This window comes from Eurosta solidaginis, chromosome 1, assembly GCF_040869045.1.
Source record: "Eurosta solidaginis isolate ZX-2024a chromosome 1, ASM4086904v1, whole genome shotgun sequence".
Lineage (NCBI taxonomy): Eukaryota > Metazoa > Arthropoda > Insecta > Diptera > Tephritidae > Eurosta > Eurosta solidaginis.
The window spans coordinates 202,687,596-202,831,774 of record NC_090319.1 but is presented as its reverse complement, the minus strand read 5'-3'; the positions used below and the strand labels follow the sequence as shown (position 1 = coordinate 202,831,774).

General features: G+C 37.8%; 2 protein-coding genes across 10 annotated transcripts; one reads left to right on the top strand and one right to left on the bottom strand.

The window, feature by feature from the left end:
- The first annotated feature begins 29,544 nt into the window (after window positions 1-29,544).
- Window positions 29,545-104,569, top strand: LOC137236983 (uncharacterized). Of its 4 annotated transcripts, none has more exons than XM_067760096.1 (5): window positions 29,545-35,075; window positions 96,124-96,329; window positions 96,406-96,632; window positions 102,150-102,323; window positions 102,394-104,569. In XM_067760096.1, exon 1 carries the CDS (start codon window positions 29,703-29,705, stop codon window positions 34,452-34,454), a length of 4,752 nt encoding a protein of 1,583 aa, XP_067616197.1. In that variant the 5' UTR covers window positions 29,545-29,702; the 3' UTR covers window positions 34,455-35,075; window positions 96,124-96,329; window positions 96,406-96,632; window positions 102,150-102,323; window positions 102,394-104,569. The 4 variants fall into 4 exon arrangements, 3 of the variants coding, with proteins under 3 accessions (XP_067616197.1, XP_067616195.1, XP_067616196.1); XM_067760094.1 differs by having other exon boundaries at window positions 96,402-96,632; XR_010948736.1 differs by lacking the exon at window positions 29,545-35,075 and adding an exon at window positions 95,114-95,728 and having other exon boundaries at window positions 96,402-96,632.
- Window positions 66,167-107,747, bottom strand: LOC137236985 (ATP-dependent DNA helicase PIF1-like). Of its 6 annotated transcripts, none has more exons than XM_067760102.1 (7): window positions 107,590-107,747; window positions 68,770-68,864; window positions 68,516-68,698; window positions 68,165-68,315; window positions 67,798-68,100; window positions 67,504-67,736; window positions 66,167-67,425 (listed from the first exon to the last, which is right to left on the bottom strand). In XM_067760102.1, exon 7 carries the CDS (start codon window positions 67,331-67,333, stop codon window positions 66,467-66,469), a length of 867 nt encoding a protein of 288 aa, XP_067616203.1. In that variant the 5' UTR covers window positions 67,334-67,425; window positions 67,504-67,736; window positions 67,798-68,100; window positions 68,165-68,315; window positions 68,516-68,698; window positions 68,770-68,864; window positions 107,590-107,747; the 3' UTR covers window positions 66,167-66,466. The 6 variants fall into 6 exon arrangements, with proteins under 6 accessions (XP_067616203.1, XP_067616201.1, XP_067616200.1 ...); XM_067760100.1 differs by lacking the exon at window positions 107,590-107,747 and adding an exon at window positions 71,736-71,770; XM_067760099.1 differs by lacking the exon at window positions 107,590-107,747 and adding an exon at window positions 68,956-70,621.
- Window positions 107,748-144,179: the final 36,432 nt, after the last annotated feature.

The following is a 144,179-nucleotide window of genomic DNA, read 5'->3' as shown; positions in this document are numbered from 1 at the left end:
TACTTAGAGAATCGTTGGGTAGCAACGATAAAGCTCCGAATGATACCGATCTCAACTTTGGATATATCCTCGGGAGATCCAAGTGAGTCGCGACCGAAGTACTTTCGCCTAATTCTGGCAAAAGCTGGACAATCAAGCATAAAGTGATTTGGTGATTCCACCTCATCATCCTCCATACAGCTGCAGCAGGATGGAGTTTCCAGTATATTGAGACGTACCGCATGGATACCCATGGGACAGTGCCCTGTCAAAACCCCAATGACCATTGATAGGTGAGCCTTAGTGAACCCAATTATTTCAGCAGACCTCCTGCCATCCACTTTCGGCCAGAAAGATCTTGCTACCCTGCAAGACGTGGTATCCGCCCAACGTTTGCTGAGCTGATTCGAGGCCCAGCTATGGAGGAGCAATCCACAGGTGGCCAGCGGGATCCCGAAGTCCCTACAGCCATCTTCATCCGGTTCAGTTGTACCGATGCGGGCTAAGAGATCCGCTTGACAGTTACCCGGGATATCACTATGGCCCGGGACCCAGATAATCTTAATTGTAAAATAATTCGATGCAATCGCAAGCGAGGTCAGGCACTCCCAGACCACCCTCGATCGCACTGTAGTTGAGCTCAAGGCCTTGATAGCCGATTGGCTATCAGAGTAGATGTTAAATTCCCTAACCGTGGTAGCACTGGATAGCATTCCATCCATCGCATCCTTAATCGCAGCAATTTCCGCTTGGAATACACTGCAGTGATCAGCCAACTTAAACTTGCGGCTTAAATTTAGCTCTTGACAAAAGATCCCCCCACCAACCTTTCCATCCAGCTTCGACCCATCCGTGAATTGGCGCACCTAAGTCAATGCAAAAACAATCATCTCCTCTGCCATCGCCTGCTGCTCAGCTTGTGCATTCTGCTGACAGCGCTGAGAGAATTTCACTATCTACTCTACCTGTGGGTGCTAATGATAATATTAATTGTATGACTGCAAACAAAGAACCTGTGCATTCTGCTGAGATAACTGAGACAAATTAATTACCTACTTTACCTGAGGGTGTTAATAATATTTCTGCTTGTGTTACTACAAATAAAGATGCTGCTAACTCTATTGGTGTTATCTCTCAAATATTTGCTGATGCCGCTGCCTCTGTTGCTGATCGTTTTCCATCGAATGAAATTGGTATACAGGGACAGAGAAAAACTTCGTTTAAATCAAACGCCGATAAGCCATATAATGATGTTATTAGTACTAATGTGAATGCTGATTTGGATGTTTTCGTGCGATATAGATGGCTTCACTTATCTTCTTTTAGGCCGTCTGTTAAAGAGGATAACATTATTCAATATATTTTTTTGCTTGCTTTAAACTGACCAAAAGAGATGCTGATTTTAACTCTCTCGTAAGAGTTTATTTCAAATTACGTGTTTTATCTACTGACTATAGTAAAGTTTTTGATGCTTCTCTGTGGCCAACAAATGTGTCTGTTAGACTTTTTAGGTTTTTTCCAAAGCGAGACCAAAATATGCAGGAAACATAGATATAATTGAGACCCTACAAGTCAGTCATAATAAGCGAATTCGTAATATGCATCTTAATCAAAATCTCAAAATTTATTATCAAAATATGTCTGGTATGAGAACAAAAGCCAATTCTATTTATGCTGCTACATCTCAATGTGATTATGACACCATCGTGTTGGTAGAGACAGGGCTTAATGCTGATTTCTGCAGTTAGGAGTTCTTTAATAGGAGCTTTTATTCTGTTTTTCGAAGAGACAGAGATGGTGTGGCAACGAATACTATACGTAGGGGAGGTGTTTTGATAGCAGTAAAGTCCATTCTATGTGCTGCTGAAGTAACTTTAAGTAATATTTATTCCTGTATTGAACAATTGTGTGTTTCAATTTCGAGTGGTGATGATTTGCTTTTCATTTGTGTTTCTTATATTCCTCCTGATAATTTGTATTTTGATCATATTGATAATATTTTAAATTTAAATCTCCCGTATGATAATGCGCAACTCTGTGTGTTGGGTGATTTTAATTTAAATAAAATTGCGTGGTCTACTATTGCTAATGAAGATATGCTTATTCCAAGTAATGTGAATAGTTGTAGTTAAATATGCATAATTGATGGGTTATTTGGTATACAATTAATGCAAATTAATGGCTTTCTAAATGAGTTGAGCAGGATTTTGGATCTTATTTTCATTAGTCCTGATTTAAAATTTCAATTGTATAAGTCTGAGGTTCCTTTATCTGTGACTGATAAACACCACATTCCAGTTATCTTGGAACTTGAGTTTTATAAATATCCAAATCTTTGCACTGACTCGATGCTGAAATTCGATTACTCGCGATGTAATTTTGATCTTGTTAATGATCTAATATTAAGTGAGAATTGGCCAACCTTATTTGCAGGTCGGTCTCTAACTGATTGTTTTGATATTTTTAAGAGTAAAATAAGTAGTATATCTTTCGGAAATATTCCACGTTTACCGCCAAGGGTCCATAAACTACCCTGGCATAATCGGAGCTTAAAAAATTAAAGAATCTTCGCAATAAATTTCATAAGCTTTATAAATGTGCTGGTAATTTGAAGGACAGAGTAATGTATGAGAAATACTTGACTGAGTTTAACTGTGTAAATAAATTTCTTTATAAAAATTATTTACTCGGGTTTGAAATGAATATTAAATCTAATCCCAAGGCATTTTGGAGTTTTGTAAATTCAAAACGTTCTTCGTCAGTTATTCCGTCCATAGTGTCTTACATGGCAAGCACCGCTATTGAAAGGGCAAATCTGTTTGCTGAATTTTTTAAGTCTAATTGTGTTGATAATTGTGTTCAGAGTGATACTTATAGTGCTGGGCAATTAGCTTCTTCGCTTCATTTTGGCTCCCTAGTTTTAACTGAGGAAGATATTTTCGCAGCTATTAAAGACCTAAAATGCTCCAAGCAATTAGATGCTCATAATATCTCAGCTTTTTTCTCAAACAATGCACGTCATCTATAGTGTATCCGCTACTTTTGTTGTTTAATTTGTCTCTTAAGTCAGGTTATTTTTTAGATGAATGAAAAGTGACTTCTGTTACTCCAGTTTTTAAGAGTGGGAGTAAGAATCTGGTTTCGAACTATCGTCCTATCTCTAAAATTACTAATATTGCTAAATTTTTTGAAATAATCATTAGCTCTAAATTATCATTTGCTATCAAGCCCTATATTTCGTATACTCAGCACGGTTTTATACTGGGCAGATCTACGGTCACTAATCTAACTGTTTTCTCTAATTTTTGTATTTCAGCCTTTTTGGAGCGCTTTCAGGTAGATACAATCTATGCTGATTTGTCAAAAGCTTTTGATAGAGTGTCTCACGACTTATTAATTTAAAAACTTGAAAATTTTGGCTTTCATTCTACTTTCTTGTCATGGGTAAAATCATATCTAATAGATAGAATTAGCTATGTTGTTGTTGATGGCGTAAAATCATTTTCATATAGAGCTACCTCTGGGGTTCCTCAAGGTAGTATCCTTGGTCCTCTATTTTTTGTTATTTTCACCAACGATTGCGCAGAATGTTTTTCCTTGTGAACATCTACTTTATGCCGATGATTTAAATTTTTTTTAAAAATAACAAGCTTCTCTGATATTCAAATTATGCAAAATGAGGTTAACAAATTCCAGGAATGGTGTGATCGAAATATGCTAATGATCAATACGAAAAATGCTGCTCGGTCACCTTCAACAAAATTAGATTGCCACTCATATCTTCGTACTCTATTTCTGGTTCTGTCCTCAGTTCTAGTTATAAAATCAAAGATCTTGGGGTTGTTTTTGACTCGAATTTCACGTTTATTGATTACTTGAATTACATCATACTTAAAGCATATTCCTCTATAGCTTTAATTGGACGAACTAGTTCAGAATTTAAGGATCCTTATACTAAAAAATTGCTGTTTAGTACATTTGTAAGGTCCAAATTGGAATATGCTTCTATAATCTGGAACCCGTTTTATGGAGTGCATTCCAATAGACTTGAACATTTACAAAAAAAGTTTCTAAAATTTGCATTATCCAGCATTAGGTTTAATATGCCTCTTCCATCTTATGTTCCGCGGTGCAGACTGATCAGTCTGCATACTCTTGCCAGGCGATTGATATCTGGCTTAGTTTTTATTCGTGATGTTCTCAATGGGACTATTGATTGTCCGTTTTTATTGCGTTGTATTAAACTCAATGTTCAAGCTAGAAACTTACGACATCATGATTTATTTGCTTTTGACCTCTGCAAAACCAGGTATGCTCAAAATGAACCAATTATCAGACTGCTATCGGAATTTAATTTCTTATGTAGAGAAATAAATTTAGATATATTTGTAAGTCGCAATGAATTTAAAGAAAAACCTTGTATGTACTATTTTTAATATAATTAATAACCTATGTACGTCTTAGTCTGTAAGGTTTCTAAACCATAGACTTAATAAATAAATCTAAATCTAAATATTGCCCTTTTGAGCTCATATTTGCAAATAATCCCCCAAATTTCGAATTTCTAAAAGAAAATAAAATCAGTCCTCTATACAATCATGAAGCCTATGACAAAGAAATAAAATACAGACTACAAATAGCTCAGCAACGAGCTAAGAAATTAGTCCAAGAAAAACAAACTATGGCAGAAATAGCTACAGTAAGGAAGAAGGTATAGGTGACCTAGTGTTAGTTAGAGAAAAGGCCTGCCATAATTTAGATAGTAAATATAAGGGACAGTATAAGGTAAATATAATATTGATAAAAAGAACAATTTTAGCTTAATTCCACATAGAATAGGAAATAGTGATAGGACCAATAAAAATAAGGAAATAATAATCCATAGGAATAGACTTAAACCAATGTAATTTTTTTGGTAACAAAACCAAAAACCTCACTGTAAGCACTCCACCTTACTCATAATAATAAATATACAAACATACAAAAAAAAAAAAAAAACACAAAATAGCATGATAAGAAAAAATGTAAATAACAAAATTCAGCATATTAAAAACAAATGTAAACTAATGTAATCAAACAAAAACGGCATAAATAAACTCACCACTGTCGATATCAAATTAACGCTATGCAATAAATTATACTAGAATTCAAAAGCAATTCAAATCTTTTTTCTAACTCAAGCAAAACTCAAGTGGGTCATTAAGTCACTGAAAGAGTTATATACAATTGTTTCCAATTATATATGTCTTTCTTAAGGTGGATGTTGTAGCATTATGCATAGTGCCCTCTTATGTCAATACGTTTGTAGCATTATGCATCATACTCTCCTAAGCCAATGCACTTTTTATGCAGACCACACACAGTCATAATGCATTCATATTACAATATCGACCTAAATACATTATGGTTACCCCAACACAGCGGGAGTTCAACATCACATACAAATGCCGACAGGAAGACTTATATCCGGTTACATTTAACTGGCGCATTGACCAATTCGTTAATAGCGTGACCGAGCGTCAATGACAATTTGTCATTGTGCCTGCCAAAATATTTATACAGTTACAAATGTCTAAAATTAGGTCGAACTAATATGCTGACTCAGAATGTAAATGTTAAGAATGATACCTTTAGTGTATTAGTGTTAGTGTAATTACGTATGTGTAAAATAGATAATTTTGTATAAAAAGAAAAGCATTTCTCTAATAAAGGCAATGACTATTTTGCGCTACACATAAGCGGACCGATTTTCATTTCGTCAAATTTTACAATGTTGTACCACCTTACATATTGTATACTCGGCCTTTTCGATTTCTGCTGTTGTAAGCTGTGGTGGTAAACGCACTTTTTCCATACTTGCTCGGAACAGATTTGTTGGTATAATAAGCCAGACTACAGTGCGTTCCAACTTCGAATAAGAGCTAAATCTTTCAAACTGTATAATTTTTCGGGTCGATTGTATTTTTAATATTCGATTCGGGACCTCTTCCTCAAGTAGTGACGGCGATGGCTTAATTGTTATGACAGGCCAGTATTATTCGTCCAGCTTTAGAAAGTCAGGACCCTTAGCCCATCTACTATCACAATTAAATTTCGGTGGACTCGACAGGCATATTGCGGCGTCTGTGGGGTGTTGGCATGTTGGCACCCATCGCCACTGATCTTGCGCAGTTGAGCTGAGTATTTAATTGATTCGATGACCTACAAATGGCTTGCACTTTCGTTCGGCCGAATTCAACCAACGCAACACTGTCTGTGAATCGCTCCAAAAAACTACCCATTCACCTGTGAACTCATGGGCGTTTACCAACAACTTTCACAGTCTGGTACCTAATACTGCCGCTTGTAACTCTAATCTCGGGATGGACAAGAGTTTAATAGGCGCCGCACGCGTTTTTCCCATGAAAAAACTGATGCCAATTACCAATAAAACGCAAGCTGACTCGCATCGACAAATATGTGAAGTTCAAATTTACTGTTCTTCGAGATATTTGTAGAGTAGCATCGTGGCATCTTGAATAGGCTTACTTTATTGAACTCTTTCCACAACTGTAACCACTTTCTGCTCAGTTCCGCTGGCATCGCTCCATCCCGCCCGATATCAAATCTCCACATATCTTGAATGAGAAGTTTAGAAAATGTCAAAAAATTAAGGAACATACCGAACGGGTCGAACACCGTCATCACTATTTGTAACAGCTCCCGCTTTGTAGGGGACCGACTTCCCTTCTATACATCCTTGGAAACTCCATGGAACTTAGTGTGGAACCCAAATGTGTTGTCGCAGGTATTCCAATATAGGCCAAGAACTTTATCTGTCTTTCTGCTACGCTCCATATTGATCGTCTCTTGTTCTAATTATGACGATTTATTAGCTCAATCTTTACTTCAGGGCAGTTGGAAACGAAATTTCTAAGTTGGAGCCCTGCATCCTGATGAATTTTCACAATTTGTCGGCTGACTTCTTTGATTTGCTCTGGCGAATTTAAACTAGCAACCATATCATCGACATAGTGTTTATTTATAATGATTGATGACGCTTCAAGATACCCCGACTTAAAGAGATCTGAATTTTTGTTTTCCCGTACTAAGCAAAAGAGGGAGAGCAAGCGGCGCCGAAGATCATGGAGGTTGTCATATACTCTTGAATGGGTTGCTTGATGTAACCATTGCTCCAAAGATAACGCTGGGCATGTTGGTCGATTTCACGTACTTTAATTTGTGAAAACATTTCTCATATATCTGCTGCAACCCCAATACGACCTTCTCGAAATTGTAGCAAAATTCTCATTAATGGCTATGCCTGTTCGGGAACCTTCAGTAAAGATGAGTTTAGAGATGTGCTATCTGCAGTAGCTGCTGCGTCGAAAACTATACAAAGTTTTCTTAGCTTGTGTGGGTTGCAAATCGCAAAATAGGGCAAGTACCAAGTTTGAGCATACGACTCGGTGACTTCTTCTTTCGTTACTTTTCTTGCATACCCTTTTGCACGTACTTAGCCATTTCCTATTTGTAGCGTTCGGCTAACTTATCGTCTTTATGCATACGCTTCTCAATCGATAACAAACGTGGTTCTGCTATTTCTCTGCTGCTCGGAAATTGCGGCGGAAACTTTTTCCAAAGGAGTCCTATTTCATAATATTTATCGGGTCAGAGTATTGTTGTTGTTTCTAGTATATGACGTGCTTGTTTATCTTCGTACGACTCCAATTGTTCCGACGTTGGATTTACGCCGAAGTTATCAGCTTCAAAATAATCTGAAACCATCTTATGTAAATTTTGCAATTTTTATGACCATAACGCGAGGACTTAATCTTGTTGGCGCCTTGGTTGGGCCATAGGAAACCCAACCCAGTGATGTTTTGGTGGCATGGCGGCAGAGCTGTCATTATGGGATTGTATTCAAGTTATAGTGACACCTAGATACCATTGATTTAAACCAATCAGCAGAGTAGGCTTCGCGCTACTATAATTTTTTAAGGGTACATGTCCGAAGGCAGATTTAGGTGCTTCACGGTGTACACAGCCTTAAGCGTGAACTTCTTTTCGTCAGAACAGCTTCCATTTTCTACGTTGACCATAAAGGATTGGCGCATGACCACCCGGTCATCGTACCCCTGAAGAGTCAGTGGATGACTTTGACCTCGGGCCCCAATCTTTCTGGCGATATCCTCCTCCAAAATATTAATTGCAGAGCCTTCATCAAACATTGCTAGGATTTCGTATTTACCAATTGGCCCGTAAATGGCGATAGGTAACATCTTAAACAGTTGCTTAGGCGGTTCATTGACGAGGTGGCAGTTTAACATCGGTTGCACACTTCTATCACGCTGACCAGTTTGGCATAGCATTGTCGATAAAACTTTGTCGTTGTGTTAAAGCGAATTGTGGTAACGCTGACACCATGCCACGCATCTTCTTTGATTGGCATTTTTCTGTAATGTGACTCTTTTTCAAGCAAGAAAACATAACTAATTAATCTTTACATATTTCCACATTGTTTGTACATCTTCGGATTGCAATGAATCGCACTTTGTGACCATATGATCACCGCTGCAACGAAGGTACGTTGGTGTTTCTGATGATATTTCTTCTTGTATGTGCATTATACGTCGGGGATTGGAATATGTGGCATTACCTCTGACGTTGTGTGAGCTTGTCGGCATCAAACACACAATTCTGGCCTACTCGCTCAGCCATTTACTGAAATCTTCTATTGTGGCGAACGGTGAGATGGTTACTGAATGTTTTGCCCACTCAAACTGCTTGTTTCGTGGTAGTTTGCTTAATACTTGTTCTACTCTGGAAGAAAACGGCACCACCTGCTCTAAATTTTGATCTGGAATTGGCGGGAACCGCTGTAGTTTTTGAAGCTGATGTGTGACCAGAATATCTGGTTGACCAAATCTAAACTCTAACTCGCTTAGAACATTGGGCACATCGTTTGGGTATATCAGCATAGCAGCCACTGCTTCCTTTGCGGGCCTTACAAGACACTTTTGCAGCCGCATTAAGTTTTGGCGATGGCTGTATCCAAATGCCTCCGTGGTATCGTTAAGATTGGCAAAAAAGAGCGGCCATTCTTCCGCATTACCTCAAAAGGTTGGCAAGTCGTGGGGTTTCATTGTGGAATCGGTCGACGGCGTTGTGACTAGGCTTGTTTCACATTGTATTGGCTACGCTACGCTTTGCTCACCCATATCCTGCGGACCAAAATTCTGGCGTAATCTTACAATGTCCCTTTGACTTTCGACAGTGCTGTTCCTCAATTCCTCACTGATGATCTCAAGGCGTTTAACGTGGCAATTATAGTTTGAATTTGACCGTCTCCGGCAGCACCCACTTGACTTGACTCCATTTCAGTACTTTCAAAAGGTGATTCGATTTCGCTGTTGTTTAGTATTTCAGGCGCACGGCTTCGTAAAAAATATTCGTCGGACTGCGACATGCGCTCAATTCTTTTAAATCATGTACATACGATCAGACAATCGTGTACGCAGAAATTTCCCGTAAATTTCAAAAACATACCACCGTATACGAACAAGCAAGACGTGCAAAAAATTATAAAAACTGTTATGGCTATTATGTAGAAAAATGGAGACGATAATTCTTGGTAATATAAACTTTAATACTGTTGGGGCACATGATTGCCATCATCTGGCAACACGGATTTACATTTTGACGTTTTTTGATATACATGCCGGAAATTGAGTTGAGCATTACATTAGCAAGAATGCACACGTGGAAAATTTGAGATTACAATTTATTATATTATTGAGTTTTACTTTCCTTTTTGGAAAAAATTTTTGAATACTAATAAAAGTTAAATATAAACGTTTAAAAGTACGAAATATAACAGTGGCGACGAGGATTAGCGATTCCTATCAGAAGTAAAATGGATGAAGCAATACAGTCAGTGCTTAAGCAAATGCAAATTCAGCGGAAGCAACAACAAGATGACATGCAAAAGTTGATGGAAAAATTACTTCCCAAAGGGACATCACAACCCGTAGGTAATACATCCGATTCAAACAAAGGTCCAGAGTTCATCCTGGAAGCGCTTGCAGCCAACAAATCTGAATTTTGTTTAGGCGTAGAAAACAATGTAACCTTCGATACGTGGTTCGCACGCTACGAAGATCTATATTTAATAGATGCAGCAAAGTTATACGATGCCGCAAAAATAAGATTATTGCTTCGTAAACTTAACACAAACGCTCATAGTAAATATCTAAATTATATTCTCCCTAAACACCCACGTGAGTTTTCATTTGACACCACAGTGCAGAAACTAACCCAACTTTTTGGTAGTCAAATATCAATTTTCAATGTACGATTCAACTGTTTGCAATTGACAAAAGACGCGAATGGGGGTTTTTTCACATACACAGGAATGGTTAACAAACACTGCGAGAAATTTAAGCTAAATGAGTTAACAATTGACCCATTCAAATGTTTGGTGTTCGTCATGGGTCTTAAATTCCAAACAGATTTTGAAATACGTACAAAACTCTTAAGCAAAATCGACAGCGAGGCTAGTACAATCACTCTTGAAATTATTTTACGAAAATGTCATCGCATCATTAATCTTAAGTCAGACACCGCGCTTGTCGAAAAGAAAAATTTGGAAGTGCAACAAATGAAAACTTCTACAAATACGCAAAACAAAAAGAGTAAGCCAAATTCACCATGTTGGTTCGGTGGCGGTATGCACTACGCCCGGAATTGTTCACTCAAGAATTACAAATGCAAAAAATGCAATGAAGTCGGACACAAGGACGGATACTGTAGGGTAAAGAAGGTGAAGGGGACGCCCATGCAAACAAGGGTATTCACGTTAAGAAAAAACCAAACGCTGATACAAAAACAATATTTTCAGTCAACCACATAAGCAGCACAAAGTTTATAAAAGTTAGTATTAACGAAATCGAAATAAGCCTACAATTCGATACTGGATCCGATATCACTATCATAACCAAAGAGGCTTTGCAGAAGCTTTCAATCAATAAAGTGGATGAAGTTATGCAACACGCACGCAGCGCAACAGGTGAGCTGCCACTCATAGCTCAATTTGAGTGCAACATTGAATTTTAAAACTGGAAGGCTACTTCCACATGCTACGTAACTTCAGTAAAAGACCTCAATGTTATGGGTCTCGATTGGATAAGAGCACTCCAGCTAGACAACATGTCGATCAACGATATTTGTATGGCGATTACAACAGCAAATTATTCAAGACCCCGAACTAATGAAAATAATATAAAAGAATTTTTTCCAGATCTTTTTGAGAACAAAATGGGGCTGTACAACAAAGCAACAGCGCACTTATACATCAAGAAAGACTACAGGCCAGTTTTTCGCCCACCGCGACCAGTCGCGTATGCCGTTAAGCAATCTATAGAAACCGAAATAAATCGTCTTGTAAAAGTGGCATAATCTCACCGGCAGATTATAGCGATTGGGCGGCTCTCATCGTTGTAGTTAGGAAACCAGACAGTAGGGTACGCATATGTGCAGACTATTCAACTGGTCTGAATGATGCATTGGAGATACACTTCCTTTGCCGGAGGATATTTTCTCAAAATTATTGAACGCGAAAATTTTCAGCCATATTGATTTGGCAGACGCTTTTTTACAAATTTCCGTAGATAATGAATCCAAACATTTACTCACAATAAATACACAACTGGGATTGTTTCGCTACAATCGCATGGTTTTTGGAGAAAAAGTATTCCCATCAATTTTCTAAGAAATTATGGACCAGATGCTTGCCGGTTTGGAAAGAGTCACTTCATACATCGACGATATATTTGTTTCCGGTGCCACACAAGAAATGCATGACAACAATCTCGAAAAAGTGTCACGCCGCATACAAGAACATGGATTCAAGCTTAAAATTGAAAAATGTAAGCTTTCACTTCGCGAAATAAAATATCTTGGCTACATCATTAACTCAGAGAGCTTGAAACCGAATGCAGAGAGAATCACGGCGATCTTCGAAATGCCGGAAACAACAAACATTTCTGAACTTCGCTCATTTTTAGCGGCTATCAACTTTTATGGAAAATTTGTGGACGAAATGCGAGTGTATCGAGGACCACTTGACGAGTTGCTAAAAATAAATACCAAATAGCGTTGGAATAGTCAACACTCTAAATGTTTCACACATCTTAAGAACATTCTGTCATCCGATGTATTGCTCGCACATTACGATCCAAATCAAAAGATAATTGTGGCAGCAGACGCGTCAAATTACGGACTTGGTGCTTGCAAAAGGCAATCAGCCATGCATCAACGTCACTCACTGAATCAGAAAAAGGTTACAGTCAAATTGAAAAAGAGGCTTTAGCTTTAATTTTCGCTGTGACCAAATTCCATAAAATGATCTTCGGTCGTAAATTCACTCTTCATACCGACCATAAACCACTTTTAGCGATATTCGGGAAAAAGTCGGCAATCAGTGCTCACCAAGCAAATCGTCTTCAAAGATGGGCTATCAAACTACTGGCTTATGACTTCGAGATTAAATTCATAAACACAAATAGTTACGGTTATGCCGATGTTCTATCGCGCCTTATTAAAAACACAATTCCCGATTCAGAAGATTTCATCATAGCTTCCACTAAACTAGAAAATGAGGTAAATTCAATTTTCACAGAAAGTATAGAGAAAATGTCAATCACACATAAAATACTACAATACGAGACTGCAAGAGATCCAGTCTTGAAAGACGTCTTAGATTTTCACAAAAGGGGATGGCCACAGAAACTACCGGAAAACACAGACATCAGACAGTATATTGCCCGAAAGATTCTATTACCGTTACTAAGGACTGCATAATGGTAGGAAATCGTATTGCGATACCTAGAATCTACCAAAAGCGAATCCTAAAAGAACTTCACAAGAGCGCAGAGTTTGAAAATTTCATGCGAGAACTTTGTATTCTCGCAACATACACATATCAATACATTTTTCTAAAGAACATTCATTTTGAAATAACTTGAAATTTATAATAATATTTGAATTTATCACTTATACATTTTATATGAAGGGCCAGAAATATACATATGTATACCTTTATGAATTATACCCTAAATACATATATTCTGTTGTACATTGAATTGATAATTATTAAATTAAAGAACAAATTAGACTTGCGCACTTTTGCACGCAAGCAAAATATTTACATTTTCGCAAACATAAATTTTAAATATAGGACCACCCTAACATGCATTGAATATTTGGAAAGGAGGTAGATATACACAAAATATAAAAATGCAGCGGTCAATCAACCCTTTGCGCACTCAACATACAATACACCCAGCTACAAATACAGCATACATAATAACTTAATTGAACGGAGATCAGCAGCAAGTCGTCAAAATAAGCGCCACTACTAATTGAAATTTCGCTATACATATTTACGCACTAGCATACAACACACCAACTCACGCCATACAACAGACGGCAGAAGCATTGGGCAAAGCAAAACACAACATTAGAATCAGGTGACCACAAATAAATGTACAAACACATAATAGTTAAAGCAAAGGCTGGGAAGCACGGTATGAGCAAGTACAAAGGCATTTTATTCAATAAGGAGCATTATGGTGCGTGGAAATTCATGGGAAGGAAATATTCACCGGAATAACTGTTGTTTTATATTGTTAATACTATTAGTTAGAAGTTGTTATTATAAAATAACCGTTTGCCTGCGTGCAAAAATTAGTATATAAGGGCGACGAGTTCGCATTAAAATTCAGAGATTAGGAGACAGGCATACGAGTTGTTGTTGTTGTTGTAGCAATGCTCGCCCCACCTAATAGGCGCGACCGATCACAAATTGTCATCAATATCCTCTAACGGGAGTCCAAGGAAACTTGCCGTTTCAACAGGGGTGGACCATAAGGAAAGGGGTGTTAGAGGCTTTGGTTCCACATTACAATTGAAGAGATGGTTGGTGTCATGTGGGGACACATTACAAGCGGGGCATACATTTTGTATGGCGGGGTTGATTCTGGATAGGTAAGAGTTTAACCTATTACAGTATCCAGAACGAAGTTGAGCAAGAGTGACACGCGTTTCCCTGGGGAGTATGCGTTACTCTTCCGCGAGTTTTGGATAATTTTCTTTAAGTACTGGATTCACCGGGCAATTCCCGGCATAAACGTCCGACGCCTGTTTATGGAGTTCACCAAAGACCTGCTTGTGTTTTTTCACTTCATACGGCTGGGTTCTCAAGTGCCGTATTTCCTCAAAATGCTTACGGAGATAACTCCTTAAGCCCCTAGGCGGTGCTGGTTCATCAATCATATGTCTGTTGGGATGCCCAGGTTTCTGGGTATTCAACAGGAACTGTTTGGTCAGCATCTCATTTCTCTCCCTGATGGGGAGTATTATCGCCTCATTATGCAGATGGTGTTCTGGCGACATAAAAAGACAGCCCGCGGCGATTCTGAGAGGAGCATTTTGGCAGGCCTGTAGTTTCTTCCGGTGGGTGATTTTTAGGCTTCGCGACCATATGGGTGACGCGTAGCACGTAATCGGCTGGCTAATTGCTTTGTATGTAGTCATGAGCGTTTCTTTATCTTTTCCCAGGTACTGCCAGCAAGGGATTTGAGGATTTTTTTACGGCTCTAAATTCTCGGAACGATTGCGGCTGCGTGCTCACCAAAATGGAGATCCTGATCAAACGTCACACCCAAGATTTTGGGGTGTCGGACAGTCGGTAGCGTAGTGCCATCGACGTGGATGTTCAAAATGGTCGACATTTGGGACGTCCATGTTGTAAATAAGGTCGCGGAAGATTAGTCGGTGATAACGCCAGGTTTCGCGAGGCGAAAAAACTGGAGAGATCAGGGAGGTAGCCGTTTATTTTATTGCATAGCGCATCGATCTTTGGGCCTGGGCCTGTGGCCATTATTGTGCAGTCATCGGCGTAGGAAACGATTGTGACTCCTTCCGGTGGTGAAGGTAGCTTAGAAATGTAGAAATTAAACAAAAGTGGGGATAGGACACCACCCTGTGGCACCCCTTGTTTAATTCTCCTTGGTTTTGATGTTTTGTTTCTAAATTGCACCGATGCCTGCCGACCACCCAGATAATTTGCGGTCCACCTTTTAAGACATGGGGGAAGGGTAGATCCTTCCAGGTCTTGCAGTAACAAGCCATGGTTGACCGTATCAAAAGCTTTTGAGAGGTCTAGCGCTACGAGTACTGTTCTATGGTGGGGGTATTGATTTAAACCGCAATTTATCTGGGTGCTAATGGCATTTAGCGCGGTGGTAGTGCTATGGAGTTTTCTGAAGCCATGCTGATGAGGGACTAGCTGCAAGTTTGCTTGGAAATAAGGGAGAAAAATGGCTTCAAGCGTCTTTGCCACTGGCGATAGGAGAGATATCGGACGATACGACTCACCCATGTTAGCTGGTTTCCCAGGCTTTAGTAGCGGGACCACCTTGGCCATTTTCCATTTCTCAGGTATGACAAAGGTGGAAAGAGACAGGTTGAAGACATGCGCTAAATATTTGAAACCTTCTTCCCCAGGCTTTTAAGCATCGGCATGGCTATGCCGTCTGGGCCCACTGCTTTGGATGGTTTAGCACGACCAATGGCGTCCTCAGCCTTTTTAGCGGTGATGCTGATTGGTGACGCGCTGAATTTGTGTTTATGTGCGTATCTATTGGCTCTCCGTCTATCTTTGTCGACCGTAGGATGCATTATATATTATCGGAAGAAAGCGCTCGCGCATTTTTTCGCGTCCGACAGCACTTTGTCGCCAAATGCGATGGAAACTTTGTCGTTGTGCTTAGTCGGATTCGATAGGGACTTTACGGTGGACCAAAGTTTACCCACACCGGTAGAGAGGTTACAACCTCTTAGGTGCTCCTCCCATTTCGCCCGCTTGTGTTCATCCATAAGCAATCTGATGCGTTGGTTTATATCCCTTATTTGGGGGTCGCCTGGATCAAGGTGTCTTATAAGGTCACGTTCTCTCGCTAAGTTTGCGGCCTCCGCCTGGAAGTGGGGCCGGATTTCGGGAATTTTCTCCGCGGGAATGAAATGTGGCGAGGCGGACTCAATGACCTTATGGAAGGCACGCTCCCCTTGGCGGGCATCAGTCGGGATAGGGAGGGCAGCAAAGCGGTTGTCTGTAAAGGATTTATATTCTTCCCACTTTCCTTTTTTGAAGTTTACGAAAGTGCGTTTTTCAGTGACGATGAAGTCGGCGGTACGCTCGAGCGAAATAAGTATGGGCAGGTAGTTGGATGCCAATGTTACCATCGGCTGACAGTTGACGAAGTTTACGAGTTCTGCGCTCACGATTGAGATATCTGGCGAGCTGTGACAGCTTCCTACCATACGTGTGGGGGCGTCTCCGTTTATTGTGCAGAACGTCGTTTCTTCTATTTGATCCGCCAACATCTCACCCCTACTGTCCGCCCGCAAGTTTGAATGCCAGAGATCATAATGGGCATTGAAATCGCCTAAGATAATGCGATTGTTGCCAGTGAGTAAGGCCTTGATATTAGGGCGGTATCCACTGGGGCAACAGGTGGCAGGAGGGATGTAGATGTTGATGATTTCTACGTTTGCATCGCCTGACCGGACAGATATGCCTTGACGTTCTAAGACATTGTTCCTGCGGTCGATGCCAGGATCAAATATATAATATTGTACAGAGTGGTGTATGATAAACGAGAGACCGCCTCCATTTCTGCTCTCGCGGTCTTTCCTGTGCACATTATATCCAGAGCAGGTCTGCAATGCAGATCTTGCTGTGAGTTTAGTCTCTTGAATCGCAGCAATGCGGATGTTGTGCCGCTTCATGAAATCGACTATCTCCGTAATCTTCCCAGTTAGACCATTACAGTTTAACTGCAGAATTCTGAAGTGCATGAGGGGGGACGCCGCCACTCTAGGGGTAAGTGACGGGTGACTACGCCTGGGTTGTGGAAGGCCAGGACGCAATTGCTGTTGTGGCCCTGGGACTGGGCGTACCCGGATGATTTGGGTTTGCGACCTGGCAACATGGTGGGATGAAACCCGTCGGGGAGATCAGAACATCTAGGAAAGTGGCACCACCCAAGACAGGAGCTGCATTGGGCGGATGTCGCAAACCTATATATTCTAAGAGTCTGTTTCCCTGACCTGCACGATTGCTGCCGGAAAGGGGGGGGGGAGAAGACGGGGGCAGGGGCTGATGCTCAGCATTGCTACCAACTCTACTACGAAGGTATTAGTTATGAGTGGCATCAGCTGTTTGAGTTGTTGGCGCCGGGGGGCGCGAGCAGCAGCGGGTACTTGTTGTGGCTTGCTGAGCAGCGGGGCTGCTGGAAGGTAGTGGGGGGGGGCGCTTAGGCGTAGACTACGGGACGCCCTTGGGCGTGAACAGCAAAGAGCCACAACAGATTTATAAAAGTTACGTGGACGTCGGGTTTTGGGATCAAGCCCAGAACAACCTGTCCGATGCAACCATCCCTTGCACGAGACACACTGAACAGAGTATGACCGTCCTAAAAAGATTCTTTTCCGGCAGATGCAGCAAAACCATTTCTCAGGACCGGGGTCAGGAGACGGACCCGGATTGGATTCGATGCCTTCCCAGAGTAAGAGAATATGGAGCAGTCCTGCTGCAAGGAGCTGCTGGGAGGATGACAATTTGTGGGAGGGACGAAACAAATTAAATGGGGTCACACTGAAATGACAGTCCTTGGTCGGGAAAAATCCCGAGTCGCTCCGGTACATAGAACCGACTGCTTTGGGAAGCGAACATACGAGTTGGTAGGTTTTATGACTACCGACCAAAAGTACACCCGAAGGTTTTTGACTTCATTTGTAGTAAAATTATATTCGTCTGGAGGCTTTATTACTCCATTCGACCGCAGAGGTTGGCCGAGGGCTTTATTACCTCAGTCACCTCTTACAAAGCAAGGGAACCAGCTAGGAGTAGAAATAGAATTTTTATTAAATAAATACTTTTATAACGTTTTTATACGAACTAAACAAGGTTATTCTTTTAGAACCCTGGACGGACTGAGGCCAACCCCGGCAAAGTCAAAGGAAAAGTCCGTCACATTTTGGCGCCCGAGCAGGTTAAACAAATCAAATTTTAAGATATACTTTCAGAGCATCGGAAACGAAGAGGGAAACAAGATTCACACACTTCTGGGTTAATACGACGAGGATATAAAGCATAACAATGGTGAAGGTATCGTGGATATACTATCTCACTCGAGAGGATCTGGTAGCCTACAGCACGGAATTTGGGCTAGAGGATGGCGGAACGGTTGAAGAACTAAGAAAACGATAGGCGACATTCATCCAAGAGGAGAAGGATAACGAGAACTTACGGGATCGATTCACAGAGTTGGCGATTCGGCATGCACGGTTAACAAATCCACAAGCATCAAAGACAAGCAGCGAACTAAATTCACCAAGAAATGATAGGCAGGCAAATGGTGCACCCAATCAATTGGAGGTCGGACAACCACCGGTGCATTTTATTCAGTAGCCTGGTACGTACGCAACGACAAATTATATTCAACAGCCTGGCACATATGCAACGACCATGGACAGAGTAAGGAAGTGGAGATTAAAGTACGACGGAGGCAAAGATCCCCTAGGATTCAGATAGCAGATGGGTATGAAATCAACCGCAACACAATTCCAAAAGCGCTGCCGGAGTTATTGAAGGAGAAAACGTTGGTATGGTACAGGAATAACAACCGGAATTGGCAGGAGTGGGACGCCTTCAAGAAGGACTTCCTGAAGTTCTTTCTAAGCTCCCGATACTTAGAGCAATTGGAAGATGAAATTCGAATGCGCGTACAACGACAAGGTGAGCTATTTAAAGATTATGTCTTAGTATTACAAGGACACATGCGTCACGCGGGCTACACCGAGGAGCAGAAACTAACCCGGATCTTGAGGAGCTGGTAAATTTAGCTCATGACTATGAAAATATTACTCCTGACAGGGAACCAATGCGACCAACCACGAGGTAATTCATACCACGGCGTCAAGAAAATCAGTACCAGTGTCTCCAGGCAGAACAAAGACAGGAGGAGCGAGTAGAAGCCCAACAACAGCAGAGGTCAGAGCCACAACAAGAATATGTAGAGACAAGAACGGCCTGCAGACGATGCGGACGAGGCGGTCACTTTTCATACGGGTGCCGAGGCATAAGAAGAGAATTTTGCTGGACATGCGGTAAGATAGGCGTGCTTACGCGTGATTGTTGTAGGAAGCCACAGGGAAACGACCAGGGACCACATTGAAACCGAGGGATAGGATCTTCGGAGAAATTAGACATGTTCAAATACACAAAGGGCCGCATATTTGTAACAACGTATGTGAACGGAGAAGAAGCGGTAGCAGCGATTGACACGGGAGCGATGAGGAGTTTTATAAGTGATGCAATGGCGAGAAGATTAAAAACTGGCAAATTCAAGGAAGTAAAGACACGAGACAGAATGGGCGATGGCAGAGCAATAATAGTCAAAGAAGCGGTAGATGCAGAATTAATAATAGGTGATAAAGTACAGAGGAACGAGATACTAAACCTACCGGGACTGGGCGATGAGGTGGTAATCGGCACGGACTATCTGGAGAAGGTAAACTTGGAGATGAGATGTGGTGGTCAAGAAATAAGGTTGAGAGTAGACGAACGGCAGCAAGAGGTAGTGACATGTACAACTATGGTCGAAACGAATAGCGAAGACTTCAAGGAACACAACCCAATGGCGGCGATAGAAAGTAGCAAGACAGAAGATGCGGTGAGTTAATTTCTGAGCCAAGAATTACAGGTATTTGCAAAGATGTCAGGAGTATCCAACGTGGCCACACACAAAATAGTTATGAGGGACGACCGTCCAATTAAGCAAAGGTACTATCCGAAGAATCCGAAAATGCAAGAAATTATCAACAAGGAAGTCGACTAGCTGATCGAAAAAGGTTGCATCGAACCATCGAATAGCCCGCACAGTGCACCCATAGTTCTGGCAAAGAAGAAGAATGGCAAATGGAGACTCTGCGTAGACTACCGTCAACCAAACGCAAGATCAGTACCAGGCGCATACCCTTTACCACGTATACAACATATCTTGGACAAATTAAGAAGCGCGAGATTTATCAGTAGCTTGGACTAGAAAAATGGATATTGGCAAATCCCTATGGAAGCAAGCAGCAAGCAATACACTGCATTCACAGTACCTGGGCGTGGACTGTACCAATTGAGGGTAATGCCATTTGGCTTGCACTCAGCCCCAGCAACTTTCCAGAGAGCACTTGATTGTGTCATAGGACCAGAATTGGAACCATACGTGTTTGCTTATCTTGACGATATTATCATTACAAGCAAAAAATTGGAAGAGAACATTGCACATTTAACAGAAGTATTTCGAAGGCTGCTGAACCTGAGGACAAACCCGGAAAAATGTGAGTTTTTTAAGAAAAGTTTAAAATATCTTGGTCATGTCGTTAGCGAGGAAGGCATCCATACTGACAGAGACAAGATAGCAGCCATCTAAGAACCGGAACCACCGAAGAATATACGAGAGTTACGACGTTATCTAGGAGTCGTGTCATGGTATAGAGGATTCGGTGGTCTGGAGAGCAGCAATCAGCATTCGAAGCACTTAAGGCAGCACTGACGCAGGTACCGGTACTCGCTTGTCCAGATTTCTCAAGGAAGTTTAGTTTTCAGACGGATGCAAGTGATTTTGGTCTTGGTGCAGTACTTACGCAAGGTTCAGGTGACGAAGAGCGAGTAATAGCATACGCAAGCCGCAGGTTAAACAAGGCAGAGATTAACTACTCACCGACAGAAAAGGAGTGTTTGGCAATAGTCTGGGCAATACGAAAAATGAGGCCATACGTAGAAAGATACACGTTTACAGTAATAACAGATCACCTAGCGTTGAAATGGTTGAATGCGATAGAGAGTCCGACGGGTCGGATTGCGAGATGGGCGCTGGAACTACAGCAATACTCATTTGACGTACAGTATCGAAAAGGAAAGTTGAACGTTGTGGCAGATGCATTATCAAGGCAACCGATGGACGAGCAGTTGGGTACGTTGACGATGGATTACGGAAAAGCCGAATGTAAGTGGCTTAAAGCAAAGATGGAAGATGTAAGAAAAGCCCCGGAAAAATTCCCAGAGTATGTTATTGAGGACGGAAAGTTGTACAGACGCATAGGAAGTCAGGTGGATGGCGAAGATGCAGTGCCATGGAAGCTATGTGTGCCGATTTCACAGAGACGTAGAGTGCTAGAGGAGATTCACGACACACCAAGCGCAGGGCATATGGGCATCCGAAAATCGATAGCAAGAGCAACAACACGTTATTACTGGCCAGGAATGTTAAGGGATATAAGGAAGTACGTACAGCAGTGTCACACATGTCAAATATACAAACCGAGTCAACAGCCAGCCGCGGGTAAGATGCTAACGAAGATTTCAGAGGAGCCTTGGGCAACAGTCTGTGCAGATTTTGTTGGTCCAATGCCACGACCGAAGCACGGCAACACGATGGCATTAGTCTTCCTAGACAAATTTTCAAAATGGGTAGAGGTAGTACCAATCAGAAAGGCAACGACAGAATGTTTAATAAGAGGATTTCGAGAGAGGATTTTGGCACGGTTCGGCGTCCCAAAAGTATTTATTATGGACAACGGATCACAGTTTATCAGCAGACGTTTTAAGAGATTTTTAGAGGAACTTGGCGTGGCATCGTACACACCGCAGGAGAACCCGACAGAGAGGGCAAACAGGAACCTCAAGAGGATGATAGCACAATTTACGGTAAAAGAGCAGAAGACATGGGATGAGTTGTTACCAGAGATAACACTGGCATTGAATACAAGTGTATGTGAATCGACAGGTTACAGTCCAGCATACATAGTACAAGGGAGGGAACCGAGAATCCCCAACAGCATTTACGATGAGCAGAGATTTGGTACGGATCACAGTTTATCAGCAGACGTTTTAAGAGATTTTTAGAGGAACTTGGCGTGGCATCGTACACACCGCAGGAGAACCCGACAGAGAGGGCAAACAGGAACCTCAAGAGGATGATAGCACAATTTACGGTAAAAGAGCAGAAGACATGGGATGAGTTGTTACCAGAGGTAACACTGGCATTGAATACAAGTGTATGTGAATCGACAGGTTACAGTCCAGCATACATAGTACAAGGGAGGGAACCGAGAATCCCCAACAGCATTTACGATGAGCAGAGATTTGGTACAGGTGAGAAATTAGCGAACCCAGGAGAGAAGTCAACGAGGATGAAAGAAATATTCGAGATGGTACGACGGAAGCAAGAGACAGCATCTATGGAGCAAGCGAAGTATTACAACTTAAGACGAAGGCAATGGCGACCGGTGATAGGCGACCTAGTGCTGGTAAAGGAACATCAGCTGTCAAAAGCGGCGGATAACTTTGCAGCCAAACTAGCGCCCAGGTACAGTGGACCTCACCGGGTAACGAACTTTGTGTCCCCAGTGATCGTAGAGCTAGACAAAGTCTTCAGAGGAAGGAGGAGAACAGCCCACCTAAGTGAGCTGAAAGCATACCATGCAGCCGACGCCGCCGACAACAATGAATCCAGGAGGCAAAGTCATAAACAGAGATACAAGAAGGACGCTAGTGAAGATCAAACCGCGTCAACATCGTCAAATCGAACAGCAAACAACAATCCCGAGGTACAACAACAGAGAGAGAACAGCGAGCTAGCCATTTGCGGTACACTCACACGAGTCAGCGAATAGACCGAGAGACAACACGGAGAGAACCAAGGTACAAGTCAACAGCTGATGGCATACAGAGACGGTCAAGTACAAAACATTGCGGAGAATCAGGTACGAATATTTCCAGAAAATAAATTACAGATCGCCAGAGAACCGGCACATGGATCAAGATTACACCTGGGAAGGCAATTCGCTATGGCAGGCTTAAACGAACACATACCCCGAGACAATTGCGGAATTACAGACTATTTTGTAAGATTCTACTTCAATCCGGATGAAATCGGTAGCAACGGACACGCCCAACCGAGACAGTGTCAAATCATACACGAAGGAATTTCATATCAAGAAGTACCCAGAAGTCGAATCAATCACTAAAAGCTTGGTAAACTCTAACCACAATTACATAAATATCCTATAAATATACTTTTTAGCTATGCGCATGATATACCACGTTTTTTTTTCAAATCCCCCATACACGGTGGGAACACCCTAAGGAAAATCCACCAGTTTTTCATTTATTTTATAGACTGGAATCACACATACCGCCGACGGGAAGGGCAGCGAAGCCTCAACCACAACGACGACAGCAGAATATTAAGCCGCAAGGCCATATATTCTGTTGTACATTGAATTGATAATTATTAAATTAAAGAACAAATTAGACTTGCGCACTTTTGCACGAAAGCAAAATATTTACATTTTCGCAAACATAAATTTTAAATATAGAATCACCCTAACATGCATTGAATATTTGGAAGGGAGGTAGATACGCACAAAACATAAAAATGCAGCGGTCAATCAACCCTTTGCACGCTCAATATCCAATACACCCATCTACAAATACAACATACATAATAACTTAAGTGAACGGAGACCAGCAGCAGCAAGTCGTCAAAATAAGCGCCGCTACTAATTGAAATTTCGCTATACATATTTACGCACTAGCATACAACACACCAACTCACGCCATACAACAGACGGCAGAAGCAGTGGGCAAAGCAAAACACAACATTAGAATCAGGTGACCACAAACAAATGTACAAACACACAATAGTTAAAGCAAAGGCTGGAAAGCACGGTATGAGCAAATACAAAGGCATTGTATTCAATAAGGAGCATTATGGTGCTTGGAAATTCATGGGAAGGAAATATTCACCGGAATAACAGTTGTTTTATATTGTTAATACTATTAGTTAGAAGTTGTTATTATAAAATAACCGTTTGCCTGCGTGCGAAAATTAGTATATACGGGCGACGAGTTCACATTAAAATTCAGAGATTAGGAGACAGGCATACGAGTCGGTAGGTTTTATGACTACCGACCAAGAGTACACCTGAAGGTTTTTGACTTCATTTGCACTAAAAGTATATTCGTCTGGAGGCTTTATTACTCCATTCGACCGCAGAGGTTGGCCGAGGGCTTTATTACCAGTCACCTCTTACAAAGCAAGGGAATCAGCTAGGAGTAGAAATAGAATTTTTATTAAATAAATACTTTTATAACGTTTTTATACAAAATAAACAGGGTTATTCTTTTAGAAAGACCGGCATGAGTTTCTACTTTCAGGAACCCTGGACGGACTGAGGTCAACCCTAGCAAAGTCAAAGGAAAAGTCCGTCACACGGTATCCAACATCTTTGTTCCAGCCCATACTACCCTATTTCAAATGGTCAGGCGGAACGATTTGTCGATACACTCATGGCTTTAAACAAACTTTTCGAGGAGGGTACAACCGATCAAAATTTACAAACATTCTTATTGAGTTATCGCTCCACCCCGAACAAAAACTGCATGGGATCCAAATCACCGGCTGAACTACTTTACAATCGAAAACTTCGCATCCGTTTAGATTTACTCCATCCACCTAGTGAGAAAAAAGAACAGAGCGAAAACCGTACTACGGAAATGCGAAACCAGTTCAACAAAAAGCATGGATCCAAGCAAAAGCAATTCTCACCCGACGACAACGTGTACGCTGCAATATATACATCGCACAAGAAGTTTGAATGGAAGCCAGGCAAAATCATAGAATGACTCGGCAGCGTGATGTACAACGTTTTAATGGACACGGGAAAGCTGAAAAGGCTACACGCAAATCAGTTACGCCTTCGTGGATCACAGGCTCAACAGACACCTAAACGCAAGGATCATATTTTAGATCACTTAGACGAAACCTCAAGCACTCAAATCGAAAACCACAACGTGGATCACCATGATGACGGGCCTGAACAAATCATTCAGGAAGAACGTTCTACGCCACTCAATAACTTAGAAAAAATGCCTCCGCTACGTCGCTCAGGCCGTTCTGGACGAGCTCCACTTAGATTTTCACCGGACCAATAAAATTAAAGAGCGAAGGTGTTGGGGCACATGATTGCCATCATCTGGCAAGACGAATTTACATTTTGACGTTTTTTGATATACATGCCGGAAATTGAGTTGAGCATTACACACGTAGAAAATTTGAGATTACAATTTATTATATTGTAACGATTTTACTTGCAAAACCTCTTATTTGCCCTTCTGCCAAGTTCGAATCACTAAACTGTTGAATAAATAACTCCAATATTGAATAATGAAAAAATGGCCTTTATTAAAGTACTTCACAATAACACTTATACTTTGCAACTCTTGCTTAACAACCAAGCTGATTGATAGCTCAAATGAAACTCTACTATTGCCGACAGATTGCGTGCTTAATCAATAACTGCTTGATAGCTCAAATCAAACTGAATTCCATCGCCTCTACATTTGCTGCCTTTTATACTCTATGATTTCAACGTTCGCATCTTCTAGGCGCTTCCATTTCTAGAATATACTAGTTGCCATCAGCTCTCAAATTTCTCAGCTGTAACTACAATTGCACGATTTTATAGCTTCTCTCATTGCATACTTTCAGGAGTATCTCAGATATATGAATGTGTTTGTGCATTGCTGCTCCGCTGCTCGTATACGTACATATGTGTAGACACAATTATTGATTCGTTAATGTAGATACATAGTGATTGAATTATTAATGTGAATTCACGTCACTGCTTAGCATCGGCCCAGAGATGGCAGTACCCCTTAGTGCTGATAATATTCGTAACACTGCCCTCCACCTAAGTCTGATCGTCCCGATCAGACAAATCTCCCGATCTAAATGTCGCTAGCATCTCCAAATGTACAAATCTTCTACTCCGTGGTTTTCCAATGCTTTCTATTATACAGAAGTTTAGATAGATATACATATTACTACCACACGAAAATATTAATGTTGCCAACAAACTGACAAGGAAACTGAAAAATAAACAAGAAACAAAACACGATAAACTCCGAAATAAACGAAATGACATCTTGGTTAACAACAACAGCAAAAGCGATGAGTGGTTTGTAAACAAAACCAAAGTAGAATTTCCAGCTGATATGAAAGCTCTATTATCGAAGGGTCCAAAGTTCGCGATCCCAATAGAAAATAAGAGCTTTCCATTATTCAAATACATAGCTGACGGTGAGAATTTAATACAAACACACAAAACCAAAGAGCAACAAGAGGAAGCGCGAACAAAATTAGCAATATTGATAAAAGATCATACAACAACAACACGGCAAAGTGCAATAGAAATTACAAAATAAAAATAATAATCTTGTAGATAAACTTTTTAAAATGGAATTAATTTCGAAGGCAGATAGAAATAAACTTACGACTACAACGGCACTACCACCACGGATATATGGATTGCCGAAAATCCACAAGAAAGGAAAACCATTAAGACCGATATGCTCGGCCACGGGATCACCAGCACACGCACTCTGCAAATACGTTGCAGATATTTTAAAAAACGTCACCACCAGTTCATTATATAATATAAAGAACACACAAGACTTTAAAGAAAAGATCAATAACTCTTATATTTATGACGATGAAAAGATGATATCCTTTGACGCAGTTTCATTGTTCCCTAGTATACCGACACCTCTAGCACTTGACATAATAAGAAATAAGTGGACAACAAAAGAAAAATATACGAAAATACTTAAGAAAATGTTCATAGAAATATTAAAGTTCTGCATTAAAGATAATTGGTATTTTAAATATAATGATACAATATATACACAACTAAAAGGATTACCGATGGGATCACCAACCTCCCCAATAATTGCAGATATTGTAATGGAAGAACTGTTGGACAATGCGAAGAACAAATTAGCATGAAAACCAAGATTATTAACTAAATACATGGACGATCTTTTTGCAATAATCAATGAAAACGAGGTACAAAACATACTTGACGCACTAAATTCTTTTGACAATAATATAAAATTCACTACGGAACTCGAGGACGACGGAAAATTACCCTATCTAGATTCAATAGTAATACGACGAGGAAATCAACTGAAGTTAGTGTGGTATAAGAAGTCCATAACAGCGGGTAGAATTATAAATTATTATTCTAAACATCCCAAAAACATGATCATAAATACGGCAATGGGCTGTATAAGACGAATGATGAATTTTACAGATGACACTTACCATAATGACATAGAAAATGAAATAAAGATATTGTTAAAAGCCAATGATTTTCCTGATAAAATTATAAAAACTCTTTTAAAAAGATATAAATCACCAAATAGTCAACGTAGAGAGGAAAACCCGAAAATATTCAAGTCGTTAACTTATGTACCTAAATTATCTGAGCGCCTATCAACATCTGACATATATAATAAAGAAGATATTAAAATAGCACACAAGCCTATGAGCACTTTAAAAAGTATGTTTAACCAAACGAAATCGAAAATACCGCAAATGGAAAAAAGCAACATTATTTATCAAATCCCGTGTAACGGAAACGACAAAGAATTATGCAACAAAGTATATGTTGAAACAACTAAATCTAAATTAAAAACTCGATTAGCACAACATAAATCAGATTTTAAATATTGTAATGATTTAAATATAAATAACCAAAAAACCGCACTTATGACCCATTGTGCAACGAGAAAGCACTACCCGAATTTCGAAAAAACAATAGTACTTCAACAAGAACAACAATATGGAAAGAGATTCACACTGGAAATGCTACATATACTAAACACACCAACTAACACAAAAATTAACTACAAAACAGATGTAGCAAACACCGCGCTCTCCTATAGGCATCTAATAAAAAACCAAAATAGTTAACAACTCCACGTACAAAGGGAAAGACGTGTCAAAAAGGTATGTTTTGTTTGATGTAAGTTATATGTTATTTTGTGTTCTGTTTGTTTATAGTTCACCCTGAGGACGGTTATCGTGCATAACCGAAATATATTGGTATAAAAAAAAAAATTTAAAACATCTGTGTTTTATTTTCCAAAACATCAGACCTCAAGCCGGCAAATAAAAATTTATGAAAAATAATATCATTTTTGTTAAGTTTTTATTATAATTTTTTTACAGTTTTCGCAAATGTTCTGGTTGAAACGACAGCAACAACAACAAAAACAAATAAATCATGTAATTATAATCAGTATTGGGCAAATTACAATTGTAGAAACAATTAAGCAATTTTTAATTGCTACTGTTGGATGTCACAGCGATCAGTTTGAACGCCACATAACATGACCAGTACGGGAACACACCATTATTTGGTCATCTGTATATTAACATAGACATTTGTAATCTCTATATTCACATTCATGTTATCGATAAGTCAATATAACTTCATAATACCTTTTGCCATCACTGTTTTTGCAAATTCTTTGTACATACCGGCAAATTTTCTATACGTACTAATAAACCTGTAAAACTATTGATACCACTAAATCAAATTCAGTGTCTTTTTATATTAAATCCGGTAGTAGTGCAGTTATACTAAGCATCTATTTCGAAACCAAGACCATCGACTAAATTGTAAGGGTCTACAACCATACTCAACGGGAAGAGCTTTTTTGGTTGGTTCATCACGCCATTTAAACAACTGCTGAAAGGTAAGGTGACGAGATCGTTGGCTTCGCGGAATATGACCCGGCATTTCATATAGAATCTAATTTGGATTCTGCTCCCGCCACTGGTCCTTCGAGCCGGATCAGTTTTCGCGAAATACCACTAACTCTGATGTCAAGAAATCGCTTGTGTCCACCTAACCTCAAAAGGCATCGCCAAACACGTTTAGTCAATTCTTCGTAACGCGAACAAAGCTGACTGTTTGGAATCGCCAAGAGCGAACGTTCAACACTACAAAGCTCATCATCATTTCTATCAGCATACACCATCAAGGCCATCCGAATCCGTAAACCCCCCAATTGTGACGAAAGGCAACAGGATTTCGAGGTAAGTGACTGTATCATTTCGTTGGCAATTTTTTTTTTCTATACCGACATGCCGGAAACCGACTCACCGGCTGAGAAATCAGTGGCTCTCACTGAAGAAGAGCAACTGGTGGCGGAACAACTCGATCTGCTCGAACGTTTACGTAAAGAGCGACCAAATTTCGATAAAGATGGACCAAATCGACGTTCTAAAGGGCAGTTTGCTACACGCCTCAATCGAATCTCGCAAACTCTTTTAGCCTTCAATGCGAACCATCGCACATTGGTGCGTTCCAGATTATCTCGAGATGACGAATATTTCAAACGGGACATCTTTGGGTCTTTTCAATCTGAGCATGCAGATGCAATCGACCATATCGAAAATGTATTCGACCAACTGTATCCAAATGAAACCCACGAAACCCAAACCGCCTTTCCTAATTCTACTGCATCGGCTTCTGCAACAACGGAAACGATTAATACGATCATACGTGAAGTTCACACCGATAGCACGTTTAGACCTCCTAAGCTGAAAATAGAAAAATTTGACGGCGAACCAACTAAATGGCCAACCTTTTTTGCATCATTTCAAGCTATTCATAATAATCCAAAGTTATCAAAGCATCAAAAATTTGTGTATCTAAAATCATTTCTTACCACAGACGTAACGTCATCCATCGCCCATTTGGAGGTTATGGATGACACGTATGACGAAGCCCTCAATGATTTAAAGGATCGTTATAGTAATGATCAGGTTCTGTTTACAGCATTCATGAGAAAATTTATGAATTTGCCGACTTATAGTCAACGTGAATCGGCAGCTGAGCTTAAATCATTGCATGACTCTGCACGTGCCTACGTTGTTCAATTGAAGAACCTTAAGTTCAATACCGAGGCGAATTCTGAGTTTTTTGCGTTCCATTTACTCGAGAAGCTCTCACCAGCTACACGTCTTGATTTTGAAAGATATCGCAAGGAACCGAAGACAGTTGCAAAACTTCAACAATTACTAGACTTTTTGAAATCGACATTTCTCATTGCTGATGCTGCCGTTCATGCAAGTCACCACAACAATTCCAAAGCATCACTTAATGCAAAGGCTAACAATATATCCACCAAGCCTGTTAACAGAAGGGAAATACGAAATCTTCACGTCGCAAAAAAATCCATCATCTGTCCGATCGAAGGGTGTAAGGGATCACATGTCCTTCGCAAGTGCCAACAATTTTTGCAATGGACCCCCTTTGAGCGCAAATCGTTCGCAAGTACCCATAAGCTGTGCTTTAATTGTCTCGGTCATTCAACCTCAACACCATGTTCTAGCAAACATTCTTGTTTTACCTGTGGTGGTAGGCATCACACTTTATTGCATTTCAACCATTCAAAGTTATCATCAAATACAACATCTCTCCGAGATCCAGAACCGTTATCGAACTCACCTCACGTTAACCATGCGCCTTTGGTTAATCCGCAAATGGTTTCCAACAATTTGGTACACACAAGTTCCACAATTCTACTTGCAACAGCAATTGTCAATGTCATTGATGCATCTGGCCAGCCTGTCCGGCTTCGTGCATTAATCGACAATGGATCGCAGCAATCCGTCATTACTACGCGCGTTGTTCAACGACTGAAATTACCCTTCATTCCTTTCTGTATAGGTTACCGGCCCATGGGGGAATCTCAATACAAAATTGCTGATAAGGGAGTTATTCTTAGTATTCAATCAATTGTCAATCCTAACTTTAATTTTAAAACGAAATTTGCAGTTCTTCCATCAATCACCTCGGAGTTGCCTTTGCATCCAGTCAAAGTAAAGTCTTGGCCTCATCTTAAAAATTTATCACTGGCTGATCCTCACTATGCAACTCCGGGCCAAATTGATTTGTTATTGGCCGGCGATGTATACGGTCGCATTCTTGAAAGCGGGGTGTGTAAGGGTGAGATCGGTGATCCCATTGCTCAATGCACGGCTTTGGGGTGGATCCTGTTTGGGGAATTATTTCAACAAAATCATGTTCTAACCTTTCCATTAACTCAGTGTAACCATATTTCCACAACAGAAATACGAGATTTGCTTACAAGGTTTTATGAACTAGAGGAAGTACCTATTGTCAGATCGATATCCAAGGAAGATGAATGGACAGAAAGGTTTTACCAGGAGACTACCCTTCGTCAACGAAATGGAAAGTTTATGGTGCGCCTACCCTTCAAATCCTATTTAGATCCGTCAACTGCATTAGGTTCCTCCTACGAAGTGGCACTTCAACGCTTTCAATCGCTACAACGTCGCTTCAGCCGTGACGACAAATTCAAGGAAGCATATTTTAAGGTCTTTAACGAGTATCAAAAATTGAATCAGGTCAAGTTAATGCACCAGATCCAAGAAAAGCATTATTATTTGCCCCACCATGCAGTGTTTAAAGAAACCAGCCTCACCACCAAACTTCGACAGGTTTTTGACGGCTCGGCCAAGTCTACAAACGGAAAATCGTTAAACGACATTTGGACCACCGGTCCCGTTTTACAAGCCAATTTAGTCTCAATTATTCTAAACTGGAGAACGCACAAATATGCCTTCATTGCAGATATTGAAAAAATGTATCGCTGCATCGACATGCATCCAGACGACACCCACTATCAATACATTTTATGGCAAGACGACGACAATTCGGGCATCCAAACATATGCGCTTCAAACTGTAACGTTTGGCCTCGCACCATCACCGTATCAGGCTATTAAAACTCTTCACGTATTGGCCGAAGAAGCCAAACTCACTTCGCCAGCGGTCTACAGCGCTCTTAAGTTTGAAACATACGTGGATGACGTCACGACCGGAAGCGAAACAATCGAGGACGCCATACAAATGATTCAAGAACTCATTAAGTTGCTTCGCAGTGCTGGTTTTGAACTTCGCAAATGGGCGAGCAATTCACCCGAAATTCTTAAGCAAATTCCCGTCGAATATCGCGATGAAACCACGATGTGTTTATTCAATCCTGAAGATTCCATTAAAGCACTTGGGTTGGGATGGTCAAGACTCAGCGATTTTTTTACCTTTTCGATGAAATTTCCAACGGCGACGCGACTGACAAAACGCAATGTCTCCTCGATAGTGGCACGTCTGTTCGATCCACTCGGTTGGCTGAATCTCTTCGTCACCAAGGAAAAAATTTTTCTAAACAAGCTATGGGAACAGAAATTGGATTGGGATGAACCCATAACGTGTATCAATCTACAGTCTGAATTTAACCAAACTATGGATGACCTTCAGTTAATCAAGTACATTGAAATCCCTCGCTGGATCCATACATCCTCAACGAACAAAAACAACCAACTTCACGTTTTCTGCGACAGTTCAACCAACGCCTACGCCACCGCGATTTATCTCCGAACGGTCGACGTAAACGGATACGTCTATGACAACCTATTAGCAGCAAAGAGTAAACTGGCACCCATTCGAAAACCGTTAACAATACCTAGAGCAGAACTATGCGGTGCGACGCTGGCGGTCACATTACTTGATGCTGTCAAACAATCATTGAGACTTAACATCGACAAGGTTTTTATGTGGACCGATTCCACCGTCGTATTATCCTGGATTCGAGGAGATCCCAATCGCTGGGCTGTCTTCGTATGCAATCGCGTTCACAAAATTTTGGCGTCGACTGAAGTTGAACAATGGAATCATGTCTCTTCCTCAGCTAATCCAGCCGATCTCAACAGTCGGGGTTTAACAATTACCGAATTGCGCGATTCGTCACTATGGTGGCACGGACCTCCATTTCTATCTTTGTCACAAGCGGAATGGCCAAACTCATCATACGAACTTCACGACGATGATGATTCCGAACTTGGTGATCGATTCAAAAGCATAAATCTTACTACAAAGGAAGAGGGCGGATTGGAACCACTCCTTAAACGATTTTCCAACTTCAATCGCCTTCGTCGAGCTGTCGCATACGCCATTCGTTTTGTGAAAATTATGAGATCTTCAATCAACCTCACACGGCAACGTCCATCAATTGCAATGCTTTCGAACCCAATAAGCCACCTCATTCAACATATCCCTCCTCCTACAGTTATCGAAATTCAACATAGCGAATTGTCACTCATCCGCTGGATCCAATCCACGGAATTCTCATCCGAGCTCAAAACAGTTCACACTAAGAAACCAATTCCAAAATCTAGCAAACTATTTCGTCTTAATCCATTCATTGACGATAATAATATTCTTCGTGCAAATGGCCGCTTGCAAAATGCCTTTATGTCGTTTGAAGAGAAATTTCCAATAATACTCCCGTCAACGAGCCACCTCGCGACGTTAATCGTATACCATTATCATCGCCTCACGTTACATGGAGGGCCCCAAGTCACCGTCAATCAAATTCGACAAATTTACTGGATTTTAGATGTGCGCAATCTCGCTCGTCGTCTCATCCGAAGCTGTGTTATTTGTTTCAGGGCGCGTCCAGTTTTATCTCAACAACAAATGGCCGCCTTACCCACGGTGCGTGTGAACCACAACACTCGACCATTCGCTTCCACCATCATCGATTACGCAGGTCCATATGACATTCGTTCCTCAAGAGGTCGCGGCCAAAAGTCATACAAGGGCTACGTCGCTGTGTTCACTTGCATGACCACCAAAGCAGTTCACTTGGAGGCAGCTGGCGATCTCTCGACCCAAACATTCCTACACGCATTCGACCGTTTTGTGGCCAGGCGAGGATTTTGTCACGACGTATTCAGTGACTGCGGAACGAATTTTGTTGGTGCTGATCATGAGAATCAAAGAAGCCAATCCCAATATCTCCGATCAATAGCAAAGGAAATTATCCCAGCTCTCACGAATCGACATATTCAATGGCATTTTAGCCCACCCGGTGCTCCTCATTTTAATGGTTTAGCTGAAGCGGCGGTGAAATCCATGAAATTTCACTTGGCTAGAGTAATCGGAAAGGCCAAATTGACTTTTGAGGAGTTCTCAACCGTCCTAACCCGCATTGAGGCGGTGCTAAATTCCAGACCGATCTCACCAATTACGGATAATCCCAACGACTTTACTGCAATAACGCCTGGACACTTCCTCACGGGCAACGCTCTTCTATCTCGACCGCAACCACCATGTGAATCTAATCCAATTAAACGACATCAGCTAATGGACCAAATGGTTCAGCACTTTTGGCAGCGATTCAAAGAGGATATTTTGTCTACTATGCAGATCCGTACTAAATGGCAAGAAAGGAAGCCGAACATTAAGGAAAACGATTTGGTTATCATCAAAGATGATCGCTTTCCAGTTGGTCAGTGGCCCATGGGTCGCGTGGTCTCGTTACATCCCGAAAGCGATGAGCTCATTCGCGTGGTAACCATCAAGACAGCCACGGGCACGTTCAAAAGACCGATCACAAAGCTCGCCTTGGTACCCATCGTTGCTCATTAACCTGTTAACTATTGCCATACGAATTTGGGTCAGTCACTTATTCTCCTATTCGAGTAAAACTATGTGGATTTCATATATATACAACCTGTTTACTTATTGCCATACGAATTTGGTTCAGTCATTTATTCTCTTCTCCGAGTAATGCCATGTTGATTCATATACAACCAGTTTAACGTAGGACTAATGCCAACAATGTTGCCATGGCCGGGAGAATGTTGGATGTCACAGCGATCAGTATGAACGCCACATAACATGACCAGTACGGGAACACACCATTATTTGGTCATCTGTATATTAACATAGACATTTGTAATCTCTATATTCACATTCATGTTATCGATAAGTCAATATAACTTCATAATACCTTTTGTCATCACTGTTTTTGCAAATTCTTTGTACATACCGGCAAATTTTCTATACGTACTAATAAACCTGTAAAACTATTGATACCACTAAATCAAATTCAGTGTCTTATTATATTAAATCCGGTAGTAGTGCAGTTATACTAAGCATCTATTTCGAAACCAAGACCATCGACTAAATTGTAAGGGTCTACAACCATACTCAACGGGAAGAGCTTTTTTGGTTGGTTCATCATGCCATTTAAACAACTGCTGAAAGGTAAGGTGACGAGATCGTTGGCTTCGCGGAATATGACCCGGCATTTCATATAGAATCTAATTTGGATTCTGCTCCCGCCAGCTACCTTCACAATTAACAATTGATTAATTGTAATTGCGAAAAGTTACAATTAACCATTGAATCATTGTGATTGTGTAGGTAGCAATTAACAATTGATTAATTGTTAATCGTTCTGTGAATTTTGCAGTTAACAATTAATAGCTTGAAATATGTATTGTCCTCAAGTGATACAATGGTTTATATGATACATTATTTTTGAGCTCATTGGGACGATATTGCGTAGAGTATAGTATCTGTAGTTTGATGAAAAGTGATATACACGCATTTTGGTCAAAAACAAAGAACCCTCCTGTGCTAAATTCCACCTAAAATGGTTTTATTTACAAATAATATAGCATTTGCTTATATATCAGACAATTACCTGAAGCGTTCAACACTCAACTGCACGCAATTAAACACTTATTTGAAATAACTTTTAATTCAATTCACTTAATTGCAATTAATTTTTCAATAAGTTAATCAATTGATTAAAAAATTCATTAATTGATGCCCAACACTGATTATAATTCTTTTTTAATTTTAGGTAGATTAAAGTACGGACTTGAAACACGTCAACTGGATCACTACTGGGATCCATTTTTTAACACTATCTACTCACGAAAAAAAAAAATAGAATTTATTTTTGTGATCACGTGGAAAATGGGGGGAGGGGGTCCAGTTGACGTGATTTAAGTCTACAGGTAATTGTAGCATCTGTTGCAATAACAGAAAAGTTTAAGTTTATAAATTATACTTTTTATTCATCCAATCAATTCACCCTTCTTCGTTGAAATATTCTGTGAAATTTTGTCTTATGGCTTTAGCTACGCCTTTACGTGGATTATATGGGATATCTAAGGAAGCTGGCGGGGTATTGCTAATATCTGGAGTCTCTCTGAGGCTGGACACGTAAGTATTGTCGACTTGCAGCAAAAAGTTATGCAGTACGATACAAGCCGAAACTATCTTTTCCACGGTTTCAACTTTAAGGTTTATAATGGTTAGAAGGACCCGAAATCTATTACATATCATTCCAAAAGCGTGCTCCACAACCTGTCTTGCTCGAGAAAGTCGTAAATTAAATATTTGCCTCTTTCTATTTTTTGTATGATATGGATATGGCTTGATGATGTGCTTTTGTAGCGGGAAAGCATCATCTCCTACAATAACATATGGAAGGTTTCGTCCTCTCCCAACTAAAGAGTCTTTTGGTAAATTTTCCTCTTTTTCCAAAATATCTTTTAGACAACTACGTTGAAACACACCAGCATTACTTGCACGTCCATTCGTGCCCACATCTATGAACACAAAACGATAATTTGCATCAACTAAGGCAGAGAATAATACTATTAGTTCCTTTATAATTATGGTATAATGCACCGTCCTTCCGCGCCGACCAAAAGCTAACGTGCTTGCTGTCTAAAGCACCCAAACAATTAGGAAATTGCCACCTCATTGCGAATTCTTTTGTCTATAGATTCCCATTCCGCAACATTGCTCGGCATCTTTAAATAAACAAAAATTATAAATTCTATTTACAGAAAATACCATAGCACTTCATATAAACTTTAAACTGTTTTAAGCTCGTAAACTTCTTTAAACTTTGTGAGGTTTATATAGTTTAGTCGATACATATCAAAGTCGCTTAAGTTCATAGAGATAAAACAAATAACTTAAATTTGCGACAACTATATTTTGAAGTACTTAGACAGATTTAATATGTATATGGATAAAGTAATTTAAAAAAATTTAAGTTATTTGTTTGCTGACTGTGGACTTAAGCGACTTGGATATGTATCGACTCAGTTATGATGCCTTTATAAGTTTATACGAGTAAATCGCTACAAGCCCATTTACGTACTCGTAGATGTATATCTTTCAATTTTTTAAATATTATTTCGCACACTTCGGGTATGAACTTACTAATCGAGGATGTGGACTGAGGCGATTGGTAATTTAAGCTCACAAACGATTCACCTATAATAAAGATTTAAGATATTTGATATACAAATAATGTAACACAATTACTGATGCACGAGATTTACCAGTGGCAAGAAATCGCAGAGTTATGGTCAACTTCTCCGCCGCAGAAATAGTTTCTCTAAATAATGTACTGCCACGCTCTAACTTAGGTTCTACGATATTCAGTAAATAGTTAAATTGGCTTTTGTCCAACCATAAATAGTTTTTGAATCCTTCAGGATCTGAAAGGAGGAGTTCCTTAGTTAAAAAGGCGAAGGAACCTGTCTGCCACTTCTCCGATCGCCAGTCTTTCACCCAATGCGTTTTCGTTTTTTTATCGGCAGCGCAACCGCTTTTTCACATAAATCAACTAATCCTGTTCATGAAAAATATTTAGTACATGTGATTGTGTATATTCTGGATTTCAATCACTTACCAAAAATAACTACGTCGTCGCTATCTTCTTCGAGAGCTTATTTGGTTAAATTCAATAGGTCCCTTAAATAATTTCTTTGCCAGCATCCATTTTGGTTCTTTAGAAAGTATGTAAATGTCAAAATCGAAGAACAAAGCCATAAACTTGCTTTCAAGAAAAATTGACAAGTGTAAACACGAATAGAAAACACAAAGGAGAACGCCGGCAGAATTGAATTCAATAATTGCATAATGTAAAAGCACGCATAATGATTGAATTATTGATGTGAATTCACGTCACTGCTTAGCATCGGCCCAGAGATGGCAGTACCCTGAGTGCTGCTAATATTCGTAACAATATTATTGAATTTTACTTTACTTTTTGGAATTAATTTTTGAATACTAATAAAAGTTAAATATAAACGTTTAAAAATACGAAACGTAACAAATACAATACAAACTTCTAGTACATTTATGTCCTAACGTTAAATATTTGCTTGTTTAATAATTGTGTTGCTTGGCACGTCTGCGAATTTAATACAATGTTATACCTCTATTATGCCTTTTATATCTTCAAATCGTATGATTTAATTCCGTTACATATATATGTGTCAAGTAATACAGAGTAAAGTAAATGGACAAATACAGTGCAAAGAAGGAGTACAAAATTATGGAATGCATGAAATGTCACAGGGTGACCTAACAGACTAACCTATTACAAAAATAGTATAAAACTTAAAAAATACGAATGGCCCTGATGGAATAAGTTGTGATACAATTAAAAAAACTATGGGAGGTGGGGGGTGATGAAGTAACTAGTATTGTACAGCAGTCACTTACACAGAGAAGAATGCCGCATGCACTAAAAACGTCATTGATTATGCCCATCACCAAAATCAAGGGAAATGTCATTGAAACTATTGTACAAGAAATATTGCTTAAGCATATATCTGAAAATAGATTGCTTGCAAAACACCAGTCAGGCTTCAAAGAGAAAACAATACAGAATCGACTTTGCAACTAGTTATAGAAGACTGGTTTAGAACCCTTGATGGAGGTGAAGGCGTACTAACAGTTTTTCTAGACTACAAAAGAGCTTTTGAATCTATTAATAGCAATCTGTTGTTGAAAAAGTTAAGGAAATTATACACTTAAAGAAATGGTGCTATAAAATCAACAAATCGGTTTTGTTGTTGGCGGAGATTCGGTGAAATTGATTGAATTATGGTTACTTCGACCGAGTTTTTTGTCAAGCGAACAAATTAGTTTAGTCATTTCAACAGAAAAGAAATTGTCGCTCTTAAGTTAACAAAATTCTGTAAAATTGACAGATTCCTAATCAACGGTCAAAACATGAGCAAATTTCAAAGAGAATTTTACGCTCACTGCGCTCTCTACTTTGTACTTATGACGACGGTGCCACTTGTTAAAAAAAAAAAAAACAAAATAAGAAAATCACCAAATGGGAGAACAACAAAAAACTAGTTTTTCAGTTATCAATACAAAACGAAAAACCCTTTGTTGGATTTACTGTGCAAAAAATTATGAGATACCGGGGCACCTATTTATCAGGTACAATTTTGCAACTTCTCCTGCGAAATGCAAAATTACGCCCCTTGTTGCAAAAGTTTTGTTTGAACGAACAGGATTTTTCCAAAGTTAGTAACATTTTGTTCAAGTTTTTACGAATTTTCTCTCACTCCAACGAATCTAATAAGATAATAAAAAACATCATATTTTAATGTTGATGTTTCCGACAACATAAAACTTTGAGTTGTTTTGGAATCGTTTCAACTTAAAGTGTTACGAAAATTAAACTTACCGAATTACATGTAAAGTTACTCCAGTGGTTAATTACCGTCCTGCGATTTGATTCTTTACTTTTCTATAACTTACAAGTTCCCTATTTAAAATGTTATGTCAAACATTTATACTACAAGTTTTGTTCGAAACAATCAAGTGTGGCAACTACATGCGAGAGAAATTGAGAATGAGCTGAGCTGCAATTGAAAGAATTGAGAATCAGTTTTGTGACTACTATTCTCATTTCTATTTGCAAAGCGAAGTTCAAAACTATAAATTAAATAAATTATAATATATAAAATTTTGTGAAAGTGCGTTTAATAAAACAAAATAATAAAGTGTATAATGTTTAATGTGTGCCAGAATATTTGATGTACGCCCAATTGAAGTTCGGTGGGAAGTGCGTACATATGTATGTATATGTAGCAAACATGCGTATTTATGTATTCACATATTTACGTATGTATGTATATATACAAAGCTGTCGCGACAACTTTTTTTGTTCATTTGACTACTAAAAGTACAGCACCTAAGCGTCGCGACAAATAGCGACACGTTCATATTCGCGGCATTTTTGCCCAATTGGTCAACTTGGCCGTGTCGTGTCGTCCGACTGTCGCTAAGTGTGCATGGTTCCGTAAGAATACATGCAAAGAAATTATCTAAGTAACAGATATCAAACTGTAAGATTTAATAATAAAGCTTCAAAGGAGATAGAAGTAAAACGTGATGCTCCACAAGGAAGTAAATTAGGTCCGTTGTTGTTAATAATGTATATTAATCATTTGCCAGGAGTATTACATCATTGCAAAATTCATATGTTTGCGGATGATACACTGATTTATTTAAGGGAAAAGGATGTGCATGTTGGGCTTGGAAATACTAATGAAGATTTTCTTAGGTAAGGGGCACACAAGGCTACGTGTCATAGACGCGTATTAGACGCTGCAGGAGAAATCTGTACTCATTGATGTCAAACACATATACTTGAATGGAGACCTGCATACGAGACGTCAGCTGCATGAAAGCCACAAAGCATGAATGTTTCATGTAGCTAGGCGTACAGCAATGTTGGTCGCTAAGCGTAAATACGCGTAAAAAAAAGCAAGAAGAAGATATTTGTTTACAATTTTTCGTTTGCAAACTTGTGTTTTGAATAAAAATTTTTTTTCACTTATCCCTTTCGCTACGGCTTTCGAATACGTGAGTTATGATTCAAATTTGAACTGATTTCATTTAAGGGTTGTAGTAGAAGGCAAAATATGTCAATATATTTTTTCTTAGAATAAAGGCCTAGCGTGGGGGCCCTGGTACACATATGTACCATCCGCATTTTATGTGGTACATATATATACCAGCAGGGCTGTCTGAACTATAACAAAACACAAACTAAACTGATGAACTCAAACAAATGTTTCATTATTTTGGTAACGATCTCGTGCTATTGCAGATTTTATTGACGGATTACCCAAAGAAGTATATTTTGACCAATAATCCGCTATAGATGGAACTGTGTTGTAAGACATAATAACCATGCATCCTAATACTACTTGTATTTCACCGCTATTCGTTCTTAGAAATTTTGGTTTTTTTCGATGAGATTTTTCGTTGGTACCTAATCTTTCGTTTGTGCACTGAGCAATGTACATTAGCAAGGATTTCGGAAATAACTTGTTGCAAATTTCCAAAGCAGTGGCATTGCGATGTATCGATGTTGAACACCTTCGCGAAGTACTGACACTTTTGCTTGGTATGAATGATTCGTGCTTGTCACACCATAAAGTAATACCAGTGTTTTCCACAGATAAACTAGCTGGTGGCTCATCACTTTCAGGAGAAGAGTCATCCTCGCTTTCTCCATCGCTTTCATCTCCAAATGCTACCTACTCAAACTCTTCTGACGTAACTGAACGCTTATCAATTGTGCTTGGTGGCTCGTAAGCATCATCACTTCCATCTGAAAATTCACTCAAGCTTTCTTCATCAATATTATCTTCAAATAATATTCGCTCAATTTCATCCGGATTCACTATGTAATAGTTTTCACTAAAAAAAATATATATAAAATTTACAAAAATTTCTGCATATAAACCGGTTGGTACCTATCTGTACCACAGTAAAATACGGGTGGTACATAAAGGTACCAAGAGCTAATTATTAAAAAAATTCGAAAAATAAAAGTAATTTTTATACTTATTCCAAACAAAATATACAGGAAATTAAATTTTCATTTATAAGAACCACCTTCACAGATTATTTTCCATTTTTGAATCACTTTAAATAATAATACATTCAATTCCTTCAAGGTTTGCGCAATAAATGCCATATTTTCAAAGCACTTAACGTTGTTGCATATTGCTAAACAGGGAATTCGCATTCTTCTTAAATAGTTACAAACTTTAAAATACGGGTTGGTACGTTATTAACCTATTTACAACACATAATTTGATTTAATGTCAATTTCAAAAAACGGTGGTACACATGTTTACCAGTCGTAGCGAAAGGGTTATGCGCGGTGGTGAAAACTTTTCTTTTTAATTTTATACACAATCAACTTTTGTATAATGGCAATTATACAGCATAAATTAATTTGTTTAATTTTTTTGGAAACATTTTTCTTTTTGTAGCGACGCTTGGAAATAGCTACGTATGCAAATCTTGAAGCGTAGAGGAATTGTAGCTACATGAAATATCTTGTACGCTTCTATGACGTGTGCACCTTGTCTTACTGTATACGAATGGTTGTGTATGAACCAACCATGTGTTAATGTGCAGAAAACAAAATTTATGGTATTAGGAAAGCCTAGATTAAGGGAGGAAGCTGAAATGAGATCAGTTTTACTTTCAGGGTCACAGCTGGAATGGATCCAAAGATACAAGTATCTAGGGGTAATTATAACACGTTGAATATATAAATGGTAAAATAGCAAAGAATGTCAACTTGCTGCGTAGATTGAGAAAAAATATTTCGAAAGCAGGAAAAATTACATTATTTAAAATGATTTGTTTAATTTTTTTGGAAACATTTTTCTTTTTGTAGCGACGCTTGGAAATAGCTACGTATGCAAATCTTGAAGCGTAGAGGAATTGTAGCTACATGAAATATCTTGTACGCTTCTATGACGTGTGCACCTTGTCTTACTGTATACGAATGGTGGTGTATGAACCAACTATGTGTTAATGTGTAGAAAACAAAATTTATGGTATTAGGAAAGCCTAGATTAAGGGTGGAAGCTGAAATGGGATCAGTTTTACTTTCAGGGTTACAGCTGGAATGGATCCAAAGATACAAGTATCTAGGGGTAATTATAGATAATAGTTTGTTTCAAAGAACACGTTGAATATATACATGGCAAAATAGCAAAGAAAGTCAACTTGCTGCGTAGATTGAGAAAAAATATTTCGAAAGCAGGAAAAATTTAATAAAGGTATGAGGGCATTATTGAAAAAAAGTCATACTGAACGTGTTCAAAATATGTTAAGAGATTTACGATATTTAATGAAGTGAAAAGAGATGTCCCTTCAAAAAACGCGAGTACTCCCTAAATAGTGTAAGGATACTCCTTTAGGAATATAAGAGTGCTCCAAAATTAATCTGTATTCATAAAAAAAATGTGCTCCAATTAACATTGCGATGTCCTAGGAGAGGAGTAGGTGATCCCAATCTCGCTTTGTTTGTGAGTATTTCATAGAGTACATACGTGAGAGTTCTTTCAAAAGTACTTTCACTATAGTACTCCATGGAGCACCCACAGAGGATCATATGGCAAAAGTACTCCAGAAAAACTACTCTATGGAGTATCTGCGGAACAGTACTCTCTAAACTGCTCCTGAAATATTACTCCATGGAGTACCGACAATCGATTACTTGCGAAACTGCTCTCAAAACATTACTCCTTGGGTATACTAGCAAAAGAGTACTCGTTACCACCTACCTACAGGAGATTACTTAAGAAAGTACTCTCAAAGCATTACTCATTGGAGTAGCTATGGAAGAGTACTTTTAAAACCATCGCTAGAGAAGAAGCCACCCAAAATAAAACATAAAATTTATAAAAAAATCATATTAGTTTCTTTATTCACGCAAATTCTAAATAACATAAGAATATTAGTAGTATAAAATATAAAAGTTGTATTGCCCCTCTTCATTTACATGTATGTATTTATTGTTTAAGTAATTTGTATAAAATGCTTCAATTTAAAATTAACATCGGAAATTCAGTCGTAAAGTCATTTAAAAGTGTAAATAACAAATATTTATTATCAACATATGAATACTAAATTTAACTGATAACTGTTATTTGGCTTAGTTTTTTCTCCTCATAACTTGTAATTATTAAAACTTAAAACAATATCACAAACTCTTTCACAATTGCATTTAAACAAATAAATATGATATTTTTGCTTTTCCTTTTGTATATGGACATATATTACATTTAAATATTAGCTTTTTTATTTGTTTCCTTTATTTTTCCTTTAAATTATGCGACTCTTTATATTTTATGTGAAAATTTTAAATTTGGAATTATAAAACCCAAATGCATTTACGAAGTTATTCAAACACAATATTACAAACTCATTGTTCAACCATTTGAAAATTCATTATAATTCTATTTTCTTAAAACTATGTTTATATAAATATATTTATATAAAGCTCCTATTGAGTTAGATATAATTCCATTTATTCTTCATTTTCTATACTTTTTGGAGCATAGTCATAAAAAGAAATAATAATAATTAATTAGTAAATTAACAACTGTTTTTATACATATATGCACAAAAAGTTTCTTTTCGATTAAATTTAATTCTTTTTTCCTTATTGCATATTTTTTTCTATGGAAAACGACGAAACTTAAAATAAAAACATAAATGCACTTTCGAAGTTAATAAAAAATAACTATCACAATTCATTTGATAAGTTATTATCATTTCATTTACTTAAAATTATTTTTATACATATATGCATGTACAAAAAGTTTATTTTCGCTTAAATTTAATAAAATTTTTTTTTATTTCATATATTTTTTTGTTTTCTTTTGTGTAAAACCATTAACTTTAAAATAAAAACATAAATGCCTTTTCGAAGTTAATAAAAATAACTATCACAATTCATTTCATAAATTATTATCATTTCATTTACTTAAAACAATTCATATACTTATATGTACAAAAAGTTTATCTTCGCTTAAATTTAATAAAATTTTTCTTTATTTCATATATTTTTGGTTTTTTTTTTGTGTAAAGCGACGAAACTTAAAATAAAATCATAAATTGTTTGGCGACCTTTCATATTTAATATATATTTTTGCCGGCTCGAGGTCAATTAAAAAATAAACACAAGTTTTCTTTAAAAATCCGATATATTTCGGTTACTCCGCGGTAACCGTCCTCAGGGATATAAACTGCAAAATCTATACAAACAAATAACATTATATAAACAAAATATTGATGAAACAGTAACAACAAATGACATACATTAATTTACACGTCCTCTTGCTTAGTCGTGGAGTTTGTTACTACTTTATTTGTAATTAAATGTCTGTAAATATGCGCGACGTTGTCCGTGTCAGTCTTGTAGTTCAGTCGTATATTTGGCGGAGTGTTTATAATGTGTAACATTTCAAGTGAGAAACGCTTGGAATAATTTGCTTCTTGCTGTAAGATGGATGCTTTAGCGAAATTGGGAGAGTGTCCGCTCGATGCACAGTGTGCCATTAGCGCAGTTTTATGTGTAAAAGAATTTTGGCATTGTTTGGTGTCTGATTTGTGCTGTGCCAATCGCGTTTTTAATTTTGATTTGGTTGTACCAACGTATACCTTGTTGCACAGCTCTTTCTGGTTTCCATTACATGGGATTTTATAAATGACATTACTTTTGTCCATTTCCGGCCTTTTTGACTTAGTTCTGTTAAATATGTTTTTAAGGGTACTTGTAGGCTTGTGAGATATTTTTATTTTCTCTTTGTCGTAGCAATCTGACATCATTAAGCGTTCAGATAAATGGGATACGTAAGTTACCGATTTGAATAGTTTGGGTTTGTCTTGAATTTGATGCTGAATATTGTATTTTGATCTTTTAATTACGGAGTTTATAATGTTGTCTGGGAAGTCATTTTGTTTTAATAAATATTTTATTTCGTCCGTAATCTCCTTGTGGTAAGTTTTGTCAGATATATTTAACATGCGTCGTATACAGCCCATTGCTGTATTCATGATCATCGTTTTAGGATGTTTAGAGTTAAAATTGATGATTCGTCCAGACGCTGTTTGTTTCTCATACCACCGTAATTTTAGCTGGTTACCTTCTTTTATTATAATGGAGTCCAGATAAGGTAATTTGCCCCCGTCTTCTAAATCTACAGTAAACTTGATATTCTTGTGAAAGGAATTAAGCGTATTCAGCGTATTTTGAATCTCGTTTTCTTGTATGATTGCAAAAAGGTCATCAACATATTTTGTAAGTACTCTCGGTTTCTGTTTTAGTTTTGTCATTGTTTTTTCCAAAAGTTCTTCCATAATTATGTCAGCAATGACTGGCGATGCAGGTGATCCCATGGGCATTCCTTTTAATTGTGTGTAGATTGTGTCGTTAAATTTGAAGTACCTATTTTCTTCGATGCAAAATTTAAGTATATCCATAAACGTTTTCTTTGGTATCCTGGTGTGTTCTTTTATAATCGTCCATTTATCTTGTATAATGTCAAGTGTTAATTGTGTAGATATGCTAGGAAACAAAGAAACCACGTCGAAGGAGATAAGTTTTTCATCATCACAAATAAAGGTATTATTAATCCTCTCTTTAAATTCAAGTGTGTTCTTTATGTTATATGGAGAGTTGGCTGTTATGTTCCTTAAAATATTAATTATGAACTTACACAGACCGTAAGATGGGGAATTAAGCGCTGAGCAAATTGGTCTGAGTGGTACTCCTTCTTTGTGTATTTTTGGAACTCCATATAGTGTAGGGGGGAGGGCGGTGGTTGTGGTGAGTTTGTGTTTTTCAGACTTCGAAATATATCCCATTTTAAATAGTTTATCGACTATAGTATTATTTTTGTTTTGTAATTTGGAGGTTGGGTCAAGTCTCAAAATTCTATATGTAGTCAAGTCATTTAAAATATCACTCATTCTGTTATTATAGTCATCTATCTCCATCATCTCATCTCATCAAAATATTTATTAAAACAAAATGACTTCCCAGACAACATTATAAACTCCCTAATTAAAAGATCAAAATACAATATTCAGCATCAAATTCAAGACAAACCCAAACTATTCAAATCGGTAACTTACGTACCCCATTTATCTGAACGCTTAATGATGTCAGATTGCTACGACAAAGAAAAAATAAAAATATCTCACAAGCCTACAAGTACCCTTAAAAACATATTTAACAGAACTAAGTCAAAAATACCGGAAATGGACAAAAGTAATGTCATTTATAAAATCCCATGTAATGGAAACCAGAAAGAGCTGTGCAACAAGGTATACGTTGGTACAACCAAATCAAAATTAAAAACGCGATTGGCACAGCACAAATCAGACACCAAACAATGCCAAAATTCTTTTACACATAAAATTGCGCTAATGGCACACTGTGCATCGAGCGGACACTCTCCCAATTTCGCTAAAGCATCCATCTTACAGCAAGAAGCTAATTATTCCAAGCGTTTCTCACTTGAAATGTTACACATTATAAACACTCCGCCAAATATACGACTGAACTACAAGACTGACACGGACAACGTCGCGCATATTTACAGACATTTAATTACAAATAAAGTAGTAACAAACTCCACGCCTAAGCAAGAGGACGTGTAAATTAATGTATGTCATTTGTTGTTACTGTTTCATCAATATTTTGTTTATATAATGTTATTTGTTTGTATAGATTTTGCAGTTTATATCCCTGAGGACGGTTACCGCGGAGTAACCAAAATATATCGGATTTTTAAAGAAAACTTGTGTTTATTTTTTAATTGACCTCGAGCCGGCAAAAATATATATTAAAAACATAAATGCATTTTCGAAGTTAATAAAAAGTAACTATCAAAATTTATTTGTTAAATTATTATCATTTCATTTACTTAAAACTATTTCTATACACATATATGCACAAAAAGTTTTTACTCCTTAAATTTCGTTTCTTTTTTCTTCTTTAGTCATTTTATAATTTTTTTTTTGTGTTAAACGTCAAATTTTTTTTCAAATCAGAAACATAAATTCATTTTCGAAGTTAACAAAAAATATGTATCGCAATTCATTTGATAATTTAATATAACTTCATTTACTTAAAACTGTTTTTATATATATATATTTACATATAGTGCTTATTCGTTTAAATCTATATTCATAACTTTTTGTTTGTTGCTCCAAGCATGTCTAAAGTGCCGTTTTTTTACTGCTTGAATTGCAAGCTTTAATTCCTTTTCTGCACATTAGGAGAATGATAGATAAATTATAGATTTTGCAAGTTCGGTTTATTTGTTTAATATCTATTTCGACATCTGAGTGGAAGATTACATACGAGATTGCATTCTCGAAAAATGGCCAGAAACACAAATATAAACAAGTAGGGAAACGACCTATAAACAATCGCAGTGATGGCATAGTAGTATGTGGACTATGAAAAGGAATTTTTCTAATTGCCATACAAAGCATATTGACAAGTGCTTTTGGCAGTGCTGCAATAGTATTATCTATGTAACCAGTAAAATTGTTTATAGCTTTCATTTTCAAGTTTTCCTACAACAAACTCATAATAATTAAATTACAATTATTATACACACGTCTTGAGCTCGCAAAATTTACCAATTAGGCCTTATTTTGAACAGTGCCCTATCGTCTGAACAACGTCCTATTTGTTAAATACAACGTCTGTCTATGTCAGGATTTTATTGAATAGCGCCATATCCTATAATTCAGTGCAAAATTTCCGATTATGAAAACTGTAGTAGTAGTAGTAGTGACTTATTTATTTTCTTTCAACTAGGAATTACAAAATTAAAGCAAAATAAATTAAAAGTATAAATATACAAAAATAAAATAAATTAAGATTCCAGACAATAACTATAAATGTTGTGTGTCTGAATACCACTTATAGCTTAACACTCATTTAGGAAAATTCGTTGACAATAAGTTCTCTATACTTAAGGCCATTTCTTATATAAACAAAGAGTGAATTATAGTTATAACCTCTAAGGATATTTACCACCTTCTGCAGAACTGAAACTTTCTCACCATAATAATTCAACCGTGTGTCTTTATATATAGGACATGTCCCAATGAAGTGATAGGTGTATTCAGCTACACTTAAATTGCTCATAAAACAGTTTATTGAAAATACATTTTTAAAGCGTCGAGCATTAATATTTAGCAAATCACCCCTTGCTCGGAAGATCAGACTTATGGGTTACGCAGATCACTCATCGTTGAAATAGGTAGAGTACATAGGAAGCACGTCGGAGTAAAGATCATGTGAAGACTGGAGTGAACTATTAGCAGAGTCTGCAAACTCCTTTTGAATAAATTTCTCTAGTAATATTGGTATGTTCACTTTCAGCGATGTGGGAGAAAAGTCAGACTGAGGCACCATGTCAACATTTTCATAAACGTTCCTCCACTTTTTGACCCAGTACAAACCTCGTCTCACTGTCTCCTCTGCTACCACTCGGGGCAGTCTATTTACTGTTAAACTTAAACAGCGCGCAAATAAAGCATGTGAATGCGTAAGGTGTGACTGAATAGCGCCGATAAACCTGTTTCTAGGTGTAACATATAGTTTTGTGTACTATTTCATATCATTTCATTTATTTAAAGAAATATATATTAGTACAATAAGATCATGTATGATCTTTTATAGTACAACAGACATTAAATGACAGGATAATAATAAAACATTCAAGTTTTAAATTTAACACATTAACCTAACATATTTAAGGTATATAAAATAATATATGATGGAAACCAAAACAGATTCATAACAGAATATGCTCACTACAATTCATAAAGGAAAAAAAAAAGAAAAGTTTAACGTTAGCAAATATTCGCTCCCAACGCTTACGAACGCTTACGAAAAACAATTAGGAAAATAAAAACGAACTTAGTATTAAAATCGGTTATATCTAAATATACAGTAAGCCATTTTCGGAAACAGAATTGCTAGTTGGGTACCAGAATACTTAAGATAATAATAATAATAATTGACTAGAAGATATGTAGGTAAACTCAGTTTCAAATCAAGACATTCATTGACGAAAGAACGAATATATAACATTCTTAAAGTTGCTTTTACTTAAGCTATTGCGAATTGAGTTCGGGATGGAATTCCATATGCGGATAGCATTGACAAAGAATAGCCTTGCAGAGTTCAAATAGTTGTAGTTTGGTAAAATTATGTCACATATGCGAGCAGACTGCGAAAGAGTCAACTTGTTATATAAGTAACTGGGCACTTTATCTGCCATAATACGATAAAGGAAAATGCAGTTCCTCGCTCTAAGGTAATCAGAGACCTCACAACCCAACAAACGAGTCCTCCATTCAGATACATGGTCAAATCTTGCTAAGCCAAAAACATATCGCGTTACATGATTGAAGGCTACATCAATTTTGTGTGCAGACTTGGAATCTAGTTTGCTGTATACACGTTCCGCATAACAAATACTTGGCAATATTAATTGTATAGCCAGCTTTCTTCTTATTTCTAGCGGGGTAAAGGCCGCCGATACTCTTAAGTTTCGTAGGGTATAGTAAACTTTACTGATGACAGAATTAACGTGATCAACACAGACAGATTAGAATTTATGACGAAGCCCAGATTCGTCGCTTTAGAAACATATTTCAGACAGTTAACATTAATGTAAAGATTTGGTGGGATCCTGAAAGTTAATATGCTTTTTTGAAATGGGAAGTACATACGATTTAGCACTGTTAAGAGCAAGGAGATTCGTAGATGCCCAATGGGGTAAAGATGACAGGTCACTGTTAAACTTGGCACAAAGTTCAGAGGCTTGCCCCTGCATCGCTGATATATAGATCTGGATATCATCTGCGTAGGCATGTATCTGCGCATGCTGGCAGGAGCTGAAGATGTCATTTATAAATAGACAAAATAATAGCGGTCCCAATATAGAACCTTGGGGTACACCAGCAAGCAATGGCCTAATGTCAGATATTTCCGATCCAACCTTAACACGCTGCGCTCTACCCCCCAAGTAGCTCATCATTAATTTTACCGCAGAGTCACTAAATCCGAAGTAGGCTTTCAGCTTCATACATAGCAAACTATGGTTAACTGATTCAAATGCCTTTGAAAAATCGAGCATACACAACAATGTTAATTGATTTTTGACATAGGATAGACGTATGTCATCCAGAATTTTTATAACAGCTGTGGCGCAGCTGTGCTTAGATCTAAACCCCGACTGCATCGGTGAAAGCAATTTGTATACAGTTATATGCGAGTGGATTTGTTCAGATAACAGGGACTCAAGGGTCTTCGATAGAGCGGGAAGGATGCTTATGGGACGAAAATCAGACGGACTACTAGCACTTCTATTTTTAGCTACCGGAAGAATGATTGCAAGCTTCCATGCATCAGGGAAGCACGAAGTTGTAATACAATGGTTGATGATATGTGTTAGGGTTGGCAAAATATGAGGAAGAATTATTTTTAGAAATTTTAGCGGGATTCCATCAGCACCAATCGCGTTTGAGCGGATCTTACAAACACATCTTGCAACATCAATCTCCGAGACGGCACAAAATTCAAATTGCTGAGCCGATGCAGGTGGATAGGGTATGTGCTGGGAAATGTTGGCGCTGGGTGAGGAAGTACGATTTACAAATACATCATTGAGCTCATCAGGGTTAAGGGAACAATTTGAATTATCTTTAGCATGCACACGAAGGTTTCTTAAATTACGCCAGAGGACATTATTTGGCAGCTCGGAATTTAACATTTTACCAAAATACTTGCGTTTTTCACGTTTGATAACGGCAGTAGTTTCATTTCGAACATTCTTATAGGTATGCCAGTTCAAATCTATCCGATTCTTTTTCCACACTGCATAGGCCTTGTTGCGTTTTTTAATCATAGTACGAACAATTGTGTTGAACCATGGGCACGAGGACGATTTTCTTTGAAAACAACGCATTGGTACATGGGCATAGTAAAGAGTAAGTACCGTTTCATTTAAAAATTTGAGTTTATCGTTCACATTAGATAAACTCCAGCAATCGGCCCAGTAAACACGATATATGTCAGCAGTCAAGCTGTTAAGGTTAAGCGAGCGATAGTCAGGGAAGCTATATGTAACAGGAAATGGATTATGCTGGCCAAAGTCAAAATCAAACGAACAAAAAATTAAATCATGGTCAGAGATAAATGATATTTGGTAAAATTTTAAAACGGAGGACGGATCGATGACAAAGAAATAATCAAGCAGACTAGGACAACAGTTATTCGCGAACCTTGTTGCTACTGATGAGTTAACTAAAGAAAGACCAACACCAGACACATCGTCCAACAGACGGGAACTATACAGGTCACGACATAACATATTAACATTAAAGTTACCACACACAATGATACTATCAAAGTCAACTGTGAAAGCAGATAGCATGCTACAAAAATCACTTACACTAGAATACCTATTAGGATTATACACGCATGACACAAGGATTTTTGACGCAGAACTAGACAGTTCAATAAGTACGCCACTCTTCCACCCTTTCTATTAAGTCTATCATTTCGATATAATTTATAGCCCTCTATTTCAAAGTGTGCGTCTCTTAAGTCATGTCTAAACCAGGTCTCAGATACGCAAATAACATTCACAGACGACCGCTCAAAGGTTCTCCTAACCAGATCCATTTTCTCATAATTAAGACTTCGTGCATTAAAATGTACAACATTAAATCCTTTTTGTCTACTGCACATGATATTTAAAAGTGCAAGACTATTTTCACCAATGCTATTCATTCCACTGTTTAGAATCATTTATATAGCGTAAGTTAAAAGCAACCCCAAGATAATTACAAATAAACCGAAGTAAAGATACCACACAGTGACTGAGTTTAACTACACTTACAATATATATATATATATACAAAACAGAAACGACAACATACCATTACTATATTAAATACAACTCTAGCGAAACTGCTGCAAATCATCAACACTCCTTATTTTTAGTGGTGGGCTGTTTGTTGACCTGTCCGCTCTTACATGTACCATACCTCTCATAGTAAATACCGATACTAGGCTTCCTTTACGTCGCAGCTTAATGGCCTCTTGCAGTAAAAGTCTATTCTCCCTAGTGAGGGTCTCGTATATATGAAAGGACCCCTCAATGCCGATTGGACGCAAAGGAGTCACAGATTTTATTTTCTTGCGATGTTCTCTAAAGGCTCGCAGGGTACGATTGAGGTCAAGAGGAGAGTGAAATTTTATTATGACTGCACTGTTCAGTGTAGTACTTGACGCCTTAGTGCGGAAAATATCCCTGATCTGCGGAGCCATAAACTCAATTGAGAGGCAGACCTGGTTGAAAATACTTTTTAAGTTTTCACCCTCACCGAACGGAATTCCGAAAACAACGGCATCCGCCGCAATATCAGGCGCAGCACTCCTCTCTAATACATCCTCCAAATGACCTTTCATTAACGCAAGATCCTCCTCTGTTTTCTGCGCATTAGCTTCCAATACAGCAATCCGGGCAGACGAGTCAGCGACCGTAGCAGCAAGCGAAGTTATATCCGCCTCAATACGTTTGGTAAGCTTACTCTCCACCTTAGCAAGCTGGTCCGAAACACTTTTAATTAGTGGCCACAACTGCTCAGTGTGCTGTTGAACTTTCTCTTCCAACTCCTTCAATTTGCCGAATACAGCAGCAAGAGTAACACCTTCTTCAAACTAAGCCGCTTTCGGAGTAGGAGAGCCCTGCTTGCTTATCCGGCGCTTTACGGAGGGAGGAGCAGTAGACGCCATTCTGGATTATGGATTATAGCGTACTCAGAAATTTATTCTATTTATACTTGCGAGTACTTTGTGAGATATTAAGTACACCTGGTCACCGTAATTTAAATCAGCTGCAGAGAGATAATTCACACACAGGTGGCGCCCTGATACATTGGTCAACTTATTTGCAAACTTTTTCGCGGTAAATGTTATTGCAAAAAATATAATTTAGCACCTTTCTATATTTGTAGCAAATCCAAAAGGAGAGTGCGAATTGATGAAACTGCACGATTTTATACAAAAGTATTTCTTTAAAAATGTATATTGAACACTTCTACTAAGTGTAATGCACTTTAAAACAATGAAATTATTTATTAAAGTTGTAAGTTCATATTTACAATTTGTGCCTGTACTCTTTCAATTTCCTGTATCTTCCGAAATTTGTAACTTTTTTTTTGTCGAATTGCATCTTTTGACACCTTAGCCGACATTTGGCTTACCTGTTTTAGAATTTAAGAATTACCATTGTTCAAAATATTGAGCATGTATGGGGGACCCACAGATTGCGCATTCACGGAGTTCAAAATTGCTTCGTTCTGCGCAGCTACGTCATAGTTGACTTTTGAGCGAATAAAAAAAGAGCGACTAAAAAGAGAAAAAGGAAAAGAGTCAATTCATACGTCATAAAAACAGCTGATCTAATGTTTACATTCGCAATCTTCTTGAGTGATTTGTATGGGGGAACTACATAGCACCACTGGCACTATCAATAGCATTAGCGCAATAACGTAGTGTCGCGCTTTGTCATCATCACTTTTTGACATTGTTTTCATTTGCAAGAAAAATTTGTATAATTCATTATTAAAATATTTTCGGTAATAGTCTAGTTGAGGGGTCGACTGCTAATACACTACCAAAAATATCGAGAGAGGTGTCGAACGACGCGTCTTGATATCAGTATTAATAATCCGAAGGCGGAAAATAAAAATTTTAACGCGTTCAAAAGATATTAACAAAAAACCGAAAAAAGACCCGCGGGTACCTCCGAAACCGGGGGTCGGATCCATAGTATTTTTGCGCAGAACACCTTCCTGCGTTGGCGGCCTTCGGCCGCGCTTATAAAAAATAACCCTGGGCTACGCCATGCCAAGTCCGGGTGTGTGGTATAACCGTGGCTACCGCCACGGTGATGCACAATTTTTTTTGTGGGTATGAACACAACAACAACCACATGGAAATCGCCAACTTCAACTGCAAATATCTCCAGACAGAGATAAAATTTTTCTTTTCCGCCTTCGGATTATTGTTCCCGAGATTAATACGCTTCTTTTGACACCTCACTCGATATTTTTGGTAGCGTATTAGCAGTCGACCCCTCAACTAGACTATTGCCATATTTTCATATCTTCGCAAGATTTTGTAGATCAAAAAATGGTAATAGTCTAGCTGAGGGGTCGACTGCTAATACGCTATCAAAAAAATCGAGAGAGGTGTCAAACGACGCGTCTTGACATCAGTATTAAAAAGCCGAAAAATAACCCGCGGGTACCTCCTAAACCGGGGGTGGTATCCACAGTATTTTTGCGCAGAACACCTTTCTGCGCTGACGCCCTTCGGCCGCGCTTATAAAAAATTACCCTGGATGGGTCCAACACCGGTTTGGAGACCAAAACTATATCCGCGCAAAACACTTATGTTCACAGTTTTTTTTTTGTGGGTACAACAATATTACAATAACCACATGAAAATCGCCAACTTCAACTGCATATATCTTCGGACTGAGATACAATTTTTATTTTCCGCCTTCGGATTATTGTTGTCGAGGTCAAAACGCTTCTTTTGACACCTCTCTCGATATTTTGGGTAGCGTATTAGCAGTCGACCCCTCAACTAGACTTTTACCCAAAAAATTAGTATCGTTATGGCTACCGCGTTAGTGAAAAGAAGAAAACAAGCCAAACAACATTTTTCACCATCATCAGAAGAAATCAATGTGACAAAAGTTGATACCTTCATGGGTTTGTGTTTTTGTCAATATTCAGTGTATGTTCGGCAGCGAGTTAGTTTGGCACTTTAATTTGCACACAAAAAGGTGTCGCACCTAGAAATACCGTGCTTCCCGAAGTCGGTGTTGGATCGGCGGTGACTATGTGTACTCATCAAATCCGTAACTGACTCGGTCAAATGCAAAGAGGTGTAAGTGTCTGTTTTTGCCATTTCGACAAAACAGGTTAAAAGTTTCAGCTCTGTTTAGTACTTAAGCTAAATATTATTCTTTCAGTGAATCATTGTGAATCAAACTAATACGCCAATTACACGCCTCAAGTATCCTTGTGCCAATTACCAATTTGCACAAGGATTTGCCCGGTGTGTGCACTGGTTGCGCTATTTGCGCAGAGAACTGCGATAAAATCAAAACGATTTTGATATTTACGCATGTCTGCAAATATTGCACATGCTTTTTTTCGTGTGTGGTGAATCTTACACAGTTTACCTGTGGTTCCTGATAATATAACATCAGTAATTATTGCTTAAAAATATTAATATCGAAGGCGCAAGGACCATCTCTAGCTTGTAACAGGAATTCTCATAAATTCAATAATAATTTGTTGCGCTAGTTGAAAAATAAATATTGCGCAGTGCTGCAATGAGTTGAGCTGGTCTTGCAATTAAAATATATATTTTATAAATACAATGGAAAATAAACGCTTCTGTGCGCGAGAATTACCAGCACTGTGGAAAATGGTGATTTTTTATACAATTAGTGCCTTTTTTATACAATTAAAATACATGTTTAATTTGTTGCGCTACTTTAAAAATGAATATTGCGCAGTGTTTTTGAGCCGTGTATGTTAAAATTTTCATTTGCACAAATATCGTCGTTTTATATTTGCGCATGGTTTTTGTGTCATGTATGGGCAGTATAAGTGTAATATCTTCTGCAAAGACGTCAAAATTCCAATGTGATTGGATCACCTAATTTGTAATTGACTATCGCTGTCTCATTCTGTATTTCTTTCTATCACCCGCTGAAGATAGCCGGCCCTATGCGCCGCCATATTGAACACCCTGTCAAAACACTAAAAAGTAGCCATATTGAACATCCTGTCAGGCAGTTGACAGATAAGATATCACACTTAGTTTGATTCACAATATCAATGAATAATTGTCGCAACAAGAAAAGAATTACTGTCTATACTTTTGCCAACAAATGAAATTGTTTTGCAACAATGCGATTATGCACTTAACTCGTTTTTGGTGGAAAAGGCACGTACACCCCTTTGCTTCTGAATGCCTCAATCGTTTTATAAATCGGCTTATTGTTTTATGTTAGTTCCTTCGAAACTGTGCACGCGCTTGCCGCAATTAAAGGTCTTTTTGAATAATTTTTTTTGTAAATAAAACCAAACAAGTTTAACGTTATAAGATATATTTATTAATGGCGTTATTATGTATAACGCAAAGCGACACGAAGGGTCACTTTCACCCAAGTGAAACCAAATTCGTATCATATAAGAGCATTCATTCACTTCGGTGACTCTCAGTGATTGTAGGTGATTGTCTTACGTTTTTTCTTATTATATAGTGACGCAAAGTGTCACGAACACTCATTTTTGCTGTCAAAATATCCACTTGCTTCTGGGTCGCGTTTGCTTCATTCACTTCGATTTTCATTGTGGTTTTTTTTATAATTTTTGAGTAAAAATCTTAGCATTTCGGGAAAAAAAAGATTGAAACTTTCCATGGACATAAAGGTTATATTTAGAGCTTCGTTCAATGTATATTTCGTCAAAACATTTTACAGGAATAAAAAAAAAAACATAAGTGAACCCTATAACAATTATAGCCAGGGACCAGAACAGTTATTCCTTTTGTAATAAAAGTCCTTCAGAGAAAATTTTGGTATGGCCTAGAAGGTTCAATGTGGTCGTATTAAATCATTCCCGACATGGTCGAGCATGTACTTTAATGGTGCTTGTTGCCGGAACATACCGGATATTTATCCGGTAAAGGACCATCAACATCGATAACACTCCCTGAAACCTTCGGGGAGTTTCTTTATCGCTACCACAACAACAACGGTTGGTTATGGTTTTTCGATAACAAGTTTCTAGTGTTAGAAGCAAAGGTAACGTTTTACAAGACCACCTAATTTTTAACTAAAATTATCAAAGGTGGTATCAAAAGACGCGCTCGACCTCCGTTTCAAGAATCCGAATAATCTGTCTCGTCGACAAGCAACGATACAATTCAGGTACGCAACATCTAAGTACAGAAGAATTAGGCAAGGGGTATCACAGAGTGGTATCCTATCCTCGCTTCTTTTTAACTTCTATATATCGAAGCCCCTGACTGCACGATAATGGCTGCAGGTTCCGGGCCATCCATCGATGAGATAGGTAATAAAATAGACAACTATCTCCTGATCTCTCCAGTTTTTTGACTTCGCGAACCCTGACATTGTCACCGACCAAATCATCGGCGACTTTATAACATGGATGTGCCAAATGTCGACCATATTGAACATCCACGTCGATGGCGTCACGTTACCGTCTGTCTTACGCCCAAAAATCCTAGGTGTGACGTTCTATCAGCACTTAAATTTTGGAGAGCATGCAACCGCAATTATTCCTAAAATCCATAGCCGTAATAAAATCCAGGCCTGCCAAAATACTGCCCTCAGAACCGCCACGGGCTGTCCTCTTATGTCCCCAGAACACCATTTACATAATGAGGCGGGAATACTCCCCATCAGGAAGAGAAATGAGATGCTAACCAAACAGTTCCTGTTGAATACCCAAAACCTGGGCATCCCAACAGACATCTGATTGATGAACCAGCACCGCCTAGGGGCTTAAGGAGTCATCTCCGTAAGCATTTTGAGGAAATACGGCACCTGAGAACCCAGCCGTATGAAGTGAAAAAACACAAGCAGGTCCTTGGTGAACTCCATAAACAGGCGTCGGACCTTTATGCCGGGAATTGCCCGGTGAATCCAGTACTCAAAGAACAATACCCACTTTCAGAAGAGGAACGCACACTACCCAGGGAAACGCGAGTCACTCTAGCTCAACTTCGATCTGGATACTGTAACAGGTTAAACTATTACCTATTCAGAATCAACCCCGACATACAAAACATATGTCCATCTTGTAACGTGTCCCCACATGACACCAACCATCTCTTCAACTGTATTGTGGAACCAAGTCCTCTAACACTCCTCTAATTATGATCCACCCCTGTTGAAACAGCAAGTTTCCCTGGACTTCCGTTAGAGGATATTGATGAAAGTTTGTGATCGGTCGCACCTATTGGTTGGGGCGAAGCACTGCTACGACAACAACAACATCAGTTCACAGCCCCGTTTGCCTATGCAAAGTATTCGTTTTTTTCGATAGTGCAAAGAAGAACATCTTTGATTGCTAAAACAATGTTGTGGTTTTAGCAGCTAATTGTCAAGACTGTATTATCGAAGAATTACAAGTTACGCGTGACGCCCTATTTTCCTGAAGTGTCCACATGGTTAAAACCCAACAGGAACTACATGCTAAGCATTTCGTTGCAGTTTTTAATTTAGAGATCAGATATACTGCAACCTTATCCCTGTCTTTCAAGAGTAAGGGTCTTTTGCGTTACCATACATCACCTTAAGTCTAAAAAAAAAAAAAACGTTACAGTATTAGTTTAATAAAACAAAGAAGCTTTATAAAGAGCTGTTACACTTTCAGTTAGCCTAATATCTAGTCTGATTAAAAATGATCTAACCACGTCAGCTCTTGAACTATTTCACAACTTACAAAACACATCTCCCACCAACCCGCCATCACAGATCTCATGAAATGCCAACATAATATTTTCCAAATTTTCCAATACCAAACGTTTTTCTGCATACAGTTGGAAGGACGTTTTTGTCATAGTACTTGGCGAAAATGCGATTGCCATCATTGTCCATGATGCACATGCCTTTGATGACATTCAATGTCGGCTCCTGTACCTCTATGCCAGAAATTGCCCTGCGAACCCCGTTCTTAAAGTGAAATAACCCAAACTCGCAGAGAAGGAAAGCAGAAGGGAGACGCGAGTCACTCTAGCTGAACTTCAATCTGGATACCTGTTACATGTTAAATTCTTACTTATCCAGAATCAACCCCGACATACAATTTGAAGGAACATTGAAGCAATTTTATAATGAAGTTCGAACAAGAAATCTTGAAACAAAATTTGGTTGAAGGAGGCTAAAGTGATACACTCAGGCATATGTTTGTTTTCTTTTATAAATTTATTTTTACATGTTCACAAAAAGTCAATAATAACAATAATAAACACTTCACATAAAAATATTACCAAACAATATTAATAATCTATTGATTTATTGCTTTACACTGTTTTCTCCATAGATGAAGTTTTCTCCATTGTTTACAATTGTTTGTAACATTTGTCAGGTGTTTCCCTGTAATATTGCCAGCTCGTTAAAACGATGTTATTCCGAAAAAATTGCACTGCAAACTTTTTCGAAATAACAAAAGTAATAAGTGGCTATACTGGCTACGTATTGGGCTTGACAGTCTCAGTGAATACGCAGTGAATACGTAGTGACACGTACGAGAACGAACGCGAATACGTAAGAAGTTATATAATACGAATTCTGGGTGAATGTGAATGTGAGTGAATGCGACGCAAACATTCACGGTGACATACATAATAAGGGCCTAAGTGTTTTATTCACGTCTAGCAGGTGTGTATTCTTCATATAAGTATATTGAATTGGAATGGCCGTTGCTCAGTGTTGCCATCGCCCTTTCTTAATTCATACTTAAGGCCAATGTGCTGATTGACATGAATTCATACTTAAGGATAATGTGTAGGTACACGTAAAACGCCTACTTACGACTAATGTGTATAGACACATTACACGAGGTTTAACTGTGCGACCAGAACGTGTTCTATAATAGTTTCCGTTTACTGGTTCATTTCCGCTGCTTATATCTGACTCATCATTTTCGGCAGTGTTGTACTCCGATAGGGAGTTATCGAGGCTTCCACAGTCAACCTCTGTCGGATATTCTAATTCCCCAGCGATAACATCGTTAGATGGATTTATAGTGCCTACCCCTCCGTTATTCGGCTCTATGTTGTTGCCATTCTGTTTTACATTATTCTGATCATTATAATTTCTGGTAGATTATTCCCCCGAACTGATTTAATATTTTCTTCAAACAGTAAGTCGCTAGCATCAAAATCATCATTATTTGTTTTGGCTATTAACCTACGATTACGTCTAAAATAATTATCAAATGAATCTCTAATGATATGTGAGCGGTCATTAACCAATCCACTAACTTTTCCGTAATACCATTTTTTATCATTTTTTTTTTTTAAATAACTAAGTCCCCTATATTCAGTTTCGACAATGACTGCGTTTTTATCATAATAATATTTCTGTTTTTCCTTTTTTCTAATAACCTTGTTTTGAATAAACTCTTCTTTCACGTGTTTTCTACTAAGCATTTCTTCTAACACTGGCAGCTTTGTTTTAATTAATCTACTAAAGAACAATTCCGATGGGGTAATACTCATGCTTACCCCTGGCGTAGTATTGTATTCCATACTTCTATACTGAAACTGATCCACTTCATTGGCCTCATAGCACCTTTTTAGAATACTTTTAGCGATTGCTACTCCTTTTTCAGCCATTCCATTACTCTGTGGCTATCTTGGACTCGAATATTTAAATTGAACATTAAATTCACGTGAAAACTCTTCAAACCGTGCCAGATTGAAGGGAACATTATCAGTTTTTATTTTCGAAGGATACCCGATTAAGTTAAATATAGAGCAAAGAACATTAATAATATGTTCGGAAGTTTTATTGCTGACTTTTCTAGCTACAAAAAATTAGAGTAATAATCATAAGTCGCAATGTAGTCACTACCGGCATATTCAAATAAGTCCACTGAAGCCATGTGGTATGGGTATTTAGGAGTTGATTCTTGATTCAGTGATTCTTTTTGATTATTTCGTTTAAACTGTTCACAAATAGTGCATGACGCAATCAACTCCTTTAAGCTTTTGCTCATTCCTTGCCAAAAATAAGGCATTCTTGCCATTGCAAGTGTTTTCTCAATTCCAAAATGTGGCGCATGTAACAACCTCAACATTTTGTCTTGTAATTTTTTTGGAATTACCAGTCAATGGTTCTTGAAAAGTAGCCCATCTTCAAAATGTAATTCTGCTTTAAATTTATGGAAGAAACGGCAAAAGTCATTTAAATGGCGGTATTCTGGCCAACCCCTCCTCACATATTCGCACACTCGTTTCAGATTATCGTCCGATTCCAATATTTTTCTGTAATAATCTTCGTTATCTTTCGATACACAGACGGATTTCGTTACCGAGTGGATGACAGTACTCAGTTCTGGTTCTTCTGTACCTGTATCCACTGATGCCCGAGACAAACAATCAGCTAACAACATCTCTTTACCCGGTTTATAAACAATTTTTAATTTGGGATATTTTAACAACATCATGAACATTCTTTGCAATCTTGGTGTGACTGCATCAATATCGCCCAAGTTTAATACCTCCAGCGGTATGTGACCACTTTTGATAATGAATGATCGACCATGCACAAAGCTATGAAATCGTTTGCAGGCAAAGACTACTGCCAAATGCTCTTTTTCAATTTGTGCCCATTTTTGTTCATTTTTGCTTAGGGTTCTAGATGCAAAAGCTACAGGACGACCCTCTTGAATTAACCCCGCGCCTAACCCATCCTTAGACGCATCAGCCTGAATAACAACGGGTTTCGTTGAGTTAAAAGTCTGCAAAACAGGGTTAGATGTAAAGATTTTAAATAAGCTTTCTAATTCCCTTTCATGTTTTTCATCCCAATAAAAAGGAGTGTTTTTCTGAGTTAGTATTCTCAAATTGGCTGTCAGTTTAGACAGGGTTGGGATATACTTTCCCAGATATTTAAACAGTCCCAGCAAACGTTTCAGACTGTTTATCAGTTGGCTTTCTCATGTTCAACATTGCTTCTATGTTTTTACGTTCAGGTTTAATTTGGCCATTTGACACAACATGACCCATGAATTTTAATTCTGTCCTACGATACGGAGTTTTCTCCGAGTTAAATTTAACGTTGTTTGCCCGTGCTCTGTCAAAAATAATTGCTAATATTTTGTCATGTTCGGATTCATCCCAAGCGACCACTCCTATGCCATCAAAATAAACAAAGACATCCGGTATGTCTCCGAAAATTTGAAACATTCTTCTTTGAAAAATTTCTGGAGCCACATTCAACCCAAATGGCAGCCTCTCAAATTTATATCTACCAAAAGGTCTCATGAATGTTGTTAATTCTGAGCTCCTTTTGTAGAACTCTAATTGCCAAAACCCATTCGAGCAGTCTAATACCGTAAATATTTTTTTATTAGCCAATTCTGACGTGAAATTCTCAATAGTTGAAATAATGTAGTGTTCACGCTTAAGGCATTTGTTAAATGGCTTCGGATCTAGACAAATCCGCAAGTCACCATTGGATTTTTCAACGACTTGCATGTTATTAACTCTATCAGTAGGATAACAGACTGGTGATATAATTCCTTTCTTCACCATATCGTCAAGTTTTGGTTTAAGTTTTTTAACTATGAAATCCGGGAATGTAATGCAACACCGGCATTGCATTCTCATTCAAGTATAAAGTAATTTTTTCAGGTATTTTGCATAGGCTAGTAAATATGTCCTCATTTTCATATACAAATTTGTCTTGCTCATTTGAAAACCTAACTGAGTCAACATTCACTCGTTTAATCAACTGTAATTTAATGCATGTTTCTAACCCAAGTATCGGTTCAAATGCATCATCAACAACTAAAAACTCTACTTTTTCGCTGAGATCTTTCGAATCAAAAATTTCAACTTCAACAATACCATAAATGTTGATAAGTTTATTACTATAATCAAATACATGAACGTCTTTTTGTTTTTTGTTAATTTAAAATTCATTTCTTGTACTATTTTTAATGGAATACAGTTCACGTCCGCTCTGGTATCAATTTTAAATTCAATTGTCTTATTTCCTACTAGGTATGATTTTATCCATCTTATAACTTGCTTTCCATTCGAGTTTATTCTATAAAGATTATTTTTAACGCTAAGATTTCATCCCAACTTACACTTTCCTTTCGTTAGTTTATCTGAAAACTCATCCCAATGAACATTATTGACTTGCTTCTTCCCTTGTGGTTTAAATTCCCGTTTACCTGCTCCCGACATGTTGGCATATCTGCGACACATCTGCTTTAAATGGCCTTTCTTGCCGCATACACAAATGAACTCCCTTGCCGGACATTTCCCTTTGTGATCCCCATTCCAATCATTGCCACAATTGAAACAAAAACGCCTGCCTGCTATGTTGATGGCCTTTACCTCCTCTTTTTCTTTGTCCAATATTGATGTTACAGCTGCGACTGATTGCTTTGTTGCCAAAATTTCCTTATTCACGCTTACTGCCTCAAATGTCTTGCACATTTCTACCACTTTTTCTAGGTTCTCATCACGCCCGTCAAGCAATTTCAAATGAAGCTTCTTGTCAAAAACTCCTATTCTAATACGATCACGTAACATTCGATTTTCGTATGACACTCCACATGTGCAACTGTATTCACACCTTTCTAGTTAGATGCGAAGTTCCGTCGAAACTCATCCAGCGACCGTTGTTTTATTTCTGTAACTGCCCGTTCAGCTTCGGTAGCTGTAGCTGGTATTGTACGACGTGTTGTAAATGTGCCCAATAATGATTTTTGAGATCCATCATTTGGAAATAAGGTATTGTAGATGTTAGCGCCTTTTGTACCCACAAGCCACAGAAAAATTGCAATTTTTGTTGATTCCGACTGCGAATTTTTGTCTTTCGCAATCATGTACACTAAAAAGTCGCGTTTCCGGCTTTTCCATTCCACTGATAAGTTTGAGCAGTCCAATTCCCTTAAGTCCCTCCTTGTATCCGCCGTTTTGTATGTGGTTAAAGAAAATGTGATTAAAATATCCGAATACTGAACTGAAAACGTGAAATTTTTTATTATTCAACTTCTTTTTGCGAGGTTTTATTCCGATTAATGGTTTTTTGTTGTTCGATGTTTTTATTAAATTAAGATTTTTCCGGATTAAATTGCCCATTGCCAATGCCAAGCAGCACGTTATAACAGCGACACACTTAGAACGTTGTGAGTTTTCGCTTATTTGTTCGCTTTATTATGACACCATGTTTTATGTTAGTTCCTTACGAAACTATGCATGCACTTGCCGCAATTAAAGGTCTTTTTGAATAATTTATTGTAAATAAAACCAAACAAGTTTAACGTTATAAGATATACTTATTAAGAGTTTTTTTTTCACATCTTGCAGGTGTGTATTCTTCAAGTAAGTATATTGAATTGGAATGGCGTGGCTCAGTGTTGCCATCGCCCTTTTTTAATTCATACTTAAGGCCAATGTGCTGATTTACATGAATTCATACTTAAGGCTAATGTGTAGGTACACGTAAAACGCATACTTAAGACTAATGTATATCGACACATTATGCTATGTTCAAACAGAAAAACAAATTGAGGCAATATCAATTCAAATTGAGTGGTGTTCATACAACTCAATTAAGCTTACACAATAGTAATTTGATGGCCGGTTGGCTCATCTCTACAGCAACAACATACCTGTGTTCAGAATGTCAAAATGTGCGTGTTGGAATTAGGTGAATGGAATGGAATGAAAACATAAAACTTTAAAATTTTTGTGTGTTGTAAGATAATGTGTTCAATGTTTTGGTTTCATTTTGAGTTTGCCATCCTCTTTTGACAATTCCTACTCCAGTGAAATGAAAAAAATAATATCAGCTGATGAGATGAGCCAACCATATAGTTGAGCCATGCGCAGCTGACGTTTAAATCTACTCAATAAACACACTTTACAAGGTTGTATTTACAGTTTGAAACAATTTATTACGCAATTTTTTTTAAATTGGCAATTTGTTATTACAATTTATTATATGATAAATTGCGTAATAAATTGCCCAAATGGTATAAATTGCCAATATGGCGTGTGTTTGTACCTAGTATTACACTTATAATTTCATATTTACTATAAATAATGAAAAGAGTTTTCGATATGTGAACATATGCGACGATAGGGCTTGGTTACTGACCCTAATATGTTATTAAGGGTAAAACGGGTCGGACCCTGCCTTTGATTTTCTGTTTTTTTTTACTGTAGGTGCTAGCTAGGTGGTAGCAAATTGAAGTTTGTTTATTTGCGGGCAACATGAACACCTAAGCAATTTTGATAAAGGGCATAAGTAAAGGATAAAGGCAACTTAACTACACCTTTTTCAGTTTAAATTCAGATAATTACAATTCATGTTCAGAAATTTACACTTCACGTTCAATTGTAATTTTCAGAACTTAAACTAGACAAGGTATAGTTAGAAAACTTAAACGCTCTCTCGCGATTCTACAGGTATGTATTTTGGGCCGGCTATACATTAAGGGACCAATTGGTTTTATTCGTAAATCAAAGGGGTTTGACCTTTGAATTTTCCGCATAGGTTCTCAGGGAGTTCCCCAACGAGAATCAGTGAGTAGTTTTTAATTTTTATTAACAATTTACTAGTAATTACCATAGTATAACTATCACTTTTTATCTCCATACGAACACTTTCACAAGAATTTTATATATAAGTACACTCTATAATGTTCATAAAACCACAACCAACTATTTTCTTTTGTTTAAATATACGTATTGTTGTAAAGTTTAATAATTTATTTGTTTACTTTCCGCGAACACAAGCATACAACCATTTTATTTAATTACTGATTGCTTGGCGCTACCAGATTTTTTTTTAACTATTTACGTATAGTTTATAAAAAACTAGCGGACCCGTTGCACTTCGTAGCAACCAACCAAAAAAAGAAATGAAAGATTATAAATTTTTTTTATGAAATGAATGCATTGTATTTCAAAATTATTAATGTCAATCCAAAACATTTGGATATACAATATTTTTAGTTTGCCCATTGGAAGCTAGCACAAACAAACAATTTGGAGTTCCAACTCTTGAGCAGGCCACGTATAGCTGTCCATGTGAAAAGCACGGCTCCTCCAAATTTAATCCGCATATTTGAAGCGTTTGTCCTTATGCCTTATTGATGGACATGACAAATGATAGACGCACTGGGAATTGCAAACGCTTAAATTCAAATGGCATGTCTGTTGAAATCAGTGGAATACGTGGTATGAGTACAATTTCATTTTTCGCTGTTCCGGTCAATATTGTCGCTTCAATTAAATTCGGCATCAATTTTTTTACTACTAATCTTGTGCCATTGCACAGTTTTGGTGCATTTACATTCCGCAGTAAAATAATTGATAAGCCAACCTTTAAATTCAAATAATGCGGTGGCATACCAGGTGGTTCCAATGAATTCAAAAATTCAATTGGATAATTAACTGCAACATCTGCATTCATTGCGCTATCAGCAGATTTATATGATGTCACTGGACCTGGCAATTTTTCTTGAATCTGATAATTGATTGCATTGACGTGTAAATTTTTTGGTGCCAGTATTGCGCGTTCTCTCAACCAATTGTGATTCCTGTAGTTTTGAACAATATTTGGAAACACACTTTCAATCAACTCTTCTGTTGATTGGAGAATGGTACAGAAATTGTTCGGCAATGTAATCAATCCATTTGTATTATCGACTCGAACTTTTCCATTGCCAATATCTAACAGTTGCTTGGAGAACCGATCTGCAGATTGGTCGTTGTGGAATTGAACGCGCATATTTATGTTCAATGTCAATTTTTGCACATATCGCCACAGAAGAGAAGACTTTAAACATGCGTTGATCTCATCCGCCGGTTTTGATCGTGGAACCACAGGCAATATTTGTCGAAAATCCCCTGACAATAATATTAATGCACCACCAAAAATTTCTTGATTCTGACGTAGATCTTGCATTGTACGGTGTAATGCTTCCAGCGATTTTTTATGCATCATTGTACATTCATCAATAGAATAATTGCTGCTTGTTGCAAAACTTTTGCCATCGCAGAATTTCTTGAAATATTGCACGTGGGATGTTCAATCACCTGTTAATTTGAAAATAATTACATTTTAATTAATATCGATTAAAGTTTAAAGTGGCCAATCAATAAATATAAGCATACCTGCACATTGAATGGCAATTTTAATGCAGAGTGCACTTTTCGTCCACCATCCAATAGAGTAGCAGCGATTCCCGAAGAAGCAAGTGCCAATGCAATTTTTCGTTGCGATCGAATGGCTGCCAAAATGAGTGATATCACAAATGTTTTTCCCGTACCACCAGGCGCATCCAAAAAATATAATCCACCGACTTCATTTTGTACCGCTTGGATGATTTTTAAATTTTGAATTTTTTCTAAAACAAAATCATAACTCAAGAATGGCTAAACCGACTTGGGATTTCAAAATCAACTAACCATCATCTCTCCTTCCTGTATCTTTCCTAAACATTTCATGGCAATCTTTCTATGTACGTTTATTTCATAAAAAAATAGAAAATGCGTAATTAAAAATCGCGATTTTTTAATATTAATTACATTTACTTCGTAAACAAAAAAACTAGAAAATCTTGAATAAAAAATGGCGCGATTAAATAGATTGAATTGTTTTTTATTTATACATAAATTGAAGTCTGGTAGCACCATATTTGTTCAATTCACTGCGTTTTCTTGCATTTTTTGGTAAATTTAATATTAAATTGTGATCAAATTATAAACCTCCTGTGGATGGGGTTGTGTTTTTAGAAAGGGGAATCACAGTTGTAAGGAAAGTTACGATTCTTACCTAAGACAAAGTTGTATATTTTACTACAGTTTCTAAGCCTTTTCTTTCCACCTAACCCCTCCGCATTAAATTGCATGCGCAGTTCTCTTGAAAATATTCTCTCTAGGTTTTTTGCTGTGTTTCCATCTAGTAAGAGTTGAATGGCAGACACCTGAAAGTAAAAAAATTTCACATATGTTATTAAAAATTTAACATTTTAGGCCCACTTTCAGAACTTGAAGCTAGTTTTATAACTCTAGATGAAAATGAAAGGATGAAACTCATAAAGTTTTGACAACTTTTTTGAAATTAACTAGGAGCTAAAAAATAACTCGCCGCTCTGCAAGTGGCTTTATAAGTTGAAGAAATTACCTATTTTTGCTTACTAATTAGCTTTATTCACCGCCTCTTCCCTTTTTTTAAATCTTCTTCACTTTTTAGTGGAAATGCTGCTAATGGCAGTGACGCCTTGCCGACTTTTATTAAATCCTTGTAGTTGAACTCTCTGATCAGCCATCATTTCCACCATTACCTTGTTCTGACTTTCTGTTGTTGCTGGAAAAATTACAGCAAAATATATTTAGTAGCGATGATAGAGAAACTAGGCTATGCATAATCAAAATTACCTTGCAGTTTCGCCATGTTTTCTTCTAAAAGTTTTTGCATATCCATGATTGCGGCAATTTGTTGATTTTGTGTTTCGATCATTTCTACCAGATATCTATAACAGATTTAATTATTTTCGGTTTTTATGATGATTAACAGTGCGATTTATTTAAACAAGAAACACAATTTTATTATATAATACTTACAATTAAAAGATTATTTCCTACGCGACCTTTAAATATCTGCAATTTTGGTGGTTGTTTTCCATTTTTTAACTATATGTCTGGCTTCGGTTGTAGGCAGTATGTATTTGTATTTTATTTTGTAGATATATGTCAATATTATGTTATAGTATTATATTTTTGATTTAAGTGTCGTATATATGTTTAATAGTAACCGTGTAAAATTGGAATTAAAACAATTTGGTTTTCAAATGGTAAAGACAAAAGTTTGCAACTAATGTTATTAGCATTATATGCTTCCTCCATATCTTCTACATTGTCAGCAATACAAATGCCTAATGCCGATAATGAGTATACTGGCCATCGAAAAAATGATTGAATATTTTTGAAGCGGCGACCTATTGCTAGAATTTCATTATTTTCATTACGCTTGAATCCAGTTATTTTGATGGGTATGTACGAATTTAAGAGGCACACATTATTATGTGGTTTTATACCCAAGAAATAATTTTCAGATGTGAAGCTATAAATGATGCCATTATTCTCGGTGATCCTTGAGGGTTTTGGATCAACTTTTAAACTTTTATGATTATTTCTAAAAAATAATTGTTGCAAAATATGTTGCGCACATCTTTTTTAATAGCTTGTAACTGATTTTCAAAATCGTATGCGGAGAAGTTATAAAGCATGCCGTGCTGCCTGACACAATCACATATGTGAAGCAGTGCGTGTACATTGTATGCTACATTTTGTGATCCAAAAAATGATCCGAAATTTTGCAGAAAAAGCTTTAATACATCATCTGCTACTTCGATGTTATTCTCAAAATTTTTTTGACATGACAATAGCCTTATCGCACAGTCTAGGAGTAAAAAAAGTATAGTAAAAATCAGCACCAACATAATCTCTTAAAACTACAGTATCCTAGTATAACAAAAATTGATGCAATTCTGTTGCTTTCCAGTTGCAAAGCTCTTCCAAACCACGGGGAAGTCTTGTGAACTCCTTTGGTATACATTTTTTTAATGTTATTAATAACTTTCAGTTATTTTCTTTATTTAGTTTCGAAACGTTTTCATTTAATTTATTTTTATTAATTTTCGATAACATTTTGCTGCTTACCTCCAAATCAATGACATGCATGGGATCCCAGGGAACTTGACTGATCATATTTAAGCTTATTTTTCCCAAAGGTGTTTTAGTATTCAAAATCTGTGGTTGGTGATGGTTTTCATATTTACGATCGTCGTCACTGATAATCTCCCCAACTTGTGTGCTATAAATTTTGTTTTTGGCCAGTTAAGTGCATTGTGAGCATGCATGTACTGAAGAAGAGTGCGCTATACTACAAGCAAAATCCTTCCCTGGTGCGTCACATATTAGCGCCCGTATTTTAAATGGAATTTCTTTGCCATTAATTCTTAAACCATTTTGTTAAAAATCCAGAATTTCTTCAACAAATTGGCTTAAATAATAGTTGATATCACTTGGCATCGTTTTTCCTACATATATTCCAGCGGAGAATATCTTCATGTTTTTAATATTAACTGTTTTAACTAGTATTGGCCAAAGTTGCAGGGTTGAACTTTCAGAAATTGGCAAGCCGTTTATATTTATATCACACGTTCATCGACATTGATTAAAATATGTGCTGCCTTCATCATATTTTGCTTGATTCCCAAATGTGAATATTGGCCAGGCTTTACAGATATTATATCCACGACAGCAGTACTTTTTTCCATGGTGCGTCACATATTAGCGCCCGTATTTTAAATGGAATTTCTTTGCCATTAATTCTTAAACCATTTTGTTAAAAATCCAGAATTTCTTCAACAAATTGGCTTAAATAATAGTTGATATCACTTGGCATCGTTTTTCCTACATATATTCCAACGGAGAATATCTTCATGTTTTTAATATTAACTGTTTTAACTAGTATTGGCCAAAGTTGCAGGGTTGAACTTTCAGAAATTGGCAAGCCGTTTATATTTATATCACACGTTCATCGACATTGATTAAAATATGTGCTGCCTTCATCATATTTTGCTTGATTCCCAAATGTGAATATTGGCCAGGCTTTACAGATATTATATCCACGACAGCAGTACTTTTTTCTAGAAGCGTCGCAGCAGCAAGAGGTACATCTGCATAATTATTTCTTGCAACCCTTAACAAATCCCTCATGTGCTCAACAGAAGTTCTAGTCCTTAATGCCACAGTCCTAAATCGTTAATTAATTTTCATCTTTTTGCATCCAAACTAAATTACGAAGATGGCGAAAAATGATTGCCTTCTGGTGCTATGCTAGGAGAGCTGACCAATTCCATGACCTCTGATCCTACGGCATAATGTGGAGTTTCGATTTGGAGCGTCGCATTTTCTCTATTTTTCAATCTACGCGCAAACTTTTCCCTCTCTATCTTCTGAATACGTCTTTTGTTACGTGCGCTGTATTCGATATTTTACCTTTATATATTTGGTTATAATTATTTTATTTATTTTATTTTTGACGAATAAAATAGTTTGCCGATAATTCTTTCCGACGCAATTCCTCTTTGTATATTTCTCTATACTATAGCATACTATGTATACATAAAACCAGTTGCGCGGTTGCATTTTATCAGAGTTGTCATAGTAAAATTTTATTATCAGTTATTTGCATGCAATATTTTACATTTGGCAACTCTGTTCGATCGTCATCGTGTAGTGATCACGGTCGTTAAAACACGAGCAATGAACGGCTGATGGTGTTCCGCAAACACATTGCAAAGGAGTATTGTTAGAGTAACCAACATGGTACTAACTTTGATCTATACGCCCCGATTCTAGTCTGGTAAAAACATTCTTCACCACGGTAACGAAATCATGTGGCAACTTTTACATCCTTTTGGTCTTCTACCCACGAAAGTAGCCGGATAATTTTTTGCCCACAAAAGTAGGTGGTTACATCGAAATAACCAGACAGCAGCTGTTGTTTAGAAAAAGGCAAAACTGAAAAATAAATAATTGTAAGCGCAAATAAGTAAAGATGATAGTAAAAAAGTGTTGCCTCTTGCTATACATATTTGTTTACATTATATACTTTCACAGAATAAATTACAATATACCTATGTAGAAACTTATCATGCATAATATGCATATACACATCGTCCCGTTTATTTGTTAAACTCGTATCTACAAGTGAGACATTTTCGGTAACGCGAACACGGTTGCCACACCATGTTTTCATTTGGGACCAACATTCATCGAAAAAAGGACCAAATTTTTGTTTTATTTTATTAGTATAAAATACAAAATTTTGGGATGTTTCCATATAAAATTTTACTAAACATAGTGAAGACTTTCCTTTAATTCAAACTGAACAAACAAGTATATGTGCATGCAACTAAAAATGGTACTATATTTTGACATAGGATAAGTCTATGTCTTTCACCAACTAAACGTAGTGAACCTAGTTTTGGTCACAAAGCTCTTGGTTCTAACATTATGTTGTTGATTGCAATGAAATACAATGTATAGTGCAGTTAGGTTTTAGTAAGAAACGGTTCAAAATTTGCGTTCGGGTGTTGCCGAACTATGTATGTGGAAAACTCAGTAGATCATAAATGAAACTAGGCAATTTTGGTAGTGCTATTTTTATAGATGCTTACTTTTTCCATTAACGTTTAAACTTCATATCAGAGCCTAGATTCAGTAAGTGTGAGTTTTGATCCCAGCCTCAGGGGTTCTGCTAGCACCTACGGGAATAATTGTGTACAAAACATTTCTTCCGAAATCAAATCTCTTTTGCATTTGCTTCCTTATGTCTTCGAGTTAAAATATTTCTTGTGCCAATATACTTAGTTTTCAATTACCTTGGGTGGCTTAACACCACAATAGTCCAGGAATACCTTGAACTCATTGAGCTGGGTGAGAAAGATTTAAATATCAACGTGCCAAACGAGAAGTAATGCATAGAATTTCTTTGTATAAGTTTTGCAAGTGTTAGGCTTACGGCATAGTGCTCGCTATAAGCTATGCTAGGCGAGAAGAAATTTTTATTTTCACATATTTTACATAGTGTCGTATAACCGATCGAAATATCTAGCCGTTATTAATATTATTATAAAACGAGAGTTTTTTTTGATTAGTGGGTTATTTCATAAACAATTAACGACAATGTGTTTGCCAACACTTTTCTTTTTAATGACTGGCATAAATTATATCCTAGGTGAAATGTTATTGTTCTGGTACATTTTATTGACTAAGCATTTTTTTATGGTGAAAGTTCCATTGAAGTAAATTCAAAATTATATGTGGGCTAACAAAAGTGTGGCGAATTTTTGGGTAATATTGTGAATTGAAAAAGAAAGAAAAGTACCAATCGTGGCTGCTGCCTAAAAAGGACCAAAATTGAAGAAAAGGGACCAGCGGACCAAATGAGGTTGGAAAGGACCTGTTTCGGCCACAGGCCTAAATATATCTCCCCCCCCCCCCCGTAACATAATTTTCTTTACTCTATTTTCCTTTGTTTACTACCACCCACATATGCTTGTGATCACTAATACACACAAGCATCTGTGAGTGGTAGTACGTATGTATCCTAGATTTTTACCGCTGTGAGCCCGCGGTACAGCAACTTTGTTGCCGGGAAACCCAACGAAGGAGCTGTATCGTGGGTTCATCGGCTATTGTCGCGAAGAGGCTCGACCTCTTTGAATCCAGCAGCCAGCGAACGTACACGTAATCTCACGTTCACGTAAGTGCAAATTTTCTAAATTATTATTACATATATACCATTTTCAAAAAGTAGTAAATGCTACTTTGGACTAGGTAGGCAATTGAAAAGTAAAGTCCTCTCTCGGCGAACGAAAATCATACTCTACAAGTCACTTATCGTACCCGTCCTGCTATATGGGGCAGAAGCATGGACCATGACAACAGCAGATGAAGCGGCTTTGGGAGTGCTCGAGAGAAAAGTTCTTCGAAAGATTTATGGACCTCTACGCGTTGGCGATGGCGAGTACCGAAGAAGATTTAATGACGAGCTGTACGAGCTATACGCAGACATCAACATAGTTCAGCGAATTAAAACTCAGCGGGTGCGCTGGCTAGGCCATGTTATGCGAATGAAAGATGATGCTCCGGCCAAGAAAGTGTTTCTATCGGAACCCTCCTATGGAAGCAGAGGTAGAGGGCGGCCCCCACTCTGGAAGGACCAGGTGGAAAACGATTTAAACTCCCTTGGTGTGACCAATTGGCGCCGGTTGGCGGAGCGAAGGAGCGACGGGCGTGCCTTGTTGGACGGCCATAACCGTTTAGACGGTTAAGCGCCAATTAAGTAAGTAAGTAATATACCATTTTCCTCAACATTTGTTAAAATCTTTCTTAACACTTGTTGTATTTATATAAATAAAACTGTGAATTCCCTTTTTTATTAACATGAAATCCTTTGGTTTCTTATTTTCTTCCTTTTTTTGACTCAAACAATCTATAACAAATACGTGGGTGCGCGCCGTTGCCACCACGCATTTGTACATGGTCTATCTTCGCCGAAAATAAGAGAACGAGATATTTACAATACAGTCCACTCCACCCCTTTAGAGAACATCGAATACGCAGTAAAATCGTGATATAATCAAGGCGAAACTTCAGCATTACATCAAGAAGCACGCTTTTGTACGTGATGCTAATATCAGCAATTTGCACGCAACAACATTTTTGGTGATACCTTGGAAACATCCAACAACAATTTAAATCACATTCGATTACTGCGGATCAACACTTTAATAAAAGGCACGTGGTTTTATAAATATTCCGTATTAGGTAGGGGTTTCCTTTTCACCTTTTAATAAAAATTTCAAAAAATAAAATTATAAATCGGTAGAAAGTGTTTCCGATTATTAAAACCGTGCATGTGATTTTGTTGTGAAGTGAGGTCTTATTTGTGCAAAATAGAAAAAAAGCGCTTAACGCAGTTATTTAAAGTTTGTGCATCACGCCTTGTGACTATCCGGAATAATCCCCCACCAGCGGTAAGATTTTCCGGACACAGCTCAAGGTAGCACAATACTGGTTAACATAACTTCAACACCGCTTAGCGCCACCTTTTTACTTTCGCTTTTGCAAAATTTTCATTTTCAAAATATTCACCGAAATGAATTTTGATCTGTTAAGGTTATTTAAACAAAGAAATTAATCTAATTTGCTCACACATTCAATTAAACAAATTTTTCCACATAAAAATCACATGGGCTTATTTACACGGGCAATACGATCGCAATTTTATTTTGTTGCTGTAATACAAAGTACACTTATTTTAAACTGCACTTATTGTTGTTGTTGTTTGGGTGGCCAAAAGCCTTATTCCTTGCACAATTATTTAAAAAATTGAAGAATTATTATTCTCACTTGCGGCAATATACAAATCAGTTTTGACTGATCTAATTTTGTGATACAAAAGTTCACAGTCCTTGGTTAAATTACCAAAAAGTCCATAACAAGCGTTCATATATTTTTACTTTCTCTGGCACAATTTTTGCACTAGCCATTACTTATTGGCTTAGACGATTCAGTAGCAAATCTGCATTAGCACATTCCTTAACATTTACGTGGGTGCGCGCCGTTGTCACCACGAAATTGTACTTATCCCACTTAGCACTTAAGCCTCTATACAGTCCTTTTTTTACGTTAGCCATAAGTTATCGGCTTACACAATCAATTGGTAAATTTGTGTATACATACGCATACACCAAATCTTTTCACTAATCACATTATCACTTCCAAGTTCGGTCCTTTGGCAACATTTTCACTCACTACACTCTGCAAAGGCAATCTCTTCTTAGTTTTTTATAAATTTATCGGTTTTCATTTTTATACACAATGGAGACCTATACAAGCCAAGCAGATGCAGTGACGGAGTATGAAAATGACTTCAACGACATGTCACCTTCACAACACAGTAAACACTCCCTATATACCACAGGGATGAGTTAAAAACTCTGTGGGAAGCTACGAAGGTGACATACGAAAAGCTCGTAGGTTCATCAGAGCTTGAGTCAAAGGACTTATCGGCTATCAAAAAGAAGCATAAAATGTGCTATTTCAGCTTCCTAAAGTGTGAGGCGGCAATAGCTGAGCTTTTGGAAGGTTTTGAAAAGAAAGATAAGAAAGTTGATGTCTCAGATAATATGGAATATCATGTGCGCCTGCCAGCGTGTGATACGGATATTTTCAAAGGTTTCATGGCCGTCTTTTAGGGACATGTCACTGCCATATATATTAATAATAGTAAACTCCATGCATTACAAAAACTATACTATTTGAGGCAAAAAACCCAAGGGGAGGCCAAAGAAATAGTGGAACGGTGTTCCTTAACGATAGACGGTTTCGATACAGCGTGGAAAAATTTATGTGACCGATACGAAAACAAACGTATCTTGGTCAATGCCCAATTAAAAATTCTTTTTAGTTTAAAAGCAGTTGAGAGTAAACGCGGTAGCTCCATTAAAAAACTGCAACGTGAAATAAACAATTGTATCTCAGCGCTTCAATGTCACAAGATTGACATATCAAACTGGGATGTAATTCTAACGTATTTGTGCTCCACAAAACTGCCAGAAACCACAATGGCTCTATGGGAACAAACCATAGAAAATAAACCAGAAATTTCAAAATGGGCAGACATGGATAAATTCTTATCCAGCAGATTCCAAACGTTGGAAACTGTCGTAGATATAAGAGGGGATACGGTTTCAAAACCCTCTAAGCCACAAGCTTCTCGTTCCTCGGCAGATACATCGTCGAAACGATTGGGGTCGCATCAGGCTAGTGTAGCCAAACCTACGTGTAAGATGTGCAAAATTCCTGCACATCGAATTGCAAAGTGCGAAAAGTTCTTACGTTTAACGCCTACTAAATGGTCTGAACAAATTAAGAGCGGCCGTGGGTGTATAAACTGCCTTTCTGCTGGTCATTCGGTAACAAAGTGCACCAGTCAAATGAACTGTGCCACATGTCATTTAAGACATCATACGCTGCTTCATATTTCGAATCAGCCAAAACCAACAAATACTTCAGACACTATCGGAGGATCTACGTCACGAGAAGCTCAAATACGACGCAATGCTGAAAGTCAAAATGCTCCGATTAATAATGTGAACTCATGTTTCGCAAATACTAGTAAAGGAGTACTACTAGGGACAGCTCAGGTTAATATTTATTTTATGGGTGTTGACTATTCGGCGAGAGCCCTAATAGACTCAGGATCTGAATGCTCATTCATAACCGAGAAACTCAAGCGCAGAATAAATCTGCCAACTAAATGCATGCATGCCCAAGTTTCGGATATCAATAACACAATGTCTGCACAAGTAAAAGAAGCGTGCAACATACAACTGCGGTCACCAACCGATCCATTAATCGAGATCAATACGATCATGCTGGTTTTACCACAATTGACAGGGAATCTTCCAACTTGCCAAATAAATGCAATGACTAGGCAAGCATTCCCTGACTTAGTACTGGCTGACAAACGATTCTTTGTCAATGAGCCAGTCGATCTAATTCTGGGCGGGGACATATACCCCCAATTTATGTTAGGCGGCATTAGAAAAGATGTGCTAAACACATTAATAGCACAGGAAACGGTGTTCGGCTGGATTTTGACACGCCGGACAGGTGCGGTTGATACAAATAAAACTCTGGTTTCATATTTCAACGAGGTCACTTTAGATAAACAACTTCTGGGAGATAGAGGAAACTCCAAAGAAGAGGAGCATGAATAATGATGACACTTACTGCGAGGAGCTATAGAAACAGTTCGGAACAACGATGGCAAATACGTAGTCTCCTTACCCTTTAGGTAAGAGTTTAACTTAGGTCCCTCATTGAGAAGTGCGCGTTCTCAATTCTAACGCAACGAGACACGACTTGCGAAAAACCCAGTCCTTCAAACGGAATACAATAGAGTTTTATCCGAATATGAAACCTTAGGGCATATGCAAGAGGTCAGTAATATCCCGCCAGACTCCACCGACTGTTACTTCCTCCCTCACCTTGCTGTTATAAAGGAGGGAAGTACAACAACAAAAGTCAGAGTCGTATTTAATGCATCTTGTCCTACCACTAATGGCAAAAGTCTAAATGATGCCTTATATCCAGGGCCGATTCTTCAATCCGACCTAACAATCCTTATACTACGTTGGCGGCTGTTCAAATACGTATTTAACAGTGATATAGAGAAACTGTAGCGCCAAATATGGGTTAATAAAATTCAAATAAAATTCCAGCGAAATGTATTTCGCAACTGCCACAAGGATCCAATCAACCTTTAAGAACTGAAAACAGTAACATTTTGTGAACACAGCATCGAAACTGCGATAAGGGCAAGGGATCAGATATCATCGGCATTGCAATCGGCAGGTTTCCCATTGCGAATATGGACGTCCAACTACAAGATAATTCTGCAGGTTATACCGAAGCAGCATTTATTAACATAGGACTTCCTAGAGTTTGAAGATACGAGTACGGTTAAAGCTCTAGGCATTAAGTGGAATGCGCATTCCAACCTATTCTATTTTACTGCTAAACCTTTTGAAAACAGCGATGCCATCACAAAAAGGGCTGTACTTTCTGCGATTGCAAAGCTGTTCTACCCTCTTGGCTGGCTGGCACCAGTGGTAATTGTAGCCAAGTTTATACTGCAAAATATTTGGTTGGAAGGCACGGGTTGGGACGAAGACGTATCACAAACTACTCTAGATGGTTGGACCGCATTTATGCAAGAATACGGAAAAATCAACGATATCCGCATACCGCGATGGGTTCATTTTACTCCAAAGGACAGCGTCGAAATACATGGATTCAGCGATGCTTCGGAAAAAGCATATGCAGCCACTGTTTTCCTGAGGGTTCAGACAAAGGATCGAGTATTCACCAATCTGTTAATTGCAAAGACAAGAGTAGCCCCGGTCAAAACTATATCATTGCCACGGCTGGAATTCTGCGGCGCATTCCTACTTGCAGAAATCATAGAGTCGGCCATAGAAAATATACAACTTTCCAATATTAAAGTAACCCTTTGGACATATTCGATTATAGTACTGGCATGGATCCGAAAGCCCCCATGTTCGTGGCCAACGTTTGTGGCACATCGAATAACGAAAATCATCGACAAAGTTGGAGACAAAGTATGGCGGCATGTAGACTCCGCGTCAAATCCTGCAGATTTGGCGAGCAGAGACCTCTACGCTTCGGATCTAATCAACAATTATTTGTGGTGGCAGGGACCTTCTTGGTTACAAGAAGACAACGAAAATTGGCCAACACAAGAAGAGCATTATAATACGTTATCGAAGAAAAGAGGGTGAAAGTTCATGCGGCATCGGTCGAAAATAACTTTGATATTCTGGATAGGTTTTCCGATCTACCAAGGGCTTTGCGGGTTATATCCTATATTCTTCGGTTTTTCCAGAATACGCACCCAACAACTAAAGCCTCCTTTGAAAGGGATTCTCATTCGATAGCCCCTGACGAAATAGAAAAAACAATGCAAATATTGATAACAATATGCCAAAGGCAACATTATTAAGAAGAGTACGCAAATTTGAAGTCAGGGAAACTGATAAATTGTAAGAGTGAAATTTTACCCCTGGACCCATATATAGATGAAGAAGGCGTCTTTCTAACTGGGGGCGGACTGGGGCATCCAAAGACATGTCCCATAACGAAAGTCATCCCTTTATCCTTCCTTACACTTGCAGGTTATCCAGACTTATAGTTCAATCCTCTCATAAAACCACCCTGCATTAAGGGAACCAGCTGATGCTATGTCATATCCGCACTCAGTACTGGATCCCACGTGTTAAAATCATGATAAGTTCTGTTATCCACAACTGTAAGGTCTGTACTATTTGCAGGAAGCGGACACAAACGCAACTTATGGGGATCCTTCCGCAAGAGCGCACCACCTTTACTAGGGCCTTCACTAACACTGGGGTAGATTTCGCGGGAACATTCGATATAAAATCCTACCGAGGGAGGGGATGTCGAATTTCAAAAGGATATGTTTGTCTTTTCGTCTGCTTTTCGACGAAAGCCATCCATCTAGAAGCGACAAACGACCTTAGTACCGGGTCCTTCCTAGCTGCCTTCGCCAGATTTGTATCTAGATGAGGCTGTCCGAAAAACGTTTACTCCGACAATGGTACTAACTTTGTCCGAGTTTAAAGCATTGTCTCCGAGTTTAAAGCATTTCTGCGTTAAGCAAGGTACGGAACATTGAATAAATATAGCCATCACATTTTAGAATGGCATTTTATACCGCCAAGCGCTCCTCACATGGGAGATTTATGGGAAGCGGAGGTAAAAAGTTTTAAGACCCATTTTAAAAAGATCGCGTCCGATCATAAATATACTTTTGAGGAGTTTACTACCCTCTTATGTCGAATTGAGCCGCTTACTCCAGGCCACTTTCTCGTAGGTGGACATCTTCTATCCTCACCTGAACTCAATTGCAGTGAAAACCCTGCCTCAATTGTAAACAGATGGCAGAAGATGAAAGCCCTCAATCAAACATTCTGCAAAAGATGGAAACCGGAATATCACACCGAGATCCAGAAACGGTACAAGTGGAAACATCCACAATCCAACTTAAAACCCGGGGACCTCGTCGTCATAAAGGAGGATAACCTCCAACCAAACGAGTGGAGAATGGGGAGAATCGTCAACACACACCCAGGTTCCGATAACCGTGTACGTGTTGTTGACGTCCACACAATGAAAGGACAAATTACGAGACCAATCGCGAAATTGGTACTACTTCCGCACAACGACAAAGAAAATGAACTTTAATAGTATACGTTCCTCTATCCCAAATAACACAGCTCTCGTTCACCCCGAACGAGGCCAACACACCGATATCCCAGCTCTCGTTCCCCCGAACGAGGCCAACAGAACCCTAACTCAGATATACTGTCTGCCACATAGTCCTTTTTCCAACGATTACGTGGGTGCGCCGCTGCCACCACGCAATTGTTCAAAATAGTTTAATATCGCAAGGAATCCCAAAGAAATTTATTCATACCATTTCATTATATAAGGACAAGGAAAATGAATTTCAATCGTTTGGGAGGAATATTTGACTACTTTTCACAGTCTGTTTCAGATAATATTCGTGAACATATTTCAACCGTTTTGGTTAAAATTTATGAAGGATTTTCGGATACGATTATCATATGATTCTTCACATCTCATACAACATCAGATCTTCAATGGAAAGGTAAATTTTAACAAGTATCATATTCATGACTCAGTCAGCCAAGATAATCAGGACAGATTCAGAAAGCTGAATGAAAAATGGTTAAAAATTGTTGCTCACCCAAAGTAACCACAATTGGTTCAAATATGATTCCACAATATGCTTGGCAAACAATATTCACTTTGCCATAACAGCTTTATTGTTATTGAATCCCTAATAAGTAATTTTAAATTGTTCCAAATTGATGGTCGGATTTTACTGTCCATGTAACAAATGACAATCAAAAATTAATTATTTTCAATAATTTACGAAAAATAGAAACCACCATAAATAATAAATATTTAATTTTCGCTGCATTTCCAGTAAAAGATAATATGGCTTTATTTGATTAGGTACAACATCTATGAGTAGTTGTACATGCATTTTATTTTGATTGCCCTTAAGGAGGAAACGGCTGCTATCAATTTTTGTAAAAGCGTAATAATTTTTTGGGCTTGCTGAAGGGGTTCGCTTAATGAAGCGAGTGGCTTTGTATCTTCAATTTCAAAAATATCCAATTAATGGTGCATAAATCGCATGCGTTTTCCTTTATATACAGGAGAAACTAATATCCAAAGTCACCCTCCTTTTTTCGGGTTTTCAATTTTCTGTTACCTATACATACACACATTTATGCAATAATGTACTTTTATGCAAATTTAATGACTTATTGCACAAAATTTATTTTGGCGTATATTCTATGTGAGTACGAGCGTACTTTAGTGAAAATCTGCTTCAAACAAAAGAGAAATGTGATTACCCTCATGTATCGTATATAATAAATACTTTGTTTTTCTTGCAGCGTAGTTGAAACGTTTTTTTTTATAATTCCTATAAGATTTTCAATGTGGCCACCGTGGTGTGATGGTAGCGTGCTCCGCCTATCACACCGTATGCCCTGGGTTCAACTCCCGGGCAAAGCAACATCAAAATTTTAGAAATAAGGTTTTTCAATTAGAAGAAAATTTTTCTAAGCGGGGTTGGCCCCCGGCAGTGTTTGGCAAGCGCTCCAGGTGTATTTCTGCCATGAAAAGCTCTCAGTGAAAACTCATCTGCCTTGCAGATGCCGTTCGGAGTCGGCATAAAACATGTAGGTCCCGTCCGGTCAATTTGTAGGGAAAATCAAGAGGGGCACGACGCAAATTGGAAGAGAAGCTCGGCCTTAGATCTCTTCGGAGGTTATCGCGCCTTACATTTATTTATTTATAAGATTTTCAATGAAATGTAAAAACTTGACCTAGTCAACAAAGATAATCGGATGTCCGAAAGGAAAATTTTGAATGTTGTTCAATTCACATAAAACAGGTTAGGAAATTACCTTTGGACTACGTTAGAAGCATCGGGCGTAAATGATTTTGTTTCTTTTTGTATTGATTAAAGTCTTCATTTTCTCCTACGAAAATAATTGTAATGAGTATGCCGGTGTTGTTATGTCCCTCTCAACTGTGATCACCTGAAGTAAGAATACCAATGTATTATTCGCATTTCTCCACAAAAAGTAAATAAATGTATACGTATTCGTAATATGTATAGTTGTGAAGAAATCTTACCTACTAGCTACGAAGACTACGCACTTGGACTTGCTGTCATATATATTGCCGTTCTTATCCCATTTGATCATTTTTTTAGGGATCTTTGGGCGCAAGCTTTTCCAATGCGATCTACAATTTATGCTGGTCGAAACGATTTCGAGTTTAAAATATTCTTGATGCGACCTTTAACGCTTACCAGCACCATATGTAATAGACTGAAACAATCCTTGCACCGCACGACTAGCATCCCATTGATGCAGTCGCTTGTGGTTCTGCTGTGGCGAAAGCTGTAATGCGGTTTGTTACTGCGATTTACTTGAGCGTGATTATTCACTAAGATTTATATAACAGTGCTCTTTTATCACCTTTCAATCACAAATTTGCGGAATATGCCATTCCTGGAGTCCAAACACGGGCGGAATGCGTCAATGTAACGAGAGACAGGCGAGCTGTTTTGGATATGAAAATTCCAGTTTGTGAAGAGTTTAGAAATAGTTTACCCGATAACACTCACTCAGAAATGCCGAATTAAAATACATTCATTTAGTTGCTGTAAAAGGGCCGTACGATATTCTGAGCAAGCGGCTCAAACGTCGGTCCATTTCATTGAATGCGCAAATAAGGGCAACGTCTGTCCAGATCAGCCACAACTACATACTAAGATGTAACCACATGTCGCCCGAACATCAGTTACAGAGCCGTCTCGTGCTGAGTTATAGTTGCTTCATACCTCACTGTAGTTCTCATTGCGAAGGTGGTAAAATAATAAGTCTGTCAAGATTGTTGTTGGTAGGGGTGTCGATCATCACGCGAACAAATACCACAGTCTTGATGGAATACTTCGATACACCCCAAGCCAATAAAGTGGAAAACTTAGACTCGATTGTTTGTTCGTCAGGGACAACTGGCCTACCAAAGAGTTTCCCATTGACGCAATACAATATTTCCACCACAATAGATTCGCAACTTGAACCAACAAGCGTTTGTTTCGGTGATATTACAACGTTGAGAGTCATACCTTGTTTCATGTGTTTGGCTGCCTTACATCAATTTATACCATCATTCTATTGCTTGTTTAACAAGGAATGCCATTGGTAGTTCACCCGCCACCAACCACAGCAACATCTTCAATTTTAGTATTTGTTAAGAGCAAGGATTCAATCTCCGCTGGTGGTACCATGAAAGCATTTGCCCTTAATAAGCTCTTTAGGCGATCCAGAATGAAAACTTCTAAAATAATCTTCCGGGTAGCCACTCCATAACTAAACAACACATAAATCAATTTGTTTAAAACGCTTTGATATGAAGCACTCGTCAACCGAAATTTGCGATAACCGAGACTTAAAAACCTTATTGAGCTAGGCCGTTTTTCCTCTGACAGTCGATACAGTGCGATTTTCTTTTAGCAGACATAATAAACTACATTTGAACCCACTAGCCAAAGTGCATATAGCCATGGTGTTTGCATGAAAGTCACATTTTGGATTTGTCATTACCCCATGCAAGTGCTGTATTAATTCTGGAGAGCGTACAGAATACGGGCCAAGATATACCTCTTCTGACCATAATCGTTAGCACATAAATTATCATATTTTTAACCTAATACCTTATTCTGCTGATAACCTCATTTACTTATTAAGAAACTATGATTTCAGCGTATTAAAAAATATGCATCTCAATGACTCGGTTGAATATATAAATACCTGCTTATCACACTGCATGGGTTTATTAACATCAGAACAAGACAGGATAGTGAGGTTGAGAAATAAGTGGTACGATCATGAACTGACCGAAATTAACAAATTAAAAATCAAATTGCACTCACAAGCCAGAAGATCTGGTGGAATATAATACGGTTGCGAAGTATTATAAGAAACTAATCAAAATTAAAAGATTAAATATATGGAGAAAAATATTGCCTTGAATTCTTCTGATAGGAAATTAATGTGGAAACACCTCAAGCAAGCAGTAAACTTAACTGAGGTGCGTGAAAATATCCTGACAGTGATTGTAAATGATATAAGATATGAAACACCCGAGGATATAGCTCAAGCATTGAATTCCTTCTTTGTTGATAGTATTGGTGACATAAATCGAGAAATCGAAACTTTGGATAGTGGCGACAGTGTGCAATACACGGTTAGCACATGTCTGAAATTCCAAGAAGTTACGGTTGATGATGTCATATTGGTAGCTAAAAGGTTAAAAAATAAAATCGGAGGAACAAATTTACTATCAGAAGGAGTAATTAAGGATTCGGTGTCATACATGGGACATTTCTATGCGGATATCATAAATAAATCATTAGTAGAGGGAATAGTGCCCGACGCATGGAAAATATCAATGATAAAATCAAATAAAGAAGGTAAAAAATTCATTAAAGGCAGAAGATCTGAGACCGATCAACACGTTGCCGAATATCGAAAAAATTCTAGAAGCAGTAGTAAAAGATCAGCTCATAAGTTACTTGGAAATAAATAAAATACTAATTAAAGAACAATCCGGTTTCAGAGAAGGCCACTCTTGTGAAACGGCTTTAAATTACGTAATATTGAGTTGGAAAGAAGAACTAAATCAAAAGAAAAGTATACTTGCGGTTTTTATCGACTTAAAGAGAGCATTTGAAACTATAGACAGAAATATAATGATTAATAAATTAGAAAAAATTGGAATTAGGGGCAACGAGCTGCAGTTGTTTCAGAGCTTTTTAGGTAACCGAAGACAAAAAACAGCCATTGAGTCGGTTGTCTCGGAAGAGGTATTGACAGGAATTGGATTGCCACAAGGATCGGTTTTGGCACCGGTCCTATTTAACATATATATAAATGATATATCTTCGGCGCTAAAACATAGTAAAATAAGGCTGTTTGCGGATGACGCACTGCTCGAAGTAAGTGAACTTGATATCATGTTAGCTAGGAGCAAAATGCAGGAAGACTTGAACACCCTATACAGGTGGCTTTGTAACAATAAGCTTAAACTTAATGTTAATAAAACCCATTTTATGGTCATATCTAGAGCGATGAATAAGGAATCTTGTAATATCGAGCTAAAAATAATGAACTCAAACATTAACGAAGTTAAAACTTTCAAGTACTTAGGGGTTCAGATTGATAAATTTAATGATCATATTGATTATATAGTTGCCAAAATAGGCAAGAAACATGGTTTTTGGAAAAGGTCATGCAAATTTATCAGTAGAAAATACAAACTGAAAGTGTATAAATCCATCATAGAGCCGCATTTCATATATTGTCCCACAATATTCTTTATGGCCAATGTAACTCAGGTAGATAAGCTACAAGTTATGCAAAATAAAGCTATGAGATTTATATTAAACATGAGGTATGATACTCCCATTAATAACATGATAGAAGCACTAAACTGGTTGAGTATAAAACAGCTCATATTCTACCACAGTATGAAATTTATATTTAATATTAAGCACGGTAAATTACCAACATACCTCAGCGAAAAGCTTAGATATGTAAATGATGCACATTCATACGTAATCAGAGAAAACAATAATTTTAGATTACCTCTTTTAAAACAGAAGTGGACAAGCAAAATATATTTTATAAGGGCCTGAAATATTTCAATGAACTTCCTAATCACATAAAAAGTAGTAATAACTTCAATACTTTAAAAAAAAGTTTATTGGAGCATTGTAAAACCCTTCCAATAAGATAAAGTTTTTTTTTTTCTTTTATTTTTTACCTGACATACCGATACTGGAGCGCGAAAAGGGAATGGTAATACTGGTAGCAGCAAAATACAATGCACCCGGCCCTAAGGAAAAGAAAATCAGTCGCCACCTGTAACTCCAGACAGTTCCAACAACAAATTTCGCTGGAATTCGGTATTTTCAGCCTATATTTACTGTTGCTGATCGGGATCACTCGCATTCCGACAGCATTAATATAACAATAAAATTATATGATGTGTAACCAAAATAAGGTCAAACAAAAGTTGGAGCAGGGGGATTGGAAACACGTCAACCTCCCAATATATTTTGAGCTGTGCTGATCGGAATCTTCATGCGTTCTGACAGCGTCTTTACTAAACAAAGTAGAGGGGTGATTGGGTACACTTCAATTTCCAACATCCAAAGACATGTTTAGCTGTGTTGATCGGAGACCAATGCATTCCGACAGCTTAAAATACAAATATAATTGAAAAATATAAGTTCCAAATTTTGTTGCCTTAAGCTGGGAGCCCTGGGGGATTGGAAACGCGTCCTTTCCAACCTTCCTTAAATGACTGGCTCCCAGACTCGTCCGTTTGTTACGCCAGTAAATATGCTGATCGAAATCACATGGCATTCCAACAGCATATTCAATAGAAATAAATGATATAGTAATGAATTGTACTTAGTAGTTTAAGTTTTAGGCCTAAACAGCCGTAATAATAAATAAATTAAATTAAAAAAAATTTAATTAAATTAAAATATACTTATACTGTTGGTATAGTTCGTGAACTACAACATTATGTTATGCAAAATAAAAACTTGAGATTTCCCAGATGAGCAACCAGTTCGTTCGTCACAGATATTTGTGCATTAGCAAAAGTCTGAAAGGCTTCTTTTTCAACCCTTGACAATTCTAAGTCGATGTCATCAAAAGCAATGCGAACGCTTCACAACCAAACTGTAAAACTTGATCCAATTTACGCTTAAGCGTTTGTATCTCCTTTTGACTGCTGTAAGTCATGTCCAAACCGGGCGAACGTGCGTAATAAAACATAACATCGCATTCTCTGGCAGCTACTTCCAGAGTTCACAATTTACGCCAGTAGGCGCGATGCTTGTAATCATCCTTTGGTGCATACACGTACGAATCCATTCCCCATTTTTTCACCTGTATAAATAGATATTCACGTTGGTCCGTGATCCAAGGCCTACCATAGAAACCTTCAATTACCCCGCAGATAAAATCTCGTTTCTCCTTGTCACACCGAAAGCCTTTTGCGACGTTTTCCAAAGCGCCGCCCTCATTTGTTTGCATCTCGTCAGACATCGTTTCGTCACTTCCCACATTACTAAAGGTCCTTTCTCTTCAGTTACATATCAACCCATTCAAGGGGCTTCGCAAATTTGTGTTTTGTGGAATTTTTCCAAAAAGACGTGAATTACCACACATTCTGAACTCCAATTAAACCTAATTGCAAAATGCTTGCGATATGCAATTTTTCCTAATAAAATTTGCGGAAAACAATTGGAAAATCTTGAATAGAAAAAAAGGGGTAACCGCTGGATTCTATTCAATCAGTGAGCGCACACTTTATACGATTCCAAAGATAAATCAATTTATCCCAATTAGTGTGCCGCAGAGGTGCCATATGTAGTATTTCCCCAGTTACTATGATTGCGCATTGAAATATTGTAGTTGTACACCTGAAAATAAAAGAGCAAAAAATTAATTAATAAAAAACCAGAGTACGCATTTCAGAAATCTACTCACCACCGCGTATTTTATCTCAATGACTTTTTTTCCATTCAATGGACAAGAGTAGCAGATGTCAAAATCTCTACACTTAATTTCCACATTCCATTGCGCGGCCTTAATTGGGACTCAAGTCTCCGCCTTCCTCCATACAGAAGTAGACATCTTCTTATTAGCTTACCAACTCTGGAAAATTGGAGAATATTACTGGGGGTATTGTTCATCCATAAGCTCATTATTGGAGAAATTGATTCTGCGGACCTTCTCAGCCGCTTGTTTTTTGCGTTTGCCCCTAGAGTATCCAGACACTACGTTCCTTTACCTTTGTCAACGAAAATTTGCTAAAAATAATCCTCTTCTTATCTGGTGCGCGCACTACAAAGACTTGTATAGCTGTATCAGTCTTGAATGTACTTTTGCCACTATACGTAATGCAATACTTGCCTATCTAATTTAAGAGATACAAGCTAATTTAATTTGCCGGCATTTTATTTCTTCCATAAAAAACAGGAACTATCTCGTTTAAGGATGGAGGAACATTTATAAACATGTATCATTAAGAAGGAACAAGACAGTACTGTGTTGATTGGAATCTGGTGCATTCCAACAACGTAAAAAACATGCTTTTTCATGAGTCACTGACCGGAATCGTATACATTCCGGCAGTATAATCTTATGGGTCAGGCATCGAGCTGATTGGAATCCGGTGCATTCCAACAACACAGGTCATATTACCTTTTTATGCCTTGTGATGGCGTATCCTCATTACACTACTCTTAGCACTGCCGGATTCCCATGACATGCTGATTGGAATCTTGTTGCATTTCAACAGGAAGATTGGACTCCACTGCATTCCGAAATCATGCTGAGCGGAATCTGATGCATTCCGCCAGTATAAGATTTCTGTATAAGATCTTGTTTCTACTCATATTTCTTATTATTATTATATTCTGAAATTAAAGAGTAATGTTCATTAATATATCTTTGTTTGTAATATAACATTGTTGAAATCTCGATATATCTTAAATTTTATCTTATGAGTTGTATATTTATATATCTTTTATATTATGCAGTCGACCATAGTCTGTCGTCGACTTTAAATAATAAATAAATAAATAAATAAATTAAAAAAATCACACACAGAAGATAGTGCATTCACGAGTTCAAAATTGCGTCGTTCTGCGTATCTACGTCACACTTGACTGCTTCAGCGAATGAAAGAAAGAGGAAAAAAGACAAGAGCCAAAGGAAAATGACGTAAAATTGCCCATAAAACTCTGACTGTCAATGCACTGTGTTACCGACATTATGCCTTATGCGCTGCTATACGCCACATATGTCGCGTATTTCATATCTCGATCAATCATTCTTTTGGTCAAGATTTAAAATACTTAAGTCCACGAATCTCAACATTATCGACAATAAACGTCAAAAATAATGTTGAATGGTGGAAGTGCAGCTCTGTACTACCTTTTCAGCTAGGTTTCGAACCGTTCCGTGTGGTGGCAGGCCACTTGTTGTGAAATCAAAGTTCACCATAAATTTTAAATAAATTTTAGAAATACGTCGGCGATATCTACCGACACAAATCAAATTATAAAATGTACCAAAGGCGCTAAAGCACCAGCCACATCGCATGGATGCATGCTCAATCCGTTTTTTATTCGTTTCTTTGCGCGCATAAGTATTTACTTATGGCCTTTAATTTTTATTTCAATTAAATTTTATTTCAATAAAATGTTTTTTTTTCTTCTGCGAAAATATATTAGAGATACTTTTTTTTTGTTTACGCCACCCAAACAACATTCCACCAACCACAATTTGGGCATGATCAATGATACCAATATTCTTTCAGATCATGACCCGCTACCAAACTTTACTGGCCAAGTCAGAGGGAGGCGTAACGCGTTTCGACGTTGCTTGCCAGCTCTGCGGCAGGGATCATAGTCTCCGAATCTGTCCCAAATATTGTAAAAAATTTCCAGAAGAGAGGTTGCGGGCAGTGCTTCTATATAAGTACTGTCCGAACTGTCTGTCACCCTTTCACCGGGTAAACAAGTGTAGCAGCAAGTATCGCTGCAAGAGGTGCCAAGAGAAACACCACACCACGCTTCATTTAGATGAGCGTCGGCCGGTATGCGATGAGACAACCACCAATGGCGACGACAACACGTCCGAAGACGCGTTGTCAATCAACCTGTCGGGACCGGCTAAATCCTGGGCGCAGCAGGTGGAGGAGGAAGAAATGGAGGAGGAGAGAGCAAAGGCGGAGGAAGAAAAGGGTAAAACGGAGACAAGACCGTCAACGGTCAATCATGGGATGCGCAGTTTCCGGCCGCTGTTACAGCATGAGAGAAGCGCAGCGAAAGCAAATAAACGTCGAAACGAACGGACAACTGGCGGCACCGCGACATCAGACTCCAAGGAGGCCCAACCAAGTCATCCAAACGCGGAAGACAGCAGCGGCGAAATAAACCGATGCCATACACTCTTGAAGCTCAAAGTACAAGGACACTATCGCGTGGTACACCGGAAGGCTTCCGAACCGGCCGACTGCTCCCAGCTACTCCAGCACCCATCATGCGGCCTTTCGTGCCCATTGCGCCGACGGCCATAGTGCGCATCGAATCGCTGGGGCATTTACATCTGGTTCGTGCGATCATCGATCCCTGCGCCACCAGCATATTCGTCGATGCAGAGCTGGTACGTGATCTCCAATTGGAGTGCCAGGGACCAGGGCAATGCACCCTTATCCTGCGCAGCAAGTTCGGGTCATCGACGCATGTCACCACTCAAGCCGCAGTGGTCAAAGGCCACTATCGCTTGAGTCCGCCGTCTAATGTGGACCCGAAGATTGCCGCGCCTTTTGAATTCATGCGGCTTGCAGATCCTCAGTTCTATCGCTCATCGCAAGTTCGGCTTACACTCGGCGCTGATCTATACGCCGAAGTGATGGTGAGCGGAACGCCGGCAACAACTAACCAGCAATAATAACTTCTTTTCTTTTCTCTTCACAGGACAACGAGACGCGAAGTCCATCGTGCGACGTGCAGTGCTTGCAGTCCGCATCTGCACATCGACATAACGCCTTACTGGACGTGCGATGACGTGGCATTCCTTTTTTAATTTTTTTTTCCTTGTTGCCTACGGCAAGGGGCCGGTATGTTTAGGCCACAGGCCTAAATATATCTCCCGCCCCCCCTCTTAACATAATTTTCTTTAATCTATTTTCCTTTGTTTACTACCACCCACATATGTTTGTGATCACTATGTATCCTAGATTTTTACCGCTGTGAGCCCGCGGTACAGCAAATTTTTTGCCGGGAAACCCAACGAAGAAGCTGTATCGTGGGTTCATCGGCTCATGTGGCAAAGAGGCTCGACCTCTTTGAATCCAGCAGCTAGCGAATTATTATTACATATATACCATTTTCCTCAACATTTGTTAAAATCTTTCTTAACACTTGTTGTATTTATATAAATAAAAACTGTGAATTCCCTTTTTTATTAACACGAAACCCTTTGATGTTCTTATTTTCTTCCTTGTTTTTTTGTCTTAAACAATCTATAACTAATATGTGGGTGCGCGGCGTTACCACCACGCATTTGTACAGGACCATTTTTGGACCAAAGTGGCAACCGTGAAAGTGAAGAAAACTACCTTTCAAATTTCTCCACAGACACTGGTGAGTTTTTCGGTGATGACAGCGTTACCACTTGGGCCATAATTGCGGATAAAAGAACTGGTAACGATATTCGGTTACATAATGTTCTGGTTACTATTTTACCGGTAACGCTCGGAATCGGGGCGATAGAGTTGAAAATGCTATATTATCTGAATATTTAGAATCTTTAATTAGAAGAAACTCTGATGGCACCTAATTAGACAGGCAAATCAGTTTCACTTGGAGCCTGCACGTACGACTAAGGGCTTAAAATCAGTATTTAGTAATGGCTTAGCAATGTATAATGGCGTCCCAGATGAAATAAAAAATGTAAAAACCATTGGATTGTTTAGGGAAAAGATAGGTCTCTGGTTAGATGGTAATGCAATGGCTCATGATTAATTTATTTTATTTATTTTATTACGGTCTTGTAGACCTAAATTAAGTACATGTATGTATGAGATCATTATCTAAATGGTAGTGCTTTGCAATAGCTATATAATAATTTCTTAAAGAAATGCGATATAAAATAATATTTATTAAATTTATTTATTTTATATGTATTTAATTAGCGAGCTTTGCTCATATTGCTTTATACAATGGTTTTTGTAATTGATATTAGAGAAAAATTGTAAGTTTACAAACGGCGATGGTTACTAGGACATGTTTCTGAATTTCACTTCTTCATCAGCTAGCTTTTCGGGAGCTGAGCGTTGAACTCGAATCTCCAACATTCATATCAGTGCAAGCCTTTAGCTGCTAAGCCATCGCCGTTTGTAAACTTACAATTTTTCTCTAATAGTTATTTATTTTAGTTTTTAATTATAATTAACATTAAATTTTATATACAGGTGGCTGTTAAACTTAATAAGAAATAATAATTGTATAGAAATTAATTGAATTAGCCGTAGGCTACTTTTTAATAAATAAGTAAATAAATACGACACAATATATGTTAGCAAGTATTTGTGTTGTATGGGGAGAATGTTTATAACAGTTCTTCGCGAAATTTTGTACGTGAATGGGCCAAGCGTAATAAACCTCAATTGCCAAGTCTGAAGTTCTTTCACATTTACAAATGCAACATCTTGGTTGATTGTGGCGATGTTATGGAATGCATAAGCTTGTGTTAAATGCATCTATATGAAAAATGTCATTGCGCCGCGGCCTGATTCAAGTTCTGATCCGTACAGCAGTTCTGTTCGTTTCGTTTTCTGTAGTAGATTTTTTTAAAACCAACCACTTTTAAGTTGGTAGCATTCATGGCTGAACTATATGGTTGGCCCATCTCTACACCAACAACATACCTTTGTTCAGATTTTCAAAATCAGCTTGTTAGTGTAAGACGAATGGAATGGAATGAAAGCATACAACTAGCAGCTTTTGTGTGTAGTAAGAAAATTTGTCAATGTGTTGGTTTTATTCCGAGTTTGCCATCTCCTTCTGAAAATCCTTACTCCAGTGAAATGAAAAAAAAAATAAATAAAATGAGCTGATGAGATGAGCCAAACATATAGTTAAGCCATGGTAGCACTGAAATATGTATATACATATATAATATGTATGTGAATACATAAAAGCTTTCGCCCCATTTAAAAGCAAAAACAAGGAAAGAGTAAACAACTTGAAGAAAATGAAAGGAAAATAAATAGTTTGTTTACGTGCGAAACTAAATAAATGTTAATAATTCTATCAGTATCTTAAATTTTTGTGTACGTTCCTTCTTCTTATTTTCAACAAAACATATGTTTTATATTAGTGCTACCAGGTCTCATTAAGTTGATCCAGAACGTTCCAATGGGATTTGATCGTGAGCCAGACCACGATCATTGAATGGAACGCTCCTAATAATTATCCATAATTCCTAAAGAAAATAACTTCTCACATTCATACTATCCAAAAATATTAAGAGGAAAAAATTTATTTATAAGCGATTAAACACGTTGAGCGAATGTGGCTAATTAATGTATGCAAATTGATTTGACATAAATTCCCAACCAAGGCTGCCACCTTGGTCCACTTGGACAAAAAATGGTTCTTCCCAGTCCTGTTTGCTCCGCTGATCCGCCTTTGTCAATTTCGGTCGTTTGTAAAGACTTGGTTTTCTCCAAAAACGGCGCCGCTTTGTTACGACCGTTAAAGTGCGCCCGGTATACTCACCACATTTAGCGGCACCGCTTTGTTGAAAAACTATGAACATTTACGGCAGACGATCAACAAAATTTTACTTTGGATTTTTGCATATATTTTTAGTTTCTCTAATTTTTTTTAGTTGCACATACAAAAATAAAACATGTTCAAAAAAATTCAAATTCTAAAATATTATTTATTTTATAAATATTTTCAAATATTTGAGAAAAAGTTCACCGCTTTTACAGTAGCGGTGGCAAAAAACGGGGATGAAGGAGTTTCTACTGTCATCACGGCCGTAATATTTATCGCCCTGCCGCTATATTACGTTCCGGTGAACTTCACCGTCTTGTTAGTTTCCACATAATTACTTTTACACTGCAACATTTTTCATAACATACTCTACAGCTACATACTCTACTCAGTTTGTCAGTTAAACTACGCTTAAACTTACTCTGCAGTTTTCCAGCCTACTTTAACTGAAGTTTAAGCTGAGCTTAAGCGGCCAATCAGGCAGGGTTAAACTCCAGTTAACTTATCAGTTATTTGCGTTCGTTCGAAATACCCAACAAACATTTGGGTTTGAGTACCATTAGAATTCATCTTGATAGCTAGGCATACTTCTAAAATCTCAAGAGTTGTTTCGAAATAGTGGCTCAACTCGGAAACCATGTCATACTCAGCAAAAGAGGGTATTTTTTATAAAGCAAATAATGCTATTACTTAAGTTGAAAAAATTTAATTAACAACTTTTGGCCCTCTAATTGGACTGAAATGTAAGATTCCATACTACAGTATATTTACGAGAGTAAAGGTAAAATATATATACTTTATTTTTGATCAATTACGCTTTATTACTGCTACCAACCAGGTGTTTATTTCTCACAATAAACAGCCGTTGGTTTTGGTGGTACCACCTTGGAGATTTTTTTTCAACTCCACCGCAACTCGATATCCAATGTAGGATATCAACAGTAGAAATGTGCAAATTATTCATTTGAGAACTGTAAATTTCTCAAAATCTCTCGAAAGTTGGATAATAATTGGAAAATAATAATGACGTTGGAGATCAACCCGAAAACACTTAGTATTAGAAAATTTCTCAAAGGTTGGTAGTGATTGGAGAATGAAGTTGGATATAAGTTCGAGAACTATGTATGTAATAATGATATTGGATATCTCCTCCGGAACTAGATATATATTTCGCGGGAGACATTTTTTTCCATGTTTGTTGGGTAAACAAAATCCAACTGTTGCCGTTCGCTAAAAATTATCTAGATAATAAAAAACCAATGTTGCCGACTAAAAAGCCAACCCCAAAGGCGGCCTTAAACTGTGACTGAAAAACTGCTCAGTAGTTTAACTGGAGTTTAAATTTGACTAGAGTTTAAGCAAACTTACCCTACAAGACGGAGGTAACCAGTTCACTCACACATTCAAAGCTTTTTTCGCTCTCCACTAACACATCGACGTTTCATGCTGTCATCGAAATGACAGTTCATTAATTATTCCGGAAAACATTGAAACGCAAAAAAAATATATTTGTTTACAACGAAAAATATCTTGTACTTTTAGTTGTGACATGTGACGGAAATTAAAAATTTTGTTGCAGAGAACACCTTTTTGCGTTGGCGGCCTTCGCCCAAAATAACATTAAGTAAATTTTAGTTGTGACATGTGACGGAAATTAAAAATTTTGCTGCAGAGACCATCTTTTTGCGTTGGCGGCCTTCGCCCAAAATAATATTAAGGGTAACGTTTTACAAGACGGTACACCACCTAATTTAAAAATATCAAATAATAATAAAAACGGAGATCGAGGCGCGCCTTTTGATTCCACGGTTGATAATTTTTGATAAAAATTAGGTGGTGCACCGTCTTTTAATTCGTTACCATATTAAGTTGTATAGAATCGACGGGATGGCCTACAAGGTTTCATGTCAACTAAATCGCTCCCGATATGGTCGGGCTAGTACCTTAATGGTTCCCGGAACGTACCCGATCTGCATCCGGCAAAGGACCAACAAAGTCGATAACGGGGAGTGTCCTTATCGCTACAACAACAACAACATTATTTACCTCCTGATTTTCATTCATACGTATGTGCATTTTTAAATAATAAAAAAAATGTTATATTATTCTAATAGATAGCATCTCCGCCGGGTTGCGATTCAGCTCAGAATATGCCAAAATCAGAGGAAATCTACAACTAAATGCAGATTCACGTGTCATTTGCCAAGGATACAAGGTACTTTACAAGCAACATGCTTTGGATTCTGGTACCAAAATGGTTGGATGTATTTCCCTAAAAAAGGGTGGAACTACGCATCTTGGTTTGCCAGTATTTGCTTCGGTAATTTATATTGATTTGTAGTGATTAAAAATTGCATTAGTAGATAATGTAATGTGAATTAAAATTGAATAGGTAGCCGGAGCAAAAAAGGCAACTGATCGGCATGTAACTGTTATTTATGTGGCGCCACCGGGAGCTGCTGCTGCTATCCCAGAAGCATTAGAAGCAGAAATGGCTTTGATTTTTTGCATCACCAAAGGTGTGCCATAACATGATATGGTTCGCGTTAAGCACACTCTCTTAAGGCAAAAAAAATCGCGTCTAGTCAGGCCGGATTGTCCAGGAATCATCGCACCAGAAAGGGTAAGTAAATTGGCTACCATATTAAATAATTTGTCATGCTTTTGTTGATAATCAACTGAAGAATGCAAATACGACAGAGTTCGAAGTTCATGAGAAAACCAATTAATTTTTTTAGTTAGCGTTTGGAGAGAAAAATACATATGTATGTATGCATATAACTGCATAGAAGGGGAGGCATAAATTAATTATTATCAGTAGATATGCAAGATTTTTGTCATTTTCCCTGCATCGCAGTTGTCATTACATTGCGTTAAGAGAGGACATCAACACCTTACTACCCACAGCCAGTTAAAATTTTTGTAAATTTTGCTCTTTTCATCACTGTTTCAAAACGTGGAAAGTTATATATCGAGCATTCCATGGAGAATGGTACATTTTAGCAGACTTTCGCATTGCCGGCATTATTAATATTCAATCCCTAGAAGGTTTAATGTAGTCATATCAATAGTTCCCGCGATGCTGGGGCTAGTATCATAATGGTGCTTGTTACCGGAACGTAGATAGATAGATAATTTATTGAGGATTGCACAGTGACTTGCACATCTCCTTCACAGCACCTCATCCTAGCCGACTTCCTTGATGAACCCCAGCAATGTTCTTTGCTTGAGTGATTAAATGTGGGAATGCTCTGGCCATGGTGAGCCCATAAACTTAGCCCTACGTCTTGAAATTGCGCCGCAATATAGAAGGATATGGTCCACCGTCTGCTGATCCATCACAAAATCAATATGTGTTGTTCGATATTATACCCAGCTTTTGCATGTGACTGTTCAGTCTACAGTGTCTTGTAAGAATAGCCGTTAGGGTTCTTAGGTTATCTTTTTGAGAGGCCTATTAATGCCCTAATTCGAGTTGTGCTGTAACCACCTAACAGTAACTTAGACTGACTCAGGCCTGGCATATTGCGCCAGTGTTCTCTCTTTTCCCCCTTCTGCTAATAAATGCCCCTGTGGGCCAACTGGCAGGAACGGCTCGGGATCGACGGGTCATGCAGTTGCTGCCTCTCTTTCCGTGTTATCCGCCTGCTGTTGTTGTAGAAGCAGTGCTTCGCCTCATCCAATAGGTGCGACCGATCACAAATTGTCATCAATGTCCTCTAACGGGAGTCCAAAGAAACTTTCTGTTTCAACAGGGGTGCACCATAATGAGAGGAGTGTTAGAGGCGTTGGTTCCACAATACAGTTAAAGAGATGGTTGGTGACATGTGGGGACACATTACAAGCAGGACAATGTTTTGTATGTCGGGGTTGATTCTGGATAGGTAAGAGTTTAACCTGTTACGTTATCCAGCTCGAAGTTGAGCTAGAGTGACTACTCTCGTTTCCCTAGGGAGAGTGCGTTCCTCCTCAGCTAGTTTTGTTCTTTGAGTACAGGAATCACCGGCATAGAGGTCCGACGCCTGTTTGTGGAGTTCACTGAAGACATGCTTGTGTTTTTTTAGCTTCATACGGCTGTGCTCTCAGGTGCCGTATTTCCTCATAATGTAAGAGGCCGGGAACAACAAGAGCCACAAAAGATTTATAAAAGTTACGAGGACGTTGGATTTTGGAATCTAGCCCAGAGCAACCTTTCCGATGCAACCATCCCTTGCACGTGAAACACTGACAAGAGTATTTATTTTTTTAATTTAATTTATTTATTATTACGGCTGTTTAGGCCTAAAACTTAAACTACTAAGTACAATTCATTGTTATAATCACTTATTTCTATTGAATATGCTGTTGGAATGCCATGTGATTCCGATCAGCATATTTACTAGCGTGACAAAGGGACGAGTCTGGGAGCCACTCATTACGACGTTTCCAATCCTCCAGTGCTCCCAGCTTAAGGCAACAAAATTTGAAACTTATATTTTTCAATTATATGTGTATTTTAAGCTGTCGGAATGTATTAGTCTCCGATCAATGCAGCTAAACATGTCTTTGGATGTTGGAAATTGAAAATAACCCCTCAACTTTGTTTATTAAAGACGCTGTCGGAATGCATGAAGATTCCGATTAGCACAGCTCAACATATAATGGGAGGTTGAAAAGGATGTGTTTCCAATCCCCCCTGCTGCAACTTTTATTTGGCCTTATTTTCTTTATTTTTGTTACACATTATATAATTTTATTGTTATATTAATGCTGTCGGAATGCGAGTGATTCCGATCAGCAACATTAAATACCAGCTGGAAATACCGAATTCCAGCGAAATTAGTTGTTGGAACTGTCTGGAGTTACAGGTGGCCACCGATTTTCTTTTCCTTAGGGCCGGATGCATTGTATTTTGCTGCTACCAATATTACCATTCCCTTTTCGCGCTCCAGTATCGGTATATCATGTAAAAAAATAAAAGAAAAGAAAACACTTTATCTTATTGGAAGGGTTTTACAATGCTCCAATAAACTTTTTTTAAAAGTATTGAAGTTATTACTACTTTTTATTTGATTAGGAAGTTCATTGAAATATTTCAGGCCCTTATATATATGACCGTCCTAAAAAGATTCTTTTCTGACAAACGCAGCAAACCCATTTCTCAGTACTGGGGTCAGGAGAAGGATCCGGATTGGGGTCGATACCTTCCCGGAAGAGGAGAGTATGGCGCAGACCCGCTGCAAGGATCTGCTGGGAGGTTGACAATTTGTGGGAGAGACGCAACAAATTAAACATTGAGTCCGCCTGCTCTTTGCCCTCCACTCCCCTGTGGCCTAGGACCCAGGCCAACAGTACTACGTTGTGTGCTCCTAATTGATTCAGCTTTTCTACGCACTGAAAGACCAGTGCTGACTTTATTTCGAACGCCGAAAATGCCTTTAGTGGAACCTGACTGCTTGACTGAGTGGGATTCAAGGGGTTGTGTAGCGCAATATATAGCTTCTCCAACCCAATTGTCAACCTCACCTTCGAGCGGCGAATCCCGTTTCACTAACAAACGAGGCTCTGGCGACCCCAAGCTCCTCATGGAACTTGGGGTGGGGAGGGAGGGATGGCCTGAAGGTTCAATGTGGCCATATAAATCGTTCCCGAGATAGTCGGGCCAGCACCTTAATGGTGCTGTGTTACCGGAGCGTATCGGATCTGTATCCGACAAAGGACCATCACATCGATAACACTCCCCAAAGCCTTCGGGGAGTAACCTAATCGCTACAACAACAACAACAGCCTGACTGAGTATGACAATTGTTTCATTGGGGTATCAGCGCTGAAGGTTCAGCTTAGCGCACTAACTTATGGCGAATACTTCCGCTCGAAAATGCTCGGATGTGCTTTTAGAGTTACTGATATTTTGGTTCTGTGTCCGAAAACTCTGGCTCCAATCCCCTCTGGCGTCTTCGAGCCATATATGTACCATACGATCTTGAGCAGACTAGTAATACATTGCACCCGCCTATACCTATACAGCCGTACCAAGAGACGGAGCAGCCCATTACATATTGGCACAACCGCAGCACTGCTGGACATCCATCCTATAGAAAGCTATGCATCCAAGTGTTTGTACCAGTGGCTGGTGCACACCGAACTGAACCAATGTATGCTATATTGAGGCCTGCACAAATATCATGCTATGTTTATGTAAATAATATTACTGCTAATGTCAATTTGCACGGTTGAGCACATACAGTACCTACGTTTATACAAGGTGGAACATCACACTACCTACATGGCGATGTAGCCACCGATCAGGTTGTTGTAAGAGATTAATTAAAATATGTTATTCATAAACACTGATTCTTATATTTTCATTATCATTAAACTGTAGACTAGACTCATGACGGGTATTCTTACTGGACACTGCTTTCTGGCGTCACATTCCTTTAAATTAGGCTTGGTCAGTGATAGCAGATGTAGGAAGTGTGGGTTGGAGCAGGAAACGATTGATTACGTTCTGTGCTCGTGCCCTGCGCTTGCCGGGCTAAGACTCCAGCTGACAGCTGTCAGATCTAGAAGCAGCAAGTGGCTTAAGTTCTAGGAAGCCGCTAACCCGCTGGAGCCATGAGAAGCGTGAGTGCACTTTGGGTGTCCCAAGACAAGTTCCGTACCTGCTCCGAATAATTTGTAGCTATCTAAGCGACAAAGTACTCCCTTTTGATACAGATGAGGGACTAAGAAAGCACAACACCACGGGCGGTGTCCCTCAGGGATCTGTTCTAGGTCCAACTCTTTGGAATGCGATGTATGGCGGGGTGCTACAAATCGACCCTCTCGGAGGCACGGAAATTGTCGGCTATGCAGATTATATTGTCGTAGTAGCAGTGGCCAAGAAACTTGATCTGCTCCAAGCATTATGTAATGACGCCGTGGGAAGAATAAAGGAATGGTTGACGAACACGGGGCTGGAGATGGCTAGCAATAAGACAGAAGTGGTTCTGATGAGCTCAAAGCGGACTGTGGATGAGTTGGTCCTAACCATAGGAGATTATCAAATAAATTCAAAGCCCTCCTTGAAATATCTAGGGAGTAATCATTGACTCAAAACTAACTTTTAGGGAGCACTTCAGGGCGGTGGGTGAGAAAGTTTCTAGAGTTAGTGGAACCCTAACGCGAATAATGCCCAACATCGGCGGCCCAAGCGAAGCTACCCGTCAGCTATTATCCAACGTAACCAGCTCTATAATATTATATGCAGCACCAGTATGGCACAGATCTAAAATGGTCCACCAAAAAGTTATACTAGCAGCCTACCGCATTACTGCTATACGAATAGCATGTGCTGTTCCCACGACGCGATCCAGTTTTATCCAGGAAAATCCCAGTAGATCTACTCTCAGGTGAAATGGCTGATCTGTATGGCATTGGATTCAGCCGACCATCTGAAGATGCTACGAAAAGCGCAAGGTCACGAACAATAGTTAGGTGCCAAGAACGGTGGGAAGATTCGAGAAAAGAGCGCTGGACCTTCATGCTAGTCCGGAATATAGCGTAATGGTACAAGCAAAAACAAGGCGAACTAAATTACCATCTCACACAGATATTGAGCAGGCACGGTGGCTTCAAGGAATATCTACATAAGCGTGGGGTAGAGGAGCACCCTTTCTGTCCAAGCTGTCCATCCGAATTGGAAAGCGCAGAACATGTAATGTTTCACTGCCCTCGTTTTACGGCGAAAGACTGTCTGTAAAAAGAGTTTTTGGAGAGGAACCTTCCATTAGGAATTTAGTTCCACCAATTTGCGGACAAATAGATTGTTGGATTGCTGTGAGCAAGATGGCCTTTATAGTAATGACGAAATTGATGCGCAGAGAAATGCGCATACGAAGTAGTTGCGACTAAACCCCTTGTTATAATTTTATGTTCTCTATGAATGCAACAGCAAAGTATCTTTGGGTACCCCTGCCAACGAAAGATGCATAGGTATGGTGGAGGTTCATTTGAAGTTACTTTACCAGGTCCTGATTCTAGTTATCTGAAATTTCTCTTGTGCCTTTTGCCTCTCAGAAAAGAGCTATGTGTGAAGCCCTATTTATGGAACACTTTTCGGCTTATATTAAAAACTTTTAATCTATTCTTACTGATATGAGTTTCTTTTTCATTCTAGGTAATTTGACGATGTGAGGATAGAAATATCCCAAATATTCCAGCTGTGGCTGTAAGAACATACATTTGCTCAAATTAGAAGAAAACTGCACGGTTCAGCACATCCAGTACCTACGTTTATACAAGGAGGAACACCACACTACTTTCACGGGGATGTAGCACCGATCACGTTGTTGTAAGAGCTTATTTTAAATATGTTATTCATAAACACTGATTCTAATATTTTGTTTTGGTTTTTACTATAGAGTCAACCTGTTATATAAGCGATGTCAGCTATGCCTGTAACTTAAGCGCCTTCAGATGTAATAGTTACCGCGTACGCGGTCACAGGAGTAGTTCACTACGTGGGGATTACACTAATCAAGGACTTTCAATATCGGAAGGTTTTCCAGCACCATAACAACACCAACAATATGTGCAATCACCCGAATAAATTGTACAGCAAATGTTAACACCACATCATCAGCCAGCAACAAGAACAACAATCGCAACAAGTTGAAACTTCTAAACAATTAATGACTAGTGAACCACCAACATATCCGCAATATGCGCAAACATCAACACCAACATATGTCGCCTACTTTGCAACACGGTGAAGATGGCCAAGACCATTCTGATTCTAATACTGATAAAGGCGAACCATTGGCAAATTTAAAAACTCAAACAGACCACAAAAAATGTAGATGATGGTATTAATTCTAGTACGGATAGTAATACTATGTTCAAACAGAAAAATAAATTGAGGCTATTTCGATTTAAATTGAGTGGTGTTCATATAACTCTATTTAGCTTACACAATAGTAATTTGATAGCTGGTTGGCTCATCTCTACAGTAACAACATATCTTTGTTGAGACTGTCAAAATGTGCGTGTTGGTATTAGGTGAATTCAATGGAATGAAAACATAAAACTGTGAAATTTTTGTGTTTTGTAAGAAAATGTGTTCAATGTTTTGGTTTTATTTTGATTTTGCCATCTTCTTTTGACAATCCCTACTCCAGTGAAATTAAAGACATAAAATCAGCTGATGAAATGCGCCAACCATATAGTTCAGCTATGCGTAACTGACGTTTATATATACTCAATAAACACACTTTACAATGATGCATTTGCAGTTTGAAACAATTTATTACGCAATTTTTTTTAAATTGGCAATTTATTATTACAATTTATTATATGACAAATTGCGTAATAAATTGCCCAAACAGTATAAATTGGCAATTTGGTGTGTGTTTGAACCTAGTATAAAGAATTTAAACCTAGGAAAAAAGCTAAACTTGATAAAAACTTAACCGAAGATGACAATGTTTCTAATTCTAATACTAACGAAGATGAACCTTTGATAAATATGAAGCTTAAAACAGAGTTATCAAAAAATGACGATGATGATAATGATGTTGATGCAAAGTCCAATGTTGAAAAAGATGAAAATTATGAAAGAGAATATGAAAATAGTATGTGTGTGGATTATAACCTGAAGCAAAACTGTCATATCCGGTACGACCAGAATTAGATGTTAAGAAAAGAGCCTACATAAAGAGGCTCAGTATATTTATGGAAAATTTTTCATGAGACAATGCCCAATGTATGTATTTCAATTAAATTCACCACATTGTTGGAAAAAGCATCTAAACTTTATGCATCGTGTAGAGAAACCAGAACATTTACAATTTAAATATAACGAACGTGGTGCAAAATGTAAATTTTGTGATATTCAAGCAGCTACACCAAGCTTCAAAAAATTATTGGACCATGAGATTTCTCATATGCCTAATAGTTATTATTTAAAATGTAAATTATGCGATTGGAAGACGAAAATACATTCAAGTATGAATTTTCATTAACGTGTACCACACGCTGAAACAATTGATGTAACAACGAAAAGTTTAGAATTGACTGTTTGTCCATATTGTAATCACAATGGTATTTACGCAAACACTTAATACAGGAACATGAGAAATCAGTGGATGAAAGAACATCTTTTCTATGTTTAGAATGTGGTGAACAATTTAGAACAAATACAAGTTTACGTGTACATGTTTATGAAAAGTTTGCTCATTGTACACCACAAGATTTGAACGGAAAGATCTTGAGGGTATGGTTACACCTATGTGGCATCTACAAGCTATTTATAATGACTAGTATGGAATGAATCCGGATATGGGAGAAAACGGAGGTGACGAAATGAATCACCATGCTTCTTTGGATTCTGGTGATACTCCTGACATGCTTCCTAATTTCGCTACGTCTGATGATACTATACCTACCAAACTAATATGACTCTGCAAACTGATGAGCAACACTACCAGCGCAGTAAAAATAAGAACTTCAAAACAAGGTTTCGGAAAGGGAACGACTATGAATAGACCTTAATGTATTTATATAGTTTATAAATATAAAAATTCATATGTGTAAAGTTCACTAGAGTAATAAGGGAATAATTTAAATTGTAAAAAAACATTGTATATATGAATAATTTATAATTAAATATTATCTGAACATAAAGGACGCGTTTCATTCATAGAAAAAGCGATTTGACAGAAGGTAACCGATAGGCCAGTTACCCGTGTTGTTGTTGTTGCATATGTTTTGGTTAGCGATAACGAAAACATACCTAATAAAGTAACTTAAAAATGTAAATAACATCGAGCGAGAAGGAATGTCGAAAACACAATAGGAAAGAGCGAGAAAGCGAGTCACACGAACACTATTTTGAGAGAGCGCATGCGTTACCTTTTTCCCGACAGCAATGTAAAAGTCATTAAGACGATAATTGGGGACCAAGTTATTGGTAACGATTAAGTAATCGATTAGGTAACGGGTACCTGTCTTGTAGGGTAGTTTAAGCTTAGCTTAACCATCTACTGAAACACTGGGCCTTAAGGTAAGGCCACATTAGGCTGCACTACGCAGCACTGCACTTCACTGCAATATTATTTGCTCGTATGCTTATGGGGGAAATTCACATCTAGCGTCAGTAGCACTGCGCGACCCGGCATAGAAATAAAACTTAGGAGGAAATACGGCACCTGAGAGCACAGCCGTATGAAGCTAAAAAACACAAGCAGATCCTCAGTGAACTTCACAACCTGGCGTTACCAGAAATTGCCCGTAAATCCTGTACTCAAAGAACAATATCCAAAACTAGCAGAGGAAGAATGCACTCTCCCTAGGGAAACGCGGATCACTCTAGCTGAACTTCGATTTAGGTACTGTAACAGGTTAAACTCTTACTTATCCAGAATCAACCCCGCCATACAAAACATATGTCCTGCTTGTAATGTGTTTCCACATGACAACCATCCCTTTAACTGTATTGTGGAACCAACGCCTCTAACACCTCTCTCATTATGGTCCAGTCCTGTTGAAACATGCACGTTTGCTTGTACTCCCGTTAGAGGACATTGATGAAAATTTCTGATCGGTCGCACCTATTGTTTGCGGCGAAGCACTGCTACAACAACAACCCGGCACAGCACTTAAAATTTGATCAACTATGCAAAAACGCCACATAGGGATGTGTCGCTCAGTGCTGCTACAGCTATATGTGAATTACTTGGCTGCATTACCCCGCGCGGCAAAATGTATTTGAGCGAATGAAAAAAAATAATATCATGTATTCAAAGCAATTTGAGCAATTTTGTTGCAATAGATGTTAAATTATAATCAATTGGTCAAGAAGCTAATAGAGACACCACAGGCTCAATCATGGTCCTTTCGATATTAGCTGTCGACCGCTAAGCGTTAAGGTCCGCGCACATAACGCTGCGCGACACAAACGGCAGCGGCGCTTCACAGTACGACAAATTTTGGTACTTCACATTAGGCGGCAATCGAGCGACACATTGCGGCATACTTTTGTGCTTATTTTTGTTTGCAAAATGGACGACACAGTTTTTGAAGCTGTAATTATTTCATTTTTTTGCAGAGAAGAGGAAAGGAAAAGAAAAAGGTCGCGGCTATGGGTGCACGACGTCTCATCCTCAAGATATGAGGAAGGAGAGGGTTTGGATTTTATTTAAGGTGCCACGATTTGCAAACTTTTTTTGATTTGTAGGGGTAGAGGGATCACCAAAATGGAATCCGCAGCTCTAGGAAACTCTTTGCTTATGAAAAAAAGCTTTTAAAGATGCAAATTTCACCGAACAAAGTTAATACAATTAGACCGATTTCTTTAGAATTATGCATTTGGTATAAGTTAATATCATTACATTAAGTTATTTTAGCCACTGCCGATGTTAAAAACTGAGCTACAACGCGTTTTATTTCAATAAATAACGAAACTCAAAACAGAAACAATACACCGCCGCCAACGAGTTCGCTTGTTTATTTTATAATCGCATGGTCATCTGCAACCGAAATGAATATGGCACAGCGAGTGTATTTTGAATGAGTAGACTGCTCGTTTATGTGTTAAGGGGCTGCCAGATCTATAGGTAAAAACATTATGGAAAATTACGTCATTAAAATTTTCTTCAATATTTTAAATAAATTTTAAAATTACTTGGAAACTTTAACTGTGAAACAGTTATTAATGGTATAAGGACTAATTAATGTTCACTTATTAGCTTATGCATTCACTAAAATATTTCTTATGGCGCTGCCAAAACATTAAAGAGAAGCAGCAAGTCCGGAATAAGTACTCTGTTCACTCGTTAACTTAATTGTGAATATCTTTCCTTGTCTACGTACGTTCAATAATTTAATAGTTGAAATCTCTCGCCGCTTTAATCCAACGGAGCTTTCATTGTGTGAAAATTTTAAAGTGGTTTTAGTAAAGCGTTTATATATTGATTAAAAAAATAAAAATAAATGTAAGGCGCGATAACCTCCGAAGAGATCTAAGGCCGAGCTTCTCTTCCAATTAGCGTCGTGCTCCTCTTGATTTTCCCTACAAATTGGCCGGACGGGACCTACATGTTTTATGCCGACTCCGAACGGCATCTGTAAGGCAGATGAATTTTCACTGAGAGCTTTTCATGGCAGAAGTACACTCGGAGCGCTTGCCAAACACTGTCGAGAGGCGACCCCACTTAGAAAAATTGTGTTCTAATTGAATAACCTTATTTCTAAAATTCTGATGTTACTTTCCCGGGCTGTGAACCCAGGGCACGCTACAATCCCACAACGGTGGCCGCCGAATTGATTACACTTTATTTTAAAATGAGCCAATCAGGTAATTAGTATTAAATTTCTGTTAATATAATGATATAGTAGTGGAATACTAATTGTACAATTGTTTCCGGGTATACTTTGACGAGGTCGGAATATGAGAACCGTATTGCTGTTATAGCATTACGTAAGTGCTATATGGATGAAGATGATATTTTAAAAACCCTCGGCCCTCTGGGAATAAATATCAGCTTCGTGTACCGATTCGTCAGGGAGTATGAAGAAATTAATTATGAATTTTTTTTTGCTAATGATCCAACTGCTCTTACCCCTGTTGTTGATGATGGTACTGCTGTCGCTTGTTTTGAAAGTTAGATTAATTTTCATATAAAATATTAGAAATTATATGAAAGAAATTTCAATTACAGAGGTTTCTTTTACGAGTGGTGATTTTTTGTGCTGCTGGTGCTCAAGATGCTACAACTGCTGATAGTTATACCATTCCTTGTTATGAAAGTAATAATTGTAAGCATTTAAAATACACACTGATGATTGGTACGCTAAACACACTTCATTCAGTGAGTGATATAAATTAGCATTTAAACTACGCACTGATAAGTGATACGTTAGAAACACTTCATTAAGTGATATAAATTAGCATTCAAATAACACAACAGTTGATCAACTGTTTAGTGACCACTTAATCAAGTTTTAGGCTTTGCTATCATATTATTTATTTATTATTATATAGCAGTTTAAATCTAAATTTATTTAATGCAAAGTCAATATCTATAGAATACAGCAAATTAAACTCCCTCATTGCCCTAGCAATTGGAGAATTGGAAGCATAAGTCGTTCTAAATCTATCTAATCAGAAAAAATCGTGACATCGAAGGGTTCGCGATAGTACATTGAACCGTATACGCTCTAAAAGATAGGGCGAGTCAACCGTCCAAATTATATAAAAATGTCAATGAAAGCATTGATCTTCTACTCACAAAATTTTTTTCAGGTTAATTAAAAGACACCTAGAACTATATATTGGAACAGGATCGTGAAAACGCAAAGACCGGAGGGCAAATTGCAAAAATATTTTTTGAATACGCTCAAGTCGGTCTATATGGCAGGCATGGTACGCCCTCCAATTGAAAAGAGCATATTCTAGTTTAGATCGTACTAGGGTTGTAAATAAAAGTTTTAAAGTATAAGGATCACTAAAATCCATACTGAAACGGCGAATGAACGCGAGTGTGGAATAACACTTCGCAATGACATAATTAATCTGACTGTAATAGTTCGAACTTATTTAATACGCGGAGAATACTAAACGGTGCGTTCAGATGGTAATCACTAAACAGTTGTATTAAAGTTTTCTGATGCGCCGTTTATAAGCAATCTATATAATTGCAGATGTCTCCACTACTACTGCCGATCATCATGCTATCGATATTGCAGTTACTGATGATAATGCGGTTGCTTATTTGCAAGGTTAGATTCATTTTCGTATATCAGAAATTGAATGGATATTAAGATAGTTTCAATTTCAAATGTTTCTAGTGCAAACGTTATTTGTGCTGGTGCTTTTGTGCTACAGCTTCTGTGGATAGTGCCGCTGATGATAATGTTGCAGGTGTTTATTTTCAAGGTTAGATATATCTCTGCATATCTCTATAGGGAAGTTTTGGAAAATTGTTGCGTTGGTTGAAATCAAGGCGAATTCAGTGGAAGGTGTTGTTATCTTATTAGCTGATTGCTTTTCTTGACAAAATTTACACAAAGTCATCGTACAGCGAAATGTCAGTTAATGTTTTAGTTAACTTGCGATGCAGGAGCAGTTTTAAACATTTTTTTCGGAAATAGAAGTTGGATAGGAGTATGATCGGGATTGAGGAAGGGAGAGGGAAAAGAAGAGGGAGACTCAGAATGAGAATGAGAGATGCAAACGAAGTAATTTGGGAAAGACAATGAAAGAAAGGAAGAGGGGAGCAGAGAGTCTAATGCAACAAAAAAATGTTATTATTATGTTGATTGAAAATGCTCCGTTTACAACTGTCGACTTTTTTGAAGCTTCTGCTGTTAACGACGCAACTAAAATAGATGCTATTGCTGAGGATAATGTTGCTGTTGACACTGATGATGGTTAGATTTCGTTTATATTTATATTATATTTAAAACCCCTATTTATTTAACGGATTTCGATTGCAGAATCAGAGGTTTGTTCCACGAGCGATCGGATTTTTTTTGACGATACTGGCATCACCAGTAGGTATGTATGTTATATCATTTAAATATTTGAGTCGATGCTCACTTGCAAGGGATGAAAGCATTCATAGTCAAAGCAAATGTCACATCTATAAGAAAAAAGTTGGTTGTGACGCAGCCATTAGCGTAGTTTTTAGTTGACTAGAGAACTGTCACTTTAATGAGTTTTGCGTGTAACTGATTACCACATTTACATATAAACACTTGATTTGATTTAGTAGCCAGTGGATCTTTGATTCTTTGATTTTCTATGTAATTAAAGTAAGTATATGCAAATTTGTGAAATGTTGAAAGCAGCACGACCCTTTTCCAGTATTCACAAAGAACGCTTTGTTGCATTATATATGAGGTCAATGTATGGCCGGACGTATATCTTGCTAAACAAAGTTTCGGGAATGTAAGGCGAGGCAAAAAGTGAAGATATTCTTAATATATGAAGCTGTCAGAGCTACAAGGTAACGCGGCAAGAGTTCTACGAATAAGTGCGTGCATACAAAGCGGTGCTACACTTTTTCGATTATTTGATCAACATTTTTGTTTGTGGCCACGTCGCGTCGTGCTGCTGCCGCTGGATGTGAATGTGTCCTTAAAGTACGTGCATACTAAGCGGCGCGACATGTAGCGGCAACGTCGCTTCACTTTTTTTTTGCCTATTAGATCAACCTGGCCGCACCACGTAGCGCTGCTGTCGCTAGATGTGAATTGCTCCATAAGAAGACATGCAAATAATATTTTGCAGCGCAGTGTAGTGCAGCTCAGTGTGTTCTTAGCTTTAGCTTAAATGTGGCTTTCTGTTAATGGAGCTTGCATATTTAGTGACGCGACATGTAGCGGCAGCAGCGCTTTACTTTTTTGCCAGTTTGGTCAACATTGCCACGCCGAGCAGTACAGCTGCAGCTAATGACCGAGCCACAATTGAGTTTTTCATATAGATGCGTTGAAAACAATCCTATGCATTCCGGTAACATCGCCGCAATCAACCATGATGTTGCTTTTGTAAAAATAAAGGCACTTTACGCTTGGCAATTGAAGTTTATTTCGCCTTGCCCATTCACATACAAAATTTCGCTAAGCACTGTTATACACAATCTCACTATACAAGAAAAATATTTGCAAACATATTTTGTGCCCGATTAATTTGTCAAATTGCAGTTTTTAACTGTGAAAAATGTTAGAAAGGTACTGTTTAGGGGGTGGCAATATAAAATTTACCTTCCCTTTTTGGTAGGTGGCGCTATGGCTGCGGACACGGCTGCTTTGATGATGGCGATAATGCGACACGGCGGTGTAAATGAGGACGACGTGGTGGTGATATGATGATGATGGGTGGCTGAATATGGTGATGATTTGGTGGTGGTATAGCGGCGGCTGGGTGCGGCGATTTGATCACGGTGGCGAGTGGCTCTTGTGCTTACTTAACCATGGATTTGGCGCTATTCTATGCTTTGCGTGAAACGAGGTTTCGGCGGGACTTCACTGTACTATGCACGTGCTGGGCTTATATGTGCCAAAGAAATCAATAAACGACTACACCGGTTTTGTTAACACTTCAATAAATGGTATTTCTTTTTTAATTTATTTATATAAAGAGATTTTACTTTTCCTTTTTCACAACCGAGTTGGTCAAAAATTATGAGTGAATAATAAGCAATAGTCAAAAAAAAAAAAAATAATAATAAATGTAAGGCGCGATAACCTCCGAAGAGATCTAAGGCCCAGCTTCTCTTCCAATTTACGTCGTGTTCCTCTTGATTTTCCCTACAAATTGGCCGGACGGGACCTACATGTTTTATGCCGACTCCGAACGGCATATGCAAGGCAGATGAATTTTCCCTGAAAGCTTTTCATGGCAGAAATACATCCGGAGGGCTTGCCAAACACTGCCGAGGGGTGACCCGGCTTAGACAAATTTTCTTCTAATTGAAAAACCTTATTTCTAAAATTTTGATGTTGCTTTGCCTGGGGTGTGAACCCAGGGCATACGTTGTGGTAGGCGGAGGACGCTACCATCACACCACGGTAGCCGCCAAGTAAAAAAAAAAACAAAGTATATATATACATATGTCAACTGGTATACAATTTGCCCTAACTGATGAGTGTGAGTGGTGACTCCTGGCTCTTATGTGAATATACATATTTGTGTATAAGTATTTCAAATATACACATTTACATGTATGTAACTTATAATAAAAGGGTAAATATAAATTCAATAATTCAATTCAAATTCAAGATAAATTCATTTAAATACATTTTTTTGGAAAGAACAAATATGGTTGGCTGCGGACGACTGCGACAGTCGCTCAGCCATCGTCCCCACCCTAGGCGCGTTTAGCGGCTAGAGCCTCCTGTAGCTCCTTAAGGGTCCGCAATGCATCTCGCACGAGGATTTGGGACACTTTTCCTCTAGCGTTGGCGGTCTGCAGCCCTTGCGCGGTGCATCGAATGGTGCGTCGGGCGATGCTAGGTGCTGCTGAGTGAATGTTGTTTCCCGGGCGACAACGGTTTCGCCCGGTGGCGGCAGGGGGTTCCAGTATGGCTGATCGACAAGGCCGGGATGCCTGGGAGGCGTGTATGGGTGCCGGAATTTATACGGCGGATCTGCCAGGCCGGGGTGCCTGGATGGAGCGTTGGGCATTTGGGGTAGCGTCCCGCCGATGGAGTAGGTAGTGATGTCGGGCTCCACAGATCCGGCATCTGTCGTACGTGCTGCACTCGCTGGTGATGTGGGATAATGCCAAGCAATTTAAGCAGAACTTATGGGCTCGCGAAAGCATGCACCTCTGGGGTGACTTCTTCTTTTTAAACATTACGCAGTTCCGAAGGGCGTGCTGACGGGTACAAATGCGGCACCGTCGGTAATCAGTTAATAGCGTCGAGCTGCGCGATTCATTGGCGCGGTTGGGAGCAACGATCTCCGACCGCACTGGTATTCGTGACGACGATTGAATTGCACGATCCATAGCGACCTGTAATTACAGTTGTGAAGGTATTTTAGTGGAGAGAAATACTGATGCAGGGGGTTTCAGCTAGGATTATGTTGCGAATTGCGACATATTAGTGACGGTGATGTGGTAAGAGCGGCCAGAGGTGGTTTGAGGGTAGCTACGAATCTCCAGGTTTGCCCGAGATGGTGGGCTTTCAGTCTGAGGGAGGAAACAGAGCTTAACAAGTAGTCGTGTGAGGGTACCGGTTTGAGTACTAACGTCAACAACACGTATATGGCCGTCCGGTCCTGGATGAATTTTTTCAATGCGTCCAAGGCGCCATTCGGTCGGGAGGAAGTGAGTCGTCATGAATTTAGACACACTCACCGACCTTGGTTTCGGGTTGTGGATTTTTCCACTTCTGCCTTTTCTGGAGATCCTTTAGGTAGTGTTCCTTCCATCTTTTGATGAATTGATGATGTAAGCTTTTTATCCTGTCCCATCGGTTTATAAGAGATAAATCCGCGTGAACCACTTCAGGGATAGCGAGGAGGGGGCTACCTCTGAGAAAGTGGCCGGGGGCCAGCGCGGTAAACTCGGTCGGATCCTGGGATAAAGGCGAGATAGGACGAGAGTTCAACATGGCTTCTATTCTTACCAAGAGGGTGGTAAATTCTTCAAAGGTGAACTTGTGGGCTCCTGCAGTCCTCTTGAAGTGCAGTTTGAAACTTTTCACTGCAGACTCCCACAAGCTGCCCATGTGGGGAGCTCCGGGCGGAATGAATTTCCAACTGATGCCCTGGGGTATTTTGCGATTACTTCTTGAGAGACAGTTTTCATGAAGTCAATGAACTCCTTTTCGGTCGCTCTTTTAGCTCCAATAAACGTCTTGCCGTTGTCACTCATCATTGTTGCAGGATATCGACGACGTCCGAAGAAGCGAGCAAATGCTGCGAGAAAGACATTGGTAGTTAAGTCCGAGCACAGCTCAGTGTGGATAGCCTTTGTAACAAAACAGACAAAAACGGCCACGTAGCCTTTCAGTTAGGTGTGCGACCTTAGCAAGGAGGCTTTTATTTGAAAAGGCCCCACAAAGTCTGTGAGGACCCCAAAGCCGAGGACTTTGAATCCTCACAACATACACATATATATACATTTTTGTAAAGAACATACATTTTGAAATACATTGGAATATATATTTGAATTTATCACTTATATATTTTATATAAAATATACCTATTTATACCTTTATGAATTATACCCTAAATACATATATTCTGTTGTACATTGAATTGATAATTATTAAATTGAAGGACAAATTAGACTTGCGCACTTTTGCACGCATGCATAATATTTACATTTTCGCAAACATAAATTTTAAGTATAGGATCACCCTAACACGCATTGAAAATTTGGAAGGGAGGTAGATACGCACAAAACATAAAAATGCAGCGGTCAATCAACCCTTTGCACACTCAAAATCCAATACACCTAGCTACAAATACAACATACCTAATAACTTAAGTGAACGGAGATCAGCAGCAAGTCGTCAAAATAAGCGTGGCTACTAATTGAAATTTGGCTATACATACTTACACACTAGCATACAACACACCAACGCACGCCATACAACAGAAGGCAGAAACATTGGGCAAAGCAAAACACGACGTTAGAATCAGGTGACAACAAACAAATGTGCAAACACACAATAGTTAAAGCGAAGGCTGGAAAGCACGGTATGCGGGCAAATACAAAGGCACTGTATTCGATAAGGAGCATTATGGTGCCTGGATATTTATGGAAAGAAATATTCACCGGAATAACTGTTGTTTTATATTGTCAATATTATTAGTTAGAAATTGTTATTATAAAGTAACCGTTTGCTTGCGTGCAAAAATTAGTATATAAGGGCGACGAATTCGCATTAAAAGACAGAAATTAGGAGATAGGCATACGAGTCGGTAGGTTTTATGACTACCGACCAAGAGTACACCTGAAGGTTTTTGACTTCATTTGTACTAAAGCATATTCGTCTGGTGGCTTTATTACTCCATTCGACCGCAGAGGTTGGCCGAGGGTTTTATCACCTCAGTCACCTCTTACAAAGTAAGGGAATAAGCTAGGAGTAGAAGTAGGTTTGATGAAATAAATACTTATAACGTTTTTTTACTTGAAATAAACAGGGTTATTCTTTTAGAAAGACCGGTAGGGATTTTTACTGAGGCCAACCCCGGCAAAGTCAAAGGAAAAGTTCGTCGCAAATCGACACTGGTAGTGGTAAAAGGCGTACGTATGTGCATCGTTCCGGGGGCAAGGCCGCCATGATTTGCGATCGCATGTGCTGCTTGTGGAGGGTACAAATTTTGCACTGATGTATGCATCTCTTTATGAGGGGGTTAAGTCGTGGGATATAGAGATCCTGTTTGAGGCATTGCTGCATGAGACGTATTTCGGCCTGAAGAAGAAGTTCATGGAGGTACTGTATATAAAGGACAGCGAATCTAAATTTTTTTGGGATAATAACGGGATGTTTTTCGTTGTACGTCAACGCCGAATGAGCTAATCTCCCATGAACCCTGAGGAGCCCATCTTCATCGAGATATGGGTTGAGGGTTAGCAGAGAGCTTCTTTTATGAATTTGTTTTGCATTTTCCAAGCATGCTTTTTCGCGAGGAAAATATCGGGTTTGCGTTAACGTCACAAGTTTATTTTTCATTTTGCGGAGATCTTCATGAGACAGAGAAGGGGTGTAAGCGGGTTTAATGCCTCGAATTCTGTCCTTGAGATTATTAATAAACCTGAAGTCATATGCCATGACCCTGAGGGCGCGAGGAAAAGAGGAGAATCGGTCGAGAAAATCCGGTTCATCTTCCGTGGCGAGTAGAGCTTTGACTCGGCGTATTTCCGGCGGGTTGATTCTGCAGGTAGATGGTTTTGGCCAGGCTTCGGGGGCTGGGTCAGCCACGCAGGGCCATTTCACCACAGCGAAGAATTTGCCAAGTCCATGGGTTTGCATCCTCTTGTGCCCATATCTGCTGGATTGTCGCGACTGCCTACATGCTTCCAAGAGGCGCTTCCGACGAGATCCATAATTTCAGCTGTTCGATTGGATACGAAGGTTTTCCAAGCGTGGGGAGGCTTTTCGAGCCATGCTAAAACAATCTCCGAGTCAGACCACATGTAAAGGTTTTTAATAGAGAGTTCGAGATGGGACTGTACGACGGCGATTAGTCGAGCAAGGAGTAGAGCTTCACATAGTTCTAGTCTTGGAAGACTGGTAGTGCGAAAAGGGGCAACCTTGCGTTTAGCGACCAGAAGGTGGGACGACGTTGTGGCACCGTGGGTTGTTCGCAGATATATAGTGGCGCAATATGCCTTTTCTGCGGCTTTACAGAAACCATGCAGTTCAACCTGCTGGTTCGGGATGTAGTCAACCCATCAAGGTATCTTTATGCCTGAGAAGCTGGGTAGATTTTTTGCGAACTGCGTCCATTTAGTGAAGCGCCCAGTTCCGCCTATCCATAGCTCTTGGAGTAAAATCTTGGCCTGAATCATAATCGGCGTAAGCCACCTTGCGGGGTCAAAAAGTTTTGCGACCGAGGAGAGAATTTGTCGTTTTGTACCAGCGGACGAGAGGGGTGTTAAGTCCACTGTATGCGAAAACGTGTCGGTCAGGGCATTCCACTCTATGCCGAGAGTTTTGGTGTTACTTGCTTTCTCGAATTCCAAAAGATTGGTGTCTAGCAAGTCCTCTTCTTTAATATTTTTTATAATACTGGGGTGATTGGCCGTTATTTTCCGTAACGGAAATCCTGCTGACGCTAACACTTGGATGACTTGGGAGAGAGATTTTTCAGCTTTGGCTAGTTGGTGAATTGTGCGTATGGCGAGGTAGGGGTCACTGTTTACGCCAAAGGTGACTGTTTTAAGCTGGTAGTCCTTTATGGGATCACGTGGAGAGGATCGAAAGACGATCCGCTGATAGTCTCTGTCGCCATCATGCATGAGATTTTGACGGTACATTTTCTCTATGTCTCCGTTGAAAACAAATTGGTATGTACGCCACTTGAGAATCAGAAGCATAAGATCGGGTTGGAGGGTAGGGCCGGTATAAAGAACGTCGTTAAGCGCATGTCCAGATGCCGACTTCTTTAAGGCGTTAAACACGACCCGCACCTTTGATGTCTTTTTTTCGGGCTTAATAACTGCGGGATGGGGAAGATAAAATGAGACGCATCTACCTCCGTCAAATTTTTCATAGGAGCCGGTCTCCTCCATATGATCGGGGGTGAGGTATTCTTTTAGGACACTATCATATTGAGTCTTTAGATCCCCTTTCTTCTACATACTTCTCTCCATTGCAAGAAACTGGCTTAGCGCTGAAGACCGAGAGTGGGATAGTGAGATTAACTCTGGGAAACTGGGTTTAAACGGCAGCCTGACGATGTAACGACCGTTATCATCGCGTGAAGTTGTGGCAGCGTAGAAATTCTGGCGAAGCTCGTCTTCTGGGGTTATTTGGGGGTTTGGTGGGAACTTAGGCCAATTCCCAGAATTTTCGCAATAGAGAGTTAAGATCTTCGTTCGTCACTTCTGACACTTGCATGCAGAAAGAGTGGTCCATCACAGGGGCTCTAACGCTCACCGCTCTACCGCCGGGGAAAGTTTCTCAACCCCTTTTGGATGATTTTCGGTATTACATCACTGCCTAGAACGAGATTTATTTGCGAGGGGGAGTGACAATTCGAGTCTGCGAGGTTGAGGTGTGCCCATTTTGCTTGGAGCTCGCTAGTGAGCTTAAGCGAGGGGAGCATTTTTGTTAACCGGGGTAATACTATTGCCTCTGCGCTTGTTCTGGTTTTAAAATCGGGGGATACCAAAGTCAGAGAGTACAATTTGTTTGAGGTCTGAACTACCTTGCCGCCCATTCCTGATATTTAAAATCTAGAGGGTTTGAGTGGGAGTTTGAGTCAATCTTGGGCTCTGGTAGAGATAAAGGTTCGTTCAGATCCCTGATCTACAAGAGCTCTTAGTTTAAAAATGTCTCCTTTATGCTATACGTTTACGATAGCCGTGGGTAAAACTATTTCGCAATCGTTTTCGGAATAAAACGATTTGATTTGCCTTTTCTGCGAGCATGAAGGGCTTTCATCCAGGGGATTCCCTTTATCGGGAGTATTACTGGGTGATACTGTGCAATTCGTGGTAGGGGCTTGTGAGACTGTCTTCTGCAATCGGGATGGTTATCTTTTCGGCACTTGAGACGTGTATTCGTGAAGAACTGAGTTGTGCCGATCTTGACATTGATTGCATGTTTGTCTTCCCACGCTAAGGCAAAGTTGTCATCAGTCAAGGGAAATTGGTTGACTATTTTAGCTGCCTTTCCTTGCGTTTTGTGTCTGAAGTGATACAATTTTTGCGCTTGGGAGAGTTTGGGATGAAAACTGACTGAAAAATGGACAGCCGAGCAAACGGAGAGGCTATTGCAGGAAGTAGAGGCCAGGGAGGGGACCTTGAATTTTCTTTCGTCTCAATACAGGGACCGGAATTTGAGGGAGGCAGGATGTGGCGGATATTTTAAAGATGTCGCGTTTTGAGGTATCTGCCAAGTGGAACAGCCTGCGCTGCTCTTTCCGCGTGAGTTCCTTTTCTCTTTATAAATATACTAGCATTTACCCGCGGCCCCGTCCGCAAGGAGAAAATGAAATGTAGAAATGCCCCGGAAGGGTCTCCAAAAGTTCCCGGAATAGTCCCAAAAAACCCGAAAAGACAACGACATGATTCTAGACTTATCCAGAGAACCACACAGAAATGATGCCGGAAGGGTCTCCAAATGATCCCGTATTAGTCGAGAAAAGGTCCCAAAATGACCCCGTCGGGATCCCCGACGGATACCCAAAACCATCTAGAAATGATGCCGGAAGGGTCCCCAAATGATCCCGTATTAGTCGAGAAAAGGTCCCAAAATGACCCCGATGGGATCCCGGACGGAACCCGAAAAGCAACCAGAAATGATGCCAGTAGGTACCCCAAATGATCCCGAATAGTCCCATCGCTGTGAAAAATATTTACTTAACGTTTGACGTCGTGGTAAAAACTGGATGTCAATTGACTGACACCACAATTTGATGACAGTCTTTGGCACACACTGCTATATCGACTTCATGCCAGTTTATGATATGTAATGAAAACACATTTGACACAAAATTGCCATGGTGACAGTTATGTCAGTATTTGATGTCAGTGATTTTGACATAGTGAAAACAAAGCATTAAACACGGGAAAATATATATAAGCAAAGAAAACTAAGGAAATTTTCATTTTCGAGGATTATTATTTCCTGCCAATAATCCTCATTTCCCGTCAAATTTTCACAATTTCCCATCAAAAATTGCACATACCATTTCGTATATATACAACGGGCTGTGAACATGTCACGAAATGAGGACCATTTTTCATAACCACCATAAAATATTTCGGTATCGCAGGGAGGGATTTTTAGCGAAATACCAGATTTGTCAGATGGACCTGTTGTTCCGGTAGGGGGCGCGGGGCATTTGCTTATTTAAGCAACTGAAGCTGGTCTTCGATCTGGGCTTTTGTGTCTTCATACGCTATGAGACAGGACCTGTATTTGCTATTAGCAGGTGTTGGAAAATCTTCGGGCAGGTCCTGATCTGGGGTTTCGACAATTTTATCTATATTCGAGTTTTTTATGTTAAGAAAGGACTCAGTATTATCTTCGAGGGGCGTTGACTTAAACCGAGCACAATATTCCATGAAATTGTCCGTTTCGGATATGAATTTTTTTAGGGCGGATGAAAGCTTAAAATTTTTGACCACTTTGCTCTGTCTGGTTTCCTCGTCACTCATTTTTGAGCTTATTTTATTACGAAATTTAACTTAGTAGAGAAAAACCTTTTACATTTTTTTTTGAGACAATTTGACCACTGTGCTGCGTTTGCACTATATTTAATATATTCAATATATATATATGAGGGTGGTTTAAATATAAGTGGGAAAATTATAAGATATATATATATATATATATATACGTATTAACAAGTATCTACGGGTAAATTATTATAATTGTGATACGGGAAATTAATTCGTATGAGATTATCTTAAACTTAAATTTTTTTTTTTTGTGTTTTCGGTGTGACTTAGAGGAGTCTTATTGAACTTCGGTTTGTTGGACTGTAGAGGCTTTTAGGAGAGAGAAGTTAGTAGCTTATCGAAATTCTTAATGGGGATTGAGAATTTATTGCGTGCAAATTTAATACGAGAAAAGTGCACCACTCTTGTACCACTTTGCACGAGATTGCATTTCACTGCTTATGTCGTTTTCTTTCTTTTGTATATCCGTATGTATATATACGCAGGTATGGAGATTTAAACATATTTTTTGCGTTTTGTGTTAATTTAAATATTGATAAATAAGAAAACTGTAGAGTTTTATGCTATGATAAACAGCAAGGGAAAACACTGTATCGATTTAAGAGGGACTAAACAATTTTAGAGCGATATACAAATGTAATGCCGAAAAAAATTATTTGAGAGGTAAAATCGATATGCGTGCCCACTGTATCTAGCTTAGTTTTTCTTATTATATTTTGCACATATACCGTACTGAGTTTTTCAATATGGGGTTGGGTATGATTGCTGTATATATATATATATATACGAAATGGTATGTGCAATTTTTGATGGGAAATTGTGAAAATTTGACGGGAAATGAGGATTATTGGCTGGAAATAATAATCCTCGAAAATGAAAATTGCCTTAGTTTTCTTTGCTTATATATATTTTCCCGTGTTTAATGCTTTGTTTTCACTATGTCAAAATCACTGACATCAAATACTGACATAACTGTCACCATGGCAATTTTGTGTCAAATGTGTTTTCATTACATATCATAAACTGGCATGAAGTCGATATAGCAGTGTGTGCCAAAGACTGTCATCAAATTGTGGTGTCAGTCGATTGACATCCAGTTTTTACCACTGACGTCAAACGTTAAGTAAATATTTTTCACAGCGATGGGACTATTCGGGATCATTTGGGGTACCTACTGGCATCATTTCTGGTTGCTTTTCGGGTTCCGTCCGGGATCCCATCGGGGTCATTTTGGGACCTTTTCTCGACTAATACGGGATCATTTGGGGACCCTTCCGGCATCATTTCTAGATGGTTTTGGGTATCCGTCCGGGATCCCGACGGGGTCATTTTGGGACCTTTTCTCGACTAATACGGGATCATTTGGAGACCCTTCCGGCATCATTTCTGTGTGGTTCTCTGGATAAGTCTAGAATCATGTCGTTGTCTTTTCGGGTTTTTGGGACTATTCCGGGAACTTTTGGAGACCCTTCCGGGGCATTTCTACATTTCATTTTCTCCTTGCGGACGGGGCCGCGGGTAAATGCTAGTATATTTATAAAGAGAAAAGGAACTCACGCGGAAAGAGCAGCGCAGGCTGTTCCACTTGGCAGATACCTCAAAACGCGACATCTTTAAAATATCCGCCACATCCTGCCTCCCTCAAATTCCGGTCCCTGTATTGAGACGAAAGAAAATTCAAGGTCCCCTCCCTGGCCTCTACTTCCTGCAATAGCCTCTCCGTTTGCTCGGCTGTCCATTTTTCAGTCAGTTTTCTCACCCGCTTCCTTTTTTCAGTGGTACTACCGACTGGGGGAACGAAAATTGCAGAATTTGAAGCTGACTTATCCATCACGTCCTCCAACTACTCCAACCCCAAACGGCAACCCTACTCAAAAATGCTCCTATTGTAATGCGGAGTGAAATACCTTTCGTTTGATACCCATATCGGCATATCTCATGCAATTTTTTTTAATTTCGAATAGGTGGTAACCCTAAATGGCAACCCTACTCAAAAATGTTCCTACTGTAATGCGGAGTGAAATACCTTTCGTTTGATACCCATATCGTCATATCTTATGCAATTTTTTTAAATTTCGAATAGGTGGCAACCCTAAATGGCAACCCTACTCAAAAATATCCCTATTGTAATGCGGAGTGAATTACCTTTCGTTTGATACCCATATCGGCATATCTCATGCAATTTTTTAAAATTTCGATTAGGTGGCAACCCTACTCAAAAATGTCCCTATTGTAATGCGGAGTGAAATACCTTTCCTTTGATACCCATATCGGCATATCTCATGCAATTTTTTTAATTTCGAATAGGTGGCAACCCTAAATGGCAACCCTACTCAAAAATGTTCCTACTGTAGTGCGGAGTGAAATACCTTTCGTTTGATACCCATTTCGGCATATCTCATGCAATTTTTTTTAAATTTCGAATAGGTGGCAACCCTAAATGGCAACCCTACTCAAAAATGTCCCTATTGTAATGCGGAGGGAAATACCTTTCGTTTGATACCCATATCGGCATATCTCATGCAATTTTTTATAAATTTCGAATAGCTGGCAACCCTAAATGGCAACCCTACTCAAAAATGTCCCTATTGTAATGTGGAGTGAAATACCTTTCGTTTGATACCCATATCGGCATATCTCATGCAATTTTTTTAAATTTCGAATAGGTGGCAACCCTAAATGGCAACCCTACTCAAAAATGTCCCTATTGTAATGCGGAGTGAAATACCTTTCATTTGATACCCATATCGGTATATGTCATACAATTTTTTTTTTATTTCGAATAGGTGGCAACCTTTTGAGACATTCTGAGTGGCAACACCTAAGTAGAAAGTCTTACAAGGTGATACATTATCTCTGTGCCAAATTTCATTTAAATCGGTTGAGCCGTTCCCGAGATCGTTCGGCTATACAAACAAACAAGAATTGCTCGTTTAATGAAAGATTTGCCAGCATGTTGGCAAATCTTTTTTGTGTGTCAAACGTTTCCAACAGCGCTGGCAAACTGAAATTTGGTCGTTTTCACTTGGATGCCATTTTGTCTGACAGTGAGCTGTCAAACCTGACTGCAAACGCAACTGACACTATTTGGCAGCCCGTTTTCATTATTTTGGCAACATTTGGCGACATATAAGCCATAATGAAAACGAGGCTTAAGAGTGTATTAAAATTGATTTACTACTCACGGTTTACAAAGGGTACTTAGGTTTTCTTGTAGCTGGTTCCAATAGTGGCGTCGAAGGACCACTGTTTAGGGGCATATAAACATTGCTTACGGCTCTGTTTGTTTGCCGAATTAAACGATACTAATTCTCGTGCTTTGATTTTATTCTCCACATTTAAATAATGTTAAATTTACAGAATTTTTTCGAAGTACACATTTCCTACTTTGAAATATAATGCAAATTTGACATTATTTTCCATGTGGAAAACACATTATTATAATGTAATGTCTAAATTTTTTTTCATGTCAAAAACACATTTCAAACATGTAAAATTCCAATTATTTAATAATTGGAAAAATAATGTGTTTTTCACATTTTAAAATGTAAAAAACGCATTAGTGTTTTTTCCGTGTAGATATGACTTTTTAAATAAAATTTTTTTCTATTCGATCTTTCTTTCTTTTGAATTTTATATACGTATACGTTTGATATCATGCATAGGCTCAAAAAACAAGAATTCTACTTATTCCTAAAGGATGTACTTCGGTTTTTTTTTTATCAATTTATCTATGATTAATATTACAGGAATGCGATTCTGTGGCTTTTCCTAATGTTCACATCTTGTGTATGCTTCCAGTAACAACGGAAACGGACGAGAGATCTTTTTCAACTCTTAGGCTGATTAAAAACTATTTGAGAAACACGATGAGTGAAAATCAATTGAATGGCTGTGCATCACTAAACATCCACCGTGATCAAATTGTTACCGTTGCACAGTGGCGCCTCTGCCGTTAAAGCATGGCGAAAATCAAAAAAACATGAAAGCGTTAGCTAAATCTGATACATGTTTCTAATAGGGAATTTTCCTGGGATCAAGAATATAACTGTTTTTTTTCACAGAAAATTATAGTTTACCAGGTAGAGCCGCTCAAAGTTGACCAATTTTCAACATTGGGACAAATTTGAAATTTTTCTTCTTTTTCGTTGTATTTAAAATGGTTTTGTGAGTAAAGAAGGCGGCCGGTTGTCGTTTTCTTGTATAGCAATTAAAGATAATTGAAACAAAAAAAAAATGGTTTTTTTTTTTTTTTGTTAAAAGTTGGCAGATATACGTGTTTTTCGAAATGCTATTTTTAGGCCCTTTTTAAAACTTTGATGGGAAAAAAATGTTAAAATATGTGCTCCGTCAAATTAACAGTAGTTATTTGTGAAATATTCAGCTAGCTAAATTCATAAAGTCTACCTGCGTCCAGCTACAACTTCACTATTTACATAAAATAAAGTTAAACAACCTTGGACATAAATACGCGCCTGAGCAGGTATATATAATTGTGAACGGCCGTAAGGTCGTTTTTATTATTGGAACTTGTGATGTATGTTGTTACATTTTTTTAGTTACGAATTGTATACCTGAAATTCATTTTAATAATTTGAGTAGGTGTATAAAGCTATCCATCATACAATGCACATTATCATTCGTCTTTTGGAGTTTAAGGAACTAAGTATTCTGTTTACTTAAATAAAGTGAATAGTATTTTTAAATATAGTTCACAGTTTAATATTTAGTCAGATACACTCGAAGTCAATTCTAATATGTATCTAGAAAACTCGGAACTATTTGCGGTATTTAAATCTACAAAGTCAAGATGGGACTTCGTTGTTGTTATTATAAGAGAGTTAACGAGTGAAAAAAGCATTAAAGAAAAGGAAGGCGTGGAAGAAAAAATTGGTTTACAATACATTATGATAGAAAGAAAATGGAAGGGCGTCTATCGTAACAATTCAAAATTTCTAAGTAAGCATGAAAAGTGGCTAGCTGACAAAACTTTTTTGGACGAAGAAACGCCTAGCACGTCAACCAATCCAACTAGAGGAGACCAACACAACCCATAGAAGAGTGTTCTACCTACACAAGGAAAAGGAAGCTGTCTGATACCACAAAAGCTATGGCCACGACTCATCTTTCCGAAGCACTGGCTACTAAATATAAAAAAGACGAAGAAAACGTGAAGTCTCATATAACAGAAGCAGTTGCGGTAGCAAGTCCAGTGCGACTGATGAGGATCAAAAACAGCATTTCCCCACCACCAAATGCGCTACCTAGGAAATACACTCCCGAAGAAGCTTCGGAGCTGTTTATAAATCTCGGTTTAATGAAGAAAAAATATATTATATTGCGTAACTCATTATTGCAACGTAATGCCGATATTTTACCTGGATACAAAAAAATTACTCAAGCCAAGAAAGAAGCAGTTCCTCTAAGTCCTAAAATAACCGAAGTATCAGCTGAAATTGAGCTACAAAACCTAATGGATCAGACGTATGACGCGACTCCTTCAAAGTTTTACTGAAGAAAAGTTGAAATCACTGCCAAAGGAACTAGCATTGATAACTAAGTGGGGCTGTGATGGATCATCAGGACAAAGCGCATATAATAAAAAAATAAATAAATAAATATAAGGCGCGATAACCTCCGAAGAGATCTAAGGCCGAGCTTCTCTTCCAATTTGCGTCGTGATCCTCTTGATTTTCCCTACAAATTGGCCAGACGGGACCTACATGTTTTATGCCGACTCCGAACGGCATCTGCAAGGCAGATGAGTTTTCACTGAGAGCTTTTCATGGCAGAAATACACCCGGAGCGCTTGCCAAACATTGCCAAGGGGCGACCCCGCTTAGAAAAATTTTCTTCTCATTTAAAAACTTTATTTCTAAAATTTTGATGTTGCTTTGCCCGGGGTGCGAACCCAGGGCATACGGTGTGGTAGGCGGAGCACGCCACCATCACACCACGGTAGCCACCGCATATAAACAAAGAATAGATGTAGACGATGAAACAATTACAGATAGTAATATGTTTATGGCTTCTATTGTTCCATTACGACTAAAAGATGAAGCTTCAGAATATTGGAAAAATCCACGTCCGTCATCAACTATATTGTGCCGCCCGATATTATTTAAATACGAGAAGGAGTCTTCGGAACTCATAAGAGCTACAGTAAGTGATATAAAAAATCAAATTGCCAAATTAGAACCAACAATAATTGAAATTGAAGAGGAGAATGTCATTAAAATAAAGCGTGATTTTCTTCTAACAATGGTCGATGGGAAAGTTTTGAACTTAGTAACAAATACGACATCTACAATGAAATGTCCAATTTGTAGGAAGAGCCAAAAGGACTTTGAAAATCTTGATGATTCAATAACTGAAGAACTAAATTATGAGTTTGGAATATCTCCTTTGCATGCTAGGATAATATGTATGGAATTTGTTTTGAAGCTGGCTTTTACACTATCACAACAAGGATAAGTTTTCGACGACAACACAACATGTAAGGAGAAACAAAACCGGAGAAAAAAATAATTCAGGATGCATTCTATAAAGAGATTGGCCTTAAAGTTGACTGTCCAAAATATTGATACAGAAATACAAATGATGGTAACTCCTCAAGGAGATTTTTTGAAAACGATGAAGTGACGGCTCGCATAAGAGGAGTTGATAGAGATATTGTGAAAAGATTGGGAGTAATTTTAAATATCTTTAACTGCCATGAACCAGTTAATGGACCCAAATTTGGAGAACATACATCTAAAACTACAGAGTTGCTGCATCAAAAGTATCCTGAGAAGAAACTTACACCAACGGTACATAAAATTTTAGCAAATGGAAAAGATTTAATAGAGTACCAGTGCTTACCATTTGAAGAATTGTCTGAAGAAGCTCAAGAATCTAGGAACAAGGACTACATAAGACATATATGTATGAACACCTGCAAGGTATCACGAGTTAGACAAAACGAAGACCTTTTCAACATGGTTACGATTGGATACGCTTTGTGTATATGGGGTGGGTTTCCCTCTTCACCATAGAAATGAAACACTACCCTTCCTTTAAAAATTCACAAATGGCTTTTATTTAATGTTGTAACTCATATAGCTAACATAAACTATTCACTTTGATATCTCTATATCTATAAATAGACTTTTAATTTATATGTTAAAATCACTCTAAACTTCACAAGCGAATATTTTCACGACAATGGTAGCGATAGCAAGACGGTAATTAGCGAACTAAACTTACATATTAAGCAGTAAAATTTTCAGCCTCCTGCGCAGCTAGGAAACGGTAACTATTTATACGTTCGTATGTATGTAAAAGGAATGTACAAAGTTGAGTGCACGGTAATTACAATACACAAAAATTTATAAATTCTTTGTTTAGAGGGTGGTTCATTAAGGTAAGTATTTTATGACATTTGTAGGGTATTTCATTAGGTAAGTATTTTTGCAAAAGGTAGGTATATTAGCAAACGTAAGTATCTTAAAAATAGTTATTATTTCAATAAAAATCAAATCATTGTATACTACAGTTTATAGGTCAATTAAATTTGGGCTCATCTCTCCAACATAACATGTTAGCTATCTCTTCTGATCCAGTCATATCATGAGGTATGTAAGAACACAAAAAGATCTTACAGATGCGTATATCTCAGAAATAGTTGCTTTGTTAGATATATGTTCCAGTGTCGATGACTATGTTAAGATAAAATAAGTTTCTCACTTCTTATCACAACAAGAAAGAGATTTACTAATCAATTTTGTCACTTTATTGAAAAATAAGATATCTATGTACAAGGTAATTTTTTATTTCAAATAAAAGAATTAATTAATTTAGTAATTTATAAATATATACTTTTCGTTATTGCATTTCTCTAAAGTTTATCAAATTTTTGTTAAAACTTAGGCATTTCGCCTTCAAACGAGTATTAAATTTTTATAGAAATCAATACGTCTATCGAGTTTGGTAACAATTGGTAAGGCCGTTACTAAGATCAAACTAAATGGGCAATGCCACTGCCCTTTTCCAAAATTCGTTGGCTGTTTAATCTTTAGCTCAAATAAAATTTCATTGAATCACTTTCAATAACTTTTAGTTATTAAGAATACTTATTTGGCTTGTAAATTAAAAAAAAAAAACATGTATAATTTTACGATGAATTTTGAAGCCCCTTGTTATTGTGGCACCAAAAACGGACATTTGAGTTTTATAAGAGTATTGCCATTTAAAAGAAACAATACGTCTATCGATTTTGGTAGTTATTGATTACGTGACTACTTAGATACAACTTTTTATTATAAGTGGGCAGTGCCACGCGATCTTATTAAAATCATTAGTTTATCTTATTTAATGCTTAAATACGTCATTATAAGACAAATCTCATTTCATTTTTTTTTATATTTTACTAAAAACATTTTGTTTTTGCATTTTTCTAAAAATTTTCGACTTTTGACGAATTTTTTTGAATCACCCTGTACCTGTGACTTTCTGAGCTTTCACACAATAAAACTTCAAATAATTAGCTTTCATTTGCATTTTAAATTTTTAAAATATCTTTATTGATTCAAAAGTTATGATTTTTGCAAAGAAAAAACTCAAAAGGCGCCACTGTGCGTTGATGAAGTTTTAGATGCAATGACAAAGAAAAGCCGTCGCATGCGCTTGAGTTTTTAATGTAACCTTTTTCATATCATATTCTAAATACACGTACTTTAATGTTAAGCTCAAGACAACATTTTTTTTGTTTATTTAACTGAAAAAAATTTTTTTTTGAACCCCCCAAGGGAATTTTCTGGCTACGCCCTTGTGGTGCACCACAGTTTTTACCGGCAAAGATAACCATTTTGTCTTCGAAACAGTGCTCAAACATTGCAACGTTTTATTAACGAAGTATTATTTTCGGGTTTAGATTTTGTTTTTGTTTACGTTGATGATATACTTGTTGCTAGTGATAATGAAGTACAACATATGGAACATTTAGAATCTGTATTTCAAAGACTCGATGGAGTAACTAAATTAGATTTTCTCAGGTACGAAATTTCTTCTTAAGGTATTAGACGTTCTTTAGAACGTATTGAACGATCGATGAACTTTGCAACAAAATAAACGGCTATCTCCCTGATCTGTCCAGTTTCTTCGTTTCGCGAAACCTGACATGACCGACTAAATCCTCGGCGACCGTAACGTCCACGTCAATGGCAATACGCTACCGACTGTCTTACACCCAAAAATCTTGGGTGTGACGTTGGATCAGGATCTACATTTTGGTAAGCATGCAGCCGCGATTGTACCGAAAATCCAGAGCCGCAACAAAATCCTCAAATCTCTTGCTGGCAGTACCTGGGGTAAAGATAAAGAAACGCTCCCCACCACTTACAAAGCAATTGGCCAGCCGATTGCATGCTACGCGTCCCCGATATGGTCGCCGAATTCACTAATTTTGAAAAACCTGTTTCTATTAACAAATTGCAAAAATTTTTAGGCATGGTAAATTACTATTGCAGATACATAAAAATGTTAGCAACAGAACCTAGTCCTTTACATGAAATGCTAACATTTGCGGTCAAAAGTAAAATCAAACAATTAAATTAGACAAATGAAACCACAACAGATTTCGAAAATGTTAAAAAAATGTTTGCTAAAAATACTTCACTTACACATTTCGACAAAAATGGTACATTATCATTAGCTGTAGATGTACCAAATTTGCTATTGGGGCAGTTTTACAACAAACTAGCAATAATATATTAGAACCATTAGCTTATTTTTCAAGAAAATTAACTCCAACAGAAATAAATTATTAAACATTTGATCGTGAAATTTTGGCAATCTATAATTCCGTTAAACATTTTAAGCATTTTCTTGAAGGTAGAATTTTTACAATTTGTACTGATCATAAACCTTTAACTCAAGTTCTAAATTCTAAAGTGGATAGATCTCCTCGTCAACTACGTCATCTTGAATATATTGCTCAATTTACTAATGATATACAATACATACGCGGAAAAGACAACATAGTTGCAGATACACTTTCCCGTATTCCAGAAGTTAATTCAATTTCTACACAAGATATCGAGATACAGACTTTACATAAAGAACAACTAACTGACGATAATTTACTAGATCTCATTTCTAATTCAAATTCTAAAAATAATTTAAAAGAAACTAACATTCGAATTTTTAATTCAACATTTGGTGTGATATTTCTCAAAAATCTTTTCGTCCGTACGTTCCACATTGGGGATTAAGCACTAATTTCATTCAAAACCACTTACAGGTTCGAAAAATCAACCGATTGCAACAATGTTTACACAGAAATTTTCGTAATTGAATTCTGAAGAGACTCACATCGCTTGATTCTTCAAATTAATTGGTTTATTAAACAATTTGTTGCAAAATAACGTATTCTTTGCAGAACCTTATATTATAATACGTATTTATGTATCACTTTCGTGACATAAAATTTTTGCTCAATACTTAAGCGAATGATATACACTTTAAGAGATAGCAGGTATTGCTAATTAACATTCGTTTTGCAAAATTTATTTGTTTAAACAATTTTTTAATAAACATTTTGCAAAATTGTTTTTTTTTCAAAAATTTTTTTTTAATTAATTTTAAAAATCGAGCGATGTGAGTGTCTTCAGAATTCAATTACAAACATTTCTGTAGAAAAATTATTAAAATCGGTTAATATTTGTGATATGTAGGTGGTTTTGAAAAGTTCGTACCAAATGTGCGTTCCGCTCTCTATGAGAAAAATTATTTTTAACAAAATTCATTCTCTTTCACATCCAAGCATTCGTACTACAAGACGCCTCATTCAATCAAAATATTTTTGGCCCAACATGCGTAAAGAAATTAATTGTCAGAAATCCAAAATTCAAGATATACTACATCTCCTTTTAAAATATTCAAATTCCATCTGGTCGTTTTGAACATATCCATATTGATCTTGTTGGTTCTCTTCCAGTTTCAAATGAAAATCGTTACATTTTAACAATTATTGACTGATACTCACGTTGGCCAGAAGCTTATCCACTTAGAGGTGTTTCAACAAATACTATAGCAACAACTTTTAATCAAAATTACATACCGCGATTCGGTATTCCATTAAATTTTACAGTAGACCAAGGTTCACAATTCACTTCAAAATTTTTTACAGAATTAACTAAATTATTAGGTTCTCATAAAATTCACACATCATCCTCAAGCAAATGGCATGATAGAGAGATTTCATAGAACTTTCAAAGCAGCATTTATAGCATCAAATAATTCTGTTCATTGGTCCGAAATTTTACCATTTATTCTTCTTAGCTTACGAACTTCCATTAAAGAAGATTTAAAGTGTTCTTCTGCTGAACTTGTTTACGGACAAACACTCAGAGTACCTGGCAACTTAATTTTTTCCACTAATAATAATGAAAATAATTTTTCTAATCAAACTCTTCGCAAGTTAAAAGAATATTTTTCACTTATTCGTTCAAAAGTTTTTCATCATAATAAAGAAAACTATTTTGTTCCAAAAAATTTAGAAAGTTGTGAATATGGTTTTGTTGAAGTTCTTCGTAAATATAATTTAGAAGCACCATATGAAGGACCTTTAAAGTTATTTCTAAACATCATAAAACGTTTAAAATTCAATACGGAAACACTGTTAAAACTTTTTGAATAGACTTACTCAAACCAGCAAACATTTTAACAAACACATTTTCAAATACACTTACACACAAAAAACCAAAAACAGTTACTTTTAATCTTAATTAATAATTATCTGTAAAATTATTTTTATTTATTTTTTTTTTTTTTGGAGGGGGAGTAAATATAGTATTTTTTATTTGTTATAAAATTCTTAACTTTGTATTTTATACTTTAAATTTTAAATATTTTGTAATCACATTAGTTTTTGTAAATGAAAATTTTAGATATATCAAAATGAAAATATTTTATATAATAAATTTTATACTTTAAACCTCAAACAAATAATTTTTAAAATATCAATTTGAGTGTTGATATAGACAGGGCCTTAGAGCGAAAATCCGGGCCCGGGACTAAACAATTTACGGGCCCCCTATAAAAAATCCACCAATACATTTGATTAACTTGAATTAATCACGTCTCATTCATGAATCATATTGATGGATTACATCAAAAAAAATTTTACCACATCAACTAAATGATTTTTGGACTAAGAGCTGACGTAGAAATATAATTCTTTTTTAACAGCCACATATTGTTTCAAATAATCTTTTCTAGTTATTTGGTAGCATTTTAATACATTTCTGATAAATTTAATAACGATTATAAATTTAGTTATTCAATATAGGAAGTTCGGATAACAAAGAATGGCTATACTTGCTTTTTTCACTGCAAAATTTTTATAATAATATCAAAATTTAACTGTCTTGTCAAAAGGGATTCAACACAAAGCTTGGCAAGTCCGGAAAATCGCTCTTGAGATGAACACGATCTATGAAAGTATTTGATTCTTTAAAGGACGCTGAAGGAACGTTCTGCACTAGCTACAGCGACAGGTATAGTGCAAAAGATACGTAAAGCAACACAAATGTTGGGGAAATCGTATACAGATTTTGAACATATGTAGATAGCACTTCGCAATTCCAATAGTGACAGGCCTTTAGCAAAATTTGCTTCGTAAATGTGTTTCAAGTGAATTGTTTCGCATTATAAGCTTTGAGAAATTTCTGACTTGTATTTTTCGACAAATTTTTCTGCGTTCTCCCGAACCGTAGCTTCATACATGTATTAAAATTGCCACAAAATGGAAAACGTCTCGCTGAAATTTCTCATAGCAGCAAATCGTTCAGTAATGCCAGTGATTACCGAATCAACGATCACCAGGAATGTATTGGTTTTAAAATCACACTCTGAATCATCCGTTATCATCTCATTTAAATGCTTTTGGGTTTTCTCTTTCGAATGCCCGGAAACTTGGCGAGATGTTCAATTGAATAGCAACTGTTTTGCATTCGTTTAAAATTGTTTCCCATTGGTTCCTGATCAACTTCAAACCAGCTAATAAAGCATCTAGATGTCGGACCTCAACATTTATGGTGGCGTCTCTAGCTTGGAGGACCACGTTTCTTTCATTAATGGTATTCAGTATTTTTAACCAAATTGAGGACAGCAAGATACATTCGAACTTGTGATGTACTTGAGAATGCCGGTAACATCGCCGTATGCTTGCGCAGTCAAATTTGGCTTTTGGCTGAAAGACTATGAAGAGAGCTCGGTACATTTTTTTTGAGGATTTCCTATTGTTGTGGAGTGCTGCTGAAAATAGTAAAACATTTTTGGACAACTCCGAAGAAAGTAATTGCAGCCGTACAACATTCTGCAGCATCAACACCACAGGCTGTTGAGGCTTTGGGTTGCACAAGGCGAGTAACCAGCATTCGAGTTTTTGTCGAGAATGTGACGTAGTGCTCCGTTGTAAGCTCCTTTCATCGTACCCTTGTGCACGACAATCTTCAATCAAGTATGGCAAATTAGATCAGCGATTTTCTGACCAGTTCTTTTGGTTACAATTCACGAAAGCCAAAAACCGTTCTTGAATTGTAAAATTTGTTGCTTTCGAGTTGAAATGGAGTTAGCGCAAAATGGACGTCGTTGACGTGACTAGCATCAGGCATAGCATCAACGATAATAGCAAAATGCTTTCTTGCCTTGATCTATATAGTTTCCCTCACGTGCTTTGCACAAATTTCTATAAACTCGTTCTGAATGTCTGGGGAAAGATAATGAACTTGTAAACGTTTGTGCTGCTGTTGTGAAATCCTAACTTTCTCCAAATTATCTCTAAGTATCTGATCATAATGGCTTATGAGTTCTAAGATGTCCAAAAAATTTCCATTGTTTCGTTCAACAAGATATATACTTTCGCCTTTGAAAGCTAGGCCTATTTCACACAAAAATAAAATAATGTCCAAAATTCTATATAATATTTCTTTCCACTTTTGAGTTTCCGTGATTAGCTGTTCATTGATGAGTGTATCAATTGTAGCCTCCTTTTGAATTAGATTTTAAAAAGATCGCCATTAAATGTAACATTTAATGCTATCTTGAGTATTTTCGGGTGATGGCAGTTTATCGTATAGCTTCTTCCATACCTGCAATTTCGAATATCCGCCAGGATAACAAATTTTAGGTCGATTTTAGGTATTGGTGCTTAACAGACGACATGGTAGGCAATAAAAAGCATTACTACTGGTATTCCACACTAACCAGTCCCGCTCCACTTTCTCTCCATTTGGCAAGATTCTGTTTAACAACGAGATAGGAAATGCCTCGTCATGACAATCACGTGGAGAAATAACAGGATACCTGGACGAATTATTTCGTTGACTTTTTCAGATCGCAAAACCTCATTATTCACGGTACCGATATCGAAGTCGTTTAAATAATCTGGACTTTGATACAGAGTTGGTGGTATTGTTGGAAGACTTTTTGAAGATCAACTTTCATCAGTGTCACCACGAAAACTCTAAGAGTTCGGATTCATGTAACCATACATATTTGTTTGATGTTTTTATTGTCTCTTCACTGTTCGAGGGCCAAGGCAAAAAATCAAGCGATATTTGTTGATTTTGAAATTCGGCTTAAAATTTGCACATGGAACAACTAAAGATTCTTCTGAATTAAAAAAAATGTCTTAGTACCTCCAAATTGCCCGAGCCCGGGGGAAACCCCCCTTCCCCGTCTCCTCTCGTCGGACCTGGTGGAAAAGAAAATTAATGTATGTATGAAAAATTTTATCCCAATTGTGTTCAGTTTTATATGTGAGTATTTGTTTGTTATTGTCAAAGCCCCTGAAGGCGATCTCCGAAGGAGATTGAAATATATTGGGGAATATTTAAAAAAAGTGTTTTATTACATTGGACCTTGAGCCGGTAAAAATCACCGTTTGATAAAATAAAAGTAAAAAGGTCGCTACAATCATATTTTAATGATAAGAAAAATAATTTTACATTATTTCCCTATAGCAGTGATCGCCACCCTGTAAGCGCTTTCACGCAATTGCTTTTGTAAAACGTTCAGGCAAGCGCACCACACATCCCCGCGCGCACGCATTCTATCCTCTCGCCTACAACCGAATGTATTCTGCTGTACCCATTAGGAACTAAACTGCTATAATTTCGTGTAAAATGACTTTTGAAGTAATATTTTTGGGTATATTTTTGTTGTTTGAAAACAACGAAGCTTTGTTTGATTTATTTAAAAAATAAGATTTAAATTTAATTAATTTTGAATTGAACGCAAGTAGAAGTATTTTTAAATGCATTCAAGAAAACAATGCGATACGTGAATTTTGAAAGCTACCAAGTCCGGCTGGGTTTGTGTACGTGCCAGCGCCATTTCTGCTCGCTGAATGGTTTTAGCTATTATTTAGAAAACAAAATGAAGAATAGACATGCACTGATTGGTTGTAGCTTTTTTTTTAGAAAACAAAATGATGAATAGACGCGCACTGACAAAAATTTATTTCGTCTCACTTGAACTTAAAAATTGAATATGGAATATACATATTAGTGATAAGTTTGAAGTACATGCATGCTTTGTTTCACCATTATTAACCGGAGAAGATAATTTAAGATTATCACTCATTTATCTAATAGAATATGATAAATAATAGCCGTGTTTTTTTTTCAAACGGTTTTATTTAGCTTGACTCTGTGTAGCGAACAGAATTTTGTAATCGCAATTTAAGTAACTTCCCAATAAGCTACAAGCTTGAAACTTGGAATATAGTTTAGAACCCGATGACAATGCAATAATAAGAAAAATTTTCGACAGGTGGCGCATGGATCGAAATATTTCAAAAATTCGTATGTGTGGTCCGCTTTGGCTCATATTTGGAACACATATTACATACGGGAATAGAAATCGCTTTGTGAAAAAAACTCCTGCTAGGTAGCGCAACGATCGAGATATTAAAAAAACTCGTATCTGTGCTCTGATTTGGCTCATTTAAATCATCACTTAGATAATGCGTAGGAGTCCTTTTTGGCGGCAACACATGTACCATTTTTTAATATTTTGGGACTTGCGCCACCTATCGATTTTTTTCTTATTATTGCTGTGGGGTTATCTACTTGAGTTAAATATACTTTATTTTTGTAAATTATTTTTTATTTTACTTTGTATGTGATTTCAAAATGAAAAATTTTTTGGCAGTTATTTTAAAAAAATTTTTAAATATTAATATATTTAATTTAAATTATAAATAAAATTTTATTAGAAAATTAGCAGACCCGGCAGACGTAGTTCTGTCCTAAATTTGGTCTATCTGAATACATTTTAATAAGATTTTTCCGTCTTACTCTGTCTTCCCCCCTCTTCCTTTTTTCCTAATCATTTTATTCACTTTTTTGGGACTTGCGCCACCTGGCGGCGATTTTTTTTTTATTATTGCTGTGGGGTTATCTACTTCAGTTAAATATACTTTATTTTTGTAAATTATTTTTTATTTTACTTTGTATGTGATTTCAAAATGAAAATTTTTTGGCAGTAATTTTAAACAATTTTTTAAATATTAATATATTTAATTTAAATTATAAATAAAATTTTATTAGAAAACTAGTAGACCCGGCAGACGTTGTTCTGCCCTAAATTTGGTCTATCTGAATACATTTTAATAAGCTTTTTCCGTCTTACTCTGTCTTCCCCCCCTCTTCCTTTTTTCCTAATCATTTTATTCACTTCTTTCTCCGTCTTTTTCGCTTCGTCTATCTCTATCTTCGCCTTATTCTATATCTTTCTCAGTCTCCTCTTTTTTCTCTTCTCTCAAGTTCTTCTCATTCTTCTTCATCCCTTATTGCCAATCCCAGAGGGTGGTATGCATTTTGTTCCAGTCCCAGTACCACTCCGCGTCTCAGTCCCTAAATACTATTAAATAACAAAAAAATTTAAAAACAAAACAAAAAAATAAAAACAAAAACAAAAGTATAAAAAGTTAAATAAAATGAATGAATGAATTTTTATTTAATCAGAAATACAAAACATATTATTTTGTTTCTAAAATACATAACAAAAAATATTAAAAGCCTAAAAATATAAAAAAAATTTAAAAGATATAAACAAAAAAACTATAAAAAATTAAATATAAAAAAAATCAAATGAATTTTTATTTTATCAGGATTAAAAAATATATAATTTTTTTCTAAATAAAATAATATATTATTAATTTTCGAAATTTTTACAGTGTACTTTTTGAATTTCAAAATAGGTGTGGTCACGCTTCCATAAGAAGCTTGTGGCGATCCCTGCCCTATAGAGTAAACAATATTGGTAAGAATAGTAATTTTACGTTAATACCTCATAGAATAGAAAGTAGCGATAGAACAAGTAAAGTTAAGGAAACAATAATTCATAAAAATAGCTTTAAACTAATATAAAGTTTTAGTAATAAATAATAATAGTTATACATGTAAGCGTTTCACTTTACTCATTAAGCACTCGCAGCATAATATGTACACATGTAAAAAATTCAGAAAAAAACCAATGTCAGCATAATATGTACACATGTCAAAAATGCACAAAAAAAAACCAGTGTCAGCATAATATGCACACATGTAGAAAATGCACAAAAAAAAAAAATTCAGCATAATATGTACACATGTAAAAAACAAATGTAAGCAAATCAAAATAAAAACTACATAAAAAAACAAATCCATTACCAGTATGTCATAAATTAAGACCACACAAGGATTGAATGTGAAAGAACAATTCAAATTTGGGAAACACAAGCAAATTTTAAGTGGGTCATAAATGTAAAACGATACAAAACGACACACTTAAAATTTAATTATGTCACTTGAATAGCCATGCATAATTGGTGCAGAAATTATGTATGAATATTCTTCAAAGGTGGATGGTGTAGCATGTCTTGGAATTCGTTCTACTTTCACTACATTCAATACATACATGCTCATATTAATACCCAAAATAGCCACTTGAGCTCAGCATGCATTTATGCATAAATGCACATATGATTCCCATTTGTTTACGTTTGTCAATTCGTCACATTGACCAACGAACCCAGTACACACATATATATAGATATGTATCTAAATAGGTTATTGCAATGCATACCATATGCTGACTTGCACATATGAAATTATGTACTTTTAGTTTGTAAGTATTAGTGTAAATAGGTATTTGTAAAGTAAGACATTTTGTATAAAAGGGAAGGTATTTTCCAATAAAAATCAATTCTATTCAAACATTCAACTGATTTCTTTTTCATACGGTTACAGTCATTTATAATACCACTTTATAAAAGTGGGAGTAGATCTTGTGTCACAAACTATAGAGGAATAGCCTAACTTTGTGTTATCCAAAACTATTTGAATCAATTGTCAAAAAGAAACTGGCTTTTACAGTATCTTCAGCAGTTGACCTGCCACAACATGGCTTTTGCAACTTGCTGGAGTTCACAACCCTTGTATAAAACAACTTTAGGATGAACTGCGAAGTTGATGTTATTTACACTGATTTCAGTAAGGCGTTTGATATAATTCCTATTCCTTACTCCTACTAAAACTCGATCGATTGGGTTTTCCATCACTGCTTCTCTCTTGGGTTTCTTCGTAATAGGAAGGAAGAAAGCAAACCGTTGTGTTCAAAAATTGCTTGTCTGCATTCATCAAAGCATCTTCTGGAGTTCCCCAGGGCAGTGACCATGGTCCAGTGTTGTTCCTGCTCTTCATTAATGACCTCCCAAATGCTATGAAGCACTGCAAACCACTGATGTACGCTGATGATGTCAAACTGTTTATGGCCATTCGCTCACCTGAAGATAGGGCACTTCTTCAATCGGATCTGAATAACCTAGTTGAATGGTGTGATGTGAACGTCAAGTCACTAAACCTACCGAAGTTCAAGGTTATGTGTTTTACGAGGACATCTTTTAAATCTCATCAGTATTTGATAGGCGATTAGATCACTAAGCAAGACTCAAACTTTACTCATCTTGGCGTTATAATAGACCCTAAACTGGAGTTCAAATTACATATCGAATCGTGTGTGAATACGGCTAGAGGGACTTTGGCTTTCTTTAAAAAGTGGTCAAAGGAATTAAATGACCCCTATGTCACAAAACTCTTTTTTTTTATCGTTAGTAAGGCCTATATTCCCAGTACCAGGCCTATATTCGAATACGCTTCCATTATCTCGAACCCGCGTTATCAGATTCACAGCGAAAATTTTGAATCGGTCCAAAAGCAATTTTTGCTTTTTGCTTTAAATCATTTGCCCTGGGATCCATCAAGGAATCTATCGCCATACAGCAGCCGGTTAAAACTTTTACAGACAGCTGCCTACACTAGAGAGCCGTATGGGGATGCTTGGTGTTTTATTCATGGTAAAACTAATAAGAGGGATGGTAAACAGTTCATTTCTGCTTGGTGAGGTCATATTTAACATCCCTTTTGGCCCTCTAGGTATTACCCATCTATATTTAACTAGCTTTACCCGGCGTATTGTTGCGTTATTTTTTCTGTTTTGTTTGTTGATTATTTAGTTTATTGTTCTCTAAATTGTGTTCGCATATTTGGTGAAATTTTCGTTTAAAACATTTTATTATGTATCTTATTGTAATGCAAGTGGGTACACAGTATTTTTGGTTTTTTCGTTCGGTGCAAAGATAAATAAATTTTTTGGCGTTCCAACTCTAGAGCAAGCAACATATAGCTGGCCACGGGAAAAGCACGGACTCTTTAGATTTAATCCTGCAACAGTAAGCGATTGTCCTTGTGCTTTGTTGATTGTAATTGCAAAAGCAAGGCGTACAGAAAACTGTAAGAGCATAAAATTGAATGGCAAATCTGTAGGAATGATTGGGATCCGTGGTATGAGCACACTTTCACCTTAGCTTTTACCGCTGGTGATTGTTACTTCGATTACATTCGGCATTAATTTCTTAACGCAAAGTCTGTTTCCATTGCACAATTTTGGTGGGTTTAAATTCCGAAGAAGCATGACTGGTGAGCCAATTTTCAAAGTTAATATATGCGCAGGCATTCCAGGTGGTTCTAAAGAGTTTAGAAATTCAATTGGATAATTCACAATTTCATCTTCATCTGTAACTGTGTCGATCTACTTATATTTCGTCACTTCACCAGGAATTTGATTTTGAATGCGATCATTGATTTGATCCTTTTTGGGAGCTAAAATTTCTCGTTCGCGTAGCCAAAAAAAAATTTTACTTTAAAATTTTTAATTCTAAAATATGAAAAACCTTCGTCTTGATCGAAATAACCTATAGCCACAATTTGGTGATTATTGAAGTGTGGGAAATACGTTTCCATAGGGAACACACACACAGAATTTGATTTTTATAGAACATGTAGGTAGATTGAAGCTAACAAATTTTTTAACGGCGGCAGATTACTAAACGTACAAAAGGAATAACAGCCAAACTCAACAATGCAGTCAAACTTTAGGTGTTAAAATAACCTAAGTTTGTATGGCAGCCATAGTTCTGAAAAATTCCATTTGTAGGGAAGGTGGCACGCCCCTTTTTTCCCAATTCCAAATTTTACTGGAGGTGTTACTTAACGTCATATAGCTCTTTTCCAATTTTAATTATCCTGCCATTACTATATCCAGAGATATGCAGTATAATCAGCCCTATTCTGCATTTCGACTTGGATTGGAATTTTTTCGATTTTGCAATTTTGGTATTCTGTGTTCCAATCTCTTTCGATCCAACTTCGAATCGTTCGATTTTGTGTATTCTGCATTTCGATCGTAGTTCCGTTTTTCTAAGTTGCAAATTTGTTGGCGAAAAATTATTTTCTTTTTATTTTTTTCTTAATTTATAACAGAATTTTAACAAAAATGTAGTAAAACTTGTTGAGAAACCTAAAAGGCTTCATGGTGATTGTTTTCCAACACAAGTGCAGTATGAGGCGTTGGCTAATTTAATGGCAACAAAGCGGGATATGATGACTCCTGGGAAGATAGCCTTCGCATAAAATTCTTGCTTCGCTTGTATATTCTCCTCTTCACTTTGTTCAAATGTTATCCACTGAGGGCATAATTTTGGATGCATTACATCCAGAAACATACACAGTGACTTTGACACTGTTCACTCTCCCATTCCTACAGTATAATCCGCCCCTATTTCATGCTGGTGGCCACCGTGGTGTGATTGTAGCGTGCTCCGCCTACCACACCGTATGCCCTGGGTTCACACCCCGGGCAAAGCAACATCAAAATTTTAGAATTAAGATTTTTCAATTAGAAAAAAACTTTTCTAAGCGGGGTCGCCTCTCGGCAGTGTTTGGAAAGCGCTCCGAGTGTATTTCTGCGATGAAAAGCTCTCAGTAAAAACTCATCTGCCTTGGAGATGCCGTTCGGAGTCGGCATAAAACATGTAGGTCCCGTCCGGCCAATTTGGAGCACGACGCAAATTGGAAGAGAAGCTCGGCCTAAGATTTCTTCGGAGGTTATCGCGCCTTACATTTATTTTTATTTTATTCCATGCTGGTAACTGCCTTCTGCAAAAAATCTCAAAGCAGCTACTACAATATTAAAGGCAGATGTCGATGCCGAAGTCCTTGGACGAATTTCCCCCGCAAAAGTATCTAACACATACTTGAAAGCATCCTTATTAAGTCGAAAGTTTTTTTGAACATAAATAAGAAAATAAGTCATTAAACTTTACCACTTTTAAGTTCAATTTCTTACAATTCGTCACTCATCTCAAATGGATTACACAAATCTCGCAATATTTGCCTTTCCATTCTCGCCTGGCCATTTTCGTATGCGTTGCTTTCCAACTCCACAAATAATGCCGCGGCTATTGATTCCATTATAATAGATAGCTATAATTTGGGTCTGTTCGTTGGGTCCAGTTATATGCCAAAGCAAGCTGCCGGAGTAAAGGAAGGTGAAGCGAAAACGTAAACAATCCTTGCGGAGAGAATAAATAAATCTTTATAAAGTATTTTATGCCAGTGCAATGAAATTAGCATCCATAAAATTCAGAAAATGTCAGCTATAATCGTGCAGGAATCCGTTTTAACAAAACTTGGTGGCCACGGCAGGGGATTGCCCAAAAGAACGACAAAAACACACTTACAATTATGAAAGCACTTTACTCAAAAAAATATAACACTGCGGCAATATATTCTATTGCTTTTTTTTGTACAAGATGGCGTGGATAATGAAATATAAACGTTTTTCAGTGTTTTTTACAAATTTTCTTAAATTAATTTTGTTCCAATGTTCACACATTCCGTACAAACAGCTGATTTCGAAAAATCATTTGCTCTTCCTCTTCTCGTTACGATTCCGTCGTAATGCAGAATACCGAACTTCGATTAAAGCGGAGCGTAGAACGGGAACGTAATCGAAATGCAGAATAGGGGTGAATATATTCCATTTGTATGGGAGTGGCCACGCCCACTTTTTCCCAACTCCACATTTTCTTGTTGGTGTTATGGATTGACCTCATATAACTCCTCACTGAATTTCAATGTTCTGGCATGTATACCTTCAGAGTTATGCCGTACCAAAGATTTCATTTGTATGGGAGGTGCCACGCCCCTTTTATATATCTAAATTATTTTTAGCTTAAAATCGTCCCGTTGATCGAAGGAACCTATTGCCAAAATTTGGTGATGATTGAAGCGTAGAAAATACGTTTCCATAGGTAACACACACAGAATTTGATTTTTATATACATATATAGATTACATGTAAATCAAATTTTCAAATGCATGAACCTCTTCTTTGTCTGAGTCAAGATTTCAATAATCACTGCAAAAATATTGATACTTGGGGCACACTTTACAATATCAAAAAAATATATACTCACTGCCTTGAACCCATAACTGTTTCAAAATTACCTTAAATAGTTCAAACGATTTATATTGTTTAGTAGAGGATTTGGAAACGAGTGCTTTCCAACCTCCCATCCAAAATGAAAAAAAGCACATGCAGATCGAATTTTGAAATGCACGAACCTCTTCGTTGTCTGTATACTGATTTCAATAAGCACTGCGGATACGTGCGACTCACTCCACGTAATAAAAAATATCTACTGACTACCCTAAATACGCAATGATTTGGGTTGGTTGCTTGGAAGCATGTCCTCTCCAACCTCCCACTCTTATCACCAGTTCCAGTAACTTTGGGCGGGCGGCTTGGAGTCACGTCCTTTCCAACCTCCCAGACATCGCAGCCCTACTTACTGTGTGCTAAATATACATCAGCTGCTCGAAATCACGCCCATTTCGACAGCACTAATAATCAATTCCCGTTGCTCGGCATCGCAGTCCATCCCGACAACTGATTACTAATATATATACATATTTTATAATATAAACTTTGTTCACTTTGTATGCTTCTCTAATTTATTTGTAATCCAAAACTGTATGTAGTCTGATTATTTGTTAAATTTGTAGACTAATAATAATAAATTAATTATACTCAGATGCAACTGAAATATGTGTTTATGTTTCACATCTACACTAATTCTATGTATCAACTCTACAAATGGTGTGTACCCACTATTCATCGCCACCGATTCAGCTACATATATGTTATACACTATGGTTACCAGGGGTTTGTGTCTGCGCTTTTCGGTACAATATGTTCTGTAGCTAGTTGCCGCTGGATAGGTCTCGTAAGCATTATCTAAGCAAGGAGCGTAAACGTATATGCGTGTAAAACAAAAAACACGGCAAGTGTTATAGCTGCTGATACAGAACTCATCCATTCTAATACAGTCGTCACTTTTGTGTGCTGGATCTCAGTTAAAATCGCAAATGAGAGAACCAAGGGACATCAATCTTCCCTTACCGCTTTCTGCCATTTCAGGCGGGGGGTTCTTTATTTCTCTGCTGCCAAATGTGGGTGTCAGTAGGGATAATTACAGGGCGTAATGTCATCATCTGTTGCTATTATATCAAGCCATAACCGCAACCCTTCTTCTCCTTACCTCTTCTTCGCACAAAAATGAAATTATTACAGCTTCAAAAACTATGTTGTCCATTTCGCAAACAAAAATAAACACAAACTTTTGCCGCAAAGTAACGCTCGATTGGCGCTTATGTGCATTACCAAAATATGTCTTACTTTTTAAGGGCCGCTACTACTACATGTGCGCTTACCTTTAACAGTGCTTTACCCCATTCAATGGATACGACCACCCACAAATTGTCATTAAGAATCCAAGGAAACTGGCAGTTTCAACAGGGGCGGACAATAGTGAGAGGGGTGTAAGGTAAGGCGTAGGTTCCTCATTACAATTGAAAAGATGGTTGGCGTCATGAGGGACACATCGAATGCAGGACATACATTACGTTATGTTGATTCTGGACAAGTAAGAGTTTAAACTGTTACAGTATCCAAAACGAAGTTGGGCTAGGGTGACAAGTGTCTCTCTTGGTAGTGTGCTTTTTTCTTCTGCAAGGGTAGGATATTACATATTAATAACAGGGTTCACCGGGCGCGTCCTGGCAAAAGTGTTTACCGATTCTGTGTGGATTTGTCTTAGGGCCTGCTTATGACTGTCTGGATAAAACTGCAGTGTTGGCAGGTGCCGGACCGTTGAGGGGTTTTCTAGGATTTACTGGTTTGTGACAATTTAGCAAAAACTGCCTTATCAGCATTTCGTTGTACTCTTTAATGTTTAGCTCTATGGCCGCACTATGTAGGTGGTGTTCGGGGGTCATAAGGAGACATGCCGTGGAAGTTCTGATTGCAGCATTTTGACAGTATGTGTTTTTAGACCAGGCGATCAAACTGACGACGCGTAGCTCAAGATCGCCCGGCCCATTGTTTGTCTCTTTTTCTTTTACCCA

Coding starts and splice junctions, on each gene's coding strand:
- LOC137236985 (XM_067760102.1), bottom strand. CDS start 67,333: ATGATGCATAAAAAATCGCTGGAAGCATTACACCGTACAATGCAAGAT.
- LOC137236983 (XM_067760096.1), top strand. CDS start 29,703: ATGGATGACACGTATGACGAAGCCCTCAATGATTTAAAGGATCGTTAT.